At 56.8% G+C, this 136,644-nt stretch overlaps 5 protein-coding genes across 9 annotated transcripts in view; 2 read left to right on the top strand and 3 right to left on the bottom strand.

Moving 5' to 3' along the window:
• The window catches only part of CSF1R (colony stimulating factor 1 receptor), a 22,126-nt gene extending 8,759 nt beyond the window's left edge, over nt 1-13,367 (bottom strand). Inside the window, exons 1-10 of the mRNA XM_026122626.2 lie at nt 13,166-13,367; nt 7,462-7,707; nt 6,378-6,662; nt 5,687-5,823; nt 4,729-4,888; nt 3,645-3,834; nt 2,425-2,540; nt 2,022-2,142; nt 1,090-1,280; nt 362-474 (exon numbers count right to left, since the gene is read on the bottom strand). Of these exons, the coding sequence (XP_025978411.2) occupies nt 362-474; nt 1,090-1,280; nt 2,022-2,142; nt 2,425-2,540; nt 3,645-3,834; nt 4,729-4,888; nt 5,687-5,823; nt 6,378-6,662; nt 7,462-7,707; nt 13,166-13,214 (1,608 nt within the window). The 5' untranslated portion in view covers nt 13,215-13,367. The remainder of the gene's footprint in view (nt 1-361; nt 475-1,089; nt 1,281-2,021; nt 2,143-2,424; nt 2,541-3,644; nt 3,835-4,728; nt 4,889-5,686; nt 5,824-6,377; nt 6,663-7,461; nt 7,708-13,165) is intronic.
• Nucleotides 13,368-17,694: 4,327 nt separating this feature from the next.
• Nucleotides 17,695-51,166, bottom strand: PDGFRB (platelet derived growth factor receptor beta). Its single transcript, XM_026122660.2, has 23 exons — nt 50,423-51,166; nt 37,809-37,886; nt 36,385-36,681; nt 35,686-35,952; nt 35,345-35,472; nt 34,825-34,999; nt 33,979-34,171; nt 33,617-33,732; nt 32,977-33,103; nt 32,317-32,528; nt 31,373-31,467; nt 30,948-31,080; nt 30,195-30,299; nt 29,953-30,063; nt 29,267-29,420; nt 27,683-27,849; nt 27,280-27,398; nt 26,422-26,544; nt 24,839-24,950; nt 24,430-24,529; nt 24,204-24,309; nt 23,451-23,689; nt 17,695-22,942 (listed from the first exon to the last, which is right to left on the bottom strand). Exons 2-23 carry the CDS (start codon nt 37,867-37,869, stop codon nt 22,792-22,794), a joined length of 3,291 nt encoding a protein of 1,096 aa, XP_025978445.2. The 5' UTR covers nt 37,870-37,886; nt 50,423-51,166; the 3' UTR covers nt 17,695-22,791.
• A 7,080-nt stretch (nt 51,167-58,246) lies between these two features.
• CDX1 (caudal type homeobox 1) lies at nt 58,247-70,795 on the top strand. Its single transcript, XM_026122589.2, has 3 exons — nt 58,247-58,787; nt 68,546-68,691; nt 68,973-70,795. The coding sequence occupies exons 1-3, from the start codon at nt 58,361-58,363 to the stop codon at nt 69,177-69,179; spliced, it is 780 nt and encodes a 259-aa protein (XP_025978374.2). The 5' UTR covers nt 58,247-58,360; the 3' UTR covers nt 69,180-70,795.
• A 4,693-nt stretch (nt 70,796-75,488) lies between these two features.
• Nucleotides 75,489-91,984, top strand: SLC6A7 (solute carrier family 6 member 7). Of its 2 annotated transcripts, XM_026122587.2 has the most exons (14): nt 75,489-75,648; nt 81,855-82,035; nt 83,259-83,390; nt 84,027-84,261; nt 85,009-85,147; nt 85,506-85,640; nt 86,865-86,968; nt 87,526-87,650; nt 88,257-88,369; nt 88,451-88,582; nt 88,903-89,002; nt 89,423-89,523; nt 89,747-89,914; nt 91,215-91,984. In XM_026122587.2, the coding sequence occupies exons 1-14, from the start codon at nt 75,616-75,618 to the stop codon at nt 91,425-91,427; spliced, it is 1,911 nt and encodes a 636-aa protein (XP_025978372.1). In that variant the 5' UTR covers nt 75,489-75,615; the 3' UTR covers nt 91,428-91,984. The 2 variants fall into 2 exon arrangements, with proteins under 2 accessions (XP_025978372.1, XP_064377115.1); XM_064521045.1 differs by having other exon boundaries at nt 88,257-88,582.
• A 2,849-nt stretch (nt 91,985-94,833) lies between these two features.
• On the bottom strand, nt 94,834-135,689 carry CAMK2A (calcium/calmodulin dependent protein kinase II alpha). 4 transcript variants are annotated; one of them, XM_026122669.2, is made up of 19 exons: nt 135,486-135,689; nt 130,417-130,511; nt 124,339-124,398; nt 119,194-119,248; nt 118,743-118,808; nt 117,122-117,194; nt 116,226-116,328; nt 115,178-115,261; nt 114,446-114,540; nt 113,896-114,018; nt 113,270-113,353; nt 111,842-111,884; nt 109,593-109,633; nt 105,420-105,452; nt 104,278-104,326; nt 102,433-102,508; nt 101,276-101,370; nt 100,637-100,874; nt 94,834-100,397 (listed from the first exon to the last, which is right to left on the bottom strand). In XM_026122669.2, exons 1-18 carry the CDS (start codon nt 135,545-135,547, stop codon nt 100,642-100,644), a joined length of 1,470 nt encoding a protein of 489 aa, XP_025978454.1. In that variant the 5' UTR covers nt 135,548-135,689; the 3' UTR covers nt 94,834-100,397; nt 100,637-100,641. The 4 variants fall into 4 exon arrangements, with proteins under 4 accessions (XP_025978454.1, XP_025978453.1, XP_025978456.1 ...); XM_026122668.2 differs by having other exon boundaries at nt 100,646-100,874; nt 135,486-135,688; XM_026122671.2 differs by lacking the exon at nt 105,420-105,452 and having other exon boundaries at nt 135,486-135,687.
• Nucleotides 135,690-136,644: the final 955 nt, after the last annotated feature.

The raw sequence follows: 136,644 nt of genomic DNA, 5'->3' as shown, positions 1-136,644 counted from the left end.
CCTAAACTCAGTCTGTGGATTCATGTTGATCAGAGCAAAACTGACTGCATCTGACAGCACAGAGCAAGCACCTTTGTCTGGGGCTGAGCAATGCCTGCGGTGAGCTCTGGCCTGCAAGCCTGAGGGACCTGCAACACTGGAGGGAGGAGAAGTGTTCACACACTGGGTTTGGTGGCTCATGGGCTTTGCCTGGCAGCAGGAAACTCCTGAGGGGCTTGGGAGACAGTTGGGAAGGAGGAAGGTAGCTTCGCCATCTTGCCTGCAAGCTGAATGCTTGCTGCCTGTGGCTGTCAGCCCAGGCAGTGTGGTCTCTGAGGTTGGGCAGGGCTTGCAGCCCTTGCTACACAACAGGGAGTCTGACCTGGTTGTACTTGTAGAGGAGGAAGAGGAGTAGGAGGAGCAGCAGGACCAATGTGCCCATGCAGGTGGAGAGAACGGGGCTGAAGAGCTTGTTTGGGAGGGCCATGATATTTCCTGGAGGAGCAAAGAAACAGGGATGAGAAACTGCTCCTGTTTCACTGCTAATGCACAATCCCTGGCAACATTTTACCCAGCTGTTCATCTGGATTAGGCTTCCCCCATATGCAACAAAACCCATCACTGGCCTCAGAGACACCCATAACAATTTCCCTTGAATCCCAGTAGCTCTTAACATGAAACCCAAAGCCGTGCCAGCCCCTCCCCCCCCTTCACCATACTCCCCACATGAACAGCACCAGGTCAGAATAGGTGCAAGCTGGGCTGACTGGGGACCAAGATCTCTGCAGCAAGAACAGAGCCATCAAAAGATGCAACCTCCAGACTCCAGTGGGCTAAGCAATAGCTGGCTGTGCTGAGCACACAGAGCTAAGTCCTGCAATTACAGGGTGTTCATGGCACAGCTCAACCTTTGGCACGAGTCTCTGCCCAGCCAGCAGTTCCCACTCAACTCCTAGGAGTGGCAAATGCCACAGCCTCCCCACCATGAGCAGAGAGGGGCCGTGGAATCTGTTCTACCTCTCTTGCAAGGCAGTGAGGATGTACATGCAGGAAGATGGGCCCCCAAAAGCCTATATCCTCCCTGCAAAAAGCTACCAGTTTTTATCTTACTGGTGATGGTGACAGAGTGAAGCATGTCAGAGGCACTCCCCTCTCTGTTAATGGCCACACAGCAGAAGGTGAAGTTGGCATCCAGCTCCTGGAATGGGAGGGTGCTCTCCACATCCACCTCTTGGAAGGGCAGTATGTTCACCACCTGGGGACTGGAGTCATTCAGAAGCAACACATAGTCCTCATTGTACCTGCAGAGACATCGTGCAGGAAAGAATGAGTGTCCCTCTGCTGTGCAGCTCCTCATGAGTGAATTGGTGCTTGTATCAGGCTAGACAGGAGACACTGGGAATTCAGGCTGCAGCTCTATGATACATGGTGCATTCTTCCCAAATATAGGCCTTTCCCTGAACATCAAGGCCCTGTATTGACACACAGCTTCGAGGGGCTTTATGTGGCTACGGCTATGTTCTGGCCCCTCCTTGAACGGGGCTTGTACTGAGATACAATAGCTCCCTGTCCAGGGCTGCACTGGCCCCCATCACACTGCAGCTCAGGAAGCTAGTGCTTTGTAGAGCCTTAGACCTGTGGGGTCTTCTAGGAGGTCCCTGAAAGATGACTAGGACCAACCAGAATACAGCTCTACAGCAACCTATGCTAGGGCACTTCTCAAAGGGACTCACCTATTCCTTGGAAAAGCATTAGGAAAACATGAATCACAAGTAGCTGAACTCTTCATGTTCAGGACTTTCATTATAGTATTAGCCCCCTCACCTTGGACAGTCCCTGAGAACATCTCTCTTCAGCAGGGCAAAGTCCCTGGTGCTGTTACTGGACAGGCTCAGCTGCACTGTCTGCAAGCGAGCCTTTGCTGGAACGTGGTGCTCAGCTGGAACATGGTGCTCAGCTAAGCAAATACCAGCACTGCAAAGGCAAGTGCATACCTCCGTGTTGGAGGTGCCGCTTGGCCCAGGCTCCAGGGCGTTTCTTACCTGTCAGAATGAGTGGGGCACTGGTACCACTCAATGCGTGGGGCAGGGTAGCCGGTGGCCATGCAGTGAAGGATGCTGGAGTCATTGGCTGACACCCTGACGTAGCGGACCCTTGGAGGGGCTGTTGGGGAAGGCAGAGAGACAGTGGGTGCTACGACCAGAGGAGGAGTACATTCCCCATGCTCTGATTCACCTTCCATGTGATCAACAAAAAACATAGGAACCCCTGTGCTATGTATGGGTTTGGGTCAGGGCCCAGATGCAGCCTGGCTGTATCTCCTGTGGGCGCTGGCCTGGAAGCTGTCTTGGCCCAGTACCCTGGTACTTCAGTCATGCTCGTTGCCTGTTGGGCAGTAAATCCAGGGCAAGCAGGATGAAGGAAGGGTAAATGCAGAGCACTTACATTTCGCAGAGACGCTGAAGGTAACCGACGTGTTGGTCTCACTGTTTACGGCATAAAACGTATAGAGACCGCTCTCCTTTTCCTTCAGGCGATTCAGGAAGAGTGTGTTGTTGTACCTGCTCCCATACAGAGAAAAAGCACCATGAGGAAAGCTGTGCTGAGGAAACTCAAGCACTCACACAGTCTGCTCTGGGCTCTCCAAAAGGCAGCTGTTGCCTATGCCCTGGAGCAGGCGAACACTTCCCAACACCACCTCCAGACCGTGGGGGAAACTGCTGCCTCCTTCCTCAGCGGAAGCAAGGAGGGTCTGATCCTACTGGCTGCTGAAAAGCTGCCCCTTGGAGGAAAGGCCTTTTGCCACACAGTGCACCACGCTTCTGAAAGGCTACAGGTGGGCGGCTGCTCAGGAAGAGTGTTCAACATGTAAATCACTGCCTGGGAAGGGCCAGAGGATGCTGGTCTTCCCGCTTCTGAGAGAATGACTTAGTCCTCCTATCCCTTAGCCCACAAAGTCAATGGTCCCGAGTGCCCCCTCCCACCTACCGCAGCACAGCTCTCAGACCCCGATGCAAATGAGTGTTGGCTCTAAAGCCATCCTGCTTGCTGAGTGCCACAGTTCCTCTTGTGGATTATTTTGGGTTTCTGAGAAAATGAAAGGGGAATTGCCAAAACTCCCCAATGAATGGGACGATTCTCTTTCTTTCAGTCTCCTTTTGGCCTGGGTTGGCTGTAGACTTTGGAAGAGCATGGCCATGCACTCCCTTTAGGTCAGTACCTATCATAACCTCATAGTGATGTCTCTGGCCTCCCTTGACACAGGGCATGTGAGTGCCTGCTGGTGCATGGGCTCCCCAGACTGCACAGTGCAGCACAGGTCTGAGGGGCAGTGCAGGAATTCAGTTTTTCTTCCTGCACACCCACCCCTGCAATTTCTTCCTGCTGTGTGAGGGCAAACTTGAACAACCAGAACACAAATGTGAGAGTCACTTCCACAAGATTTTCTAAAGAGAAGACTGTCAAGTTAGGGAAAGGTGATGCCCTCCTTGACCTGATCAGGCTTGCTCACTGTGGTTTCCTAATAATGCTGGAAATGGAAGACAGAAAGGCAAAACAGTTCCCCTCTTTAAAACTAGAAGGTTTTCTGTCAGCCAGTAGGATGGGGTCTGGCTGTCTCACATGGAAACATGCCATGGCTAGTGTAGAACAGAAAAAGCACATACCAATTGTTTCCAGAGACCATTTGGTCCTTGAATATAGTGGTTTCAGACTTCTTCAAAGGGTTTGTGTGCTTCCAACCCCAGTGGAGAAGTGTGGGGTAAGCCTCAATCAGGACCTGGAGTTTCAGACTCTCTCCTAAGGCAACTTCCTGGCTGGTGGCTTGCACTGGGGTCAGGAACACATAACCTCTCTCTGTAGGATGGAGGAGAGCAGGACCATCAGCAGGCATGTCCACAAAGAAGAGAAAGACCTGAAACACGCTTATACCAGCTTCACAAACGGACCATTACTGGAAAGAGTAGCCTCAGCTAGGAGACTGGGGGAGGGAATGAGGCATTACACAGATTACATGTCTCATGTTGCCAAATTACTTTAAAGAAGTTTCTTCTCTGTCATGATGGCTTGGATTACACTCTGTCTGAGGAGAGCTAGGGAGCTCTGGAGAACTTACACAGAGCAAGAGGTTTTACACACTGTATTTTAACAGGTGATGAGGCTAAAACTGTATCTCCTGAGCATCTATAGAAGACCTGACCCTTAGCTAAATTCCTGGCTTCTCATCTGGAAACATCCCAGACCAAGTCCTCCTCCTGAGCCATGGTATGCAGCATCTTTGGGTCACCAGCAATCCCAAGCCTAAGAGCTGCAATGATGAATTTTCCTTGTTTTGAGATACAAACAAGTGCATAGTAGACTTGAATCCTCTTATGTGGGTCTGTCATCAGAAGAGACAAAGATCCAGTCTCTGCTCATATGGGTTGCTCTTCTCCCTAGCCTGCCTTTCCAGGGCTTTAGCATGGTCTTGCCCCATTCTTTTTTGTTTCAAAGCTGTTTATGAACACAGAAATAGAGAAAGGCTTTCTGTTTTTTCATCCAGACTCCAAAAAATGTCCTCCTGCTCCTCAAGACATGAAGCGAACAGTTCATTTCCTAGCAACTGCACAGTTCTCAGGTGAGCCTTCACACAGAGGCAAGGATGGTGTCTCTGACAAACAAACTAGGAACAAGGTGGTGGCAGAAGCAGCAAATGCTCAGGGCCAGGTATGATTCAGCTCATACCTCCTTGCCTTTTTGGGAAGTACTCACCTACTACTTGGAGCAATGTTGAGGCATTCTTGGATCCTGCAGAATTGTTGGCTATACAAGTGTATTTCCCGCTATCTTCCATTGTCACCGCCGGAATGGACAGGATGTCGTCGATGAGGTAGTTCTCATTTTCAAAGCTAAGCTTTTTAGTTCTGTTGACCTGTCAGGCATGGGGGGAACATCAAGTACTTGCTTGGAAGGGCAGAAGATGGAACAAAACAATATTTATATCAAATGTACCCAGCACCATCTGTTCTGGGCCACCAAGCTTTGTTATAGAGCCCCTATTACTAAAAGCCATCTGTATGGAGACAAAGAGGCATATTAAAGCCAAGTATTCAGAGCAGATATTCCACTGCAGGCAGGGTTACTGCTATTGCCAGCCTTCTGACTGTAAGCTGTCCTTACGCTGCATGATTCAAACATGAGATATATCTTATGTTGATTTCCACTCATGAACAGAGGAATCAGACATAACAAGGACTCCTAACAAATCTTATCTAACCTTCTCGAGGTTAAAAGTCAACATGATAGATATTTGAAAAGAAAGTTTGATGTGCCTTCCCTTTCTTCTCCCATCTCTCCTCTCTGGGGAGCTATGTGTCCTGAACACATTTGCTGCTTTATAAGCCCCTGAGGGACTGAGTGGTGAAATGGCTTTTGTGTTCTGCTGGTAGGTACCGTAGATCTTGCTCAGTGAACCAAGCTAAAACAACAACCCTCTCTTTCTCTCCTGCAGGAAGACCCTGACAACACACAGGTGTTTCTTAATCCTGTGTCACCCAAAGGAAAGGATGGCCATGTTAAGATTTCTACAGCTTATTCTAATAGCTGCTTCAGCTGGACAGTTTGAAGCTTTGCTGCAGCCAGCTTGGGTCTGCAGTAGTTCTTACTGCCCTCTTCCTCCCTGGTGTCCTGAGAGGTCCTATCCACCCTTGAAGCTGTGCACCCAACTTACGGTCTTTGCTGCTGCCACCCATTTGATGTTGTACTTGTGGGAAGGAGCAATTACTCTGCAAGTGATTTTGAAAGGTTCGCCCACGATTCGCACATGATCTGTAGGGTCCATCATCACCGATACAGGCTTTTCCAGTGCTATACGAAGGAAAGCAGAGACAGTTCCAATATCAGATGGCCCACTGATCCCCTGTGCTTTAGAGACTCCCCAGGGACTGTCTGCCTTCTGTTTTCCCTTCTCTTCAATCTTTACACCCTGGTCTTCTCCTTCCCTAGGGATCATTGCTCCTTTTTGAATGCATATGTCTATGGGGAACCGATAAAGATGGGTGAGACCACACCAGACACGACTGCGAGTTGAAAGGGAAGGGGATCCTTGTGCAATGGTTATGTTCTGAGCATCAGGGCCTGAGGACTTTCAGAGTGTCAGGGAGACAAGTGGATGTGTTTTTCTCTGGGCTATGGTAGTGCCTGTGATGATTGGAATACCGCGAACCTCAGAAACCCACCTAAAGGAGAGAATTTGCCCAAAGCTAGTGTTATTTTGAATCTTGCCTCCATTAAGGGCCTTTAAGATTGCAGGTTCAGAAGGTCTTTCCTACCTCTCAGCAGGAGCTTTTCCTTAGCTATCCACTGCAGCCAGCTGAGCTATTGCTGTCCCCCTGAGGACAGTAGCAACCCCAAACCTTTACCTTCTTCCACAATCAGTCTTATTCTTGATGACTTCTTTATTTTTCCATTTATCACTGCTTGGCAATAGTAATAGCCCTTCTGCTGGTGTTGCACATTGTATAGTGTTATTCCCTTCTCTGCACTGAAAGAATAGCTGGTCCCTGGCGAGAGGCGAGAGGCGTTGTCCATTGTCAGAGTCACGCTGGATCCATACTCAGGGGCCGTGATGAGACAAGGGAGTTCAGCATTACTGCCTTTGGTCACAAGGATCCGGAAAGTTGGAGTGTACCACACGTTATTGGGATCTGTGGAGAAAACAAGACAGGCCAGAGAATCATATCCGGAAAGCATGCATTAAAGCTGAGAGACACATTCCAGCAAACGCAAGTCCTCTCCAGCACTGGTGCCTAGTGAGAGTTGGGGGCAGCCCTGCTTAATGCCTGCTTCAGTCAGCCTCCAAAACTTACGTGACAAGTCCAATTCCAGGTAAGGCGGTTGAAGAGAACAGAGCTAGCAAGTCATGAATGCACACAGACAAAAGAGATTAAGCAGCATGTTTAACACTATTCAGCCTTTAACCATGGTGTTGGTTTTGTTTTGTAAGATCTCCACCTTCCCTATGCAGGACAGTGTCCCTGGTACGAGGGAAGGGGTGAACTCACATGGTGGAGTTACCCGACGTAACTCCTTCTGGGGTAAAAGAACATTTAGGGTTCAGCTCACATGGTGGGGACATGATTAATGTGAATCTCCCCCATATCTGGGGTGCTGAGAACACAGCTCTTCTCTGATTTCCAGATCTCACTGCATGTTACAACAGAAAACAGACCTTCATCGCTGTTTTGTGGGAAGAGAAGCCAAGGTAGATGGAGGAAGAGGTTCATGCCACTCCTACATCTGCAGGGGATGTAGATGCTTTGTGCCTTACCCTAATGCTTCAGTCATGGGCCCCATTGTGTGTGGGTGAGCCACAGCCCTGCTGGGAGCCTGCACTGCTCCCCAGACACACATGACCACAGCCATACAGAGGACCTGCACAATGGCTTTGCTCCCTGAAAGGAGGTCATTCTTCTTGCACGTGTGGGAGGAGAGAACAACAGCTACCTCTCACAAACAGATGCAGAGATGCGATGCCCTTGTCGCTGCTGTTGACATAAGCACACTTATAGGTGCCTGTATCCCTGTAAGTGGCCTTGGGAATACTGAGTGTGCTGCTGGTGTGGTTGGTGGACGTATCCTTTTGGCTGTACCATTCAACTTCGGAGTCTCCTGAGCAGTGCAAGGTGACCGGATCACCCGTATTGACAACCAGAGCAGAGATGTCAGGGCTGATCACTGGGGATGCTGAGCCTGTGAACAAAAAAGAGAGAGAGGGAAGATGCACAAATGATCCTTCAGGATGCTCTGCAGAAGTTCACACTGCTGAACATGGAGTAGCTTAGCACTAGGAAAAGACTGGATTTGGGGTGCAGACCGTCTTTTTGTGTCACATTGCTCAAGCCATTTCCCACCTCAGACTGTTACAGTGACCTGGAGTGAAGTTCAGGGAAGGGAAATGAAGCCATATCTGAATGTTCAGAGCACTGTGGAAGGAAACACCATCATCTGGAGCTGATCAGGCCAGGTGCTAGCTTGGAAATTGTTCCTGTTAGGTTTTGCCTCTTTTTGCATCAGGTTCTCTTTTTGTGGTGGAAGTAGAGGTACTGTAGGAGTCTGGTGAGCTGTTAATGTCATTTAGTGAAGTTCAGGCCAAGCCCAGAGGATGGGGCTCTCTTTTTTGTACTGGTGCTATGATCAGCTAGAAGCAGCCTGGAAAGCTTCTGCAGAGCGGCTCAGTGCACGTAGTTTGGGAAGTCTGCCTTTTTTGTTTGCTGGGCAGTGGATTTTGAAGGGTACAAGGACACCTACTCATGCCTTATCACAGAGTCAAACAGTTTGTTTTTCCTCCCAGATCCCAGCAACATATTAGGAAGTGAGTCAGCAGTATTATTCATATTCAGGGGTGGGAAACTGAGGCATGTAAAAGCTAAATGGCTCATGCAAGCCCACAGCCATAATCCTATACACTGCACATCAGACTGTGCTGTCACTTGCTATTGCAATCCAGCCCGATTTCTACGCCATCTCTGCCTTGAAGATGGCTTCTCCACTGGCTGAATAAAGGGGAACCAGAGTCCCACTCCAGCCCTCAGTGTCAGAGGGAAATATTTTTTCCCTGTTTTGCTGCGTCAGCAAGTTCTTTGAGTCACCACCTATATTTAGGGTGGGGGGAAGTGAGAAATGAATCAGTGCTGTGGGGCTAGGGAAGAAGTGGTACTGCCACCCCCACGCCAGGCCTTTGCAGAGGACAGGAAACACATTGCAAATGGCTATCTGTGCTTGGGGGGCTCTGCACCCCCACTCTGTCCCCTATCCAGGGCTATTCTCCCACTTCTGCTTTTCTTCCCGGTTGCTAAGCCATCCTCATGTCTTAAAGGGACACACGCTAGGGTTCAAATAATAGTAAGAAGAAAGGTATCTGCCCAAGTTATCAGCCAGCCGCTCTTAGCAGAGGAGGTCACTGCAGGCAGCAGAGCTCCTCTGGGGTGGTGGCAGTGGAAACAAGGGCCAAATTTGGCCTTGGGATGCATCAAACTGCTGCAGACACAGCCCTCAACTTACAGGGGCTCTATAGGTTGTAGGTTGAAACATTTGTTGTCCAAACATATAAAAAGGCCCTAACTTGGCAGGAAATGAGAAAGGACAAAGTGTCCCATGATGACACCATTCATCCAGCTGCACTTGCATATCCTCAAGGGGAAGGAGAGCAGTGGCCTGAGGTTACAGCCCTTCACTATCCAAGTCTGCTGCAGGGAAGAGAGCCGGGGAAGGCTGGTTATGGGCATGGGCAGCAGTAGCAAAGACAATTTAAAGCAGTTCCCAGATGCCACCTTGGAGAGAAGACACCGCCCCTCTAACAGAGTTGTCAGAAGAAGCACGCACTCATCCTCAGCCACCCCCATTCACAGCCCTCACTTGGTGAGGAACAGGAACGGCTGAGGGGCAAATGTGTGTCCTGCCCTACCAGCTCTGCTCAGGGCTGCAACACCAGAGCCCAAAGAGCATCTCTGAAGCAGTCTTGGGCTGAGGCGTCCCTCTGTGCAATGGAGGGCAGAGCTACGTGAGACTTAAGCCCCTGGAGAGCTTTGCTGGTGTGCGACAATGATGCAGCTGCACCGGGGAAACCCAAACAAGGCCTGAATCAAACATGCTGGCCCTGGGGGAGGAAGCGGGCAACAGGGAGCCTGGGAGCATGGAATGTTTGACATTTTATCTCCTTGTGGTTTTTTTTGTGATGTTTTTATCTGTCTGTGGAAAGAGGAAAAGCCTCATTTATTTCCAAAGTGGAGAAAAACATATCCCAGAATCCTTTGCAAAGCCACATTTTCCACATATCTGAGGTACAACATTCCTCCCTCTTTGCTAAGCTGTGTTTTCTAGCAGGGCTTGACACATTTCTGTTGCTTTTACTCTCTATCTCTGGACACTTTTGCCTTGCCAGCTCTTCACTTTGGCTGTCCTTCTGTATCCAAGGCTTCAGCAAGGTTTGATGAGGGAGCCAAGCTTTCCTTCACACAGAGCTGCATTCAGACTGGCTTGGGAAAAGGCCATGTTATAACTGGTCCTTGGTGTGGTCACAACAATAGGACAGAAACAAGAGTCTTGTCACCCAGTGTCCTTGTTATCAGCCTCTAACTGCTCCCAAGATACAGCCAGAAAAGCTCCCATTCTACATAATGTCCTGCAGTGAAGAAGCCAGCAGCCTTCAGGCAGTCGCTGAAGACTCCTAGCAATGGCAAAAGCACTGCACAGGTGGAGTGAAGATGGACAGGACAGAGCACAGGGACACTGACTGTAGGGCCCTGCCAGGTACAGGCCACCCAAGTGCCCACTCCTTTGCGTGCGCTGGGGAATGAGTCAGAGGTCCTTCTCCCCTTCTCCAGAATGGGGAAGCAGGACTGCTGGGGGAGGCTTGCTCCCTGCTGACCAGTGTGCAATCTTGCACGAAGCCCAAGGATGTCTCTCTGCTGCTCCTCAGCAGCTTCCTCAGCACTGCCGGTAACTGCTGGCCAAAGGTTTTGCCACACTCGGGTTGTGTAACCATGACCTCTAGTTACAGCTGCGGGCTCCATCCCTGCCTCTCTGATCACAGCCAAAACATAACTCTCCTCTGCTGAGGGTTTGGAAAAGGCAAGTACGGAGAAATGGAGGCTAATAAGACTTGCAGGCTCAGCAACCTTGCACAGAGGTTAGTTATCAGGCCCTTGACTTGATCCTGGGGAATAGCTAGGCTGAGTCTAGCCCTTGGAGGGACCCACATTAGGCCTGGGCTCCCCTTGCTCTCCCCACAATGATGGGGGTGGGGGGAACTGGTCTATGAGGACACCTTCCTGAGAGACTCACCTACGGTACCAGGGGGGAGAGAAGGAGGTTCAGTGCCCCTCTCTGCTTGGGGCTTCTTCCTCAGAGGCTTAGATTCATCCACAACAAAAGTGCCAAAACTCCCTGGAAGACCTCTCCAGCTAGCCAAGAACACAGACATGGGATGCTCAGGTTTCAAGTCCTTCCTCTGCTTTATCTGAAGCCGGGATTTGAGTGCATGACACCTCCCCCACAGAGAAGCCAGGTCCCAAGGCAGTATGGCCCAAGGGTCACACTGCATCAGCCATAGACATGCTCAGAACATGCACCCACAACCCAAGAGGCAGCAGAAGGGACTCAGGCTCCAGCTCTAGCTTCAGGCTGAGGTGACTGCTTTAGACAGCCTCAGCATGCCAGGGCTTTGTGCTGGAGATGGCCAAGAGCCATGACACTGAGAACAGCGTGTTTAACTCCCTGATGTGGCAGACTGTCTTGTGAGGCTGTCATGGCTGGTGACCTGCATCACCCAGGTGCCTTAGGGAACCTTTTAGGAGATCCTGACAGATCTTGCTATGATCTCACACACATACATCAGAGGTGTCTAGTCCTTATTACCTTAAAAACCATAAGAAACAGATAGTGTCTACAAACCAATGCTCTCCCAAATACACTCTTCAGTGCTTTAAAGGGGTGACCAGTGGAGCAACTGCTCCTATGCCAACACTCTCCGCAGTGGGCTAACATCACACAAGGGATTAAACACTGAGTCCTGTGTTCAGACTGGAGCAGGATAGAAAAGTGTTAAAAATCCCTCCTCCAACAGTCAAGCTGGTGAGAGTCTCACAAAAGATGCTTTGGTGTCCTGTCCCACCTGGGAACCAGAGAGCAACATTTGAAACATAAAACTGAGTGCAAAGATACTAAAGACATAGTTGTTCCTCAGGAGTCCGACAACGGCTGCAGGGGCTGGAAAGGAAGGGGATGGAAGCAAGAACAGGCGTGACAAGGAATTCAGGCCAGACTCCCTGAACCAGAACAGTGACAAAACCCTGCAGTCTTCACAGCTCAGCTCCCAGCACAGCAGGCCTGGAAACAGCTGAGCACATAGGAGATGTGGCTTGAAGGGCAACACTGTGCAGTGCAATAGCAAGACATGCAAGGTTCCCAAGCTGAAAATACAAACACAGCAGCAGCTCGAGAGGGAAACAGTCTCCCTGCTATATGCCAAATGTTCCCCCCCACCCCATTACACCCTTTGAGGAGGAATTTCCCAGAGTCTGACGACCCCTTGAAGGGAGTGAGCTCAGCAGGAAAATGGAGGGAAGGGGGACAAAAAGAGCTGAGAGGATGCCAGTGCTTGAGATACAAGATCAGTAACACCGGTCCCAGAACAGGGACTGATTTTTGTGTGTTTGGTTGCAAACCTCAAAACTGGCTTAGTGACTCTTTCTTGAGGTTGATAAGCCATCGCCTCTTGGCCACCTCGTCGGCCTCAAATAACAGCTGTATTCACCTTCCCCTGTTGGCTGCCTGAATTCAGTTTCCATCACAGGGTCTAACACCTGGCTCTACAGCCCTTTTGCATAAGCCAATACCATCAAAGAATAGCAGTCCTCAGACACCACTGTCCTACCAGCAAGGAAGTGCATTGAAAGGGGCTGCTAGAGGTCTTTCCCAACTTTCTCTCACCTGTAGGCCAAGTATCTCCAGCTCGTGCCCTCTTTATGCAAATGTTTTTTTTCCAGAGAGAGCTTCCCTTGGAGCACACTTTCTGCTGCATCTCTTCTTCCTCCTAACCCACCTCCAGACCCAAACCACCTCTCTCCCTGCTGCTGAGAACCTTTCAGCTTGGTCTTCTCCTAGCAGGGAAACAGGCAGCCAAAGTGAGCCCTCAGCACAGCTAAGATCCAGAGTCAACACGGGTTAGCAACACAGCCTCTCTCCACCACTGTTCTCCTCCTGCACTGCAGCCAGCCCTGGATGGTGCTACAGCCCTGGTTATTGTTTCTTCCCTGCAGCTAAGTACCCACTGTGGAGCGGGCATGTTCCCTCACCCACTATCTGCCTCCTCCAAGGCTCCTTGAGCCTGCCCAACTGCCACATCCCATCCCACAGGCCCACACAAGCGCTTTTAGGCTTGGGTAGGCACAATCGGGAGCCCAGCTTTGCCCTTTGCAGCTGGTAGCCAAGAGTCCTTTGGTCAAACCTCGACATTTCCCCCTTCCCCAGTGCAGACTAGGCTTTTTGGGGGCCATCACCCTATGTCACCTGAGGACAGGCTGGGACAAGAGGGTTCTCCCACACCTCCGTGCTCACGCAGGACCCTTGGGAAACCTGAACCACATCCTAAAACCTCCCTGGAGAGATACGTTGACAGAGGGGAGCCCTGGAGGGCTCGTGGACCTACCGTGCCAGACGCTGGCGGCAGTCAGCAGCACCAGGAGGCCAGGGCCCATCTTCCCAGTGATGGTGGCACCTCCCCAGCTTGGAGCCAGGCCGCAGTGAAGACCCTGCGGGAGGCTGAAGAGACCCGCTTGGGCGGCAGGCGCCTCTCCGCGCGGGTGCCGTCCCCAGCGCTCTCTGGATAGGAGCTTCTCCTTTCTGAGTCAACCACAAGTTAAGAAATTACTTTTGTTTTGTTTTTGGAAAGGGGGGGGGGGGGGGAGAAAAAGGCAGTGTTTTGAGACGTCACCAGTGACAAAGCCGGTCCGCAGAGGTGGGGCAGCAAAGGGCCCCAGGGCAAGTGCGTCCTGCTGCCCTGCTGGTGCCCCGCCATTGGGGCCGCCTGCCCGCTGTGGGTCCCACTGTGGGGAGGGGGCTTGGCCCCAGGCCGCCCCACCACTCTGGGATTTGGGCCACCCCGATTCACCCTGGCTAGGGCCACCCAGCCCCACCAGGCACTGCTGTGCTCTCGCCTCCTGCTCAGGGAGGAAGAGCCAGGCTGGGACCTACCTGGGTGGCGGAGGGCTAAGTTTTACCTCAGCAGGACAAATTTTGCCCCAGGCCTCGTGGCTCTTGCTGGCTTTGGGCCCTGAGGGCCTGCCCAGGAGCATGGCAGGCTCAACTGCCCCGCAGCAGGTCCATGAAGAGGCCTCGGGCTTGGCCCAGGGTGGCTCCCATGTGGCAGAGGCCCATGAGGACAACAAATTATTTGGTTTCAGCTGAGGCCACCAACCCCAGGACAGAGAGGGGCCTTGTGGCCATGAACCTCGTGGGGCCATGCCACTGCCCTGCTCCAGCCTGCACCATGTGGAGACGTGGCCATCCCAGAGCACTGCAGCCGTTGGAGGGGATGGCAGTCGGGGAGCCACTGCCAGGCTGCAGGCTCCACCAAGGACCTTCTTCCTGGCCCCAGAGAACACAGCCCACCTGCCCCACTGTCATCATGTCTGCAGGGCTCTTCCACCCCATGGGTCTGGCTTTGGTCGGGAGGCATTTTGAAGCTGGTTTCTGATTGTCAGCCTGGTTGGCACCTGGGAGCAGTAATGAGGCGCTTTGTTAACCCTCTCCTGAATTGCACCTCTTCAAAATTGGGGGTGAGAAGAGGATTGAAGCAAAACAACTTGCTAAGGGACAGTCAGGTCAGCAAAACGTTAGCAGGTCAAGGGAGATGCAGGGTTCCCCTTGCTCTCTGCTGCAGTGCTAGTTAACCTCACGTTGCAGAAGAAGTTCAGCCTTGATCATGGCAGTGCTGGGGTAGGAAGTTATAATCACCACCTGGTAGCACAGGCTGAGAAAGAGGTCCTGGGGTGCTTTGGGATTCCAAATTAGCTGCACTGGGCTGCAGCTGCTCATCTGCTCTCAGCAGGGAGCTGTCAGAGAGATGGGCTGCCTAATAGGGACAGAAAGAGTCAGGATTTACTGAAGTGTCTGCACAGAGGTGGCTGTTGAATCTGCATGTGCAGCTCAAAGTCCCCAACAGAGGAGTCTCCCTCATGCCTCTGCAAAACGGAGGGGAACAGGCTTGGGGGATTCTCCACAGGGGCAATTAGAGAGGTACTGGGAGGACAATATCTTGGGTGCCAAGAGATGAGAGCATGGCTGACTGTGCTGAAGATGACTAAGAGTCATGGGAATGAGGAGAAAGCTCTAGGTTTTGGCCAGAGGGATGGCTGGAGAGCACGAGGGAGCTGGGCAGTGCAGGAGTCCAGAGAGAAGAAACAGCAGCTTTTGGCTGGAGGAGGTTTCCTCTCAGCAGTTTTTCCTGGCAGGACATGGGGAAGAAGAACATGAAGCAGAGACAGTGTGGTGTTCTGGGGGGCTCCTGCCCAGAGCTGGGGGCTTGGAGAGTGGCTGGGCCACAGGAGAGGTCTGGCTGATTATCTTTCCTCCTTTTGAGCCAAAGGGGCTTTTTAAAGGATGTTTGTTTCCCTCCTTCTTCTTTTTATTTTTTTTTTTCCGGGAACAAATGCCAGCTCAGAGAGAACTGACTCACTAGTGCGAACCAGTATTAAACCAGACAGGTTGTTAGCAGAGAAGGGAAACAATCTCTCAGCCTTTGAGGAGCTTCTTGCCTTTGAGGAGCCTCTTGCAGAGCCTCTCTGATGGCAGCAGTTCACAGGTGACAAGTCACAGCTGGTGTACATGGTCCCTAAGCTGAGCTGGGCACACCTGGGGATGCTCAGACTGGTGGGACAGGCTATCTGCTGGGCTTCCTGCCTCATTGGTGGCCAGTCTCTTCCTGCCTGTGGGTGGCACCCCCAAATCCTGCAGTTGCAAGCAGCAGCTCAGCCGCTGGAGTGTTACTGGGGTGGGCACAGCTCCTACTGCTCAGGGCTTCCTTCCCCAGGCTGTCACAAGCAGGTTGACACAGCTGTAATGAGAGCAGTGCCAGGCTTGTGCAGGTCCAGCTTTATGCAGAAGACTTCTGCTTTGCATGGCCAGCTGATGCTGTTTGCCCAGGTGGGCCCATGTGCCCAAGCAGCTTTGAGCAAGAAGCAGCACTGCTCTCAGAGGAGCTGCACCCTTGCTTTGAGTCACCTGGAGCCCAAGGATGCTCGTGGAGGCCCCCATGGCCAAGATGGCACACTAGGAGATGGCACAAGACCTTCCCACTGCCTGTTTGGCCATAAGCTGGCTATGGGGGAGAGAGCGGTTGTGAGCACTGGGAGCCCAGACTGGTTTCCTAGGTGGGAGTGGGGCCAGGCCATAGCAGCCTTGTGGGACCTCTGCACTGTGCACAAACGGCCACAGCGTCAACTGCCCTGCAGTAGCTGGGAGGCATGTGGGAAACAGCCATGTCCTGAGTCAGCTGTCAGTACCCAGACAGCTAAAAGTCCTGCTGTGGGGAGCCTGACTGCTGCAGCAGGCCATGTTTGTCTCCAAGGGCACAGTCCAGATTTCTGTGCTTCCCTGGTCTCCTATGCAAGATGCCTGTCTCATCATATGTCCTTGCTGCCAAAGAGGAGAGAAACTTGTTTCAGGTGGGGAAAATGTCTTGCTGGAGGTCCCAGGGTCCAGCTACTCATTTCCCTCCCAGCAACTCCTTCTCGGTGTCTCCACATGCAAAAGGCCTGCTGGACGGGGAGCAGGCAGTGAGAGTGAGCCAGGTTCTTGGCTAAGAGCTAGCAAGCCCCCTTCCCTGCTTCCCTGTAACCTCTCTAGAGATGAGGTGATTTTTTTCCCCTGCTGATTCAGCTCCTGGAGAAAAATGCTGTGACATGGCTGAGCTGTGCCAGGTGACTCAGAGCAAATCTGGGGAGAATTGGCTTGAGCTGGTCAGGGAGCCTGCAAACCTCCTCTCTGGGAAACTGAGCAGAAATGAGAGCTCAGGACAGGCTGTGCTGGAAAGGGGAGCCTTGCTGGGACTTGAACCTGTCTCCTGCTGCAGCCGGTGCCTTGGGTCTTTTGGATACACAAAGGGTTTCCAGAAGCTGGGGTGTATGAATCCCTGTGCAAACGGGCATGACTGCTGCTGGCCAGGACTTGCACTGGGGCAGCATCACACAGCCTGAAAATTGGGACAAAGTCAATATATTTGAGCCTCAGTTCAAAATCCTCTTTGTGCAGCAACCTCAGCCTTTCCAAGCATGCAGGTCCAAGCTGGCTGCAAACAGCTCTGCTCAGCAGTCTGGGCTAGTTTTTGAGAGGAGCAGATTCAGCAGAGCTGCAGAGAGGAGGCAGCTTTGGGCTGGACCCCAGGAGGTGACTGTTTCCCATGTGGTTGGGGGACTTCAGCACTTTCGGGGTGGCAGCAGGAGGAAGGTGAGGAGAGCAGGAGGAAAGGAGAGAGACACAGGGACCTGGGATGAGAGCGTGATAGTGTGGGGAGCCAGCACTTTGGGGTTTCACCTTTGGAGGGTAGTTGCTGCTCCCAGAAGGAGGGGAGGAGGACTCAGCTCAGAGAGCCAGACATGAGGAGCTCTGTGCACTGTAACTCCCACTGGTGCCCTGCTCCCATTGCTAGCCCCCCTCTCTCCCACTGCCCTGAACCATTACGCTATGGAGAAAAATCAACTGTGCTGTGATGTTCCCACACCTCCCTCCGACCCCACGCTGCTCCAGCCTGGAAGACCCACATCCCTACCCTGACCCAAGCCCAGATCCAGCAGTGTTACCCAGGAGGGGGGTAAGCCCCCAGCACTGGGGTTCAGGATGTACATGTTCCCGGTGCATCTTCCCATAGCTTGGCTGTCCTTCCATTCACTCACCTTCACTCAGTGCAGCACGACCCACAGGCTGGCCCGTTACCAGATTGCTGGGGCAGATCTTGTTTGCAGCCCCTGCTCCTTACCACATCCCTGGGCTCAGCTGCTGCCTCACTGTGCTTCTCTCTGCCTGGTTCTCAGCTTGGCTTTTGCTAAGCATTGGGGTCATGCACAGCGTATTAACATGCTTAGGCTTCACCCACGGCACGGTTAAGCTGTGTTCCCAACCCATCTGAGTGGAAGCAGGTGGAAGCAGCTGAAACCAGGCAAACAAAGGAGGAGATGACACTTTGCAAAAAGAAGAAACACCTTTAATTTTAAACTTTTTCTTTAAAAACATATTTGTAAAAGTTTACAGCATAAAAATAATATCCCATGGCTATAGATGTGACATAGTACAAGTCCTACAAATACATCTGTAAACCTAGGAGAATGTTAACTCTTTGGTACCTCAGTCTGAACTCTGTTATCTTCCTCGCCCCAGGATGGTTTCTGGCAGACAGTGTGGAAGCAGGTGCTGTTTCCCTTCAGGGATGCTGCAGAGTAACAGCATGATCCCAGCTAGTTAGCACAGCGGCTGGGAGAGGGCAGCGAGCACGCTTCGGGCAAGTTTTGCAGGCCTTTGTAACTTCGGTGTGCTCCATAAAGGAGGAAAGGAGAGGAACAAGTGGGACACTGCAGGCCTCCCAGTACACCCTCAGCTCTAGCTGACCTTCATGCCTCCTCGCAGTCCAGCAAGAAGAGCCATCTCTCCAAGTGCCACCTGGGCTAAACTGGAGCAGTTCCCCTGCCTTTGCCAGAGTCCTCTGCATCCACCTGGGCATGTCCCAGAGAGCCCAGGCTGTGCTCCCCGGGGCTGACTTGGCAGCCCACTGCTCTCCGGTCCATGTGGGCACACGTGAGGTTGTGCAATTTGCACTGTATTCGAGCTAGGCACCGAGCCCAGCTGGAGACCTTTCCTAGCACCTGTGCGTTGGAGCAGGGGGTTTGCCTCCGCAGTGCATTAGCTGACATCCCATTTTAGAAAAAGCCCCCAAAAGGAGATGTCTGTGAATCCCCTTCTCCAGATCTACCCAGTTTTACACAGGCGGACCCTGGACTTCCCCACAGCCAAAACCTAACCCACTACCTAGTACCCTGTATCTGCGGTGCTGTGTCTCCCCACTCTGGAGAGCTGGTGAGCCCTGACTGGGAAGAAGGGGAAGAGCCATTTCCCACTTCGGGCTAACTTCCTTCTGGCTGCACATCTGCATTGCACTTCTGTGTCCCATCCCCGCGGGACTCCACCACAGTCCCCTCGACAGGTGAATAGAGACGATTTAGTTATAAGTAAAGTCCACTGTGCTCTAGATTTCATAACACGACACAAACAAACACTAGACATGACACTCTCACTTAAAAAAAATAGAAACACGCGCAAACCAAGGAGAGAAGGATTAAAACCTGCGCACACATCAGTCTGAGACACATCTTAAACATGGAAAGAGACACCAGAGTGTCACATTAGTTTCTGGGATACACTTAGGCACATATGAAATAGTGACTGGCAGTAGGATTATGCATATATTGGTGCTGATAACGATGCAACAGCTGTAGAGTAAAATATGGTCTACAAATAAAAGATATTGCACTAGAGGTGGGCCCAAGCTGTGGCATGTGTCCCTTCTGGGGATCTGGGCCGTGAGTAAAAGTCTCAGTTTGGGTCCACCTCTGAACATAAAAACACACCCCAACAAAAATACTCATCATCAAAACTGAAAACCCGGAGGGACCGCTTCCCTTCAGAATCTCATCAGAGAAATTATGGCTACAAAACTGATAGGCCCAGAACAACCAACCATTTCCCACAGCCCTCACCCGTCAGACCGTGTGGGGACTGGAATGTGGGAAGCAGAGAGAGAGGGAGAGAGGGCTGGGTCCAGCTCCCTGTGCAGAGTGAGCTTGTTTTCGGAGCTGCTGGAAGCCTCTGTCCCTGCAAAGCTCTCTCCTAGAGGAGAGTTCACCCAGCTGGGGCTACTGGGATGTGCAGCTGGAGCCATCGCTGGTGCAGAGCTTACCAGTTCATTACCAGTACCAGGCAGCATCCAGTGCCAGGGTACCTGCACCAGCAGCCAGAGCTGCTGCTCTGTCCTGGGCTGAGATTTGCTCCCTGCAATGCATGTGCATGCCCTCACTAAGGGGTTATAGGAATAGCCAAATTAGCATAGGAAAGTACCGCAAAGTGCAAGACTTGGCCCTTGTGATCCCAGGGCCAAAGGGAAATTTGGTCATACCTCTCTGGAGTTGAGAATGGTACCATAATGCAAAGAGATTGGCGTACCGATGTTAAGAAGGGAGAGGGAAGTGGGATTAGCAGCAATTTGCTGACAAATCTGACCCCATCAGTAGCCAGAACAGGTGCAAAGGATAATTGAAATAGATGCACAAACAGGATAAAAATGCAATAGCCATCCAAGTGTAGTGAATGCCCAACCAATAGGAGAGGATACCTGAGTTCCCCCTTAGGGAGAAGAAATAGATCTTTGCTTTCAGGACTGTGGAAAAGCATTTGATAGTGGGAAATTAGTAATTCATCTGTAGAACATGGAGTTTAGTGCAGGAATTGTGAAGTGAATAAGGAAATGTCCCAAAGGAGGGTGAGAATGGGTTAATGGATGGGGAAATCTTTTGGGCTGGAGGGAGGTAGCAGAAGTGGTTCTCCAGGGTTGCTCTTGAGACCAAAAGCATTAAATATTTTTATTAGTTAGTCCAGCCCAAAAATAATATGTTTGTTAATAAAATGTGCTGATGACCCAATGTCTGGAACAGCAGGAAGTATCTTGGTTAGAAATGCCAGAAGAGTAGAACGACGTGGGTGCCTCGATCAGTCAGGGGATGAGTCCAAACTACCAGTATGTTGTGACTGGGAAAAGGCCAACGTTAGCCAAAGCTACATCAGGCAAGACAATTCCAGCACAGATCAGAACATATTAATGCCCTGTGCGAGGTCCTGATTTGACCTGCCCTAGAGTACTGGCTACTTCTCGTCACCCTTGATAGAGAAGGACAAATTGAAAATGGAGCTAGCACAGACAGTGGCTGTTAGGATGATCTAGTGTAGCATCCTATGGGCTCAAGTTGCAGGGACATGGATCCTACAAAGCACCTTGGAAGTTAGAAAAATAAAGTGGTCTGACCCCAAAGATGTCAGGCATTATTGCTTCCCTGTGGTAAGCATTGTTCTTTGAATCAAGACCACAGAAGGTGGCTCCTTTCTTATAAGCAGGAGGAACAGAGCATGGAAAACAGCTGTCATTCACAGTGTGATCCCTATGGATGAAGGGGAATCTGACTATATGGGTTGAAAATATACTCCACTGGCTACTAATAAAAGTGCTATTTCTTATGTTCACATTTTATCAACAATATCAGCCCACAAAATATCTACTCCTCTTTTCGTTGCATAAATGGCAGTGTTACTAACTAGTAATGATTGACAACTTAAGATAGAAACTATCTTGCTTGGGGTTTTCTGGAAGAAGTCTCAGATTTTCCAAGAAAAAAGAAGAACTCTCAATAGCTCTGAGGTGGCTGAAACCCAGAAAGACACTGACTGAATTTTCAAACTTGTCCGTGCAGTTTTTGTAGGACACACACAGAGATGTGCATAAGCAGGGCAGCAAAGGGGTTAACAGGAGTGAGGGCCATGCAGCAAATAGAGCTCTGTGCAAGGTGAAACTTCTCCTTTTGGGAAAAAGCCTGCTCATTTCTATGCTGATGTCACAGTTGTGGCTTTTGGGGTCCAGCTTTCCTCTCTATAGAGCAGGAGCTCACAGCTGATTTCAAAAGTCTGATGTTTCTCCTGCTTTGAGTCTCCTCATTCAAGTGCCATCCGAGAGCACAAGAGGTCCCAGGCCTGTCTGTGAGAGCTGGGAAGGAGGCAAAAGCAGGAGGAAGATCTCCATCATTTTATTCTTCAAAACCCTTTCCAAGAGAGAGGAATCTTGCATGATTCCTCTTGTTCTGCTTGGTTCCCCATGGCACTTCATCCACAGTCCCCAGCAGGCTGCAAATGACTGTGCCTGGCCAGCAGAAATGCTGTTGTTGAAACCTACCTTCCTTTGTGTATTTTGGCCAACAGAAAAATTTGAAGTGGCGGGGTGTTAGACACAGTTCAGCCCTGGCCAAACAGCCTTCCGACCTCTCTCCTGCTCTCTCTTTCGCAATGTCCCTGGGTTGGTGTTCTGGCATCCTAATTGCTCCCCACAGTCTTGCTACGACTCAGGAGGGACCGGTGAGATCTCCCAGTCTGTGAAAGAGGGTGAACAGTCTACCACAAAGGAGCCTTTGCTTCCCAAAGATAAAGCACAAAGATTTTGCAGCCGACAGGGTTATATGACTTCCCAGCAGATGAGCTGGGCTCAGTGGCAGTAGAAGATTAATGAATAGCCATGTTTATTCCTTATACTGGCCCTGACTGGATTAATATATTTGTTCCCTTTAAATCTTCAATAGAGGCTATTTAGCTCGATGTCCACACAGGCAACAGCAACACTGGATTGCCCTGTTTGCTACCGCAACAAAGTCATCGTCAGAGCGTTTCCTGTTCCTGGCATGCCCTTGGGATCCCTAGGTGCTGTGCTGGGCAGAAAGGGGTTCAGGGTGTGACAGTCCCTCCAGGGGGGAGCAGAGCTGCAGCCCAGAGCCATGGTACCTGTAGTGCTTCTGATACACTATCCACCGTAGAGGAGCTGTCGAGAAAGGTGATCCGATATCTCCAAGACACTCTCCGGTCTCTCCAGGCCTTGGCTGTGCTTGAAGGAGAATCCACTCAATGTGCTCTTGATCTCCAGCAGTGGGAGTTGGGTGTTACGGCTTCTCTACACCCCGGCGATGGGCGCCAAGGAAATCTTCTGTCCTGGTGGCATTTCACAGAACCTGTGCCACAGTATGGCTAGTGCTCAGACCGTCAGAGAAGTGCTGGTGCAGAGGAGCTGAAACTCATTGCCATGTAATGAGTGTGGAGAGCGAAGAGGTTGGAGGATCATATTAGCAAGGCAGAAAGTGGCCCCTCATGTGGAGATCTGGCCTGTGTCTTCCACTTGAAGAGAACATGTTGGTCTGTGAGATGTCTCCTTCCAGCAGTGGTTTGATCACTGGGGAGGATGTGGCAGTGATATGGAGGGTTGATGGCGCTGAGCCACCTCTTTGTAACAGGGGAAGAGGATGGCAGTGGGGAAAAGTCTCTAATTTCCCACCTGATCCCAGGAGATGGGAGGGAGGGAGGAATGCCAGGACAGGTGGGGATGTCCCTATGAACAAGTGCAAAGCTTGGCTCTCTGCGACGTCTGGTTCAGCCCCTCAGCTGGCCTTGCTGTGGGGAGATGCAGAGTCAGCCCAGCTCTGACTACAGGAAACTCTCCTCCACCTCGTGGTGCCCCGTGTTCGGCTCCTGGCAGCCCGGCTGCGGCTCCGACTCCTGCTCCTCGTCCTGCTGAGGGCCCAAGGGGCTGTCACAGGATATTGTAGAAGACGTGTTCACCTCGTTCAGCATAGAGCTGAAGGGGGACAAGGAGGAGAGAGAAATAAGTGTCCTGTCCCAAGTTTCCTGGGAGGAGAGGATTCCCAAAGGGTGAGATATGCCTTGAGCTTACGGCAGCCTGGGTCTATCTGAGTAGCTTTCCACAGGGGGACAGACAAAATCACTTGGGTCTATTTGGCCCTCACACACAACATATAGCCATTTGTGCTCTGTGGGCTGTACTCCCAGGCGCACCCTCCTCCTCATGAGCGGGGTCTCTTGTCCCCAGCTGTGCAGGCTGATGTCCCGGCATGTGACCTGACACCCTGTCTTAGCTCATTTCCCAGCTCCTGTGGTCCATCTCCATCCCTGGGGCTTGTATGAGGTCCCAGCACCTCAGATGGGGGTGATCCTGCCCTCCAACCCTCCCAGTAAACCCACCCAAGCTCATCCCTCTGCAGAGCTTCCCCACTTGCCCTTGAGACCCCCATTTTCAGGTTCGGGAAGCCAGGAGAAGGGGGCGCATTCAGGAGCGACTTTTCTACCTGGCCCGGCTAACGGAGGCCTCCTGAGGGAGGTCGCAGATTCCCTCAGGCTTGGGGTCAGGAAGGGGGATGATATAATCGTTCTCGCCCCCGTTCTGGTGCACAGCTGTGTAGAGGATGCTGCTGGTGGGGGAGCTGGGAGCAGGCCTGGCATTGTTCAGCCCGGGGATCGTGGGTCTTGTGCGGACAACGGCGGGGTGGTCACTCTTCATGAACTCTTCATCCACCTGCTGGTACCTCTGCTCCCACAGGGCAGGTTACCAAAGAAACAGGAAGTTCTTGTGAGCGGTGAAAACGAACTTTTGTTGTGTTGGCTTTCCCTGCTTGCTAGGCTTCTTCTAAAGGGGCAGGCACCTTCTAGCTGGGTTCAGCTACCCTGACTCCACTACTGACAGACCATGAATGTTTCTTAAGTGGGTGATTAAGGGAATGACCCTACAGCTCCAAAATATCAAATAGTCAGAGGCAGGTTTTCAATTCAATGGACCTGCCAATTTTGATGTCCCCAGTTGTTGAGACACCAGCAACAGTCAGGCAATGATGTCAATTTTCTCAGCAATGTTCCCAGGATGCTCTAACCATGTTCATTGGCTGTGCAGACTAATTCAGGCCAGGTCACAACAAAATCCTCTTTCATAGCAGGGACTAATCACTTGTCTCCCAAGCCCTATCTGAGAGCTCTAACCATGGCAGCATCCTCTCCAGAGCACTGACCCTTCTCTGTCTTTCCAGTGCAGGATCCTTTGAACATACCTTTCTGTAGCAATCCACCAAGAGGTTTCCCATAAGCACCACCAGCTGTGAAAAGGACGGTCTTATCTCAAACTTCTCCTCCCAGCACTTCTGCATGATATCGTAGCTAACCAGAGGGAACAGAAGGGCATGCTATTGAGTTAGCCGGTGGGGAAAACAGAGGCAGAAATGCTCCTGTAGTTAGTGCAGGGCAAGCTCAGGGAAAATATATATGGACAGCACTCACATTTCATCAGAGGCATGGGTGGGTTTGGACATCCGATAGCCACGTTTGATGGCATTGTAGAACTGTTCGTTCATAGGCAGTTCGGGGTATGGAGTCCCTCCTGGGTGTAAAGGGAGAGCAGGGAATGAGGTTGGTGGAGACTGCCACCCTTATGCCATCAGGCATATCACACCAATGTTTCCTGTTCTTGTTTACCTTTTCTGTTTCATTTCACTTCCAAATGGCAACGTTAGCATGGGAAAGAAGGAGACATAGCATAAAGTGCTACTCTGATGCTGATAGAGTTGGGAATGGGGTAAGAAATGGATTTGTACCTTCTTGGTTTGGGAGGGGATCCTGGAGATGTACAGGTGCTCTGCTAATGTGCTACCAGACCTAAGGACACCAGCATGATCTCCAGGGCACTTACCCAGAGTGAATATCTCCCAGAGGAGAATCCCAAAGGACCACACATCACTCAGAGTGGTGTACAGGTTGTTGAAGATGCTCTCTGGGGCCATCCACTTAAGAGGCAAGAAGGTCTAAAAGGGAAAGATGGAACAAGAAGAGAGTCAGCTGCAGTTGCGGCACTTCTATATCAACACTCAGCTTACAAGTGGAGGAGACACCTTCAGAGCTTCCCATCAGCCCAGCACAGTCACTGTCAGACACTCCATGGGGGAACCAGTTTCCTCTTTCCTAGCACAGAGTGAATCCAGCAGGCAGGAGGGAAGAGAGGGCATACTACGTCCATTTCCATGACAGCCAACAGCCTGTCAGCCGTGATGAGCTGTCATGGTGTGCATGTGTGTTTCCTAGCCCTTGGGCAGAGTGTGCTGACTTGTGCATGACCGCGGCACTCAGGCAGGGACTCCAGGACTGTCTGCACTTTGCAAACCTGAGACCAGGCTGTAGAGGGCTATGGGGCTAGGAGGAGATGGGCTGAAGAACACATCCAGGACACATCCATGCTCCTTTGTCCTGCTCTTATCCATTCAGAGTGATGCATAAAAGAAGCCTCACTTGGTCAGCTTACGTGCCATGCTGGCTGTGCTTTTCCTGGGCTGGAAAGGGATTTGCTTGCACAATGAATACCAAAATAATCCCCAGGAAGGATTGCAAAGGGGCCCAGTTTCGTTTCCTGTTTTGGAAGGAAAAGAAGTTTGCCAAGGCTGGATTGGAAACCCCAGCCCCTCCGCAGGAGGAGGGACAGGAAAGGGCCTTGTACCCTCCCCAGAGACTGAGTACCTGGCTGCCAACCCACATGAGTGGGAGCAGGTGGAAGGAGGCTGAACAATTCATTGAGTAGCTAAAGACTGGGGTTTGAGGGGCCTGGCTCTCGGCCCTCCCAGCCTCAATTTCCCTGCCTGCTAAATGGGGCCAATTACACGGCTTGCTTTTCTCAAGGCTGTGCATTCCCTAATGCCCCAGGACTGGGGTGGACACAAGACAGGGCTGTTGTTGAAGGCACAGGGGAGGCTCTGGGGGATGCTGATTTACACCCTCATCCTCTTCTGCCTCGAAAGATCGGAGACATCTTTCTGGAAAGTAGCTGCTCGCAGGAAAGCACTTCCTCTTTCCCTGCGGTCTAGTGGTTAGAGCAGAAGTCTGTGAACCTCTTCCCAGAGTGTCCAGTGACTCACGGCACCACTGTCAAGCAGCCTAACCCTGCACTCCTCCTGCCTGCAGCTCAGGACCGGACACAGCACTGTGCAGGGAAGGGATGCAGGCCTGCTCCTGAGGATGGGCTGTGTGGTAGTCCCTAGCTTTGCTACAGCTATCCAGGTTCTTCTGTAAGAGCCCAGAGGTATGGACATGCGATTCTGCGACTCCATGGCATACAGAGCACATCAGGTGCAGGACAGCTGGCCTTTGACACCATCACCTGGGAGTCCTGCCCTGCCACCACCCCCAGGCACAATGATGGACAGGCCGCTCACAGGGTGAAAGCATAGTGGATGCCAGGCCCAGAGCAGGTAGTGGGAAGGGGCTTGCACGGCTCCTGGCACTCACACTGCCTTTGGAGATGTAGTTGGAATCCCTCATGATGTCCCTTGCCAGGCCAAAGTCACAGATCTTCACCAGCTTCCCCTCGCAGATGAGGACATTCCTTGCGGCCAGGTCACGATGCACGCACTGCAAGGGGGAAGCAGGCCATGGTCACTGCAAGGGGCAGAAACATTGAGGGGCACCCACAGGATCCTGGGGAAGCAGCCCAACTCCAGTGCTAACCCCATCCTAGGGCTGCAAGGACAGGATTCACCTCACATCACTGGAGGTACCTACATGGCCTCCAAGGACAACCATGCCTCACAGCCATGAGCAGTGCTACCTTCTTTTCACTGCTGCCTTGGGCTGCTTTCCCCTGTGACAGCAACAGCCATCCAAATCTCCTGAGGGCAATCTGAATAACCCAGTGGAGAGCAGGTTGCCAGGTGCTGACTATGAAAGGTGAGCAGCAGGCTGGCGCAGAGGAGACATCTCTGTTTGGACAGCCTGATCTGCTGCAGAGTGCCTTGTGCTTTAGCACAGACAGTATCACTGTTTGGGGGTGGTCATCCTGATAAAGGAGATGATACAGCACCACAGCTGTGCTGCAGGTGGCTTGGGAGGAGCTGAGAGTCAGGGAATTTGAGGTCTGAAGCTTGATCTAAGCCAGAGCTAGCTGTCATGTGCAAATACAGTCATACTGATCCCCAGGGCTGCGTATCCAAAGAGAAGTGGTCAGCAGCTCTTCAATTGCACAGCCACTTCTCCCTTGAGGAGGTTGGCATGGACTGAGGGACAGTGAGCTGAAGCCAAGCACAGGACATGGCAGAGCGTTTCTTGCCTCTGCCACTGCAGACACCACGGACTGGCCTACATACGTACGTTTTTGGAAGCCAGGAACTCCATCCCGTTGGCCACCTGGAAGCTAAACCCAACCAAGTCCATGTAGCTGAGAAGCGGAGACTCGTTTATCAGTGTCACCCGGTCTGTTCTTTCAGGAGCTGGAGGGAGAGAAGGGCAAGCAGACACTCACGCTGGTGTTAGTTGGCATGCCTCCAGACTCGCACTGGAGCCTGCGCTGGAAGGACCCAGCCTGCTGGGGGTTGCTCAGCCTCCATGGACAAAGCAGCAGAGCCGGGGGCTCCCAGCACAAGGATGTCTGTCACCATTGCTGGAATAGTCCCAAAGGTGACCTTTGCGATAGGCATCACCCAGCTCTGCAAGCAAGAGCATCCAGTGCCCCACGTACAAGCTCTTCTCCCTCTTGCTGTGGCTCAGCCATTACCTGACGGGGAATAGCTGTCCAGCTCATACGGGGTGCCGTAGTTGGAGGACTCAATGTCAGCATACTTGACTTCACCCTTCATATCAGACATGGGCACATAATCCAGGGAGTCGTCCTTGCTCATGTCCATGTAGCCCCCATCACTCTCAACAGATAAGGAGAGGTGGCTATGGGAGGAAGCAAAAGGGGTGTTCAGGCCTGGAGGAGCAGACGGACACAGGCAATGGGAAAATTTGAGGGACTACAATTCCTGAACCCTCAGCCCTGGCACTAAAATGTTCCAGCAGGGGATGAAGCCCTGCATCATGCACACAGAGATATGCAGATAGCACTGGAGACTTTCCAACACCAAACAGCTCTGGTGTTTGGCCTCAGTGCTAGCTTTAAATAGCCATGCCATATTCTCCCGAGGGTCTCCAGGTGTTCTTGGCTGCAGGCTTCAGCTTTTTGTGCCCTCCTGGCCTGGCAGAGCACGGGCTTAGCTCAGCAGTCAAGCTTGGTGCCAGGGCAGTGTGGGGAGGTGAGCCAGGTCCAGGCAGCTCCATGGGCACCCGTGGGGTGAGAGAGTGTGAAAGCCAAGCCAGAGCAGGCATGCAAAGCCCTCCATGCCAGCTGTGCATGGTCCCACGCTGACTGGGGCCAGCTCTAAGAAGGCTGAACGGAGTGAGCATGCCCGCATTGCTCAGTCCACATTTAAACCTCCCTAGTTTAGGTCAGCAGGGTCTGTATGTCCACCCTCACTGAGCACTTCTCCCTTGAGCAAGCAACAACTGCAACTGGGAAGCAGCATCCAGAGGCTTTCTACATGCTGGTGCTGAGCAAGGGAAACCTGCTGTGCAGCTGAGCCATGGGCCAAGTCCCTGCAGACTCAGCCTGGGCCCTGAGAGCAGCTCAGGAGGCTGTGCTCGGTGCTGAAGAGGAACTCAGTGGCCTTCAAGCAGAAAGCACAGGAGGTGGCTGTGCTGATGTCCCGACACTGCTCTGTTTTACTACTGTTTTGGTATGCTGGAAGGAAATGCTGCTTTCTAACTTCCCGTGGGACCGCTTCTCTGCACTGACGTGCCTGCACGCCTTATGGCCAGTGACCAGATGAAGGACAATTTCTCTTTGCTCTTAAAAGCTCTTGTGCAACTACAGTCCTTCTAGCACTTCTCCCTTAGGCATAGTAGCAACAAGACGTGCCCTGAAAATGCAGAACTGAGGTCTCCAAGGCCTAAGACATGCTCGGAAACCTTTCCTCTCTGTACTAGATGTGTAGCTATGGTTATGCTAGTAAAGTTAACGATGCCAGGGAATATTCCCAACTGGCACGGAGCAGCCAGCATGTATGCTAGCAGACTCAGCCTCCCGGACACACAGATTGCCTCTTCTAACTGTCTGCCGGGAGCAGTCTGAAGATGGCTGACTGGCACAGGGAGCATTCTCACAAGGTAATGGAGTGGACAAACGTGTTCCAGTGCAGGGGAAGAGCTTATTTTACTGGTCTGGAGGAAACCTAGGTATCCAGAGTACCAGATTCCCTCAGTGATGGGGGAAAAGATGGGGCTGGCACCAGGGAGAAAGAGAGTGCTGCTTTTTAGGCACCTCTGCACGTGGTCCTCCTTGGTGGTGTTCCCGTACATCTCTGCCTCTCGCCGGGCTTTCTCGCTGTAGGACTGCAGAAAGGTGTGCTTGTTGTGGTGCAGGTAGTCCACCAGGTCCCCGTAGCGGCAGTACTCGGTGATGATATAGATGGGACCTGGTGGTAGAGAGTACCTGCGTCAGCCCTGCCTTTCTCCTGCTTGTCCCCCGGGGCTGTGGTTTTCATCCCACATGGCCTAGGCCACCTCTATGGGGTCTGAGAAAGGGGAGAGAAGCTTGTGGGGGCTGAGATGTGCATATGGGGCCTGGCACCCCCAGGGGAGCCTCGAACCCAGAAACACATTTCCCACCCCAGGGATACTACCAGCTCATAGGACATGTTCCTGGCTAGGGTCACAGGGAAAAGCCACTCTTTCGGCAGCGAACATTTCTCGATTTTGAAATCTGTGGCTGGGTGGGGAGGTGGGGGTTAATGAAAAAATGCATTCTCAGCTTCCAGGAGGCTGGAAGGAACAGTTTTTGGAGCCCCACTTGGCTTTCCTAAGGCAACAGAAAGTCATTTCGAAACAGAAACCAGGAATTACTCTATTTGAGGACAATTCTTCCCTGCAGCATGGCCTGGGGCAGCAAGGAGAGGAGACGGGGCACCCTGAGCCAAGCGGGGCCCTGTGTGAGTGGGGCACAGCTACCTCCTTTTGTGCAGGCCCCCAGCAAGTTGACAATGTTCAGGTGAGGTCCCAGGTGGCTCATGATCTTCAGCTCAGACATGAGGGCCTGCTTCTCGCTGCTTCTGGCGGTAGCTGTTGGGGAGACTTGGTGTGAGTGGAGGCAAGGTTTCCCAGCAGGACGGGGAGGGGAGCACACCGGGACCAGACGGCCTCGTGGCATTTGGATGGAGGGATGGGGGAGAGGGATGGTGGAGGGGACTCACACTTGAGCATTTTGACTGCCACTTTCATGGTGGACTGCGAATGGCTCAAACCATGGGCTGTCGCCTCCACCACGCGTCCAAAGGCACCGGAGCCAAGAGTGCGTCCTGCAGGGAAACAGCAATGAGACAAAGGTGGTGAGGACTCCCTGCATGGACAGGCTGCATCGGAGAGGAGAGGAGCTTGGAAAAGCTACGTCCCTTGTCTCAGGTGACACTAATCTTGCTGCAGCTCTCCTGGTGGGAATGACAGCAGTGGTGAGCTATGATGTTGGGGCTGGGGCTGGTTGCTGGCTGGCTGTGAAGGGAAGGAGCTGCCACTCACAGGGAAGAATAGCCAGGAGAAAGCCAGTGCCTCATGCCAAAGGGAGCAGATGGCTTTCCACAGTGGCCCCCGATGGCCCCTCTGCCCCAGGGCTGTCACAGGGAAGGGGCCCATCCTATTTCCAGTATCTCCCTGGGTTACTCTCCTTTGCACCTCCCAGTGTGTGGGATCTAACACTGAGACATCACAAACTCAAAAAGGCCTAAATATCCCTTTTTTCAGCCTCAGGTCCAGTCTCTCTTCCCATGCTGCAGCATCCCGCCCTGTACCCGTGTTCCCACGCCAGGGCAGCATCTCTCCCAGGGCTCTGTGCTTGTCTCTTGGCTTTGCCATGCCAGCAATGCAGTGCCCCAGACTGGGGGACTGGCCACATCCTCCCCAGACAGCCAGAACCCGGCAAGTCTGTCAGGTTGGACCTGCAGAGCTTTTACCTAACACCAGCTTGTCCCTGGGCACCTCCCAGCTGGAGTCATAAGGGAGCTGCATGGGATCCACGTAGATGTACTCATGCCCATCAGAGCTGACTGACTCGATCACCTTCCAGCGGATTTCGTAACGCGGTTTCTGGAGACAGGAGCAAAGGGGCAAGAGAGGCTTGAGAGGCTGGGGGGTCACGGAGGGCATGGGGTGTGTGGATGGGCTTTGTCAGGCAGCCCATGGTCCCTGCAGCCATTGCCTCCCACCCCATCTGGCCTACGAATGTCTAGGGATGCAGAGGCCCGTGGAGGCACATGGTCCCCAGCTCAGGTGGGACAGCATTGGGGCTGTGGCAGCAGGGAGCTCTCAGCTTCCCTCTCCTCCAGCACTCAACATGGGGGCACCACCACGGCAGCCTGGGAGCGTGCTCCCTCCTTACCTTCTGCCACAGGACGATGAGGATGACCAGGGAGATGACGGTAAGGACCAGCAAGGCCAGGATGACAGAGATGATGACCACTTTAAACGGCAAGGCTACAATGATAACCACAGAGACAGCAGTCAGACTGCTCCGTCCCTGTGTGGCCTGGGCACCCTGGGCAAAGGGGGGACACCAACACAGAGTGCTCTATGCACCATTCCCCTTCCCTGCTCTAGTTATTGTCCCCCTCCTGCTACACGCCTCCCCCAAGCAATCTACTTGGGGGGGGATGACAATGGGCTGATGGTATGTCATGGGGCCTTTAAACGGATCCAGACACCAAACCTCAGCTCTCCTCTGGTTGGGACAGGGTCTTACTGGAGGAAGTCCCTCTCCTCTCCTCCCTGGCAGACCTGTCCAGCACTAGTGGTGCCAGCACGCTGGGGAAGATGGGGTGATGGGTTGCTACAGCCACCGAAGGGCTCTCTGTGACCTTGGGAGCAGTTTGACTGCAGGAGGGTGTAAGGAGCTGGGAGGCTGGTTTGCCCAGAGGAAGATCTGGTAACTCCAGCCCCCAGCTCAGAGCACTCTCTCTCATATTTGGGAGGTTTAGCCCACAGTTGTTCAGGTTTGTGGCACCATCTAGTGACCCGCAGGCTAATAACAGGCCCCTGGGGACCTGCTCTGGCCCTCTCCTCTCGCCTCCCTTAGGGGACGTCCCCGCTCAGCAGTGATAAGAGGATGTTCATGGCCAGTGGACGGGGCTCCAGGCTCCTCCTAGAGCCGGCTTTCCTACCTGACCCCAAGCAGGCTCTGCTCTGGGCATAAATATCCAGACTTCCTGCCTTGGAGGGCTGCAGCCATCAGAGGACAGTCCTATCTCCCAGCATCTCCAGACTGGAGGCATGGAGAGGAAAGTCTAGCTCCCCCCTACCAGCTCAAACACCTCCCGCAGCGCTTACTGTGTGGGACCAGCGTGATGTCCTGGGAGTTCATGCCCAGGAAGTTTTGCACGGTGCATCTCAGCAGCAGGGGCTCGTCCACCCTGTGGAGCTGCAGGGTGCTGTTCACGCGGTACACCTGCAGCTCCGCGTGGTACGTGGCGTTGGTCTGCAGGCCGATCTCGGCGGAGTCATTCCCCAGCAGCCGCGTGGGGTGCCCCTTGGTGCTGCACCTGCCCCGGGGGGAGGAGACAGGAACAAAAGAGGCAGTCAGTCCTCCATGCCACCACAGGATGCCTGGGTGTGTGGAGGAAGTCTCCTTGCTCTAAAACACCATCCGCTAACTTCCCTTCCTCCTGTTTGGCCTTCTTGCACCATTTGCTGGGGAGCTGGAGGGCATTGGTCCAGATCCCTGTGAGCTACTAAGCTGAAGCTCCAGGGTGTCTCCTGGGCCCAGTATATAGCATGTTTCATTTTTAAATTAATTTTCCAGCTCTTTTCCTTGCAGGCAATGGGCCTAAGTCTGCTACTGCAGCAGAGCCCCAAGCCCTGCTCATCAGAGGGCAGGGGTGACGTGGCTGTGATCAATGCACAGCCAGCAGAATATAATAAAATAGCAGTCTGCTATCATAATAGATATGGGAACCTTGCTTCTCCCACAGGCTCCGTCTCTCTGCTCACCATTTGATGTCACTGCAGGTGGACCAGCTGATCTCTGGCTGCGGCATCCCTTCAGCAGAGCACGTTACGGTCTGCTCCCCGCTGCTGGCACTGCTGTTCTCCTTGAGATCCACCACTTTGGCTGGCACTGAAACCAACAGACACTGGTGAGAATCAACCCTCCACTTTGCCTGCAGGATGGAAGGGCTACATGATTCCTCTGCACCCCCAACATGGCCCAGGGCTGAAAGAACAGTGAACTAGGACCCACAACCTCAATCATGTTTCATTTTTGAAACCTAACAACAAAACCAGAAAAGCGAGGGGCGGGGGCAGAGGACACCAGCCCCTGTCTAACTTCCTTAGGGAGCAAAGGGAGGCCGGGGGGACATCAGCAGAGCTGCCCACCCCTCTCTGTGCCTACTGCATTGGCACAGAGTGTGAAACCCTAGCCAGTGGTGTCTGCACTGCCTCCTTGCCCCTTGCTCTTAAAGCGAGATATTTCAAGTGAGCATGTCTCTTGCTTCATTGACCAAAATCACTCTGGGGCTGTAGTCCCAGGAGCAAGGGCTTCAGCCTAAAGTCCTGCGACGAAGGACAGAACCACCCCCTAGGACCTCTCCTACACTCCTTGGTCTGGTCTCTGCATGCACATCCTCACCATTTATCTGCAGATGGAAAGACAGCTCCTGCACATCGTCCTCATTGAAAGCCCGGATGGTGTAAAATCCTCCTTCTTCCTGCTTCACCCGCACCAGGACTAGAGCTGTTTGGTACCTGGAAGAGACACAGGCCTGGTGTGATGAGCACGCTCACGGTGCACATCAGGGTAATGTTCTCCCCCAGATACCTGGGGGCTGACAGCACCCAGAGGGACCAGCTCCCACCCAACTGTGGCACGCACAAAATCCATTTGCGAAAAGGCCAGTGTTCATTGGCCACCCTGTGTCCAACTGGCTATTTCTAGCTTGCCTCATGACCTGTCCACTGTCTGCATGTTGGTGAGGGGAGATGGGCTTTCACCTGGTTTCTGAGAGGTTCCTGCTGGAGATGGTGAACTCGCTGTTGCTCTCCATGGTCAACGTCTTGTTGTTCTTCAGCCACATGATGGTCGGCGGTGGGTAGGCTTCCACCTCCACCTGAATGGTGCGGCTCTTATGGACCTCGGCATACTCCGTGCTGGCCAGGTGAGTGTGGAAGCGCACAAAGCCGTGCTCTGAGAGGGTGCAGGAGGGGTAAGGGCTTCAGAGAGAGACATGGCTCCCTTTCTACCCCTCTGCCTGGCACAGGGCAGGATAAACATGGATCTGGAACAAAACACCCTGAACACCAAGCAGTGGTTGGGCAGCTTGCTCCAGATCCAGCCTTCAAGGTCTCAGGCCTGTGTCCAAGGGGAGCATGGGTGCAGAGTTGTACTTTGGAGCAGGGCAGCTCATGGGGGAGATAACACGTAAGGAAAGGCTATCATCTTGTAGAGATGGGACAGTTTCCCTCAAATTACACAAAGGGAGGAGAGACACAGATGGACAAGGGGACAAGTTTGGGCTGGCAGTGCGTTGGCCCTGTACAGTGCAAAAGAGCTCTCACCCGCACCATGAGGTGTCTTAGAGGGGCCCATAAAGCCATGGTGGGGGATTTGGGATTTTTTGAAGCCTAGAAGTGAGCAGGGATGACATTAGGCCCCTCTGGGGTGAGCGCTGGCTTTTTGCCTCCTTTACTAAGGGCAGAGGTGGGGAGGGAAGAGAGCTGGAGGCTGGGAAGAGAGCTGGAGGCTGAGCAGAGAGAAGAGACTGTGGCATCCTGGAGCCTGCCTGGATGCCCACATGGTTTCTCTGGGTTCTGGCTTTGAGTGTGTGGGCAGCAACGCACCGATCACATGGACTGTGATATCTTTTCGGTCTGTTTTCTCGTGGTAGCCCTCCGAGACGTTGCAGATGTATGTCCCACTGTCTTCCAGTTCTGCGTTCTGGATGATGAGGATGGAGCGGATTTCATGGGTAGATCCAGGCAGGAAGTCAGTCACTGGCTCCACAGCCTTCCCAGCCTGCACAATGGGGACAGGAGATACATGCTGTGAAATCAGGCATGTTCTGCCATCAGAGCTGCAGAGCCAGGCTTATGGGGAGGGAGGAGAAGGGGTAGAAGATCCCAGTCTGGGTGGGATGGGGACAGGGTACATGCAGTGATCAGAGGCCACTGAGACAGATAGCTTTAGTACAAGGATCTCCCCCTGAAGTTTCCCTGCATGGCAGCAGCTTTAGCAGCATCCCACAGCTTCTGTCATGGGATGAAGCTTCTTGAGTACTGCCGTGATACTGATGTGTGGCTGCCACAGGACATTGGGCCAAAAGCTGGAGCTTCCCAGAGACCATGAGGCCAGAGCACTCACCTTCTTGCGAGGATAAGCCCAGTTGAAGTTGACCAGCTCATTGCCGCTCACGGTGCACATCAGGGTAATGTTCTCTCCCTGCCTCACTATGGTCTGCACCGCACTGATAGAGACATTCACGGAGGAAACTGTGGAGGATTTCAAACACAGACATGAATAATGAAGGAAGGGGAGAGCAAGAAAGTAGGAGCACTGGGAGAGCTGCTTATCAGCACAGGCTCTGTGCCCATATCATCTCCTCATTTATCTGGGTTTGTCTTTTATCTCAAGTGTCCCTGCTTAGGGGCAGTGACCAATTCTTGTTCAGGGCTGTACAAAGACAAGGGCCCTGGGCAGCTCACCCTGGATCCTGTAGACATAGAACGTGTCTGAATCCACCTCCTGGTCATCCACAATTGTCCGACAGAAGTAAGTCTTGTCTTCAAAGAAGCCTTTGAAGCCCTGCTGTGGGTCGTAAGCAGCTAGGATGGGGTTCTCCACCTTCTTTTCATAGAGGGTCACCTGCATCTGCGGGTTGGTCACACGGCATGGGATGACGGCCTCTGTGTAGCCCGTGATGAAGATGAAGAGCTCCTCGGCGGCTGTGGGGAGGAAGACTAGGGAGGGATCTGTGGGAGAGAGAGGCATGCTGGTTACATTAAGCTGCTTGAGGCTGAGCTATGGCTGCTCTGTGCCCCCCCCCAGCACTGGTCCAACATCGGGTTGTCTCCAGACTGCTGCTGTAGGTTGCTCCTTGCCTGCTCCTCCTCATCACAGCAACACAGAGCCACTCACGGGAGAGCGAGAGAGACATAGCCAGCTACCAGCTAGCACCATTGCCTCCCCCATCACTTGCCCAACACGTGAAACGTGGGCCTCTCCTGTGACCCAACATACCAGAGACATGCCAAAACCAGAAACACAGCTTGAGAGCTCTCTGCTCTGGGAGGGAGGATTTTGGGAGGCAGGTGCTTGGAAACCAATCAGTAATTCAGGACCCTCTTTCTCCTGGTTGCTAGACCTCCACGGAAATGCAGAGACAAGGATGTGCTGTCCCTTACCCGGAACGTAGATGTAAACAGCCTTCCTCTCTGTTGGCTCTGGAGCCTGGTCAGGGCTGTAGGTGCACACGTACTCCCCCGTTTGACGGCCTGTCACATTCCTGAGGGTGAGATTGCTGACGAAGACACCATCCTTGTGCTCCAGCGAGGCGGCAAGAGCCTGACCCTCCCGTTCCCAGACCACCATGCCATCCCCATAGCACACAAGGGAGAAGGTGCTGTGGAGGTTAAGGACGATCTCAGCATCTCCAGGTTCGATGTGCAGTCTGCTACCCCCAGACGTTACCTCCAGCAGACCTGGGAGAGGGAATTTGGAGGAGTGAGATGAGACTGTGATACTGTTACACTTGCCCGAGCAAAATCTTTGGTGAGGACACGGCTGGAAGCAGAGGTGACCTGGGGATCCCCCACATATTTGCTCATGTCCTCGGCTTTTCTGTGTCCCATGAGCTGGTCTAGGTGGTCCCAGGAGCTGACATTATGGATAGCAGTACTGTTGACTCAAAATGAGCCTCTCTCTGCAAAGGCAGATGTAGGTCTCAGAGGCACCTTCAAAGGCTTGGAAAGGCCATTAGTGCCTTTAGTGAGTGGGGGATGGGGGGAGGAAATGGTGCAATTCCCTGCTCTGCTGGCTGCCTTTCCATAGGGATAGTTTCAGAAGTGACACAGACTAGCCAGAAACAATGTCAATTTAAAAGAAAATGAACAAGGAATGGAAGGAAAACCTTGCAGGAAATCCTATGGAAGCAATAGAGCAGGCAAGGTCTTCCTGAATGATTTCCCGTGTCTCTCCTGGGCGGCTGCCATCCTCCCTGCTGCACCCTTTGCCCAGAGGTCCCAGCGGGGCTGGGAAGGGGCATGAGCTCTGCAGGGCAGCTGGGCACAGCGCCCAGGGCCCCGCACACCTGAGCGGCAGGGAAACCCTGCCTTGCTGCGAGCAGAGCAGGTGCAGCCAGGCACCCCATTGCCTCGGGGTAGGGGCTATGGGGTGAGTGGGCTCTGATCAAAGCCTCCCTGCCATGGGGGCGTCCATAGCATCTGGCTTTGGTAGCTTCTCAGGTATCTGCTAAGGGCTGAGTGCACCTACGAAGGTCACCTCCTTCTGCCCAGCTGTGTGTTGGCATGAAACCAGTTGGGACTTCACGTCCCACCCATGGTAGGATTGGGTCAGCGTGGACAGATGAAGCCAAGTCATTAGAGGGGGTGGATGCATCCCGTATACACAACGTGACAGTCGGGCTAGTGTGTGCCTCGGAGAGCTGATGTCTGTCTGTCTGTCACGTACGAGCCTGCTGCGCGCTGTGTAACGTCTGTGCCTCCCAGCACCGTTTGCTCCCCGCCGCCCTGGCTGGGGTGAGCATCCCGGGGCAGGTTCCTTGTGCAGGGCCCAAACCCACGTGCGCCTCCCCAGCTGCATCACTCACCGGTGAGGAAGAGGAGCCCAAGGGTTGCCTTCAGCGAGGGGCACGGCATGGTGGGGTCCATGGCACAGCAGCCGAGTCCTGCCAAGAGCAAAGCAGGGTGAGCGCAGCGTAGCCAGCAGAGATGCTCCCTCCGCTGCCCCGGGCAGGGCCTCGCTCCACCCCCCCTCCCCGCTCTGCAGCCGTGGGGTTGGGGCAGCTCCCTCCTCCCGGCCAGAAACCTCGTGTTTCTTCCCAGTTTTCCAGCCTGCTTGGTCAGCCCAGACCGTGGTGCCCCGGGACCTTCGCTCAGCCTTTCCCTCTTGGCGGGCTGCCCTGGTTTTCCCTCACGCTGGGGCTGCCAAAGGAGCTGTTTCTAAGGCATCTCCCAGTGGTAAACAGGGATCTTGCTGGATGCTGCAGGAGTTGTGTCAAGAATTGCTCATCTCTGCTGGAAAGGCCACTCCCCCTGCTGCAGAGTCCTGCCTTTCGCCGTCCTCTGCTCTCCTCCTTGCCTTTCTTCCCCTAGCTTTGCTTTCCCTCCGCTCCAGTGAGATAAAACTTGCTAGAAAATGGGTTTTCCCCCACTTATTCCTCCCACGTTTTTTGCTTCTTCCACCAACTCCCCCCCTCAAAAAAAACCCCTGAAGATTTCTTGTATTTTGGTTTAAAACACATATATTTAAAGGGACTATTTAAGAAGGCTTTTTAGTTAAACATCCCCTTTTGCAAAATTTCTCAGGAAATCTTTTGCACAGAGCATTTCCAACCCTCCCTGGTGCAAACAGACAGTCCTGAAGAGACCAGGTCAACGTTTCCCATGAGCGGGGACGTCTGTCCCCTGCGTGATGGGGTGACAGGTATCCCCCCCTCCTCACACCTGCAGGTCGGGGATGAGCATTTCTGTAAAGCCAGACAAAGAAGATAAGGAAAGAAGGAGGGAGGGGAAAAGACTTTCCAGGGGAAAGCTGGGGGAAATGGAGGGCCAATCCCTAAGGATTGGGAACAAATGGGAGGAGAGTTTCCCGTCCTGATTTGGGCTGAAAATAGGACAAGCGCAATTGCCATGGCACTGGGCGAGGGAGCAGGTCCCCTGAGGACGAAGCGCTGGGGAGGCGGGCAGCCGCCGAGGGTTGAGCAACGGGGACGGCAGAGCCAAAGCCGCAGTTCAGCACTCCTGGGCTTTGGGAAGGTTTCCATGTGGATCTGAACGTCATGACCCAGTCATGCTGCTATCCGGGGATGAGCTGCCGCCCTGCAGCTGGGCCACCTCCCATCTCCCAGCTCATGGGGTGTCTTGCACCCGCGTCGTGCTGCCCTCCGCATGCCAGGACCCCTGTGCTAGCAGTGTCTGGGGCTGCGACCTGGCTCCAGGTACCGTCTCTTACTGAACAACATGTTGCCGCTTGGCCCTGGAGTTGTGTCTGGGTCTGCTTGATGTTAGGAGGAAATGGTTTTTAAATGACGTGCGCTTGTCAGATGTTTTTATTATTCTCTTGCTTTGGCTCAGGAAAGTCTGATCTACCAGCAAACTCTTCCAGGTCTCCAGCTTATTCAGCAGCTTCCCTCTCTCCTTCCCTCCCTCCCTTCAGAAAACCCCTCCGTGACTCCTTCTGCCTGTGCCAGAGGGGATGAGAGCACCTCTGGGGAAGAGCTGGGGGTGGGTAGGATGAAAGGACTGAGGTGCAATTCAGGCTGTAAATGGATGCGACCTTGCTGCCCTGCCCTCCAAGCACACCAGCCTGCAGGAGAGGGAGAAGGATGGACAACCTAATCTCGTTGCCCCCCAAGACAATGCCATCAGGACAATTAGCTTTGTTTCCCAATTCTCCTCTGCAGAGGTGTGTGATTCATCCATTATTCAATGTCCAAGGCTGCAAGGACACCGGGGATCACCATCTCCTTTCACCCCTCCCTGCCTGTGTGCACAAGTCAGGCTGGAAGGCCCATCTCAAATCTCTGCTTTCCAGTAGCAAATATCTTCCCAAGCCAGTGCTCAGCTTTTAGTCAGTTGTCCAGCTCTGTGACTGCCACCGTCAGCCTTGCTGCAGGCAAGGCGCTGCATTTTGGCGCTGGGCTAGCACAGACATTGCTCCAGAGAGCAGTGAGAGCCCTGCACCCTCTGCCTGCCGCCTCTGGCTGCCTTTCCTGTGTTCATAGCTGGTTTTAATAAAACTGCTGGTCTTGCAGAAAGGCATTTTTCTTGGAGATGCTTCCCGAGCGGAGTGGGAGGGTGGCACCATCTCATGAAGAGCAGTGACCTCTCCCTTGTCTGTCTGCTCTGGCCCAGGCGAGAGGCATGCTTGAAGCAGGGATCTGCCCATCCTGGAGGACACGCTGGCATCTCTGACAGGCCCACACGCTGCATTGTGATGGATGCGGGGAGGGGAAGGGATTGCTCCCCACTTACACAGCCCCCTTCTAAGCCCCTTGCCCAGAACCTGGCTAAGCAGGACAAACCTTCCTCTACCCATCACAAGGACGGATGTGCTTGCACACGCATGTGTACACGTGTTTCACAGGGACCCAAAGGCACCCATTTCCCTGCCAGCCTTGAAAGCAAGTCTTCTTTCCCTCCTCAATCTCAGCTTTTTTTCCACAGCAAGAGTGATAAGATGCTTCTAGCAATGCCACTGCCGAGGGCTGCCGCCCGCCTTGCAGCAGCCCAAGCAGCGTGCTGCGTCCCCGTCCCCGCGTTGGGGCCCCTCTCCTCCCCTCTGTGGTCCCCAAGCACAGATCCAGCCCCCCCCCCAGCACCGCGATGTGAGGGCAAACTGGCCGCAGCAGGGCAAGGAGGCTTTCTCTCGCTGGAGTGGGACTGTTTATTATTCTAAAAGAGGAATTTGGCTGGGAGAGGGGACGGGAGGTCAGCTGGCTCGGAGGCGCGGGCTGGGCGGGCTTGGCCACGCTGCCGGCCGGCCGCCGTGGCCCCGTGCGCCGACCGTGCCGGGGCTCTGCTGAGCGCCGTGGGGAGGAAGGCTCCCCGCCAGCCGCTGCTCTCCTCGCCTCCGTGCCGCCATGCAGCGAGGCCCAGAGCCGGGTGCTGAAGGGCTGCGAGTGTTTCCAAGTGGGTTCAGGTCAAAACGAGACGCAGATACGGGCGACCTTGCCTGCCGGGGGACAAAGCCCCATTGTCCAGCCTTATCTCTGTGCTTTAATCGCGTCAGCCCGGGCGGCGGGCTGCACGGGGGGCGGCGGGAGTGCATGCGGCGGGTCGCTCCGCCGGATGCCCAGAGCAGCTTGCAGCTCTTGCGGGTGGATTGTGCTTGCAGCGAGACGAGGGAGGAAGGAGCCAGCTCTAGGGCTTCTGGGTTCTCCAGCCCGCTCCAGCGCTCGTGGAAATGAAAGCGTCTGAGAGCTGGAGAGGGCAGGCACCGCAGCAGCAGATCCATGGCTCAGCCAGGACAGGGTTCAAGTCTCATGAATCCTGGTCTCATGACTTTGCAGCTTCTCCAGAGCAGCTTGGTCTCGTTTCTCCTGCCTCCCAAACCCCACGATGGCTGTGCCTTCTCCTCTGCCTTCCCTCCCGTCCCCTCCTCGCTGCTGCAAACGGTGGCTGGAGGGAGCAATGCCACTTCAGCCGATGAACTTGAATTTCTGCAGTGGGACAGGGCAAAGCCCACAGTTTTGGATATGAGGAATGGCCGCATCCAGCCTCTGTTGGGGACAGTCCCACCTTCCTTTAGGGAGGTATGATTTCATCAGCCATCTCTGCCTCTCCTCCCCACCTCGCAGAGCCTTGCTAAGGTGCTTGAGCTGCACCAAACCTTGTTGATTTATAACTGTTCCCCCTGCTCCACACCTGTTTCTTGTTTAAGGAAGCTACTAAGCCAGAGATGCCTTTGCTAATACCCAAAATAAATTTTGTGGGCTCAGTCTTGAATATCCTGGGGTGACAAGGCAGGAGCTCACTTTGACATTGCTCGGCATGTCCAGCCATGCATCTGAGTCCTCTTCCCTCAACTCTTGATCTCAGCACTTGTGCCCCTGGCAGAGTATCTCTGCATGTATGGCAAATGCCCCTGGCATGAGTAGCATATGACGCTGTCCACCCCGAAGCACTGGCCCATGTGGGACGGGTCCGTTTGCAGCTCTGCAGAAACCAGGGGAGATCTGAACGGATGGTGATCAATGCCCAGGACGCCCTCTTGGTTCACTGCCCACCACCTGAGCATCTCTAGATTGCAATTTTTGCCTCTCCCTGAAACCACTCACGCCATTTGGAGAACCAGTAGGGGCCTGCAAGCACCCCAAAGCACAGGAGCTGGGAGCCAGCCTGTGCCGGCAGCGTGTTGGGAGGGAGCAGGCGCTGCACGCTGGGGAGGGAGAGTGTGGCTGCGGCTGCAGCGACAGCAACTTCAGCCCACCAGTCACCGGGGAGGGGATGTACTCTGTGCTGGAAATCAGGGTGCATGTCCCCCTCTCGGCAAACAAGCCCAAATTCCTGCTGCCCTACATGGTTGCGATTCCTGGGGCAACTTGCCATCTGTCAGCCTGTGTTGTCCTGCTCCCTTGCCCGAGCTTCCCCAATCCAGCAGTGCTGGGCAGGGGTGCTGGGCATGGCCTCAGCTCGCTGGGGCCGGCTGGCTTGGGGGCTTGTGTCAGCAGAGCCGTGGCAAAGGCTGGAGCGGAGAAGTGCAGCCAGGCTTCTTGCACAGACGCCGGTCCCTTTCCCTTCCTCTCGCTTTCTATTTCGAGCTCTCCCGGTCTCCCCTTGTCCTCTAGGCACAGCCCCAGCCGGGCTGCGATTCCCGGCTCTCCCACAATGCTCGCCGGCCTCGGGGTCCTGCCAAGCAGGCAAAGGACATCTGGTGCAAATTAGCGGGAAGTAAAATATACTTTATTTCTTCTTTGCCTCAATGCATCTGAGTCATTACGTGAGATCATGGGTGCCCGTGTGCAATAAGAAAGTCCCGGATGGATCCCATGATTGATGCCGCTTGCAGCCAGGGAACGAGGGCTTCTCCCGGCCCGGGGCACCGTCCCCCGCTCCTGAAGGCAAAAAGCTCCCCAAACAGCAGCTAGCGACCCCTGAAACCCAGGCCCTGCTTGTCTGGCAGGGAAACGCTTTGGCTGGTCCTCTTTCCCTCTGCCACCCTCCCCCTTCTTCTGCGACTGCTTCTTTCCCACCCTTTAATCTAAATAAATCTGAGTGTTTTCTTTTTTTTTTCCTTGGCTGGAACTGTCCAGAGTTGCAACATCTCTCCTCTGGGGTCCCTCGGCTCCCATGACATTGCCTTTACTCACAGGCCAGATTATCATCACAGAGCCCTTTTTCTTTTTCCCAGCACATGGCTGGAGTTAGGCAGCGCGCGCACACAGAGAGCCTGTCCCCGGCCCGTAAACAGCTGATGATAAAACACAGAGGTAGGAAATCTGAAACCGGGCGGAGGAGCGGAGGGGCTGGGAGCCTCCGGGCCCGGACGGGGCATCCCTGCCCGAGACGCGCGGCCCCAGACGGGCTTTCCCTGCTTTCTCACCCAGCACGCGGGGCCCCCGGTCTCCTCGCGCTGCTGCCTGCCGGGGCGAAGGGGGTCCTGGTGCTTCACCCCCACACTGGGGGGACCAAGGGGGACTTGGAACCCGCATGCGCTGTGCCTGGGCTTGTGCTTTTTTTTCTTTTAACTTGCTTAGAGGTGAGATTTCACAAACTGCTCCTCCGCCCCGCTCACAGACATCACAGACGCCGGCCCGAGCCCTCCGAGCGGCTTTGCCAGAGCTCCTTGAGCTGCTGGCTGTGAATAAGTGCTGGAAACCACAACCACATGTCCCTGGTGCGGCCCAGGCTCCGCGGGTGATGGCCCAAGCAGGGGCAGCTGCCGTCTCCGCAGCAGCCCGTGCTCAAGCCGGCTGAGCCGGCAGCCCCGGCAGCTCCCTGGCCTGGCCCTGCCGCGGGTTTGGGCAGCCCGAGGACAGCATGGACGGCCCCGACCACAGCCTGCACCTGGACCCCGGTCCCCGGCACACCTGGAGGAGGTGCATCCGAGTCCCGCTCCGGCCCTGGTCCCCGCTGCCCGCGCTGAGCTCCTCCGGGAGATGCTCGGGCACGCAGGTGCCGGCACAGCATCTTCCCGCAGCCAGAGGAACAGCTGCGGCCTCTCCGTCCTCCCCGGCTGCTCCCGGCACCGCAGGGACCTGGGGAGAGGGGCAGCCGCAGCCGGTGCTGTCGCGGGGACGCTGCTCCGCGGGAGCCAGCGAGACACGAGCTAGCAAAGCCAGCATGCTCCTGCCAAGCCGCGCACGCTCCCAAGCTCTGTCACGGGCTTTGACGGCATCTGACAGCCAAAAATGAGGGCTGTGACTCCAAAGCAGAGGGGGAGGCTGCCGGGAAGCATGACGAGCCGTGTTGAGCTCCAGCTGCGTGATTCAGCAACCCTGGGGTCAGCTATTTCAGGCATGGGTCAGCGCCTGGGTGCTGCGGGGTGGTCATCCCCGCGCAGCCCCATTTCAGCTGCAGCTGCCTCTCCGCACGCGCGAGGCCACGCTGCAATCCAGCATACGGCCTGCCGGGCGGATGCGGGGCTCACGGGCAAGGACCGTGCGCGGGGAGCCACGGGACCAAGCTGAGCGGTGCTCTCTCACCCCTAATTCCTCCCACGTTGCCCCTCCATTTAAGCCCATGGGAGACAGAGGAAACGAGTGACCTATTCAATGCAAGTTCAAAATAAAACGAAACATCTGTTTGGAGAGGTGCCAGCATTATAAATAAATCCCCCAGCCCCGAGTGCCGGTGTTCATGGCCCTGCCAGCCGCGCATGCTCCCCCGCTTCCGCTTCCAGGAGAAAGGCCAGGCCCCGGGGCCGGCGCTCGCTCCCGGGAGCCTGGCCCGGGCTGTGGGAAAAACCCCGGCCGAGGGCCGAGGGGGCCCGGGGAAGGAGGCCTGGGGGCGTTGGGATGCACAGCCTCGCCACCCCGCTCTGCACGCGGGGGAGCTGCTCGGGGGTGCCGGGGCTGGCTGTCTCCTGGGGGAGCATCCAGCCTCCCCGGCACGCTCGCCGTGCCCAGCGTGCCGGGCTGCCGCGCGGGAAGGTCAAGCCGCTTCCTTGCCGCAGGCAGGGCCAGCGCCGGTGGCAGTGGGGAGGGAGCGGACGCGAGGGCCGGTGCCATCCCAGCTGCTGTGCCCTGGCAGCTGCAGGGGCTTCCTCGCTCTGGGCTTGTGCCGCGGCTGCCAGAGAGCCACAACTGGTCTTTCCTTATTAATTACAGGGAAATGCTTTAATAAGAGAGATGCCAGAAGGAAAGCAGCCCCCAACACACAGAGTCCCATCTCCTGCTCCCGAGTGCTGCTGCTATGGTGGGGCACAGCCTGCAGAGCGGTCCAAAGGGTCTGGCTGGCTCTAATTAACCCTAATCATCCGCTGCAAGGGATGGCGAAAGAGACGGACAGAGAACCGGAGCCATCTCCTGCTCCCTCCTCCCTGTGCTTCCAGCGTCGGCCCTGGGGAGGATGCAGGAGCTGTGCAAAGCCGCGGGAGTGGGCGGCATTTCAGGGCCTCCCGTGCCAAAGCCCGTGTCCCGGCGCGGGCGGCCGGCGGGCCCCATCTCGGCGAGCGGCAGCAATCTGGTCCTAATTGGAAAACTTCCGTGAGACGCCGGCCCGAGAGGCGCTGCCAGCGAGGAGGGAAATAATCTACTTGGATGCGTTTGGGCTCCTCTCCTCGGCTGCCTGCAAGGGACCCGAGTTTGGGCAAAGCAAATTGCTTTGCTACGGGGTTTTGTGCTCGTGGCCTGGATTAGCTGCTCAGCAGAGCCGCGGGCAGGGAGGAGCGGGTCAGGGAGATCCGTGCCCGGCCGCGGGATCCAGGGCAGGGCCTGGGGACCACGGCACTGGGGGAAAAGGGCAGTAAATCGAGGGGAGGTAAGGAGGGAAGTTGGTTTTAGAGATTTGGTCCCACTTTTCCAAAACAGCCTGGTAAGTGGATAAGGAGCCAGGGACGGAGGCTGGGACTTGGGAGACAGCGCCGGCTCCTCGTGGCTCTGCCTCCGTCCGAGGCGGCCTTGGGCAAGCAGCATGCCGGCGACCCAGGCTCAGGCCAGCCACAAATAAAGGATGCCCCAAAGATTTTTGCCCTTCAGATGTATTTTGGTGGTAAATCTTTGGGGCAAGGTCCCAGGCTTCACACGAGGAATTCACCTCTCTGCATTGGACCGTGCGCTCCCAGCAGGCTCCCAGGCCGCAGGGAGGAACTCAGCAGCCGGGCAAGGTGGGGGAGAGCGGACGGGACGCTCTTGAGGTGCTGGGAGCGCTCAGCCCCGAGGGGAGCGGGGCTTTCTGTTCTGCAGCCATTTGCTAGGCAAATACTGAAACCGAGGTGACTTCCAGTTTGCAAGTGGAGAATGCGCTTTCAGAGAGCGGAGCTTGAAATGGTTTATTTTCTCCTGGCCCCAGTTCAGACAAACCCACAAGCAAACATATTTTTTTGTATAAATAAGACAGTGTGTCTCGCCAGTTAAAGCAATTCAAACATGAATGTAGCAATTTAATTGGTGCCAATTACTGCGTCTCGGTAGCATTAAGATTTCAGTCACAGCCTCTTTTGCGTGGTAGACGGGCCAGAAAGGGGAAGGCAGAGCGCCCGGCGCACAGGGCCGAGCAGGATGGGGCCGTGTGCGGAGGGGCAGGCTTTCGCCTCGCCCGCTGCCGGGGGACACGCTGGAGCTGGGGGAGTCCCTCGTGGACCCATCTCGGCCCCGCCGGGGGCGAAGCCACCTGAAAACTGGGCTCAGGAATGGGAGACCTTTTCTTAGCAGGGAGCCCATGTCTCCCGCTCCATCTGTCTCCCAGCACGCTCCGGCTGGGATCCGGCTTTGCCACCGGGGCTCTGACATGCGGTGCAAAGCCCTGGTTGCACCTGGCGCTCTCCAACCCTGCCCCGTTTCTGCTCACGCACCCAAAAGCCTCCTGCCCCTCTCTGCGCCCTGCAAGCCCCTTCGCTCCCCAGGTTGGGGAGAGCATGGGATGGTGTCGGAGGACCGATGGGCATGGCCCCGGCAGTGTGTCGGCAAACCCGGGAGCCGATGAGCCCACCAATGCTTGCAGAAGGCCATACACCATTTACGCTACAAAAATTCCAGTTTTTTTGGCAACAATCTTTTTACGGGAGCTTTCACAGACTCCCTCCCTGCACAGGCTTTTCATATTGCTACTACTTTTCACCGTAGGGCCTCCAGGTCAGTGGTAGCACAGAGGGGAGCAGAAGGCGTGCAGAAACGTGGGCTGCGTCACGCAGCAGCCTGCACCCCAGGTGTCCATCCCGGGCCATGTCAGCACCCCCTGAGCCCTGTGCCCAGCCTCCCTCTGCAGCAAGATGCCCACAGGGCTTGCGGTGAAAGCCCAGGGGCCTGGGGGCACCGAGGCACAGGGTGAGATGGCCGGCACATCGTGGTGTCCCCTGCCTCCCGCTGCATGTCTGGATCTGCATCCCGCACGGCTTCCCGAAACCACCGCGCTTCCAGAAAGAGGCGTCCCCGCTGGGAGCAGAGGAGGGCAGAGGTGTGCTGGGCTCTGGGAGCCTAATTAGGCAACCGGGGAGAGGAGGAGGGGAAATAACCACCCCTAAAACAAGCCTCGTTATGTCCAATTTGCCTGGCAGAGCGGAAGGAGCCTTCTGGAGCCGCTCCAGCCCCTCAGGAAACAATACGCAGTTTATATGCTCCCCTTGCGGATCCTCGCCGGGGGATTGCTTTCCCTCGGGTTAAGCACAAACAAACTCCCTGAAGCATCCAGCCCTGGATCCTCCCTCGGGGAGACAGGACGCTTCCTGCTAGCCTGGGCCACGCCGTCCCGCACCTCCCTCCGCTCCGGGCCTGGGGCCAGCGCGGCCGCCTCACTCTGCAGCCGGGCTGGCCATGGGCATCGGGGCATCGGACCTCCGGGGCCAGACGAGACCTCAGAAGACCTCCCAGGCCCAGTGCGGGCTGGGACACAGCCTGCACAGACACCTCTGACGCTGCCAGTCCAACCAGTCTGTCTCAAGGGTGACCCTACAGCCGGCCAACGCAGTCACGGCACTGGTCAGGAGGAGCTTCCTAACCTCAGCTTTACTCTGTTACCTGTTAAGACAATTTCTTCTTGCCCTGCAGTGCTGGAGAATGACTATATGCCCTTTTCTGCATAACAGTATTGTTCTGAATGTTTTGAACACCCTGTCATAGACCCAAGAACAGCGAGGCTGGAGGGGAGACCATCACATCACTGCCGAGCTGTGGCACCACATCCCCAGTCAGATGCTGCCTAATTGGTCTGGGAAAGCTGTGGTACTGACAGCACCCGGCCTCGCTGGGCAGCCTATCTTTAAATCTGCAGAAGTTTTCCCTAAAAGCTAACATTTTGCTTTGCAGCAACCTTTCACGTACTCGAGGACCGCATGCTGCCTCTCCCCAGCGTTCAGCAACTCAACAGCCCCAGCGACCCTCCTTTCAGCCCTCTTGCAACCTTTTCTGGCCTTCTCATCACGGCGCTTTCCCCAAACCTTCCCGATTTCTGTGCACCTTTGCTGAAGCGTGCAGCTCCAGCTCGGACCCAGCGGCCGGACCCGCGTTGCTCGGCGGAGGGGACCCGGCCCCTCCGCGCCAGCGTGGGACGGGCCAGTGCAGGCCGCCTCCAGCCGGGCTCCTCTCGGCACAGCCCACAGGAAGGGCTGCTGGCTTCCCTGCACCGCACAGCGCAATCTGGTTTGTGTCCACTGCAGCCCCCGGATCCTTTCCCACACTACACGCTGCCGAGGCAGTTAGCTCCCTAGACCATGCACAGCCATTTAATGCTTCCTTCCGAAACGCAGCATGCTGTCCCAACTCATTTTTGCCTTGCTGATGCCAGGCTCCTCCCTGAGCCCACGGGGACCATTTTGAGCTCTCATCTGCCAAAGTCCTGGCTGCCCACCCGAGCCTGGCATCAGCGCAGTATTTAGTACATATGCTCTGCTATCGTTCAGTCTGTTAATGCAAAGATTGCGCAGAACCGAGCCCAGGCCAGAGCCCTGTGGGACCCCACTGGAAATGCCCAGAGCATTTGACAACAAGCCATTGCTGAGTACACCAACTGCAGTATTACAGTATACATCAACCTCTCCTGATGCATTGACTGACTCAGAGGTGCTTCCTGGCCCCAGGACAGGGACAGCAGCATGGGCCACCAGCCACCCGTGCCAGGGTGGCGGCAAAGTCAGGGAGTGACTCCGAGCCTCCCATCAGGCGCGTGCCCAGAGCAGGCTGCCAACCCAGAGGCAGCTACCTCCACGCTGAATCAGCCCGGCATGTGCCTTCTGCCAGGCCGAGCCGTATCTCTGCTGCCGGCTGAGGCTGCCGAAAGGAAACGTGCCACTTCCCCAGGAGCATGGGATGCACGAACGCTTTCTCCTGGCCACGTGTCAAAGGGGGAAACGGCCCAGGGAGCGCTGAGGATCAAGTTTTCTAGCCCTTGTCATTAAGGGAAGAACATCCAAAAAGATTAGAGCCTGCCAAGACCCTGCAGATGGGGTTTGTATGCCGAACCCTGCCACCGGCCTTCCAGCAGCTGCTGCCTTCGCTGTTTGCCAGCTGCTTTAGCAGAGCCCCAGCTGCTCTGGGACAGCGATGAGGCAGCACCATATCCCTCGGCACCCCGAGCCCTGCTTTGAAACCCTCCCTGCTGCCCGGTGACCGCACACACGCTGCTTCCTGCAGCGGCCCCGAAAAGCCCCAGCGCGAGTGCCGGGGTTGCAGACATCCATCTCCGGGGCCGGCCTGGCCCATGGGGACAGAAATCCATCCAAGGGTCAGTGACAGAAATGTCACGTCCCTGGGAGCGTTTAGGGACAACAGTGTTGGACGGTTAAAGCTCCAGCAATCCTGCAGTGCCTGGGGAGCGCTCAGCGCCCGTGGAAACCACGGCAGGGAAACACAAGCCAAAGCGCTGCCCCGAGCATCTCCTAGCTCAGCAAGAGCCCGCGTTCCCACGCCGGCCTCCCACGAGCCGCCTGGGAGCCACGCGGTGGGTGGCGGGGGCGGGCGAGGGGGTGCCGCTCACCTCCTGCGGTGCCCGTGCCCGGGCGTCACCACGGGCCAGCTCACCTCGCAGTCCCTCTGCCCGGATTGGCATGCTTATGCCTCCGAGAGACGCTCGCTGCGACGGCCACCGGCCCCTTCCCACGCACATCCCAGCTCCCCGATAGCCGCAGGACCGGGGGATGAAACTGGGAACCGCTGCCGATGGCATGTGCCAAGATGGGGCACGGAGGGCTGCAGCCGGCAGGATGGCGAGCCCCTGCACTGCACAGGGGGAGCCAAAATTGCCCCGGGACCCGGCTGCCACTGCGGCGGGGGGTCCCCACGCTCCTGTCCTATGGGCACAGCATCCCCGCGGGTCCCCTGCTCTCTGCGCCCCATCGTCCCAGCCCAGGAGCACCTCTCGGCAACCCGGCGCGAGCTGATGGGACGGCTTTTCCCACAGGACGGCTTTTCCTGCGGGATGCCGTGGAGCTTGGCCACTCTCTGCCAAGCGCAAGACGTTTCAGGGCACCAGCCCCTCGTGGCAGAGCCGGTCCCCTCGGCGGGGAGCCGGGATGGCTCGGGGAGAGGGTGCTGTGGCTCCGGGTGTCCCGGCGTGACAGCCGGGGCCAAGCGGCGGGGTGAGCGGCACGGGGCTGCCGAGGGCTTACCTTGCGCGGGGGCCGCAGCGGGCGAGCCGTGTCCTGGGGTGCTGGCCGCTGCGAATGCCTCGCTCTCCTCTGCCGCTGTCTTTAGCGCCTGCCTTCCCAGCTGGCAAGGCTTTTCCACTTAAAGGAGAAAGAGAGGGAAGGGAAGGAGTAAAAGGAGGAGGAAGGGAAAGGGAAAAAAAAAAAAAGGCAAGGACAGGCTGTGCCAGGGCTGGGCTGCAGCCAAGGCTTTGCTCCTCTAGCGCATCCCCGCAGCGCCCCGGGCAGCCCCCAGCCCGCCCGGGAGGGGTCCGGCCGCCCCAGGCCCCGGCGTGGAGGCAGCGGCCGGCGGAGGCTGTGCACGCGTGTGCGTGCGTGTGCGTGGATAAATAAAAGCGACCTCGGGAGGAGGAGAAGGGGGGAGGCTCCCGCTCCAAGGAGGAGCTGACTCCCGCCGACTTCCTCCTCTGCCTGCCTTCTCCCTCCACCCTCTGCCGGGACCGCTTGCGGAGCAAAACTTTCGATTAGAGCCCAACAGGCTGAGCGGGAAGAGGTGAAAAAAAAAAAAGAAAAAAAAAGAAAAAGGAGGAGAAGCCAAAGTGGCTGCAAAGAGAGGGGGGTTTTGCCGCAGGCGGCGATAGGGGGGAGCAGCAAGGGCCCAGCTAGCGGGAAACAAAAGGAGCCCGAACAGCCCGGCCGTCGCCTCCTTAAAGCAGAGGGAGGGGAGCTGCCCTCTCCCTGTGTCTGCTTTCAATTCTAGCCTTTTCCCCTGTTTTCTTTTTCTCTTTTTTTTCCTCAAGCCCCCCCTCCTTTCTCAGGATATGAGGGGATGTTTAGAAAATCCGCTGCCCACGCCAGCAGCTGACTCATGTTTTTATTAAAGAAGGCCTGTGCTGAGCTGACTCCGCGCGGTCCCTTCGGATGCCTCCCTGGCCGTGCCAGGACTGCGACTCCGGCCGTGGCGGCTGGCGCTCGGGGACCGCCAACGCGCGCACGCCGCGCGCTTGAACTCTGCTGGAGTGCTAGGGGCCGCGGGCAGGAATGAGCCGAGCCGCCCGCAGCACCAGCTTGCAGCGAGACCCGCAGCGCTCCCGTGCCCGCCCTGGCTGCACGAGGCACGTGCGCTCCGGGCAGGCGATGCCTGAGCACCCTTAAGCGCTCAGAAACAGGTTAATGAATGTGCTTTAAGTCTCCCCCCGCCCCGTTTTGGTGAGTTCGGATAAATTTTGTGAGAATATCTGAACAGCTGAAACGCTGCTGTTGGCCCACAACAAGGAGAGCTGCGCAGTTGGCTTTGCCAGTGAAACAAGGTGCAGAAGCTCTTTGGACAGTCAATTCTTGCCTCAGTTTCTTTCCTGAAGTTGTGCCTTAATCTGACTCCAAAAAAGAAAAACAGAGAAAATGCAATGTTTCCTTAAAGAGAAGGCTCCCCTGTGAGGATACGCTTCTCCATTTCTTTCTCCCTTTTCCAAGAAAAACCCCAAACCCTTCCCATGCAGACCACACTGCTGGGGGCCGGTTTGTTTGCCAGGCAGCGTCATCCCCGCCGGCTCTGCCAGGGCGAAGCGTGCGCAGCGGAGACGGCTAATGATTCACTGTGCAAGTCAAAGAGACGGCCACTTATCTCGGTTATCTCAGGGTTTTCTATTCACTGATGAAAAACCAAAGTGGAGCGTCTTACTGCGGGCTCTCGTCTGGCTTCCCCGGCAAAGGGAAGCGCGGGCTTGGGCCGCGGGAACCCCCAGGTGATGCATCCACCTTCACACCACCTCCCCGCGGAGCCCAGCACAGAGCCCCCTCCCCATCCATAGGGACATCTCTCTGGCATCCTCCCTTTTCCCCATCATCCCCCTGAGCGTGGGGCTTGCGCGGTGCAGAACGCGCTGGCCCTGTGCCTGGGTGAGGTGCGCAGCCCGGGCAGGAGATACAGGTTCGGCCGAGCCCGGAGCAGGAGGTGGTGTGAAGGTGGATGCAGCGGTGGTGTCAACACCCTGCTGCTCCCCCGTGCTGGTCTGGCCGGGGTCCCTGGCTGCAGCTGCATGGAGGCCCCGTGAGCAGGACCCCATGGCGGGGGGCCTGGCAGCCCCTCGGACTGTCTGCCGCGCAGAGCTGGAGCCTGCAAGCGTGAGACAGGGCTCATGTGGGGCGCAGGCGGGAGAGGCAACATGCTGTGCACATGGCTGTTCCCGACACTTTTCCCAAGGGACAGAGACACGTCTGACGGGTCCCTGAGCGGGGACGTGTGGGTGGGAATAGCTCTGTAGAGCAGCGCTCTGCAGCGTCCCCGCTGCGGGGTGGTGGGACGTTGCGGATCCCGATCCAGCAAGGGAGAAACCCATCCACGCTGTCCTGCCAGGCCATGCGCTGTCCCCTTCCAGCAGGGAAGGGTCCCCAGGCCTTGGCTGTGCGCGGCGCTGCAGCCCCCAGACGCCAACATGGGCAGCCAACGGTGGTGAGGCGGCTGCGGTGCTCCCGTTTCGGCTGAAAGCTGCTTGCCAGACCCTGGGAACAGCCCTAAGAGGGGATCGATGGGAGCTCGTGGCCACACAGCCTGGCAGGGGGCAGGGAGAGGAAAAGCGGGCTAAGCAAAACCCTGGGTGAGCAAAACCCTTTCCCGAGATAAGTTTTACGGCTCATGGGCTGTTGTTTTGGGATGCTGGGAGACCCTGCAGCATCCCGGGAAGCAGGCGGCTGCTGCGAGCGTGCGGGGCCTGGCGTTTTGTTTGGGAACAGAGTGCGCTGGGGTTAAAGCAGCTCCTGGGAAAGGGCAGCTCGGAGGAAGCGGCAGCGCCGCAGGGACGCTGCGTGCAGGCGCGTGGGCGGAGGGGAGCAGCTCACCTACCTCTGCCGCATCCCCCTTCTTTCCTCACCTCTATTTTTGGCTCTCGCACCCCCGCTGGTGGCTCTTGCAGGACTCAGCGGTTCCCCTGGGGCTGGGACAGCTGCAGTGTGGGCTGCCAGAGCCCCTCTCAGCTGAGGTTTCCAGCCTCGGGCAAGCCCACATAAGTGGCACGAGCGCTAACGGGGCTTGGGACAGTGCGGTGTGGCTATTCTGGTGCGTGAAGCAGCCTCTGAGATAGGGACAGTCTGGGGTATTTGCACTGCCCTGGCAACACCGGGATCAAAACTGCATCCCATCATCGTGCCCCCATCCCAGATGGATCTGAGAAAAGCTTGGGCCTGAGGCAGAGAAGAGCCGTTCTCCACCCAGCACCCCAGGGAGGAGGACCCGGCATGATGGTGAGAAAGGACGCGCTGGAGCCAGTGACGGGGCCCCGTGTGCCAGCAGGTGAGAGGCAGGTGAGAAAGACGAGGCAGAGCTCAGCCTCCCGCTCCTCTGCAGTCAGTAACGGGGGCCAGATTCCCCCAGGGCTGCAATTCCTCCGAGCCTCTCTTGGCGGAAAGTCAGCCCAGGAATTTGCACGTCGCTCTGATGTGGTGGTGAACCTCAGACCACAAGAGAGAGGCGACTGGTGCTGGGGAGCACAGAATAACATCTGGGCAAACCATCGATCATGAGAGCTGCCAGCACTTGCTCCCAGCTGGATTGAGCTCTCGGGAGAACGGCACAGATATTTCCTCCAGCCTTTTCCAAAGCTTTGGAAAACTGCTACACCATGCAGGACCCTGCTGCCCGGGGGCTTTACCGGGATGGCAGTGGGTGACAGCCATGCCCGGTGTGCCAGGAGGAAGGGCCGGGGACAGAAGGTGCTGGGCATCTTCCAGGGAGATTATCCGGCAAAGCTCGAAGTGCTGAGGACCCCCCCCAGCTGATGCCTCCTGCAGTGCGGGATGAAGGGCCGTTCCCGGGCTCTCCGGCAGTGTCCGGGCTGGAGCGTCGTGCCATGGGGATGCAGCGTGGAGCCGTGCGGCCGCATGCCCCAGCGCCGAGTCCGCTGCAAGCGATGGCCCGTCCTGGCGGAGCCGGGTGTTCGGAGGCAGCCGTGTTAGCCAGCAGCAGGGATGACGCTAGCCCAGCGCCTTTTCCCCAGCATGGGGCCTTTCCGCCCCCGTCCCACGCACTCTTCCTAACCCCCGCGACGGGCCTTGGTATTAACTGTGCTCGGCAGAGCCCTGGGAGGCGGCGCAGGCTCCTGGGTGAATACTAATAGCGGTGCCGTCCGGTCGCCCCAGACTTTCCCACACATCTGCAGCCACTTAATGTGGGAAGCGTTAACCCTCTGCTTGCACAGCGCCTGCAAGGCCTGAAACGCCGCAGCGGAGGGAGCCCCGCGGCCGGCCCGGCGTGCTCCCCGCTGGCCTTGGCTCCCGGCAGCCCCTGGGACCCCGCGTCTCCCCGCCAAGGCGTTGCCATTGGGTCGCCGGTGCTCCGCGCCCACGCAGCAGTGTGACAAGCGCCTGGTCCTGTGCTGGTGCAGGGGGAATTGCACCCGCTGCAGAGGCCGGAGTGGGGTCGCAGCACCCACCGTGCGGCAATGGGATGTGCCAGCGTGTATCACTGCCCCCTCTGCCTTCTTGCAGCTGGTCTCCAGATAAGTGGCTCTTGCATTTTGCTGGGAAGGCCGTTTCCGACCTCTCGGAGCTGGCAGATGGACCAGGCCCTGGGAGAGGATGCCAAGGGCATGGTGATTCGGGATTTTCAGCTGGAGAAACCGGGCCACCGCTCTGGGCCACCAGCACGTGCTCGGCTCTCTGCCTATGGGAAGACCTCCCGGATCTTCCCTCGAGGAAGCAAACATTTCTGCTTAGCCCCAGCCCTGCGAGTCCGGGCAGGATGGCGATAGGCGCCAGCCCCAGCTGCGGGACTGCCCTCGGCAGCACGAGGGCTGCGGGAGCAGGGAGGGCACCAGCCCGCGGGGCGGCTGGGGAGATGCCGCAGCAGTGGGCTCGGCAAGAGGGGGGAGCAGAGGAGAGCCGGCTGCCAGCACGAGCAAGGGGCACTGCTTTTTTGGAGAAAGATGGCTTTGAACACATTCTTGGTAACCCAGTGCATGTGCAGGCAGACCTGCTCCTTGATGGCTAACCGGCTGGGACGGGATGCAGCTGCAGCAGGGATGCCTTGGGTGGGCAGGGCTGCTGCTTTCAGGACTGGGACCACATCAGTTTATTACTTTTCCTGGCTTTTAATCAAACTCTGCCTCAAAGTCAAGGGAGGTTTCAGCCCCTGATGGCTCCTCCCGGCTCAGCCCCATGGCGGTCAGACACCCCATCTGTCATCCCAGCTGGGTTTCTTTTGGTCCCACAGGTGCTGGGCTGAGCCAGGCATGGTTTTCCAGTGTGAATGCCTCCTCCGTGTGCCCCCCGCCATCGTGCTGCTGACCCCACGGCCTGCGCAGTGCTCGGAGCTGCTGTCCCCTTGCAGAGCTGCTCCTGGTGGCATGCCAGACCAGCCCTGGGGACCTCCCAGGCCTCCTGTCCCTGGCCCGCCTGCTTCCAGGAGATGGCATCACTTGCTCACGGATAGCAGCACAGAGCCCCGGGGAAAGCTGCATCCGCTTGGCTTCCTCCCGTCCCGGAAATCGCCAGGGCTAAGGGGTTCCCCGGGCTGGTTTTGGGGCTCGGAGGTCTCTGGGGTGGGCGAGGAGGTTCGGCCGCCTCTTGCCCTTCCCTGCCAGAAAACCCAGGGGCTCTTGGCCTTGGCAAAGCAGCCTCTGCCCTGGGCAATTGGGGCTTGGGGTCTCCAGCCCCGTCTGGCTGCGAGGATGCTCTTCGGGAAAGGCTTTAGCCAGGGCCGTGCGGGAGCCGCCGTTTCCAGGCTGGCGGGGGGCTCGGGCACGGGAACGACCCCCAGCCGAGCACCGCTCGGAGCTGGGGCAGCTGCCTGCCAGGGGGACAGTGGTGGCTCGCTGGCTGCCCAGCTGCGAATGCTCCTCACCAGGCTTTTCCCCAGTGCTGAACATGGTCCCTGCCGGTAATAAACAGGCTGAAGAAGAGGAAAAGAGGGAAGTTATCATCGGCGGATCTTTATGGCCCAATCGTCTTCCCTCCATCCCCCCGTGCGCGGGGCTGTTCACGGGCACCTGGCGGCGCGGTGCCTGGTCGAGCCTGTCACCTGCCGTGCGGGGTGGGTGGGGGGCCCGTGGGAGGGGGCCACGGGGTGCTGGCCCATCCCCACTGCCCCCGATGCTGCAGGCTGCCCCCGGCGTTGTGCCCCCCTGGCTGCCGAGCCCATGCTGAAACTCCCGCCAGCCGCGGGAATAAACCCGACCCGAGCAAGTGTGCAACCGCTGCTGCGGCGGGACACGGCAGCCGCTCGGATGTCTCCGCGCATCCCACCGTCCTCTCTGTGTCCAGGGATTTTCTCCCCCCTCTGCTTTTCCTCTCCCCAACTCGGGGCGTCTTTGCAGGCAGGAGGAGGAGGAGGAGGAAGAAGGCCTTGGCTCTTTGGTTTAAACAAAGCTGCTGCTGTACCGAGACCTTGGGAAAGACCTGGGATAAATGGGATTATACGATACCTCAGCCAGGCTATGGTGCTGTGTGAGCTCAGGGCGGTGAGGAATTCCCACTGCCGGGATTTGCCGCATGTGGAGGACCGTGCTGGCGCCTCTGTGGGGCCCCCGGCCCGTGTTAACCGGAGGGGCGAGGAGGGGCGATTCCAGCCGGGCTCCCCACTCCTTGCAGGGACTGTGCATCCCACAACATGCAAAATTCCCGCCTCATTTCAGCCTGGAGCAACGCCACGGGGGACCCTGGGCCACGCTGGAGCCATGTGGACCCACTGTGGGGTGCTGCCCTGCTGCCTCTGCAGCCGGGTGACGCTTGATGGCCAGGGTGGGAATTGCCTGGCCCTGTCCTGGGGGGTGGCTGGGTGGCTGTGGCGCTCTTGCAAAGGCCACCTTGAGCAAGCAGACGGCAGTGCCGCTGCGGGGGCTCCGGGACGCTCCCATCCTGCCCGGACACACTTGGCCATTGATGCCACCAGCAGCAGGGGAAAAAAGGCGAGAAATGGTTGGGTACAAAATACACAGAGCTCCCCAAATCCGAGAGGCTCTGGGAGGGTGAAGGCTGGGCCAGGCCTCGCCTGAATCTAGCAGGGGAAGCGGCCAGTGTGGAGGAACGGGGAGAGGTGGCCTCAGAGAGGTAACCAACATCCTCCCAGCAGCCTCCGCGGGCTCCTGCTTGGGTTCGGGCAGGAAAACCAGGCCTGGGCCGGGAGGCTGCGCTGGGCGAGGCGTGAGAGTGGAGGATGCCCCTGTTCCCGGTGCCCCGCGGGGTCTGGGGGGCCTCCCCTGCCTGGCTCTGTCCGTCCATCTGTCTTGCACTCAGGATTGCTATTGGGCCTGGAGGGGGCTGCTGGATTGGGGTTTGCCCCCGGATTACCTCACCTCGTGGGACCCAGCGCCGTCCCCTTCCCACTTCTGGATCAGGCGGATGCTGCTGCCGGGCGCGGGAAAGTGCCACCCCAGTGCGAGGGCTCGGCGTCCCCCAACACGGGTGATGGGGCCGACACCGGGCACATCCCGGCTTGTGCCCTGTCCCCAGTCCAGCTCCCTGTGACCGGGCTGGCTCAGCATCACCCTGCTCCTGGGGTGCAGCTGGCTCTAGCAACCGCGTGGGCTCCCCTGGGGCGTCCTCGTGGGCAACGCCACAGGCGCGTCCCCAGAGCCGGGCAGCACAGAGGGACCGAGCCGGTGACCTGGGGACAACCCCTTGGCGGTGGTCACGGTGGGGAACACACACTTGGCAGCGTCCCCCCGGAGCTGCCGGGCCCCCCGCCACCCCTAGCGCAGGTCGGTGAGGTTTGAATCGGCCCCGCTGCCGCCCGCCCGCCCTTGCGCCCGCCGGGGATCCTGCACTTTGAAATGCAAACCTGCCTTTCAATGCAAATGCTGCGAGAGGTTGGGCCCAATAAAAGCCTCGGGGCAGGGAGGCGCCTGGCCCGCGGGACACAGCTCCCCAAGGCGCCCAGGTGAGCGCGGGGCGGACGGAGGGCGGCCGCCGAGCCGCTGAGCCGGGCCCCAAGCCAGCGGCGCAGCATGCGCGCGGGGCCGGGCACCCAAGATGTATGTAGGCTATCTTTTGGATAAGGACGCCAACATGTATCCCAGCCCCGTCCGGCACCCCAGCCTCAACCTCAACCCCCAGAATTACGTGCCGGGGCCGCCCCAGTACTCGGACTTTGCTGGCTACCACCATGTGCCAGGGATTAACAGCGACCCGCACCACGGGCAGCCCGCGGGCGCCTGGGGCTCTCCCTACACCCCGGCCAAGGAGGACTGGCACTCGTACGGGACCGCCGCTGCCTCGTCCACCACCGCCCCGGGGCAGTTCGGATTCAGCCCCCCGGATTTTAACCCCATGCAGCCGCCGGGCTCAGGGCTGCTGCCGCCGCCGCTCAGCAGCGCGGTGCCCCAGCTCTCCCCCACGGCGCAGCGGCGAACGCCCTACGAGTGGATGAGGCGCAGCATTCCCAGCACCAGCAGCAGCGGTGAGTCCCCCCACCCCCCACCCCGGCTCCTTCCTCTGCCTGCAGCCGCCCGATGCTGCAGTCCCGCGGGGCCGGATCCTGCTCCGCGTCTGGCCCACCCAGGGGCAGTAGGGAGGGCACGCGCGGCTTGGTGGCCCCTCTCCTTGGGGAAGGTCTCACGCGGTAGGTGCGTGTGCAAGGTGCTGCACGCTTGGGGAAGGTGCCTTGTGCCGTACGCGTGTTCGAGGAAGGCGCCGCGTCCCCCCGGGTTCGGCGTGCCGGGGGGAAGGTGTGCCATGTGCTGCGTGCGTGCAAGGTGTGGCGGCTTTGGGGAAGGTGCCTGGTGCAGGATGGGTGCCGGTGCTCTGCGCTGCACGCTGCGGGTGCATGCGCGCCGGCTTGCTGGGCACAGGGCGTGCGCTGGGTGCAGCGTGGGTGCCGTACGCTGCCTGGGCAGCGTCCCTGCTCCGGTGCTCACTGCTGTGCTGCCTGTGACCTGCTGTCCCCTGGGTGCTGCCCTGCTGTCCCCGGGGTCCTGTCTCTGCTGTCCCCCCAGGTCCTGTCCCCGCCGTCCCGGGGTCCTGCCCCGCTGAACTCCTGACCCGGGCGGGAAGTGGAAGTGTCTGGGCCACCAGAGCCCCCTGCCCACTTCAAAGGCGGTGGGCAGGTTCCCCCCTCGGGGCCAGCCCAAATTGACAAGGGCTTCGCTTTGTCATGGAGATGGGGCCGGCTCCTTTGGCAGCGAGGTGCCGGGCTCCAGATGCCCCTTTCATGTCCCCTGCGATTGCTGCGTCCTGCCCGCTGTGGCCCCCTCTGCCCCGGCCTGGGGTCCCCAGCGAGGACAGCAGAGCACTGCTGGAGGCCAAACTCGGTGCACAAGTGGCTCCGTGCAGGTGGCTGAAGCTGGAGGGGGATTTCTTGGGGCCGCTTTTGCTTTGTGCCCCCTCCCCGGGCGCGAAGGCAAACGCGAGCCCCACAGCGCTTTCTCAGGCGGCGAATGCAGCCGGGGCTTGGGAGCTTCTGCAGGTTTTGTAGGTCTGAACCTCTCGGTTTCTTCAGAGGAGGAAACTAATGAGGGGAGAAAGACATCAGCACACATCTCTGGATCAAGGGAATGGTTTTACAGCCAGCAGCGGGACTGAGATAGAGCAGGGGCTTGAAAGAGCCTCTGATTGAGTTACGTGACAGTCGGATTGATTGAATCGTGAAAAAATACCATTAGTTGCGCAGTTTGTATCGCTTAGATTAAACGCACACAAAGGGACAAATAAATCAGCCATTGTCTCCTCGTGCGCGGCCCCCGGGCAGAGCCGGTGAGCGCGGCCGGTGGGGCGGGTGGCCGGGCTCTGCTGAGCCCCGCTCGCGCGGTCCTGGATCCAGCCGCATGCCCCGTTCCTTCACTCGCCGGCAGACTAAAGCCCTGCCGTTGCATCCGGGCCTCCACGCCGGGTCCCAGCCCGGTGCTGCTCGGGAGCCCTCAGGGCCAAGGGGCCTCCGGGGCGGCGGCAGGATTCGGCCGTGGTGGGACCACGTGCGGGGAGACGGCGGGACACAGCCTGGCTTTGCTAATCGGCAGCAAAATTCCCCTCGGATTTGATTTCCCAGCCTTAGGATCTCCGAGGAATTAAAATCCCACGCATTTTCCAGGGCTGTCCTTAAAAAAAAAAAAATAAAAGCTGCACATGCTTCAGACGCTTTATCCATTAAGCTTGAAAACAAGCAGGGCAGAGGCAGGTTTGACATAGATAAGGGCGAAATTCTTAAATGAATTGTGTTATTGAAATCAATAAGCTGGACATTAATCAGGCTGGATTGATTGACTACCCACCTCGCCGCAGTGGGAATAGGAAATTAATGCACGGGCTTTTTTGCTATAAATATCAACAGTTTCATTATGAATGCTATAAATCATAATACTTCAGAGGGCTGTAAATCGAGGTTCCTTCTCTGTCTTTCCTTGAATAAACAGCTATTCTGTCAGCTGAAAGCTTTGGGGAAAGAGCTGTGCCTCGCTAACAGAAAATTTTTCTCAGGGAAAAACAAGTGCGTTGGGGGTTTCCACAAATCCAGAGCCCAAGGAAAATCAATGGGAAGTCTCCTAGTGAGTCACCGCAGAGCCAGGCTTTGTTGGGGATGGTTTTATATACCTGTCGCTAAATATGTGTGCGTTTCACCCGGCTGAACTATCAATAGCGGGAGAAAAATAACCCAACCAGCAAAACCCTGCAAAAAAAGGGATGGCGATGCCAGAGGGCTGGTGGCTAGAAACGAGGGGTTAGAGAGAACCGAGCCCGGAGATGTCCTCCGGGTTCACTTCGCTCTCAAGCGTCACCTCTTTCTCCACTCATCAAATCTTCACGAGCCAAGTGTCAAAGCCTCGCGCTTCCTCCTCGTTCACAATTATTTGCAAGCTTCCTCGTGAATTGCACCCCGGCTCTATAAAAAGCTCAGCGAGGCTGCAGGAAACGGTGGCTCCCTGAACTTTGAAATTCACCCTGGGCTCGTTAGTTATGTAAAGCGCGAGATACTGCCGGGGGCCTGGCGTCCACGTCGCCGCCGAGCTGGCCCGCGCTGCTCGGCATTGCTGGTGAAAGCGGGGCAGGAGCAGCGCCGTGGGCCGCAGGCTTCGGAGTGCTCTCGGCTTTGTTTTTGCTGCTCTAGTTTGGTCCTTGGAAGCTGCAGGAAACAATAAAATCCCTGTAATGAGCCGGAAAGATGTTTCCCCCCGGAAAGGCAGGTTTCAAGAGCAGCACGCGTGGCTGGGTGCTCCTGGCGAGCGCTGCACCATCGCTCCCTCTGAAAGCCTTTTTTTGGCTAGCTCCCTTGGTGTGCACGCGCCGGCGTGGGTCTTCTCCCCATTGGTCTTCTCACCTTAAATTATTAACCCACAACCTGCTCCTGGCCTCCGGTGGGATTTGTGGAGCAGCTAGGCCTGCTGGCCAAGGTACAGGCTTCTCGGACTTTCCTAGAATTGACTTTCCTTGAGCAAAAAGGGCTTCCCTCGAGTGTTGGAGGTACCTACGTGATGGGCTTGGCCGGCTAATACCTTGGGATTAGTGAAGGGACACTTAAACCACTGGCCAATGGCAGATGTTTCCTGCAGGGGACCTTCAAGGACGCCCGCTCCAGCGCTGTTAGCTTTGCGATTGCAGGGATAAGGGGCTGGATCCTTCCCCACGCGGCCCCTGGGATGCTCCTGCTCCCCCTGGGACTGAGCAGGGAGTTGGACTCAGGTTGCAATGCCAAGGTGGACAGCCGAGAAGAGGGCAAGGAGGCTGGTGGGAGCACAGCAGCCATGGGCTGAGCCCTGGAGGAGCTGTGACGGGGGAAGCGAGGCCCTGCACCAGCAGCCGGGAGTGCTGCCGGGGTGAGCCCATGCTCCCTCGTGCCAGTCTGCGCCCTCCAGATCCGGCTCTGCACCATCGGAGAAGCGTGGCCACATTCCCGTTTCTGCCCTTCCACTGCCACCAGTCCCATCACCCATATGCCACGCATGCTCCTATTTATACCAAAACCACTGGGCTTTTTGGAAACACAGAGCTCAAGCCCCTGCATGTAGGAGGCTATAAAGCCATCGGGATCTGTGGCACAGGTTTGTCAGTGAAGCATTTTCAGGAGATGATATTTCAAGCCGAATCGGGTTTCGTTGCTAGTGTGGTGACCGCGGGATCAGTGCTGTTTCCTTGGACGTCTTTGGTACCAGGCAGAATTGCACAGACTGGTTCAGCGCTGGGCTGACGGCGCCGCAGGCTCTGCAGGGAGCTGCGCTGGAGGTGCAGGGGGTCGCTGGGGTGCTGGAGAAGCCCTCATCCCTCACAAGAGGGGCACCCGGGGCATGGATGGGGCTCGCTGTCAGTGCACCTGGCTCTGAAACAGCCTGTTTCTCTGACAGGGACCAGGTGCTGGGGAGCATTGGTGGGGTCCTTGGGGTGCGCAGTTGTTCAGCAACTCCTCCCTCTGCCATGCAAATAGAGAAGGTCAACATGTACACCGGGTGGGAAAGGATGGTTCCTCCTACCCCGTTTTAGATACCTGGCAGTTCTCTAAATGCAACGCCCTCTTTTGCAGAGAAATGATCTCAGACAGCAATCATGCGGAGATGAATTGCCCTCTGGAGGGGCTCATTTCTCACTGGCAGCCGCATGGCCCCTGTCCCTCGTGCTGCCTCAGTCACCTCATCCATCACCGCTGGGGCAGAGCAAAAACTTTTGAGGACATTGAACCATGCAAGGGAATGGGAAGGCTGGTGGACACCCTGCCCTGTTTGTTCCCATCCCCAAGGTAGGAGAGGCGCATGGGTTCATCTCCCCACCTGGCACAGTCTGGCTGGGGCTGGGATCCCATGGGCATGCGAGAGGCCTCAGTGCATTGGCCAAGCCTGGTGGCACACAACATGGCCCAGAGCAGCGTGTGCAGGAGGGATGGGGTCTCAGGGTGGTTTGGTGGAGTTGCGATGGAGGCAGTGTGCCGTCAGCAGGGCCACCTCAGGCCAGGTGCTGCTGCAGGGGCATCTGCGGTTGCCTTCGCTCAGCAGAGGGAGCATCCGCCCAGCCACCCAGAAGCAGCTGGAGCACATCTGGCTGCCACATGAGGTTGACTCCAGCAAGCCTGGAGGCTTCCAAGTCCTATGAGAAGACTCGTCATCACATGGGACTGGGGTGTCTGTTGTGGGGAAGCTGCCTCCCTCTTTGCTCCCTGCAGCAGCGGGGGGTTTTCCCGCTGTGGACCTGTACAAGGACCATGGGCTAGAGCTGGCCAGGGGGAGTCACACCAGGGATCGCATCCCACAGCTCTGACTCTGGCATCCTCTCTGGTTCAAAGCTGCCTCTGTGCCTCAGTTTCTCCATCAGCAACATTGACTAACCTATGTGGGGTGGAGGGAAGTTTTCACTGAAGCTCTTCCTGGGGAGGGACAGCAAATCCTGATGTAGCAGCTCTTCTTACTCTGGGGTGCAAGGAGTTTATCCTCTTTGGAAGTAGACTCTGCTTGTTCAGAAGCAGTTTTATCATGGACTAAAAGCACTCAGCTGGGGGAGCTCCCCCAACAGCCTTGCTCTGTCTTACTGCAGTGTAACCCCAGCTCAGAGAGGTTCTTCCTTAGATGCTCACTGGCGCTGGTGCTTTTACATATAGTGCTTTTCAGTATTAAAATAGTGCCACTAGTCTGGAAATAGGCACGTGGTGCAGACAGATGGGCAGACGAGGCTGTGCAAACAGCGCCTGGCTGGGGCCAGAGCCTGCGCTGAAGCGGCGGGTCTGCGCAGCGGGGCACGCGCCCGCCGGCTGAGCGCATCTCCCGGTGCGCACCCGCAGCGCACCCGCAGCCCACCCGTGCCGCGCAGAGCACCTCGCGCACCCGGCTCCCTCGCCACTGCCAAGCTGGCTGGCTCAGCGGTTGCATTGCTCCAAGCACGGCTTTTGACCCGTGAAACAGAGACGCCTTTAGAAAGGCGTGCGGGTCTGTGCTCCTCTCCGCTGGCACCGCTGCGTGTGGGGCCCCTTTCCTTGGGAGAAAGGGGCTGTGGGAAGCAGATGGCAGCGGGGCAGCGGGACCCCGGTGCCCGTGGGGTGTGTGCGTGAGTGTGCATACACGCTCAGGAGTGCGTCCTTTGGGGTTTGTACAGCACATTAAAGCTATTCCCTTATCTAATCATGGCTAAGGTGAGTGCTATTAGGGTTATACATTAACAACAGGAATGATACCCTCTCCCCACGCAGCCATTGGCCCTTCCTTGATCTCGAAGCTGAAATCCTCCCCGCTGGCCCCGTGAGTGGCTTGCTTCAGCTGCCTGAGCAGGTCGTCTGCCTGGTCTTTTGGGGACAAGAGGGAGGAGCTGAAACGCGTGGCAGGGCTGGAAGGGGCTAGCGGCCATGCTGTGAGGAAGGCAGGTTTTGCCTGCAATGGGCTGCGGGAAGCAAAGGTGCTGTGGCAGCTCGTTGAGCCGGGGCACGGCCAGGAGGTCCGGTTCATCCTCCCTTCTGCCTTGCAGGAGGTCCTTTTGCATGAGGGGATGATGTCTTGCCTTACAAGAAGTTCTGCAGTAAACCCAAGACTTCATGGGGGAAGTCAGAGCTCTTTGCACCCCAATTACCCACAGTTGCACCAGGGCTGGCAGAGCCGGCTTCACCAGACCCATGGAACCCTCCGTGCTGGTGCTTTGGGGCAGGTTCACCACCTCTGGAGTTTCTTGCTTTCTCTTGGAGAGGAGAAGTCAGTGCCAGGGCTGCCAGGAGCTGCTCCATCCCTTGGCTGGTCCATGAGCCCTGCAGAGCTTTGGAGGGCTTTCCCCAGGAGCTGGGGTGGCTTGTCCCAACTTCCCTCTTTCCTTTCACAGAGCTATAAAAGGCCACCGCCAAGAGAGAGTTAAGTGCAACTCAGCATTCATATTCAAGGTAGCTGAATTATTCATTGTCAATAGTATTTCTTGCAAATCCCTTTCTTTTTCCTTGTGAATCACCCACAATACATTCCTGAATTCAGCAAACATAGTTGAAACCAGCAATTAGTCGAGATGAATAACTTTCCATCTCTGGCTTGCTTGTGAACGCTGTGCTTTGGCTCTTTGCTGCTTGATGTTTAGCAGCAAGGGACTGGCTATCCACCCCACTCACATGGCGATGGCTCACCAGCACGACTGGGAATCTGGAAGACTTGAGACAAAGAAGAGAATTCATTGAGGACAAATGATGAAGAGGGAATAATAAAGAACAAGCAGTGATGGATCTATTTACAGCTGGAGCAGCAAATAATAATTCCTGCTAAGATTCATGGCACATGTGGTATTCACATCTCCTTTCTTTAGTTTTTTTTTTTTTTAACTTTATCTGGAAATTGGTTCTTTCCAACTTTTTTTCTCTGAGCCATGGTATGCAAATAGTACTATTTCAAATAAGACCATTTTTAAAGCATAATCAGTTCAGGAAGTTTTTTGTTTTCAAATGGTTTAGATTTTAGAGTAATTAAAAAGATAAATTTATATGAGAAAAGAGAAAACTTGTAGGAGTCCCTGAGCCTGGAGCAGAGACAGCGAGTGAGCACGGTTTCTCACGGAGCTGCTAAACCCTGTGTAAACCTCAGCTGGTGCATCTCACTCATTTTGTAACTCCTTGGGAATCGATGCATTTGCAAATTCAGCATGGGTCACTCCGGGATGTGCATGCAGACGGCCTTCTTATGCCGACGAGCTCTTCAGGAGGCCCCGTGGGGCTGCGAGAGGCGGAAGCACCGTGGTGCAAAAGGCAGAGCTCCCGCGGGAGTAGCGGTGGTGCTGCCCGCCGGCCAGGCTGCTGGGGTGGCTGTCCCATCTTATCACTTGGTTTTGTTTTGAGCCACCAGCTCCTATTTACAGCAAACAGCAAACGCCCAGAAAGAAAAAAAGCCTTGCAAAAATCCCCCTTTGGCAGGGAAGAGCTGATGGTGGTGTGCGGCTGGGACAGACCCATTTGGTGGCTGCTGGCGGGGACACGAAGCACGGCTCTGCTGCGGGAGATCCCACGCATGCTAAATCACTGTCTCTCAGCCGCTTGCCTGCAGGCGTTTCTATACACATCATACGCAAGCAAATTCCCTTTGTACACCTGCTTTTTACTTGTATAGTCACCCTCTGTGACCATAGGAAGGTTTGCTCTCATCTGTGGTAAGGAGGGACTAAATGCTCTCTTCCAAACAGCTCCAAAATGAGCTGGGATCTCCACTTGCTTTGAGTCTTTTCTACCTTCGGGGGATAAAAGTGCTGACTAAATTCATCGCATCCGTCACATATGATTTAGTGGCTAAAGCCCAGCCCTGGTGCTGGGCGATTTGGTTTCTATTCCTGGCATGTTACAGCCTTGCTGAGCTCCTTCCCTCCTGCTCAGGCCACCGGGAAGCCTCAGTGCTATTTGGGAATTGCTCAGGAACCCTGTGCTCCTCCCACCTGGAAGCAGGGAGTAGGCCGTGCTGACCCCGGCATTATCCCGCTCCCAGCGTGCCGACCCCGTGTGAACGCTGGCCCCGAGCAGCCTGCTGCAGGCCGCGAAGGAGGGCACAAAGAGCGATATAGTCATGGAAATCGCGCTCCGACTCCAATTGCGGAGTGGCTGCTTTCATGCCTGGGAGCGCTGGGGTCACGTCCCAGCAGGGCGAAACGCTTGCCAACCCCTACCCACCCCAGGCACCCACCCGCAACCAGACTTTTGCACATCCTGACATGCGCTCAGTGGCAAGCTGCAGTAGGAAGCCCATTCCCTGCTCTTGGTTGCTAACAGAAAAGCAGCTGCCTTTTTTCCTGGGAAATTCCCTGCATCCCCAAGCAAGGAGAGGGCTGGGGCCTCACAGAGCAGGGATTGCCCTGGGCTTCAATCTTTCAGGGTGGCCTCAGCTTGCCCCTGCCGCTGCCCCGCTTGTGCCAACAGCCCGGGACTGCTCTTGCGCCGGAGCCCCGGGCTCCGGGGGAGCAGTTACCCCGGCAAGCCTGCGTGCGTCTCCGAGTGATCATCTTGCAATGTTACTAACACGTTCTGAGATGCTTAAAAATAAAATCGAGTTGGCTGGTAAACAAGCGGATTTGCATGCTGGGGGTGGAGGTGTCGCTATGTGGGGATTCTCTGATGTCTAACTAGGGTTGAGTCTGCGCTGCTGTCTCTCTCTGTGGAAGTGGAGTTTTGCTCTGTGCCACTCCAACTCCTGCTTCTGCCAGGCTAGCCAGAACTTTAAAAGGTCTCTGAAATTTCTCAATGTCCATCAGATTTGGCCCAAACTAGACAGTGTGCCAAGGAGTTATTAGCAGGAGCAGACAAACAGAATGACAGGTGAGCAGAGCATAGGCCTTATTTTCTTGGGGAAGCAGACTAAGAGCGAGGTTAATCAGGTCTGCTGTTTGGTTGGTGGTTAGCAGGATGGTCTGTGGTTGCAACCGATGCCTCCTCTGACTCTTGACAGGTGCTGGGGCTGGAAGGGCTGCAGCAGATCCCCCAAGGGCCCTGCTGGAGCCTCTTAGGGCAAAAACTGCTGTTTCCGTCTTGAGAACAGGAGAAAATTCCCGGGCCAAAGCACACAGCTGAATCCTGCCTCCCTGTCCACGCTGGTGCATGCCCCGGGGAGATCTGCAGAGCTGTTCAGGGCTTGGCCCTGCCCCTTCCCACGGCAGCATTGCTCTCCATGGCAGCAATTCAGGAAAAGATGGGCAAACATGCCTAATGGCCTGTCTTCCAGGCAGACAACTGGCCAGATTCCCAGTCAGAAGGACAGTGGCTGCTCAGCTGAAAACCTGGTTCTGTCTCTCCCGACACCCTGAAACAGGGTTTGGTGATTTTGAGTGGAGCAGCAAATATTCACAGCTGTGTTTATTTGCTGCCTTCAGGGCTATTCTGTGGAGGAAAGCACTACATTTTTGTTAGCAAACTCTCAGGGATGGCCAGCCTTCCTTGAGAGGGTGATGAAACTCCCTGGAAAACAAAAATCCTCATTCATCTGAGGATGTCGAAGTTAAACCGAGAAGCTGCCAAAGGTCTGCAGTGCCGTCCTTGCTCCCTGGCCGGGTCTGGTTTGCAGAGGGGCTCCGCGGCGCAGTGCCAGCGCTGCAGGTTGGACCCTGCCATGCTGCGTTTCATGCTCCCGGGCCACCCTGCATTTAGAAGGAGCATCTCTTTTCTCTTGCCTGCCGGTCCCCAGGGCGTTGCTGTCTCCTGAGCTCCCCATGGGTTCGTGCAGTTCCTCCATGCCCTCGGGGATGCTCCTACCCCTCCTGCTGCCCCTCCAGGCCCCCTCCTGGCTAATCCCACTCCTCTGTCTCTGCCAGGCAAGACCAGGACGAAAGACAAGTACCGGGTGGTGTACACAGACCACCAGCGCCTGGAGCTGGAGAAGGAGTTTCACTACAGCCGCTACATCACCATCCGCCGAAAAGCTGAGCTGGCCGCTGCCCTGGGGCTCACCGAACGGCAGGTCAGTGCTGCGCTGCCCCGGGGGGGCCCCCTCGCCATGCTGAGCCTGGTGGGAAACCTCCGTCTGGGTGGAGATGGAGGTCTCTAGGCAAGCTGGGCTGGGAAACGGGAGGGCTGCAGCCCAGAGGAGACAATGTTGTCCTCCCTGTGAAGGCGACCTTGCCCTATAGCTCGTCCTTCTCTTTAAACCCCAGGATGTTCCCCCCTCCCCAGGGGTGCTACAAGGGTTGTCATCCTCTGCTGTGTCCCCTTCTCTCTACCGCTGTCCATTTCTCCCTACAGGTGAAAATCTGGTTTCAAAATCGGAGGGCGAAGGAGAGGAAGGTGAACAAAAAGAAGATGCAGCAGCAAAGCCAGCCCACCAGCACCACCACACCGACACCTCCAGCCGTTGGCACGCCGGGGCCCATCGGAGGCCTGTGCAGCAGCACTGCCCCAAACCTCGTCTCCTCCTCTCCACTGACGATCAAGGAGGAATTCATGCCTTAACCCCCAGCAGCTACAGACACTGAGAGATAAGCACTATGCGGCAGAGCCAAGCTGGCCAGCATGCTCTGAAGAGTGACAGTCCCCTCCTAAAGACACAATGTTCCCTGGCTGACCCAATGGGGCAGTCCACGAGGCTGGACAAGGTGGCACCATGATCTTCCCAAGGGGCTTGTGGGCTCTCGCCTACATACAAAACGATAGGTTAGGTAGTATTGCTCTCCTGCAGGAAACACATTGATCTGGCCTCCAGTGTTGATAGCCCAAAGCGGGATCTTGGTGTTATTAGAGAGGAAGGAGGGTTCTTGGCTGGAGGTGTGAGCTGGTGGTGGAGGAAGACTTTCCTGCAGCACATCAGATGGAGCTTGTGGGATGCTTCCTTCGCGGTCCTCCTGGTGATCCAGCTGCCTGGTGCTTTTGGGGCAGTTCAAACAAGACTGAGAAAACAGACTTGGCTGGACTTAAGGCAAAACAAATTTGAGCTGAACTGGTCTCCTGGATCTGCCATGCTAGGAAAGGGGATGCAGAAGGAAGAGCAAGCTGGACGGTGCGAGTAAGGCAGGACCCTTGGCTGACGTGGCTGCAGACAGAAGAGCCTGCTGGTGCCTGAGGGAGAACTGGAGCCCTCCTTTAAACCAGCGCTGACAGCCCTGAGCCAGAGCACACCCTCGGCAAGTTTCCCACGCATGTCTCCACTATGCACTGCAGCCATCCCCGCAGCACCCCTCCTGCACTCCCGGGCGCTGCCTATGCTGCTCCGGGTCTGGAGCCTCACTCTCTACGCAGAAAACAACTGTGTTCTCCTGCAGCGTGGCAACTGAGGTGCGTCCATGGAGCACCACATGGAGACATGCCAAGTCTCCATCCGGCAAACGTATTGCATTGCGCTGCGGGGACTGCAGCAGCCGCAGGCACTGGAAATGGCTGCTCTTCATGGCTGGGGCTGGGGCTGGCAGGGGAGACGAAGAGCTGGCGCGCGGTGATGGAGGTGGTGATTTCCAAAGACAGTGGCGTGGGGTTTTGCTGTTCTCTTCAATACCCAAAGGACTCTGGGTTTTGTCCTCACCATGTATCTTGGGCCAGTAATGAATGCAAATGAATGCACCCATGCTGGGTTTACACAGCATACTGGGGGGCTGCTCTGATGTCCTACCTCATGGGAGGGCCACCAGGCAGGTCTCTGCTGTCCCCTCTTATCCTGCTGGAGAATTGCAGCCAAAAACTCCATTTATCCTGCCCACTCCTGATTGCTGTGTTGGCCCTGTTTCAGACACCCTAAAGGCCAGCAGGGAGCAGCTGGGATCCTGCCCCAGACTGTGCTGGGAGCTCCTGGGCTGCTGCTTCCCTCCTAGAGCTGAGAGAAGAAAGCAAGGCACCCAGGGCCACGGCTCCAGCATGGACCCAGTCGGGCCCTGCATCGGGGTCTCTCCAATGCTTGCCACCTCTGAGTGTCCCTGGTGGCACTTCCCTCGGTCACCACTGCTGGCTGCAGTCGGTGGCGCAGACGAGCGATTGCATCGGCTCAGGACTTCGGCTCAGTTTTTGTGTATATAAAGCAGAATTGGTTTTCCTTTTTATTTTTTAAGCATTGGTAAAAATAAAAGCTAGCAGGAATCCCACATGCCACAGCTCTGTTGCCGCCTCCTCGCAGCTCAGGCTGTTGTGGCTGCCGCGCAACGCCCGGGAAGGGATGCTGGGTGTGGGTCTTGCACAGCAGCAATGCCCCCAGGTGCCCTGGGGCTGCCAGCTGAGGAGGAGTCCGGGCCCCAGCTCCTGCCCGGCTGAGCCATCTCCACCAGGAAGGGTGCAAAGAGATCCTTCACTGTGTGGTGCTCCCCTCCCTTCCACAGAGGCACTGCTGGGGTCACTGAGGGCTGCAACCCGGCATGGTCCCACCACGTGCCAGCTCCTGCTCGTGGTGCCAGTTGGCCGTGCTGGGCGTCCCAGTGGCTGCAAACCCGCAGCCTCAGGGGCAGCCAGGAAGGGGAGAGGCTGAGCATGGGCTGGTGGAGACCAAAGAACAAGGCCAGCTACCCATGGACGTGGCGGCCTCCCATTGGCGCCTCCCAGTCTCTAATCTCATTTTATGGCTGTTGAGGGGCTGAATATCCTCCTTGTCCAAGAAGAGCAAACACGAAACGAGGATGTGAGATAGTGCCTGGAACAGCTGGCATTGGTGCCCGGCTGCATGGAGAGGCAATGATGAGCGAGAGCGGGCCTGGATGGGCTGAGCCTGGCCATGGCTGTGCTTGCATCAAACATGGAGCTGCCCTGACTCCCTACACCAAAACTGCTCCTTCTGCCCCATAATGTGCCAAGCAATGGCTGGGGAAAGGGAAGTGTGGGTGTCTCGGGAAGGACACCAGGTGCAGGATAAAGTCCTTGTGCCTCGTGGGTGGAGGAGACGGAGGTGCAGCAGCAGGATGCTGAGGTGGCAATGCAGAGAGGGGCAGAGCAAAGGGTTGTTCCTGACCTCGCAACAGCGGCTGCACCCATCGCTGCACCCTGGGAACCCGTGCGCTCGCTGCAGCAGGGGCACGGCTGCAGCTGAACTGGCACTGCTCCTTCCTCTGCAACATGCTGCTGGGGATGTGGGGTCATGAGTAGCTAAAACAGGTGGAGGAAGAGGAAATGGAGTGAGATATGGGAAAAGAGACAGCCTGGATGGGCCAGCGGACCACAGAGCTGGGCAAGGCCAGGGGAAACCAGGGTCCGCTCCTGTGCAGAGACTCCAGTGTGGCCCCCATGCTGGGGACTGGCCGGGATTTGCCTGCCTTTGATTTGCAGCATCTTTGCCACATGGGGATGAAGAGCAACTGGAGGGATCCTGCCTCTGCAGGGGACGGGGTGGTGCTCCCCAAACCTGAACATTGCCAGCACCTGCAACGTCTTGCTCGAAGCCCCTCTGTTCTTGGAGAGGAGCTGCCCTCCTGCGACAGTGGCTGGGAACCAGGCTCAGGGCTCCCTTGTGCGGGGCATGTGGAGGAGCGGCAGGATGGCCGGTTTGCGCAGGGAGGGAAGATGCTCTGCCGCCGGCCCTGGCGAGGTTCCCGGCTGCCGTTGACAGGCTGAAATTCCAACTGATCCCCTAATCAGGCGCCTGCCTGTTTGCACAGCAGGGTAAAAGTCCAGGCAGCCCTGGGCTGTGCCCTTGGGTTCCTGCCGCCTCTGTGTGCACAGGGAGCAGGCGCTGGCGGGAAGAGGCAATAAATGTGCCCACACACCCAGCCATCCCTTCCCCCAGCACACGCGCACACACACACACATATGCACACTCCTTGCCTTGGCTGGCGAAATGCATCTGCGACTTCCCAGCTCCTGTGCCATCCCCTGCCTCACTCAAGCCATCACTTTGGTGGGGTTGGGTGAGCCCTTTGGGGCTTGTGCACCTACCGCCATCTTTGGGCTCTTTGGCCCAAGTCTCCTCTGATGGTTGCACCCATGGCAGGTGACCAGCAACCGCTTTTTCATCTGTGGCAGCTGCTCCCGCATTGTGTGGCCCTGGAGGGCATGACAGGCTGGAGGGGACCTGCTGGGTGACCCCAGGCACCAACAAGCCCCCACGGTTTCTTTCTGTTCCCTTCTCCGCGCTCCCCTCCAGCTCACGCTGCCTGGGTGCACCCCTCCTTGGAGAAATCTTGAAATAATCATCAAAATAAGGCCATGCGCAACAGGTGGCCCAAAACGTGGCCAGCCTGCCAGCAGCCTCCGAGATGGCACGCTTCCCAGCAGTGACTAACCCGAGCGCTGCGGCGCTTGTCGCCTTCCTTGTGTCTTGTGGACCCGATCTGGGCACGGGCCCACCTCGCCGTCAGGCAGCACCTCCTTAGCCCTAACGCTGGTGGGCTGCGTCCGCCCCGCGGGCCCCCAACGGGCTGCAGCGTGGGCGAGGGTGATTTCCCCAGCCTGCGCGTTGCTTTCTCTTGCGACAGCGACTGCAAGAAGCGGTGGCGATGCTGGCTCTCAGGCACAGCGTGCTCAGACAGAGCAGGCTGAGGAGGTTGTTTCCCTGTGCCCTGAATGCCCTTGAGCTCCCGCACTCCGTCCCCTGGGGAGGGAAAGGGCTAGTTCACATCCCTGGGATTGCAGCGAGGAGAGCAAAGCTTTCTAGAAAAGCTGCTTGAAGACTGCCGAAGGCTTCCCTTTCATGCATGGCTGCCGGTGTGCGCTGTGCTGTGCCGTGGCTGCCCGCTTGGGGCGGGGGCAAGGTCGATGCTGCCTCCACCTCCAGGGCTGGAAAGGACCCAGGCAGCTGTGGCCCCCTCCGCGGACTGTCTTGGGGCTGGAGCCAGGGATCAGTTCAGGGTGATGCCACACTCAAGACTGTGCTGGAACGAGATGCTGGATCACCCCGGATGCTGGCGTAGGGTGTCTATTCCCTGGCTGCCCCTCGTCATCCCAGGTGATGGTGGGCTGACGGCTCTGCTGTCCAAGCAACACTGGCCACAGTGGAGAAAGGTGCTCTACAAATGGAGCATCCCTTTGGGGGCTGCATCAATAACCACCTTCAGGGGTAACGTTACACCTGGAGCCCTCTGCCAGGAAATATTCCCCAGAGACAAGAGGACAGCAGCTTGCCGCCCGTCCCGGGAAGGCTGGGCTGTTTGTGCAGGGATCGGTCCGAGCCCCGTGATGCAGGGCTGGGGCAGCTGCAATGCGCTGACGCCAGCCTCTGCCCCCCGTGCCGTGGCGTGGCCATGGGACGCTGCTTGTCAGGCGGATCCCAAGGGAAAAAGCCAAAGGGCTGATTCAGATCAAACAGGGACAAAAGGCAAACAAGGCACCCCGGCCCTGAGCGCGAGGGTGAGGCTGGGACAGTGCCCGAGAAGGCCCTGGCTGCCTGTGCCAACCCAGCGGCTCCGGGCCCTGCTTTCCCAGGGAGAGGCAAGAAGAGATGGGTGACTCTGGGGTGAGGAAAACCTGGCCAGAGGGATCCAACCTGGGCAGCTTTATCACTTGTTTCAGGCCAGTGTCAGGGGATAATTAGTGGAGTGAGCAGAGAGGTAGGAAACTGGGAAGCCAAAGGGGCCCACTGGGAGCCTACTGGGGCAGGGCAAGGGCTGAGGAAGTCCCTTCTGTGAGCAAAGTTCCTCGCCTGTTTTTGAGGAAATGGTGAAAAAAGGAGATGTTTGTCAGATTATATAGTTTGCTCCTTCCTCCTTTCCCACCAGCTTCCAACACTCGCGCTGTACAAACTCTGCCGCACTTCATCAGCATTTGATTTTGCAGAAATGTCTCTTCATGCTTGGGATCCTTTTGCTTTTGGGAAAGGTTTCCGGAAGTGCTTAAAAGGCTGTAGGAGCACAACCCCCATTAGCTGTTGATGAGGTTTGCTCTTACACCAGGCAGGTGTCCTCAGTCCTTTTGGTCAAGGTTCCCCAGCACACAAGGCCTCAGTGCTGCTGGCTCAGCCTCAGACCTAAGCCAAGCAGCCTGGGACATGCAGAGACAATAAGTTTGGGTCAGGCTGGAGCAAAGTATATATTCGCGAGGAATACGGACACCCTCCCGATGGAGTGGCTTCGACTGGAGATGGTCCAGGGAAAGCAAAGCGCAGGAGGGACCAAGGGCTGTTGAGCATCCTCCATCCCTGGGCTGGGGACCAGCCTTGGACAGCCTGTGGCAGCATCAGGACAAGTCATTTCTGACTTGCTGGGGCTGGCCAGGGCTGTGGTACAGGGAAACTCAGTGCCAACCCAGCCACAATGATGCTGGGAGCTTCTGGCAGAGGCACTTGCCCTGCTGAAGGCACTGATGGGGCCTCAAACAAATCAGGGAGAGGAAGAAGGCAAACGTGTGCAGGTGGGAGCCCCAGGGTGCCCCGTGGCAGGGTGGCTGCGAGGCCGGGCTGGCTGCACCCAGCATGGTCGCAGCGCCCGTGGGCATCCGCTCCAGAGAGCTCATCTCCCACCCCGTGTCCCGTGGCCATGGGGAATGCGTGGACTCGCAGCCCTGTGTGGGGGCTGTGCAGGGATAACTGTGTTCCCCCAAGCCAAGATGTGGGCTGAGACCTAACATACTCATGGCATGTGTAGCACAGTTGCAGTTGCCTCCTCCTTGCCCCGTTTCCCTGGTGAGGGGGCCGAGATCCTGGGCCCCCAGCAGGGGTGCGTTTGACAGACAGCCCTTCTCCAGGCTGCCAAGAGCCGTCCCCTTCCTCCCTTCCCGCTCGGCACACCGTGGTGCCCAGCTCCGGGCGAACCTCTCACCAGCTGCGCTCCCGGTGGGCTCTCCCCTCCCTCCCTCCTGCGAGGCAGCGCTAACGCTTCACCCGCCTGTGCCGTCTGAGAAGGAGGGAGCTGGGGGGGGAAGCGGCATCGCTCCTCACCTTTTATTGCTTTGGATGCTCCCTGCGCTCCCTCCCTACCGCTGCCGAGACCATCTCCGGAGCACGAGAAAAAGTGCCAGCCGAGGGAGTGCATAGCAACAGGGTTCTGGGATGAAGAAGATTCGGCAGCAGCATCTCCACAAGGTGAGAGCCGGTGACTGGTGATGCCACGGTGGGGACGGGAGACGCGGTGGCCGGGGGGGATGCGTGGCCGAGCTGCATGCCCATCACGCTGCCGGGCTGGAGGGGTCTGACCCGCAGCCCCGTCCCCCTGCCCGCACCCACCATCTGCTCCCTCTGCGGGAGCCTCTGTGCAGAGCTGGGAGACTTCCCTTTGCACAGATTGCGGGTGGGCAAAGCATGGGGCCGATCTGCCGGCCAAAGTGGGGATCGGGCCCCGCTTACAGAGATGTGTGAGGGCCATTTTGTCACGACCTCTCGGCGATTAGCAAGTTTGGTAAACACGGAGGCCCCGCGCTGTGCCAAGAGCTGACAGGTCCCCGCTTGCGCTGGGAGGATGCTTTTGCCTTTCCCCCGCTGCGCGCAGGTGTTCCCGGCGGGATGATTCATGTTGTGTCTGGCCGGGCGGCCGGGGGTGGCAGGTGGGTGCAGAGCTGTCTCCCTGCCACGTGGGTCCCCAGGATGCTGGGGGGCAAAGGGGGATGCTGCTCCTGCCAGCCCCGGGTGCTGCCCAGCTCCCTGGGAGAGGACAGGGGATGTCATCGTGGTTCTCCCATTCTGCGGCCTGGGTTTCCAACCCCTGCTTGCTTCTGACCTCCCCTTGCCTGACCTTTCCCTGTGCACCTCGCTCCGCACCCCTGGGACCCTTCCTTGCCCCAGCGACCCTTGCAAAAGGCAGCGTGGGGCAGCTGCATTGTGGCTTGCAGGGATGGTGCAGGAGGACATTGGTGCCACCGGAGCAAGCACAAGGAGGTGTCAGTGACTTTCCTACCTACATCTGGGATTTCCTCCTGGCTGTGGGATTTAAACGGGTGCAGGTGGTGCTGGCTCCTGCACTCACCTCGTGCCCCTCGGAGGCTGGAAGAGGAGCTGAGGAACCCTATTCGCACCCTCTGCTTTCAGGCTTTTCCATCCCCAGCTTGGTTTCTCTGCCGCCGCTGGGCAGCCTCTGGGCGCCTTTGCTTTCCCGCACTCTCTGGGTTCCTGTCACCCATGTCGGGGACCGACCGACCCCCTTGCGCCTGGCCCGCGTGGGACCCGCCGGTGGTGGCGGGGTGGAGGGTGCTGCTCCTGGCATTTAGCACCTACCGGGGCATCGCCCGAAAGCCACGAGTGCCTGGGTGACGCTCCCGGCTGCGATGCCGCTCCCTGCGTCATGCCGGGCTAATGCCGAACACGGGACATGGTGCCTCCAGCATCCATAGATGCCGAATACTGCACGTGCTGCTGGGCAAATGAAAACCCAGCATGGTCCGATCCCTGCCAGGAAATTCCCAGGATATGGGGCACGATGTGCAAAGCTTGCACTGGCCTGGTGAGACCCTGTAGATACCTGATGGCTCCAGCAGCCTCAGGGCTCCCTACGTTCCTCCCAGGGCTCTTTGGAGGCATCATCTGGCTCTTCCCTCTCCTCCTCCCTACAAATTGCTTTTTCGGATGACTTTGTGACTGCAAGATCCATTAAAAGTTGTCTCTGTGCCTTCCAAAGGCTTGGGGAGATACTTGAAATAATTTCCCTGCTGTTAGTGATCCTGTTCAACATTTCTTCAGGAATTCGTTTAATCCCCGAGTGATCAGCTCGAATGAAAAGCAGATGTCTCCAGGGTTATTTTTCCCCTTTCCAAGAGCTGCCCAGGGCCCAGTTGTCCTTTGTTACCCCAAAACACTCTCATTGAGGTCAAGCTGGAGAGCAGGCAAAGGCCCGTCCATCCCGGTGCTCACCGTCCCTGGCGCTTCAGGGTGGCCATCTCTGACCTGCCCCCGGGAGCTGCTGCACAGGTTCACGTGGCACCAACTGCCCGGTCCGGCCCTCACCCCCACGGCCTCTTCCCCCTCGGGTTTTCATCCGCTTTCCATCTGCGAGCTGGGAGTTCATGCTTCGTCACCAGGCATGTTTTTGACATATGGAAATTCCTCCTTAATAGAGAAGAAGGTATTTCTCAGGCTCAAAGGATTTCGTGTTCACTCTTCCCTAACAGCATTTCTGGAAGAGAGAAGAGGATGTTTTTAGTTGTTTGCTTGCCTGGTGTGGGTTTTTGAGTAGGAACGGGCCAAGCCACGCAGTCCATCGCCTGGATGCAGGGAGGCCGGTGGGTGGGAGGTGGGTTTGAGCTGGTGCTGCCCCGATGTCGGCGGGCCCCGGGGAGGGCAGGTGTCGGGATTTCACTGAGCTCTCCCGTGCAGGGTTGCTGGCAGCGTGGAGATGCAGCGCGTTGCCTTGTCTGGGCCAGTCTTGGTGCTTGTTTCAGCAGAGGAGGCCAAGCCTGTCCGTGCATGGACGAGAGAGCCCCCACGAGCCACCGAGCGTCCCCCAGCCATGACGTCTGCGCATGCTGCTCCAAGCCTTCCCCTCTCCTTCCCTGGCCCCGGCTCCCCCACAGTGTTTTTGGATGAAAAGCTGCTATCATTTGCAGTTGTGTGAGGGAATCACTTGTGCATGTTCCCTGGTGCTTGGGACATCACTGTAATGAGTTTGTTCCAGCCTCAGCACTCTGCCACCACTGCTCTGGCTCTGGCAGCGCTTGCTCCCTTTCCCAGCACATGCTGCCATCCCGGGCTGGGGAGAGCAGGCTTGGCACAGCCCTCCCGGGGGCCGTTTGACGCCATGGAGGTGCTCTGATTTGCTCCACTTTCTAAGCATTTGAATTTATTTTTTAGTTTTTCTTAAAGAGATTAACAAGCAATTCAGACTAATCTGAAGTGACTCACTCGTTACAGACGCGCCGTGCTCGCACATAGCACGGATCCGCAGGGGGGAAATCTGGCCTAGCGTGGCATTTCTCCCAATCAAATGCTGTGGTTCACGACACAAAATGCTGAATTAATCGAGAACCAAATGACTTCCCTATGCCATTCTGCAATTTGTAAAGATATAATGAAAGAATAACTTTAATCTGGCTGGCTTTTCACTGGTTCTGCTCTGTGCCAGCTGAGTTTTGCACAGGTTTAAGTAAATCAGTTCACCGATAATAATTAGCATAGAGCAATTTCCTTGTGGAAGCAAGCTCTTATCTTGCCAGAGACTAGAGTGCTTTTTCTTCTCTGTGACCTTTGCTTCGCTGTCTTCTTGCGGAGGATCTCCTGGTGAATAACGGAAAGCGATGCCGCTTCAAAGAGCATGTTGTTGCCAAGGGAGCTGTTAGTCCCCGTCTGTTTATAACAGTGAGATGGGAGCCCATTTTGAAAGATGGCAGTTCATTGTGGAAATCACTAGAGGGATATTGTACTTCAGCCTTTGCCAAAGAAGAAAATGCGTGTTATGACAAACACTGCAAGGAGCATTAAGCCTTAAAAAGGGACTGAAATTGAGCCAAGGTGTGAGATTTCCAAGAGCCTGAATCAAAGAAGGATGAGACTTTCTGTTATTTGGGACAAAAATGGGTCTGAAATTCTTAAGTATCCCATTTTGCAATTCATTTTAACTTGGGCAGATGGGCTAGTTTGCAGCACCTCTGACATGGTGCATCAGGACCGTGATTTCGGGCAGCTGTGGATGCTGCAGCCGCCAGGCCTCTGCCCCATGTGAGCTTTCCTGTGTGCCCATGGGGTTGGTCCCGCGCCTGCCCGCCAGCCCGCAGAGATGCTGCTGCTGCCGCCCGGGGCTGCCGCACGTCTGGGCAGCCTGCGCTTTTGCCCCGAGGTCCCAAATCTACCCTGCGGTTCTCTAGCTGCCAGTGTGAATGAGGAGAGAGCCGTCACCAGGATGGGGGCGAGCAGCTACGTCGCTGCGCCTTTGAGGAGGACAGCCGAGACCATGCCATGGTTTCATGGTTTGGAGACGATCCTGCTGGTTCCTTCCTTTTCTTTTTGCTGCTTCTGTGAGCTTTTCATGCTGCAGCTGATGGGTGGGTACCTGAATTTAATCAGGTCATGCTGTTCGAGCACTGCCCTCTTGCAGCCATTGAGGATTCAGCTGGAGGTGCAGGGATGAGCCAGGAAGATTTTAATGATCTGCTGGCTGCTTCGTCCGCGACTTGTTATTTGTATGTGAGGCAAACCTGGAAAATGAGAGCTCTGCGGGCATGGTGAAGGGCTGAGAAGCTGTTTCTCTGGGAGGACAGGGCTGGGCATCAAAGCAGCCTCGAGGCCAAACGGTGGCAGCCCCAACAGTCCTGTCCCTGCATGCAGGGACCTTGTGAACACAGGTATTAGCAGATGAAGCTTTCAGGAAGGATGTTGCTGAGCGGTCTGTCCATCACCCGTGAGCACGGCTTGGTGAGGGCGATGCCCAGCGTGCATGCTGGGGCAATTCGTTGGCATGGTTGCATCCGGGAGAAATAGCTGGGAGAGCTGTGCTAAACAGCTGCAGGAGGGCTGTGAGGTAGCAAAGGGATTTTATAGGAACGATATTTTATCTGGGCCACATTTCTATTTTTCAGTCTGTGTTTCTGAACCTTTTCTTTCAGTCCATGCCTTGTGATGGTGGCATCCAGCAGAGATGGGCTTTTAGCAGTGGCTGCTGCCACGGCGGTTGTGTTTTAGTGAAATGTCTTTTTTCAGGCTGAGGTTTCAGGCTGGCCTTGGGAAGTGCTCTCCCCTGACCCATGAGGGGTTTCCAGCCTTTGCACGCCGGCCAGACGGGGACAGGTTTGGTTTGCTGTCATGCTCGGGGTGGCAGGCAGGCACCTGGGGAAGCGAGGGAGCCTGCAGCCACCGGCCAGGCCACCTCACCGAACGGCTCCGTGTCTCCATGGGAACTGGGAGCAGGAGCATCCCGGCAGGCTCGGCCGGGCGCGGAGGCGGTGGCGAGGGCGGCGTGCTAGCTGGGCACGGCGGGGCAGCAGGCTGCGTAGGGCTGGCTGTCTGCCGCTCTGCTGGCCACCGGCTCTGCTTTCCTGGGGGACGCACGTCTGCTGCGGGTGATGGGCACCTGTGAACCAGTGCAGGGGGGACCGCAGCTCGCTCTGGCCTCTCCCTCCACAAATCCAGGCTCCTTTCCCTCAGCCACATCCCATGGGCTCTTTTCCTAAAATTGTGCAATCTAAGAGGCAAGAAGAGGGTTGTTTTTCCTTCTGAGAGTCTGGGAAGAAGGCGGGGTTCCCCAGCTGGGGATTTTTCCTGGTATCATGCTGGCAGGGCTCCCTGTGCCCCTCTGTCTGATGCCTCCGCAGCAGCCGGACCCGATACACTCGCAGGCGGGGAGATGGGCAGGATGCTTGTCCACCCCTTTTTGCTGCCGGTCTTGCTCAGTGGGGTATCTCCGATGGGATCCCATCTGGCAGCTGCTGGCTAAGGCTTTTAGAGCTGGAGACTGCAGGTGGGACAGGAGCCAGCAGGAATCACTTCCCCGCGCAGCCAGGGGCAGGCGGCCGGGGAAGGTGGAAGGATCAAAAATTCCATTGCAGATGTGCACACAGATGTGAATGCTGAGGAGCCCTCCTGGTGCATTGCCCCAGCCCAAATGTATGGCAGGGCTCACACCTCCCTCTTGCAGAGCCGCAGCAGATCTGGGAAGGAAGGGAATGGGTTAATCCCCTGCCTGCTGAAGAGCTCCCTGAGCCTCGCTGATCAGGGGCAGATCAGCAAAGCATGGATGGGAGCTCGCTCTGCAGGGACCGCTGGGAGCGCATCACTAAATCCCCTCACGGCCGGCTTTTGGCAGTTGGAAAAGTGTGAAAAACACACACAACATTTAATGGTAGTCGAGTGCCCTGCACGGCAGGGTGCATGGGGGCTGTGGATAGCACGTTCCCCTGCACTCCTGAGGTGGCTCTTCCTCATGCCCATGTTTTACAGGAGATCAGCAAAGATTATCATGGCCCTGTGAAACTATTTCTTGGGAAACTGGGGTTGCAAAATCAGTCCTGGCCTCTCAAGGGGAACCTGGGTCATTCTGCCTTTCCCAGAGGAGCTCTGGCCATGCGTCATCGTGTTTATCCTCCTTCCTCACTCTATTGCAGAGCAGAACATGGGCTTGCTTTGAATTATAATTAAAAGCCTCTTGGGAACTTGGGTTTGGTGGTGCACAGAGACAGGGGCTCCCTCGGGGACAAATGTCAATGCTGTGACTCGGGGGCACAAATTCAACCCCCAAATCTCAGCACTCCTTCCCCGATGCCTGCTGTCTGGGTATCCCTGCCCCTTCCCTCTCTCCTGCTCTTCTTTCCTCACTTTTATTCCTTCCCTCGTTCCTCATCTGCCCTTTCCCGTTGCTCTACTCTCTTGCTCAGCCTGTAACGCCAGACCTCTTGGTGAGCCCGAGCAGTCAGGACGGGGACCTGGGCTCAGCTTACCCGGAAGACAGAGGGAACTGGACAGGGCGGCTGGATTTCCTCCTCTCCTGCATCGGGTACTGCGTGGGCCTTGGAAACGTCTGGAGGTTCCCGTACAGGGCTTACACCAATGGAGGAGGTACACGGTTGCCCTTTCGCATGGCACGTCTGCCCCTCAGTGAGCTGGGCTGGGGGGACTTGTGTCCTCCTAGATACCCCGTCTCCTGCTTGGGGCTGGGAAATAACATCTGTCGTTGTGGGGTAAAGTGCAGGGGGCACCAGGAATGCCTCCCATTGGCCCTCCTCTGGCCCCCTGTGCTTGCTGTAGGGTGTTAACCAGCCTGTGAGCTTGGTACCCATGTGGGGAAGGGACTCCCCAGCCCATCTCTGCACTCATGGCCTTGGCAAGATCCCCAGTGCCCAGCCCCATGCTGGACTGAATGCCACCCTGCAGCTTGTGTCCTGCACTTGGGAGCTTCATACCTGAGCATCCCCCTTGGCCTCCAACAGCACCTTGGCTTGGTGGCCTCTAGGACTCAGCAGGAGCCCATGAGTGCTTCCCAAATATCAAGGGAGGAGTGTGAGCCTTTAGCAATACACGATGTGTACACATACACAGTGACAGTGCAGAGTGACCAGTTTGTTGGTCTGTTCCCAGAGCAATTGTTTGTCACACGCAATAGTAACTGGAGAATTTCAGGGTGTTTGCAAAAAGATTCAAGGAGAAAGAGCGTCTGTGTGGGGGAAAGCATGGTAACATGTGAATCACAGCCCCTTCCTCCTGCATTAACCACACATTCTCCTTCAGGAGCTCAACAGTTTCCTGGCCCTGGGTGCTCTCAGCACACACTTGGGATACGGAGGCCAGAGCTGGTGAAGGTGCAAGAGGTTGCGTGCTCCCTCTGGAGCCTTGGGCTGTGCTAACGTGATGGAGGGGCTACTTCTGCACATGGGCTGCAAAATTAAGATTCTGGCCACTTACTAGGAGGGAGCGGGAGGTTGTTGCGAGCACAAAGTACACCCTTGGGGTACTGAGCATGTGCTAGCAGGAGAGACTACAAGCTCCCAGCTGAAATATGGGCTGTCAAACTGGACCTGTTAAACTGAACTGAGGACCTGGTGGGACTCCATCTCATGACAGATAGGAAAGCCCACAGGGCCAAGCCTAGGACATAACAGGACAGCATAAGTCCTCACCAGCAGTATGACGAGCTGCTGGCCCTTGCTACCTTCCAGGTTTTGATGCAAGATATTCTAGATCCCTCAGGCCATCAGATGCGATATGAACTTCATTCTCTCTCGTAGATGGGCTTCAGGTGTTTGATCTGTGTTAATTTGTGTGTGGGGGGTTGCTTCTTGCAGGAGCTTTCCTGGTTCCTTATTTCATCATGCTGGCCATCTGTGGGATCCCCATCTTCTTCATGGAGTTGTCACTTGGGCAATTCTCCAGCCTGGGGCCACTTGCTGTCTGGAAGATAAGCCCACTCTTTAAAGGTGCGTGACTGAAAACCGAATCCTCTGCAGAGCTGCTCGATGAGGACATAGATCCACAGCATCACCCTGTGATCTTCAAAGCTCTTGTTAGAGCCAAAAGTTAAATCTTGGGGGAAGGTGGAGCAGGCTGGACTTCTGGGTTGACCATTTTAGTAGCTGCAAGATATGATGTAAGATCTACCAGTCTTCAAAGGCTCTGGATGTCATGATCAATTCTAGAAACTGCATGAAAACCATTAAACCAGACACAGTGTTCAAAATATAGTGTATATAAGCAAAATAGTATAACAAATAATGGATAATAATATAATATAAGCAACGACTGTTATAAAAAAAGGTAAGAATTAAAGGAAGGTCAGATCAAATATGTTTACTCTTAGCACTGAGTTGGAGTAAAATCATCTGGCTGATGCAATAGATCATCCATTCTTATGCATTCAGAGATGGCATGTGCGGGGCTGGCTGTCCAGATGGTATAACTGCAATAAAAGGCTTCCATCCAGGCAGATGAATCTCTAACTTGAAGCTGGTTAACTGTCTGGGTACCGAAATCCAATGTTTGACCCTGCCTTTGGATGCGCCCTCCCTCTGGAGGGATGGATGGCTCACTCCTTCTTTACCCTCTCCTTCCTCCAGGTGTTGGCATGGGCACGATCCTCATCGTCTCCCTGGTGGCCATTTACTACAATATGATCATTGCTTACGTTCTCTTCTACCTCTTTGCATCCCTAACAAGTGACTTGCCCTGGCAGCATTGCGGCAACTGGTGGAACACCAACCTGTGCTTGGACCACCACGTCATCAAGGCAGGAAACGCCACCTTCCCTGTCAACATCTCCAACACTGTCAGCCCCAGCGAGGAGTACTGGAGGTAAAGAGGTCAGCCCGACCGTGGGCCTGGGGCGGGTGCTCCCCTGGGGACTGCGCTGGGATGGGGATGGGGGTGACGGGGCTATGCTGCGTGTCTCATGGCATGATGGGCATGTGTGGGTGCAGCATGGGGATCTTGCTGTGTGGATGTATGCAGTATCTCAGCTTTGCCCTTGGAATCACATCTGTGGGATGGCTGGCTCCACGTTCTGCTGTGGTCTGATCTTCATTGGGTAGCTCAGATGCCGAGGGGTGCAGCAGAGGGTGCCTGTTGCCTTTGCACGGCTGCACTGCAGGAGGCTTGTGCTGCAGTGGTGCCTCTTTGGCAGAGAGTGAGTGGGATTGGGAGGCCCCTAAATGCCAGGTGAACATGGGAGGTGTTCAGTTACGCTGGAGTCTTGGAGGAGGTGGAAATTTTTGATCTAGCACTTCTTTGCTGGCCTGGAGATATGCTAGAATGAAATGCATCCTGCATCTGGACCAACTGGGAGTTTACTCTCAACCAGCCAGGCTTCCCCCTGCAGGGCCATTAATGCATGGCGAAGAAATCACACTAACTTCTCCTCTTCCCCTGGCAAAGAGCTGCCAGCTCCCTGTTGCTGTCTCATTGCTGGGGTTTCTGACATGGTTATTTTCTGCAGCAGAGGCATTGCTAAGTTCAGAGAGGGTCGCTGGAAGATGTGGGGTGTCCGGTGTGCAGAGGGTGGGTGACTGTGGCTGCTCACTAGCGGTTCTCCTTTTGCCCCAGTCGGTATGTTCTGCACATCCAAGGGAGCTCTGGGATCGGGGATCCCGGGAGGATCCGCTGGAACCTGTGTCTATGCCTGCTTCTCTCCTGGACTATCGTGTATCTGTGCATACTAAAGGGAGTCAAATCCTCTGGCAAGGTGAGGGCTGGAGTCATCAGCCACTGTCTTTCTGCTTTAAGGGGATCCACTTGGAAGACTGAGGTCATCTCTTTGGCGACCTACAGTGATGCCCACCAGTGCCTGCAATCTCTGTGCCTCCAGGAAATACCAGTGAGGCCAATAAGTAACATTTACTGGACACAGGCCACTTTGAGAATGGCTTGCACATGCAGACAGTGGCGGTGTTGATGCTGCTAGCCTTGCTGCATCCCCAGGACCCTACCGCTGCAGGGCGATGCCTGGCGAAGCAGCTTTCTGTCACGGGGATGGGGTACTGAGGGAGCGAGCATGCCGCGGTCTTGCTGCCGGGTCTCCAGTGGCCTCCGCTCTCCCGCAGGTTGTGTACTTCACTGCCACCTTCCCTTACCTCATCTTGGTGATGCTGCTTATCCGTGGCGTAACACTGGAGGGGGCCTGGAAGGGCATCAGGTTTTACCTCACGCCTCAGTTTGATCACTTGCTGTCTTCCAAGGTGAGTGGGAGCTGGTCTTCCTTTGGGCCCTGGCTTCTGTCCAGCATGGGGAGATCTGTCCATTGGCTTACAGCACAGCGGGGATTTTGTGCAATTTGTTTAAAGCGCCAGAATGAATCTTGTCCTGCCCTCTCCAGCACGGGGGAGAGCATGCTACGTTCCCGAAGTTGCATGCCTTTTCTGGCCACCCACTTGACCCAAAGCCCTCTTTTTTGGTTGCTCCCATGCCAAATATGTTTGCTGTTCACGTCATGTTACAGCATGACCTCCACACCCTGTGTATACCCCTTTCCCACATGGCACAGCCCTGTGCCTGCGTTTCCTGCTTTCTGTTTGGGGGACCATGTACTTGCTGCTGGGCACCCGAAACACAAGCAGATTAGCCCAGCCCTGGTGACGGGCTGAGAGGTGCCTGGGTGTGATTGGGTTGGACGTGGCTGCTCTGTTTTACCCAAGCGATCATGGCATGCAGAGCAGGGAGTTTCCTTGCGTCAGCCGTGTTGGTGGCAGCCACCTCCTTGTTTTATAAGGGTTCTTAAAGCCATGCTGGGCTGGCTGTAAAACGCTCTCATTAGCCCTTCCACTAGCCGTCTGAGCCATTCAGAGAGGCGAGCGTGGTAGCAAGGAAAGGCAAAGACATTGCTCACAGACCATTGCTCATAGGCAGGAGCTGCCCATTGGGGTGGAGAAGGACAAATAGCTCCACAAAGGCAAAGCAGCTTGTGGAAAATGCCAGCCGGCTTGTACAGCAAGTGAGGCTGGCACCTAACCTCACTTACTCTCCATCTCCAGCCAGCATGGTTGCAGAGTCCCTTAAACATCCACCTTTCTCTCAAACCCTCTTACTGAAGGTGATGGTGGGTCTGTGGAGTGCATATGGCAATGAGCCATCAGGTCCATGCACTCTCTTCTCCTTTGGAGCCAAGAGGAAAGTCACAGGAGTCTGGGGTAAAGTCAGGCCTGGAGTGCAAATATGGGGCCTGAATAATTTGTTCTAGGGTGGTTCCTGCAGACTGGAGTAGGAAAATGCTGGAGAGCTTTGTGTGGGAAAGCCGAGACCCAAGGACCATGGGCTTTGCATGCCCGGAGGGCTGGAGTGGCTCCACACTGGAGGGACACACAAGCAGGCATGCTGGGGGATCTTGAGAAGCTTTTCCCATCCCCTCTTCCTTGGGGAAAGATTTCCAGGCCACTGCTCTCCTCAGACCTGTTTCCTTCTCCCAGGTGTGGATCGAGGCAGCCCTGCAGATTTTCTACTCCCTTGGGGTAGGCTTTGGGGGCCTCCTCACTTTCGCCTCGTACAACACTTTTCATCAGAATATCTACAGGTGGGAGCCAGCTATTGTCTCGCAAAAGTCACAGTTGTGGGGGGAAGAGCCATGAAAATCTCAGCTGGCAGGTTCAAAACCCAGCAGCTGCACTCAATGCAGCACATGGTCACACTGTGGTGCTCCTTGCCCTAGCACCATGAAGATACCAGACAGCTTGCACAAGTTCGAGAGGAATTAGAGGGATCTGTGGAAGAAAAATCTCCTAAACATCAAGACAGCACCTGGTTCAGAAGTACTGGGCTGCAGATGCTAAAGGCTGGGGGTGTTCAAGGCTATAGTCATGCATGTTTGTCCTGTCCCTACCATCCATTGCGGACCCCTTGCAGAAGGAGGATTCTTCTCATATGCTTATCCCAATGGGAAAGCAAGCTTAGGAGGAACCCCCTGAAATGACCCATGTCATTAGATATAGGCTCCTTTTTCCCCATGGAAACTATATATCAAGAGAGGCCCAGTAAAAGAATTGTGGCACCCCGGGCTGGCAAAGCCAGCCTGCACTGCTGTGGGATGGGAAAGAGAGGGTATGTTCAGAGCATCTGCTTTCTCCTCTGTAGGGACACCTTCATAGTGACCCTGGGCAATGCCATCACCAGCATCCTGGCAGGGTTTGCCATCTTCTCTGTTTTGGGATACATGTCCCAGGAGCTCGGGGTCCCTGTGAACCAAGTGGCAAAAGCAGGTGAGGCCAAATGAAGACCTTTCTCCATCGCTCTCTGCCTGGATGCACTGTGGAGCAGCCAGAGCTGAGAAGGGGAGGTGTGGGGAGCTCTTTGATCCTCTATAGCACCTTCAGCTGCCAGAGCAAGGACTGGGATGGGGATGGTGGGCAATCCTAGCCTGCTCACACCTTGTTTCTCGGCTGCCTTCCCAGAGAAGCCACAGGCCTTCCTGTGCTCTGCTGTGCCTGGGGCTTTTGCAGCTGTGTCCAACAGGCCTGTACCAAATGTAAGGGTCAGCTGAAAAGCGAATTCAGGGCCAGGGAAGAAGGGCAGCCGAAGGTGTCAGCATGAAGGATGGAGCTGTATGCTCAGTGGGCCAGGAGGAGAGAAGGAGAGAAACCTTTTCCTGCTGTGCAAACCTTGAGCAACACAAAGCAATGTTTAATAAAGGCTCAGGTGAGAAGCAGGCTGGTTCTCCTGCATCACTCCACCCTGTTGCAAGACCCCCAAGAGCCCAGGCCACTTGCCGCCATGGTGCCCCCTCTGCTGGGTTCTCCTCTCTTCCATCCTTTCCATGCCTGGCATTGTCACCCCCTTTTCAACCTGCTGTCCTTTGCCTCCCCTAGGTCCTGGCCTGGCTTTTGTGGTGTACCCCCAGGCCATGACAATGCTTCCCCTTTCTCCATTCTGGTCCTTCCTGTTCTTCTTCATGCTGTTAACCTTGGGCCTGGACAGCCAGGTAAGGACAGAGTCCACCAAGCCAGCCACAGTGCCCAGGCAGCCCAGGGGGCTCAGGAACCCTCTTTTCCCTTGTGTGCAGTTTGCCTTTATGGAGACCATCGTTACAGCAGTGACAGATGAATTTCCCTACTACCTGCGGCCAAAGAAAGCTTTTTTCTCGGCTGCCATCTGCATCGCCCTCTTCCTGATGGGGCTCATCCTTACGACGGAGGTAAGGATGTGGGGCTGGATGCTTCATGGGGACCCACAAAGGCCTCCCTTTTTGCAGTGCTTAGGGCAGGGGCCAAGTTCACAGACATTTTGGGCTTACTGGGGGACGTGAGGTCCCAAGGGGAGTGACACAGCGTTATCATGTCCCTGCAGCAACCCCACATGGGGAGTGGGGACTCCTGATGGTGTCTGATCTTCCCCAGTGCCCAGGAAGGGCTGATGGGACACATTCCCCAAAGATGAGAGGATGTGGCTGGCAGTTTATGGGGTGCTGTTCCGAGTCCTCCTGGAGACGCTGGCTGCTGTGTTTTGCCTCTGCAGGGTGGGATGTACTGGCTGGTCCTACTGGATGATTACAGTGCTGGCTTTGGTCTCATGGTGGTGGTGATCACTACCTGCCTCGTGGTGACACGTGTCTATGGTAAGGGGGGGTGGGTCTGTCCCCCAAAGGCGATGGGGAGGAGCAGGCTGTCTGCCCAAGAGTGGTAGGGTGACGAAGAGAGAGGTTTAGGGGAACAGATGGGCAAGTCAGCAATCTTGCCATGGAGCACTGAACACCTCCTCTCCAAGCTCTTGTTTTTCCTTGGCCTTTGCTGGATTCACCTCCCCAAAGCTGTTTGGGGCACGGAGCCTGGTCCCTCAAACAGCACTGGCTGGAATCCCCCATCCTGTCTCTCCCATCCTGGAGGGGAGATGCTTCTTTGCTGTAGAGGAGGATTCAAAGCACAGCTCTTGTTGAGCATGTCCTCGGCCAGGGCTGGTGCAGGGCAGCCTTGTATAGGCACTTGGCTGTGCTGGAGTTATCACAGTTTCTCAGTCTGTGTCCTTCTTCCTCCACCAGGCATGAAGAGGTTCTGCCGAGATATTCACATGATGCTGGGCTTCAAACCAGGGCCCTACTTCAGAGCCTGCTGGTTGATCCTGTCCCCAGCAACAATGATGGTAACTGCTTGGTCTGGAGGACTGGATGGTGGTGTAGAGATGCCAGTATCTCTGGGGTGACCTTCCAGTGTGACAAGTTGCTCTCCTGGCATCTCTTGCTGGTTTCTGCCAGGCCCAGGGGATCTTTCTGGTTCTCCTGGGAGGGCTCTATGGGCTCCGGGCTCTGTTTGGGTGAAACTTTTGAAAGGGTCTGGGGTGATTTTGCTCCCCTCCCATCCCGCAGGCCCTGCTGGTCTACAACATCGTGAAGTACCAGCCCTCCGAGTATGGCAGCTACCGCTTCCCTGCCTGGGCTGAGGTCTTGGGCATCCTCATGGGACTCTTCTCCTGCCTGATGATTCCCGCTGGCATGGTGGTGGCTGTGCTCCGAGAAGAAGGGACACTGTGGGAGGTAGGAGGACCTGTGGCGCACTGCTGCTGGGGAGCACCCCAGAAGTGTTGGCCGGGGGGGAGGATCACAAGCCCCTGCCAGTCCTGCATCCTCCAGCAATTCCTGCATCCTCGCTCCTGGAGATGTGCATCCCAGTCCCTCCTTCCTGCCCATGGGCTGTGAGAGGCAGCATGTCCCAGGACATTTCCAGCAGTGTCCCAGGGAATTTCCAGCTGTGTGGGGCCTCTCTCTATGCCAGGCAGGCACTAAGTCACAGTGCTTCCCATGGGGAGCCCCATGGATGGCACCCCCCCAAAACAAGCCAACTATACCTTGCCCTTTGGGGAAGTGCGTCATACCCTGCAGCCTTGGGGGAATGTGCACAGCCATGTGGGGTATTGCACCCATTCTGCATGGGCAAAGACAGAGCAAGGAGGGCACTGCAGGGGCTCTGCCTGGCAGCCTCACCCACAGCCAATGAAAGGGGAAGAGGCTTCGGGCTGCCTGAGGCAAAGCAGACAGTGGCCAGGGCAGGCAGCTGCTCCAAGCTCCCTGGGCACGGCGAGGTCCCGTTCCTGGGCAAGGCCCTGTCTCAGTCTGGCATCGGCTCTGAGTTTGCCCAGGAGCAGGCTCAGAGAGCTGGGTGCCCTCCTGGCCGGTTACAGCCTTCCCAGCCCTAGCTGTCCTTTGCTGCTCTCCCCAGGCCGTTCAAAGTAGACACACGGGAGCTGGTGCCCTCCCCAGGCAGCAGCCCTCCCCCAGGCAGGCACCTGAGTTGTCATCTAGCCTGGGACAGCCACCATCTGCAGTGGCACTGACAGCCACCACCTTGGCTTATGCTAGCCCCCTTGCTCCAGCCCCATGCCACTGGTGCAGTCTGCACAGAGCTGGGCACACCCAGCACCCCTCCGACTTGCATCAGGGCTGTGCCTAGAGACGAGGGGCTCCACAGCACTAGCAGAGGGCAGACCACGTTTTGGCCAAGACCATGCAACGACCTAAGGAAATACCTGGGAAAGGTATTTCCTGCACAAAAAGCCACAGCCCTGCAATAGCTCCCAGCCCCTGCAAGCCCTCTCTACCAGCACCTCCACACCATAACACCTCCCAGGCATTTACATGGAGCTGCCTTCCCAGCCAGCCTTGGGTCAGGCTTTTGGCCTCATCCCATCTTCTCCAGGGGCTCTTCCACTGGCTAGCAGAGCAGACCCGCTTCCCAGAGGGGTTGGGAGCTGCTGGGTCAGGGTGATGGTCAGGGAGCTGAGCAGGGGCTGGTGTGACAGCAGGAGCCCTAGCTCCCTCTGGCTCTGCCCTCTCACAGCGGATCCAGCAAGCCAGTCGGCCTGCCATGGACTGGGGCCCGTCACTGGAGGAGAACAGGACTGGCATGTACGTGGCAACCCTCGCCGGCAGCCAGTCACCCAAGCCGCTGATGGTCCACATGAGGAAATATGGAGGCATCACCAGCTACGAGAACACGGCCATCGAGGTGGACCGGGAGATGGAGGAGGAGGAGGAGGAGTCCATGATGTAAGGGGCCCTGGTGCCCCATGGGTTGCGGGGGGGGGGGGGGGAGGTCACCCCAAAACTTGCACAGGTCACACTTGGGCACTTCAGGCTGGCCTGGGGGCCATGCAGGGGGCAGTCATGAGCTGCAGACCCTACTGGCCTCCTTGCCACCACCCTGGCCTCACCAGGAGAGGGCTGCTGCTGGGTCTGCTATCCTCGAGGTGTTTCTGTTCAGTGTGGCAAGCTGCGTGATGAATCTGTGCATTTGTGTGATGGTGTCTGGTACAAGTGTCTGATTACACCCATTCCACCCTCGGCCTCAGCCCATGTGCTGCAAGCAGGTGGGAGAGGACCACGTGCTGCCCTCCCTTTGCATGGATGCTTGGGGTTGCACGAGGCAGGGAGGATGAGGCTGTCTGTTCTCTGCTAATGCATATTTAACTCCAATAATCCACAAACACATGTGAGAAAGGACTGTGTTAACATCCTCTGTGCTCCAAGGAGAGTGTGCGTCAGAGCACTCCGCTTACACGGAGGTTCTTCAGCAAAACAAGGTCAGGTCAGTGTCCCAGGAATGAAATCTGACCTAATAAATAAGCAATCATTAAAAAAAAAATTAGAAGAAAAATAGTGCTTTATGAACAGAACAGTTTGGGCCCTTGCAAGCTTGTAGGTCTCCCTGAGCTTGGCAGGTCAGGGCAACTCACCCTCATGGTGATTTGCAGGACACTGGAAGGACAGGAAGAGGCTGGGTGACCCGTTCCCTGTGCACACAGGAGGTCAGGTCTCAGCTCTGACCCAGAGCCAAAGGAGGACCTGTGTCCATCCCCCCCCCGGCAGGAAAAAGGGCTGCTGTAGCTCTGGACCCTGCTCAGGGGCACGTGGGAGCTGTTGGAGTCCCCTTTGCTGGCAGAGCTGGTCCCTGCTCTCCTTTCATAGGGAAAGGCGAAGCGCTGGGTTCGATGCCTGCGGAGGATTTTGGGGCACCTCAGCCCAGACCCTGTGTCACAGGGAGGCCGTGACTCTGCTGCGCAGTGCTGCCTGCACTGCCTCGTATCTGTACATCTGAGCCCATCTCCTGCAGATGCTGCTGGCCTAGAGGGTGCCAGGAATGTCCTGGCTGGGGCTGTTTGGACCTGAAGCCGCCCATCCCCATCGCCCCTGGTGTTGTGTGCACCCTTCCCTCTGTGCGTTGTCAATTATCCATTAAAAAGTAGTGTGTGACTGTGTGTGGGTTATTTGTGGGGTCCTCACCATGCAAACTTTGCCTCCCCCACCCAGGGGCCTGGGGCCTCTTGCCTGGGAGAGGAGCTTGGACATGGTGTGAGAAAGGCACATTGAGGGGGTTTCCAGGGATGGGGGGGGGGGGGGGGGGGATGCAGACCCCCCATGGCTTCGTCCTGCAATGCTCTGTCCTGGTCAGGAAAGAGACAAAACCCAGGTAAAAGAGGGAAACTAGCTCTTATGCCTGGATTATGCATCCCGGCATCCAGGGGAGCAGGGAAGGCAGACACTTCCCTGGGGCATCAATGTCATGGGCCAGGCAGCCCTGGCATACGAAGCTTTTCCAGCATCATCCTGTCGCAGATGGAAGCCTCGGGGTTGCCTGCAGCCCCCCAGGGCCTGGACCATCCATCCTGCTGCCCAGAGTCCAGCACACCTGGCTAGGAGCAACACAGAGCTCGCTGCCCTGTTCATGCATGCCTGGCTGCAGGTGCTGGAGGGAAACCCAGCTCTCCCCACCGCTGACCTGTGTTCTTCCTCATAAGGTTTGAATTATTCCCTTAGCTCCACCAAGAGCATGGGGACCAGCCCCCACACTGCCCCGTCCCTCCCGCACACCCTCCCCGTGCCCTGGCGATGCCGAGCGCGGCTGCAGCTCTGCTCCCGGCCATCTCTGCCTCCGTCCTCCTCCCCGCGCAACCACCGCCTGCTTTCCGCATCCTCCTCTCCGTCAGCCCTGCACCCTGCCACAGCCAGAGCTGGCAGGGCTGGTGGCTCTCCCGGACATCCCCCGCCCCAGCCCCATCTTCCTCCAGCCCGCGGGGCTCCAGCAGAGCCCCTGCATTGGAAAGCACCTCCAGCCGCTAGCCCCCGAGTTAATCATTAGAGGCTGGCCATAAAAGCGTCGCTGATGGAAAGTTCAGGCTGCGGCGGCTGGGGAGCGGGGAGGGCCGGCCATAAACATTTATGGCCCCAATGAATCCCTCGCTCTAACCTTGACACTATTTGCCGAGCAGGAGGCCCCGGGAGGTCACGGTGTTGCCCAGCCGCCGCCGTGGGGAGTCTGCCCCGGGGAGGCACGCGGCGGTCCGCCCTGCGTGACGTAGTGGGTGGCCAGGTCGGGCGCCACGGGGTGAAGAAGTGGAGATGCCTTGGTCTGAGCAAGGGTTTTGGCCCAGGAAAGGCTGGGAAACATTTACCGAACACCAGATTCGGAGCTTAAGGTCCAAGTTGCTTTTGCAAGCAGAGCACGGAGCCGGCCCACGTGCCGCCCTCGGCTTTGCAGCCCGGCTGCTCTGGCCTCCACACGAATCTGAGCTTGTTTCCTACCCACATGGGGTCCTGGCCACATTCCCTAAATTCCCCTCATAATCCCAGGATCCTCTCTGCTGGGCTCTCCCTCGGCAGCTGTGATAAATCGGAGAGGTGCTCCAGAGCAATGGGAAGGGCAGGACAGAGACTGCGGCTGGGGGCAAGGATATGGCAGGGAGCAAGGCTGAAAGGGGGAAAACTGAGGGAAAAAGGTGATGGGGGTGTTTGCAAATGGTACGTCCCCCAGTCGGTGTGTGGCTGCGCATGGAGCAATGTGGGGCAGGCTGAAGGGCAGTGGGGCTGGGCAGGATGCCCTGCTCCCAGGGACCGGCTTGTGCATTTGTACCCCGCGCCTAGAGCAGGCCCCAGGGTTCGACACTGGCCTCCCCGCAGCCCCATCACACGCCGGTTTGGCTCCCTCTCCCTGAATGCTCAGGGGTTTCTCCCAGGTTTTAGCAAGGCTTTTCTGTGTGGCCAGGGCAGGTGGGATGGCAACGGGTCTCGGTGAGGCGGGGGGGCCCTGGGGCAGGTCTCTGATGTGCCTGGGGCATGCAGAGGGCCAGCTCTGCCCGGTGCCTCTGCCCAACGCTCCTGCTGTGAACCAGGCCCGGGAAAAGGGGAGCGAGTGCCCGCGGGAACGGTCTTCTGCTGACATCTCGTGGGCCCGCTGCACCACTGCAAGGCAGGCGAGGAAGAGCCCGGGGTGCCCCTGCCCGGGGCCTGCACCCCAGCACCCCTGTCCCGGGGAGGAACGAGGGTCTGCTCCCTCCTGCTGCTGCCCGCGGCGTGACCCGAGCCTGGGCGCCCTCGAGGACAGGAGCGTCGCGGAGGGAGAGGCAAGGCAGCGGCAGACGGCCTGAGTCACTGCAGTGACGGAGAATCACCCGTTTCCATGCTCAGAAGTTTGTAGCTATTTATTGCACTTGAACACCAAGAATAAAACCGACACTCGCCCTTCCCTCCCGCGCCCACCCCGCGCCCGGCCCCCCCACCGCCCTCCCCAAATGTAGCGCTGGATCAGAGCAGTGATCATTCTGTTCACAGCCACAGGTTCCAAAAACAAAGAAAAAGGAAACAAAATCCCCCCCCCCCCCCAAGCCCCCGATGAATCCAACACGGTCACACTGCTCGACAGTTCGAGTGCACTTACAAAAGAGAGAAAAAGGCTTCAGCTGCAGCCATATGGAGGCACAGACACGAGGAGACGGGCAGCTTCCCCCTCCCCGGGGTCTGATTTTTGTTATGTGACAAAGCTTGATATATTCTTAATTATAATATATTTTTTGCAATCATCTTAAATAAATATTTCCATAGAGATTTCCTGTATGTATATATATTTTATATATATATTATATATAGAGAGATCTCCTTTTTTTTCTTAAACCACTGTTAACATATTTTCCCTGCTTGTCCAAAAAAAGTTACAAAAGCCCTAAAATTGTGCAACAGTTAGAAAAAAGGATCAACAACCCAAAGACGGAAGGAGCCACTCAGTATACTCCCCCCTCCATCATCCCCTCTCCCACTCCCTGGCATCACAGTCAGCAACTGGGTGGAGGCCTTGCAACGAGGAGGGACCCATGGGCGAGGAGGGACTCCAACCAAGGGGAGAGGAGCCATGGGGGCTGGACCACCCCAGGGCCACCAGCCTCTCCTCTGATGTGCCCACAACCTAGTCAAGTCTGGGTCTGCCTTACCTGGTACTGATGAGCTGGGACCTGCTCAGGGATAATTTGGAAATAGGTGATGGTGAGAGGTCTACCCCGCTAGTGGAAGGCCTTTCCCCCCCCAACCAATACTTACCTCCAAAGAATCCGTAAGGGTGGAGAACAGGGTCTGGCTACCAAACCAAGCCCACCTTTTAATGGTGGTTATATCAAGAGTGTCGTGCATGCCACGCGATGCGTCCCATGGCAGGGAAGGAGGTTCAGCCAGGTCCTGGGATGATCAGAGGAGACGATTATGGGATCTTTTGCTAGGAAACACATCTTGGTCCACAGCGCTCTGTCAGGCACATGCCAGGATGCCCTTTCAAACACAGCAAGAGGGTTTGCTGGTCCTCCCCTACGATCCTGCCATGGCCTGCAGAGTGGGCCGTGAGCTCAATGCCGTGGATGGTGTGGGTGGTCTGGGAGAGCTGGGCTGCCCACGGGCACCTCTACTGCTGCTGCTGCTGCTGGCTCCCACCGTTGCGTCTCCACAGGGGTGGAAATTCACTGAGGATGAAGGAAGGGGAAGCAAGTTTGGGGTCAGGTGGGAGTTTGGTGCCTGGCAGATGGGGCATTTCCCCTCAGGGGAGAAGGGCTGCCCTGGCTGGGGTTAGGAGCGGAGCCTTCGTTCCCTCCCGCAAAAGGTATAGAAGCGCCCAGAGTGGCCTGTTCTTCTTCCAGAGAGGAGGCTCCAGCAAGACCTGAGAAACAATGATGTTGCAGGCTGGACCTGGGCCCTGCCAGCCAGGAAGGGAAAATGGGCAACTCCCAATCCAAATCTACAGCTGGGAACCTGAGACCACTGCAGCAAGTGCTGGGACTCAGCTCTTTCTTGTGGTCTGCAAGAAACAGAAGCGAAGATTAATTTGGAGGACTTCTGAGTTTTGTTTGACCTGGTTGACCAGGCAACCAAGTGAGAGTCAGGCTATGTCTCTACTAGGAAATTAAAAGTGCCGCAGCACGGTCTCTGGCCTTGAGGCTGATGGGAACAGGAGGTCTATGGCAGAAACTCCCTCCCAACAAGGTGGCCTCATCCATATTGCTTATTGGGAATGTCTGCTGGACCTTGTCATCCCCAGAGCCTTACTGAGGTTGTTGGGGCGATGCCAGTAGACACTGCCGAGCTTACAAGTAGGGATGCAACCACAGCATCCCTTGCTCTGCCAGCCAAAAAAGGGCTGTGACAGTTGGTCTTTTTTAGTTTTCCTGCAAGTTTAGAAGAAATCAGGGAGTATAGAGGAAGACAGAGACAGAAGCTGTTCATCATGGCTACTAAAAGAAAGGATGGTGGCTTATTCAGTGCTTGCTCAGAGATGCTCTGGGGATACAGAAATGTGCTCTGGAGAACCAGGGCAAGGTAGGGAGAGAAAGCAGGCAGAACAGACCCCTAAAGTGCAGGTGCTTAATGCTGCCAGTGTGGGCAGATGGTGGAAAGTCAAGTCTTCCTGGGTCAGACTTCGCCTTGACTGGAAGACTAAAAAGAGTTGAAACTTCAGGCTCTGCTTCCTTTTGAATTGATCTGGAACATCTTGGGTGTTGCAAGGACATCCAGCTGCCTCCAGGGGAACCTGTCCCTGGAGAGATGACCATAGGGAAGCCTCAAGAAGGAGAAATCACCTCTAAGATGACAGCTCAAAGCCACTCCGGAAACTGAGATGTTCCCCTGGCAGTGACCGCCCAAAGAGGACTCTCAGTGAAAGGAGACTGGATCTACCCCAGCATTTCATCTGTCATCCCTGTCACCCCACCGTACCTCCTTTCCCAGGCCAGCCTCTTTCCAGCTGTGGTTGTTGAAGCAGTTTCACCCTCATGGCCCATCTGAGCACAGAGCTATCAGCAGCTCTAAAAACAGGCTGAAGTCAGATCTGCCCTGCAGCACAACTCAGAGCCACGCTGTGAGCACAAAGGGAGAGTACCGGCCACAGCGGCATGGCCACCTCCTTCCTCATCCATCTCCCATCGATCATCCAAAATACTTCCAACACCCAGAGAACCTGGGCATCAAGATGGGGACAAGACACTCGCCATGGCTGGCTTCACAGACAACTTGGGAGAGAAGGAGAGTGAACTATATAAGAGCTGAATCCTTCCTCTAAAAATGAAAAAACTTCAGCACTATGTGACTACAGGAAGAAAAAGAGATTCATAAAAACACCCAGACTCTATCTTAAAAGCTAATCCTCTCCCTGCATGGTTTTTCCTGCTTAAGCCAGTGCAGCTCCACTGTCAAAGAGCACAGGTCTGCCAAGGTCCCAGGGAGACATATTTGTGCCTATGGAGAACCTGTATGATTTCCCCCCAGAAGGCATCTGCTACACACATCCCCAGCAATGATAGCCCCCACCCCACCCTGCACAGTGGGACATGCTGAACAACTCTGAGACTGTTAATGCCCTGACAGTTTGGATTTCTTCCCCTCAATCCAGTGGGAAAATATTTTTGCAGTCCGCAAGAATGTGGCTCTGTTTCGTGAGGCAGCCGCCCCTGCCTAGACAGAGAGCAAAGCATTCAAAACCACAGAAAAGGCAAAATACACAGTCAGAATTTACATGGAGAAAACATTTCCTTTTTTTTTTTCTTTTTTTTCCTCTTTATGTCCGAAACAAGCGTTTTTTGTTCATTTCTTTGTTTTTCAATACACGCACCGTTTAGAAAGTTAAACGCCATGCAGATGAAGAGAGTGCAGTTAGAAAGTCCCCTAGTGGCAGCAGTGCACTGCAGTAATCTCACATCAACGAGCAAAAAAGTTCCAGTTGGAAAAAAGAGAACAAGAAACGGAAGGATTACCAGAAAAATAACCACCCTCACGCCTCTCGCACCTCTACCTGAAGGCAAAGAGGTGATACCAAAATTCTCCATTCCGGCCCTGTCTTCTATCCCGAAAACCACATGCTGATGGCTCCCAAAGAACTGCTGCCTGGCTTTGCCATTCAGGAAAATCCGCGTGGGCCTGGAAAGGGCTCCTGGGGACATGGCCGTGCCCAGGAGGCTGCTGCCTTCGCCTGGCCAAGGCAACTGGAACGAGCCACGGTGGCCTCGCCACCGCCACGGCCACCTGTGGGGCACAGGGTGGGAGACCCAGCTTGGGGCAGCTCCACTGCTCGGCCCCTGGGATGCGGCCGTGGGGTCCCATTAGGAACGGCACTTCATTACAACCCCACTCCAAAGGCAAACGAAACAAAAAACAGCAACTCCCCAAAACCCCCCGCCCCCCTGCCCCAAACAGTTTCTAGTTATTACATAAAGAATGTTTCTAGTTATTACATAAAGATCCATGTCAGCAAATACTCAAAATCAAGTTACGAAATACACAGTAGGTTGTTTTCTTTTTCCTATAAAAAGGCATGCGCTCAAAGTAGAAGAGATAGCTAAAGGCTTGTTTGTTTCTTCAAAGCATGATCAGATTCTGCAGAGTTTTATTACTAAAGCTTGCATTCCTCGTCTTTGCTGGAAGGTGTCGCGTGGGCGATGACGTTTTATGTCTCGAATGGGTGGCCAGCTTGGCTGCCTTAGCACCAGCATTTCCAGCACTACGGCGAGGGCCACGGTGCTCGGGTTCGGGGTGCTGGGAGAAGGTCCAAGTGCTGCATGCGAGGGGCAGAGGTTGGTGCTCGGTGGGGACAAAAGCTGGGTGCCAAGTCAGCTGGGGGTAAAGGATGCCGGGTGGACAGGAGGGTACAGGGAGCGATGTACGTGGAGGAGAGCCTGCTACCGTGCCAAGCCCATCCTCATGGTGATGCCTGGCTGCCGCTCGGAGAGCTGAGCTCTCCGCTCCCGTGGCCACCGGTTCCTTCGCTGGGCTGATGCAGCGCCGGGAAGCGGTTGCATACTCTTCCTCTCTTCTCCCAGCTTCTCCAGTCCCTGCTCCCAAGGGAGAAGGGAGGAAGGAGGGAGAGTGCCCCCGCTCGGACAGCACACTGTCTATCGGCACATCAGCTGCCCAAGTCAAGGGCACAAACATGCTCACCCTCCTGGGGAGGAGCCAGCCTACACTCCTGGGAAGATAAAATAAAAGACAGCCTTTACTCACCCATCCAAATAAATGCCTCCTCATCCAGAGATGCCTGGAAGCTGAACTTTGCAAATGATTTAAAATGAGATTCCTCAGTTGAGGCTGCCAAGAAGCGAGAGCTCGAGTTGAGGAGAGTCCAAGGCGGGAGCAGGTGGGAGTGATGGCATTGGGTATGTGAGCATGGTGATAGTGAGACAAAATCCACTGGTGCTGAGAGAGGGTCACCCAAGTCCCAACCAGCATGAAGTGGCTCCAAACTGCCTCCGTGCACTCCTCTTTCTTGGGGGCCTCTGAGGCTTTCAGCAGAGGTGGGGATGGAGATAGATGGCAAGTCCTGTCCCATTTCATGAGACATGCTGGGTTGTGAGGATGTGCAGGAGCCCAGGAATGCCATGCAGTGGTGGGTGAAGGCCTTTACCCCAGGCATGATTCTTCTCGCTGGCCAAATGATAGGGTTTTTTGTTTACAGCTTCTCTTCTTTTCTTTCATGCAGAGAAAGAGGGCCCAGTGCAAAGGCCCTGATGGGGCTGGCTGCAAAGGGTGGGATGGAGGGGGTTGATTCAATGCATGTGTCATGTCGGTGGGGCCATTGCATGTTCGTGGTGATAAGCGAGAGGAATTCCAGCAGGAACCAAGCAGCAGAGCCAACAGCCAAAGTCCCATAGGTGAAGAGTTGGAGTGGATCTCCCCTTGGTAGCGAGTCAGTGACAAACCTGACATAGGCTGGCCCACACTTCAACTGGAAAACAGAAATTGGGCAGAGAGGTTTTTCACTCTTGATGTCCCTTTGATGGACCATCCTCTTCCCACTCCCCCTAGCCACCACCCTCCCATGGCAATTGCCATCTCCCCACCACCACAGAGATTGGGGGATGATCTCATCCCTTCTGCACACTTGCCACTGCAAGCACCCTGCACCATTCTCTCCCTCACCCCATGGCTCCCAGCCCCACCAAGCCCCCAGCGCTGGTTTCTCACAGGGCTTACTGCGGTAGGACGGAGGGAGCGCCAGATCTGTGGAAGTGGACAATTTGCCATTTGCCATCCCGGCGGTGCCAGATGCGGGTCTCCTCCGACTGGGCGGTGCGGGGGATCCCTCCTGCATCAACGTACTGTGTGATGCGGATGTAGGCGATGCAGGCAGACTCATCTCCCATCAGGTGGATGTGGGGGTTCAGGATTGTTGTGTGCACAGGCTTGCTGTTCCGGGACCACACTGAAAAGGGGACAAGTGTAGGTGGCCTTAGGCAGGGGAAGGAGTTTTGTTTTCCCTCTGTCAGTTGCCAAAGATGACAGCAATGCAGGAAGAGGAGTTCCTTCATGTTAGGCTCTCTGCTTGGAGGGGTCAGGTGAATGCTGCATTGACAGGGCATAGGCTGGGTAACAGTCCACCTAGAAAACAGCTAACCAACAGTTCCTCTGCAATCCAGCCCATCCCCAGCTGACCTAACAACTTTGATTCACCTTCTCCTGGGATCTTTCAGATCAGCCAGAGATTCAGAGATGCTCCCAAAATCACCCTTATCCTCTTCTGTCCAGCAAGCTGATGGATGTCAAAAGACAGAACAGGCTATGGGAGGTGACAATGGTCCCTTGGGAGGGGAAGAGGCTGCTTACGGTTTTCAAAGTAGAATCGATGGAAATCCAAGCCTTCCACGAGGTTTCCCAGAGCCTCAGGCTCAAAAGCAGTCATTCCAGGGTCACACATCTTCCTGGGGAGGCCAGAAGGGGAGGGAAGGGGAGAGAAAAAGGAGAGGTTATCTCACTGGTTCTAACATGAGAGCATGCGAGAATAAGGTTCTGCAAACCCCAAACTGTTTGTGCTCAAGAGGACTTCCCCTCAGTCTGAAACCAAGGCACCTCAACGCAGAAATATTTCCCTGAACAGCTGTGCTCACTAAACCAAGCTGCAGGATTTGGGGCAGGGGACTTTGAGCACTGAGATGTTATGGGGGAAGGTTCATGCTGCTTTGCTAGGCCCTCTCTGCAGTTCGTGGAGACCGGCCTCTCCAGAAAGCAATTCAGAGCAGAAGCCTGATGCTATAAACGCTCTCAGAGGATCTCTGTCCTTGTGCTCTACAGGAAGCCTACAGAGCCTCACCTCTAGCCCAAGGACTTCAGCTGGGTTTCTCAAATGAGACAGGGTGAATTCTCCATCAGTTGCCATGTCCAATTAAACCTTCCCAAGATACTGACTTTTTCTTTGCTAGAGATAAAAGAAAAACAGCAGGAACAACCTCACTCTCTCTGCTCTGTATTGAAATATCCCTGCTGTTGTTCACCAAGGCAGGAATTAAGACCTGCACTCACTCAGAAATAGCTAATTAAATAGGCCTTGGGTACAGGACCGTATTCCAGGGAGCATCAGCTCAGCATGTGGAAAGCAGTTATCTTTCCAAGCACTCTAAGGCAACCTGGATATAATGAATACCGTGGATGTAATGTTCCTTCCTCCATCATAAATCACATCTACAGCTATTCATCTTTTTGCAAACCAGAAAATGGACTCATCCATGGTTATGAGACCAGAGAGACATGGTCAGTTAGCATGAGAGAAGCATCAGGTTTGGAAGCAGATGTCCCTTGATTCTCTTGGATCTTCTCTGTGCCCCACCTCCATGTCAATCTGGTCATTCTGCATTTTACAGTGGTAAAACCTAACAGACTGTGCTTTTACAGGGAGAGCATGATTCCCTGTAGCACCCGCTCCAGTAGGCTGAGCTATCAACCAGCTGGCCCCTACCCCGGCTCAAAATTGCGTTAGTCACACTCACGTGTAGGACTCAAAGTCACCATTGCTTATTGCTTCAATCAGCTGCTCCGTTACTTTAATGATTTCTTGCTTCCGTACTGTTGGTTTAAAAAAAAAAAAGGGGGGGGGGGGAAGAAAACAGAGAAAACAAACCCAAAGCATTAACATTGCAGTATCTCCAAGATATCTTTTTCTCACTAGAAACAAACCATCAGGGACCATCAGGATATCAAAGGGAATTGGAAACCACGTGGGGGAAGAGCAGGAGAGGGACTTAGATGTGGGAAAGAGCTCCAGGTAAAAAAAGAAAAAAAAGACCCCAAGACCTCCAAAGTCAGTGAAAAAGTAAAAAAATCCTGTATTTTTCTCACTTCCTAAAAAGCAAGAGGGTTAATCACCAAGTGATGAGCTGCCCTTGACCAAAGAGGTGGCATGTCTTGGTCTCAGCTTCACATTTGCACCAAGCCAAGACTTTCTATCTCAGCTCAATACTGGGCTACAAACTCACAGCAGGGCTAGACTAGGGCAGGGTTGGGTCGAAGGATGCTTTCATTTTCATCTAAGACAGGAGAATATGGTCTCAGCTGGAGAGAAAAGGTGGGTGAACCGGCCAGCGACCCAGGAAACCCAGCTCCCACAAACCTTCTCCTCAAGAAAATAATAGGGGAGAGCCAGCAAAGGGCACACCACCATGCAGCTTGTTCCCTGGGCCTCCCACTGCATTCCCAGCCAGAGCTGGGCAAGGGCCATGCTGCGCAAGTGGGTTTGGCTCCCTAGGATGTCAGGAGGAGCTGAGAGACACAACGCTGGGCTTATTAATGAGGCTCTGTTTCAAATGCAAATCAGTGGTATGCCTGAGTTAATTTTTTACCATGGCTAACAAAATGGGAGGGGGAAAGAGTGCACATGCATGAGAGAGTCATTCATAAAAGAGAATTTGGAGCCCTAGCCCTTTTCTGAATGCGGGACTGAGCACCTCCTGCCTCCATGCCCTCTCTCATAGGAGCCATGCCCTGGGAGAACAAATGTTCAATTAACTCTAATGTCAGGCCAAAGTCCATCTTGCTTTGTGCTGAGTTCACTTCATTGAGAGACTTTACAAATTAGCACCAATAAATTATTCCCTGGGCTATTCTTAGAAAGCTGGCCCTGACATGCAGGAAGGAGAGAGGGAAGGAGGAAGGGATTTCCCCTGGAGGCTCTTCCCAAAGGGCCATTTATTTTGTCTCCAGTGAGTGACACTGCTTCAGAAGGACATGCAGGAAAATGGAGCAAGTGGGCAAAGGGGGCAGGAGGATGGGGCAACGTGGGCAGGCAGACTGCAGTCCGTGCAAAGACTCAGCTGATCCCAGGAGGGTTCAAAGCAGTAGCCAGCAATATGCCTCCCCCACAGTAAACCTGTGGGCATCTCGGTCAAACGAGCTGAAGCTGCCCCAGAGTCCAACTCTACCGTCAGCCTACGTGGTGCAATGAGGGCCACCACAAACTTTCCAAGAGGGCGAGACACTATGTTAGTGCCACTAGCGTGACAGTGGAGCGTGAACAGCCACCTCTCTGAGCCAGCCATTTTCATGCCTGCTTTCAGGGAACTCTTCCATTTTTCTGAGTGCTCCCCTCCTCCTCTCCAGCAGTGCTACAGCACAACTGCTCATGGCAACATAGCAGCAGGGGAACCACCTGCATTGGCCTTGGTCCATGCTGGCATTTCATTCATAATGAATGAAAGCAACTTCTGAATGGTCCAGAGGGATCTTGTCTGCCATAGGTTTTGGCATAGGCAGTATCTGCTTGGGGGTGGCTGGACTAATGATCCAAGCAAGCCCCTCTGAAATAGCCTGCCTCCCTCCCTGGGTGCCACCACCGGTACCTTTGGTGTCTTCATCTTCAATGGTGGTGTTAGTGCTCTCCGACGATTCCTGAGCAAAGAACAGAAAGGAGATGGGAAGGTGAGACTAGTCTTCACTCCACGCAAGAAGGAGCTTGTGTGTTCGACAGCCCCCCGAGTCTGACCCCACAGCGCTCGACTGTGCAAACAGACAGAAACCAAGGAAAATGCCAGCAGGTCAAACCCGTCCTCAACCACAGCTCTCGCGTAGCAATGGCAGAGCCCTCCCTGACTTCCACACCTTGTAGCCAAGGGCACAAGAGCTGGGCTGTGGAGGGTCTCGTAGGAACAGTGGTGCCTTTCCTACCAACGCCCGCGGGGACAGACATGGGGCAGGTCCAGAGGGCAGTTTGGCAGGTTCCTATGAGCGTAGCCGGAAGGGCAGGGAGAGGGGCTGTGCAGGGGTGGAAGACACCACGTTGACCGTACAATAGAGAGAGAAATGTACAAATTAACAGCGAGGAGGAACTGGGATGAGAAAGAGGAAGTGAGGGGACTGTGCAGGAGTGAGAGAGACCACACTGACCGTAGAGTAGGGAGAGAAATGTACAATAAAACAGAGTGCTTCCAAGACCCACATGGACCACCGAAGGCTGAGACACAGCTCTTTCAAAAAACAGCTGAGCACTACACAGATTTTGGGGAGGGGGTACTGACCCCCTGTCTCTCTCCAGGAGCCCCATCAAGGCGACTCTGCTAGCGGAGCTAGAGCAATGGCTCTGCTAGCTCTTCCCAGCAGAGCCTTGCTTATGTATTACCCATAATACCCCGATGTAGGTTGGCAAGGTGTCCCATGACCATACAGTCCCCGCAGAGGCATGGAAGGTGTTTCTCCAAGGCTCCTTGGACCGATGCAGCCTGCAGACCTGAGTCAGGAGAACTGGGAGAAACGGCATGAGAACCCATCAGCAAGAACCAGGGCTGGCTTCCCACCAGCTGGCGGCCAGCAAGTGCCTGCACCAACCCTGTTAATGGGGTTTGTGGGTGATACGGCTTTGAGGATGTCCCTCCAACCCCAGTGTCCCTTCTTCCCTACCCCGAGGTAACTTCCAAAAATGGGGGAAGGCTGGAACATGTTGAGAAGCCCAGCAATATCAGCATTGAGGAAGACGACGGACACTCACCATTAACTGAACGCTGGAACTGGACTTTCTTTTCTGGAAAAACAAGGAGAAGAGATGGAACAGGAAGAGACACAGAGTGAGAAAGGCAAAGAGCAGCACGTGAGAGGGAGCGGCTCCTGAGCCACCCTTCATGGTCCTTGTGTAGGGGCAAACAAAAGGTGCAGCGGGCCAATTTGAGGCTCCTGTAGAGATGTGCCACTGGCTGCAGCGCTGCTGGCGCTATGCAAGGCCCCTCCCCATGTTTCTCCTAGCACCTTTCTCTCCTGACCTACCACAATCTCTGTTATTGCTCATCCCAAGGCCCTGGCTAGTCCAAAATGGAGTCTCCTAGAGGTAGGTGACTGCTTTGGTGGCTTTGCGACTATGCCACCAAGGTCGCAGGAACAGAACCTAGGTCTCAGGATTGGGATGCTAAAATGCTAAGCCAACTCTACCATCTCAGGCACCCAATTAGCTCCATAGTTTTGGACCTAGATTTGTCTCCAGTACTAAGCCAGCTAGTTTAAAGCTAGCATGGCTGTTGCTGCTGTACCCTGAAATGCAGACATACCATGCAGGAAACTGTCTTGAGTGCAATCCCAGTCCTTTATATCAGGACAGGACTCCCCAAAAGAGAAGACCTTACACATGCACTTGTTTATCTCCATCCTTGACTACTACCACTAGGTTTTAAAGCCTTTTAGTTAGGTGAGCCCATAGCCAAGTTTCTGCTTGCAACCCCAAACTACTTTGGACCGACCTTCCTTTGTGTTCTGCTCCCTATCTCCACCTCCTATCTGGCTGAGAGCTGAAGGGACGTGCACATAGGCCCCATGCCCTTTCTCCACTTCCAGCTCCCAGGGCATGAGTCACAGGAGGTGACAGGAAACACCAGTGTGCAGGAATTAAAAGCTGCAGTGCCAAATAATAAGTGTTTTACTAGCACATTTAATAAGGCAGCAGCTCTGCCCACCCAGAAGAGGGGGAAGGCGCACACAGTGTGCGAATCTCTTGGAAACGCCCATGCAGCAACCCACCGGCGTATTTGGATGGGCTGCAGTATAAAAACTGTTAGTGTTCATTCCCACTCATTCCTCCTTTCACAGCCTAAATGGGTCCCACCAGCACCCTCACTGAGTTTCATCCTCCATTGGTGGAGGTCTCCCTCCCCTTGCTGGATCCTACATTAAACCTCGCCCCTCCTTCTCTGAAACATAACAGATATCCTAAAGGGCACAACAAGCTGTGGTATTTCGGAAGGAACCTCATGGGAAACAGAGAAGCCAGAGTTGCACTGTCTGAGGAAACAAGCTGCAGGAAGGGCTCACAGTTTCTGCTAACCAAGGACACAACACGGGGCAGTAAACTGCAGAAATTTCGGACGCAACAGAATGCAACACAAAGCAGTGACCGCGTTAAGTTTGGACATACAGTAACAGGATGCAACATGGGGCAGTGAGCTCATTAATTTAAGACGGGACAGGATGTGACATGGGGCAGTGATTTCATTAGTTTACAATGTGACAAGATGTGACACTACACAGGGCAGTGAAGGTATCACAGCTGCCGGGATTCAAAGACCTCCTCAAGGAGGTCCCTCCCAGCACAGGGTTTATGGGGAATTTTTGGTCTTCTGAATGCTTTTCGTAGGGGAGGAAACTCCTTGGGAGGGTGAATTTTGAGCCCTCTCAGCCTGGACTAGCAGAGTCCTGGTGCTGGAGGGCTGTGCTGGCAGGCTAGAGAGGCAGCACCTGCTACCTGCTGTCCATCTACATGGCTTTGGGCAGGAGCTCCAGGCACGGCTGCCTGTGACCTGCCTGCTCTCATGGGAAAGTCAGTCCAGCGGGTTTCTCCAAATGGGGACAACTCTTCCGACAGCCACACCTCGTGTCCTGACTGGCAGCACTGCTCACTGAAAAAGCAGGACCTTCCCCTCCCCACCTTCCCACCCTCTGCAGTGATGTGCAAGAGACACATGCACTCAGCCAACCACCCTTGGGTGGCAGGGGGTTTCCAGGCTCCTGCCTTGCTTTTCCAGAAGGATGAAAAGGAATGAATACAACTTGACTTCTGCCAGCTGCCCATGTTGGGTCACGAAAGCTTCCTCCGGATAAGTCAGCCTCCCTGTGACACTTTCTATGCCCCCATGAGGTAGTTACATTGCAAGTCCCTCCGTGCTGGGCAGGAGGAGGATGTGTGGGAATGCTAATGCTGAAGGTGGCCAAAGTAAGCTACCTGCTGGGAATGAGCCTTCCTCTACCTTTGTTGTCTCCCACCTCCTGTGCATTCCTGGACATTGCATGGCATTACCCAAATCAGCTATTTTGCCATGCACAGCACATGCCCAAGATAACGCTTACCCTCAAAGCTAACTGCCAAGGCCAAGAGAGAGCATCATTAGCAAGGTGGGCTGGTCAATGGTCTAACACCACACGCATCCCTGCCATGCTAGAAATGAAATTCAAGGCTGCTGCTTTCTGCTGGAAAACTACATTCAGGACCATGCCTGACGAAGCCTTCCCATCCACCCGTCTGTCTTTTCACAGCTTAATAAAGCACCTCTTGATTGCCCTCACCTACACTCCAGCAACTTGCACTCAGTCAGCTCTATCTGGTCACTCCTCAGGTGACTCCCAGAAGCAGCTGGGACCTCACAGCAGCAGAAGACAGGCCAGCAGTGACTGGCAGGTGGGCTGCTGTGACTCCCATAGGGCCAGTCCCCTCTGTGCCAGCACTGTTGTTCAAAACTAACAATCTCATCCTGGAAACCACATTATATCCTGTCATTGTGTCCCAGAGCAATGTCCTCTCATAGCAATGCAGTCCACCAACTTCAGGCCACAGAATAAGGTTGGGTGGCCAGAATGTTTTCCTGTGGAGCTGAGCCCAGGTTTGGAGGTTTATATATGGTCTTAAACCTTGCAGGCTTAGCCTCTCCCAGCCACTGGGTCTGGAAGGAGTGGGAGAGAAAGAGTTCATCACCAGATTTCTGGCTCCTCTAAACACGGGACCAAAGAGGAGAAAAGCCAGCTGAGGGCACTGCTCTTCCAGAACCTGGTGCCCCTCACAACTCAACAGCTGGGTCCCTATAAAAGGCCACAAAAAGAAGAGAGGCCTTGCTGCAAGCAGGCTCCCAAAGCTCAAGCTTTGCATCCCTGCCCTAGGGTGGAAGGATGTAGTCACACAACTTCTCAGCAGCTGAGTGAGCACTGGTATTCATGAGACCTAGGGAACAGGCAAGGAGAGAGAAAGACCTTTACACGGGCAATTCCCTTCTGGAGGAGAGAGACGACAGAGCTCACTGATCACCAGATCTCTATCATCAGAACAAGCTGTTGGGCAGGCAGATTTTTGCTGTTGCCTGCCTCCAGGAGCCTGCCTTGTCCTGGAGAAGAGCTGTGGCCCACGAGCAGAGGGGTAGGCAAATCTGCAGCACTTTCTGCAGCCCAGGATCAAGGCCCTCCAAGTGCCGGGCTGTTTTCTGTGCTTTGCCAAGCAGGCATATCCTTTCTGGCTCTAAACTGTGCTCGGGGCTGGAAGCAGTGCTGCGAGAGTTAAATGCACCCGAGTGCCACCAGAGATGGGGGAGCTGGAGGGCAGCGGGCAGGCGTGGAGCTCTGAGGGGAGAGCCCAGCTCCAGCTCGGGACAGAGCCGTGATGCACGAGCGGGCAGATCCCGGCTCTTCCAGCCGGGCTTCCCTTGGGGTGCAGGACTCCTGTGAGGGGGACATGCAGCAACGCTGCTCCCCGCATGGCTGCTGCCAGCCTGAACCCACAGCTCCTGAGCTCAAGTACAAACCTGCTTCCCTCCCTCTCCCTTCCCTCTCCCCCTCCCTACTCCATCAGAGACAGCAGGGGACAAATATATTTTTGGGGCAATTAAGCAAATTCTCCCAGCACGTCCCCTCTCCCCCTGGCAGAAGCAGCAGCCTGGTCCCTCCACTCACCACGCTGCAAAGCCACCTCTACATTGCCTCTCCACCGCTCCCGTGGGGGCCGGAGAGGCAGGCGTGCTGAGCCGGGCAGCGGGCCGGCAGCCCCGGGACGCGCTCCGAGAGCCGGGCCAACAACTTCCCTTTACAGCGCGGGCTGTTGCTGCGGAGTGGGGCCCCCGTCCGCCGCCCCTGCTGCGGCAAGCCGGCGGCCGTGGGAGCGGAGCAGGAGGCAGGAGAGGGCGGCAGGGAGGGGGCTTACCTTCACGCCGTCATTCTTCTTGTTGCCACCGCTTTTGCCTCCTGGAGAGAGAAGGAAGGAGGTGAGGAGAGCCAGGCAGGGCACCAGCACCAGCAGGACGAGGATTAGCAGCATGATGCCGGGTAGTGGAGCGGCAGGACACCCCGGGATCAGGCAACGGGCTCTTTCTCTTGCCAGCCCTCGCTGTTGCAACCTCTCTCTGCAGCTGCCAGCGCTCACGGGCCACCTCGCCGGCCCCGGCCCGTCTTGCCCTGGCGCCTCTCCGCCACGGGCATGTCCCGTCTCTTGACGTCACGCCAAGCCTGTGGGGCGGCTCGAAGGGGGGCCAGCCCCTGGGGCCGGGCAGAGGGCTCCAGCCCGAGCCTGGAGGGCGCGCAGGGCTCCCTGGCGGGACCCCGGCTCCAGCCCGCCGCGGCCGGGTGCCGTTGGCTAATGAGCGCGGCGCTGAGGAATGGCCTGCCTGCCTGCCTGCCCGCCGCCCTCTAATTTTAGCCCCATGCTGCCGGGATCATGTGCTGCCGGCCTGCCGGCCCGACAGCTGCAGCCCACATTTTGACAATGATGAAAAGCAGACGCCGTCCCCGGTGCCCACCTACCGCTGCTGGCTTTGCCCCAGCCCCCCGGGCCGCTGCCGGCCACCCTCTCCCCGGTGGTTCTCGCGCCCCGAGCACCCGCAGGGAGCCACGTGGGACCAGTGGGGCTCGACCAACCCAGCCATGCGCCCGGCTGGGGCTGGGCAGGGGGACCCACACACCCCCCGGCTTTGCGTGGGACAGGCAGCGGTGAGGAAAGCAGCCTATGAATTTCCTGCCCTTTGATGCTTGGTGCCTGATGCATCTCCCCGACCGGGGCCTGATATCAGATCCCCCCAGCTGTTAAACTCCTCCAGCCCCGCCGCAGGCTGCCCACAAGTGCTAAATGTGTCAGTGCAATCCCCCCGCGACAAATGCGGATACCAAACCCCGGCCTCAGCTTTGGCGCTTCCCCCACGGCACCTCACTGGGCCCGGGAGCCCCTGTCCCCTCCCTACCCACCTCAACTCCCGCGATGCTTCAGCAAAACAACCCAGAACACCCCTTCTGCTCCTCCCTGACCCTACCCCTGGGCCCCTGCCCTAAGGTGCCCAGCCCAAGGCCCATCCTGAAGCTGTGGGTCCTGGTGCCTCCCTGCCCTGATCTCTCTCTCTCCTCTGGAGAGACCCACATGCTCCCCCTGTACCAAGACCTGGCCAAGCATCTCCAGCTCAGGTCCTCCACCCTCTCCTGCAAGGAGCGAGCATGAAACCCATCTAACACCAAACAGCCACATTCAGGTCCTGAGCAGAGGCTTTTGCTGTTTCCAGTCAGGGGTTTCTGCGTGGGCTGCCCCAGCCTGCCCTGCTGCTGTGGCATCACTGGCTTTGCTTCCTGGCAAGTGTGGAAATCCCTTGCAGCTAGTCCAAATCACGGCTCCCTGACAAACCTCCCTGGGGTCATGCATGACAAGGGAGTCAGAGCCCGCCTGGGGCCACAGGCTCTCTGGAACAGGAGTGGGGCCATGGATTGCAAAGGCTGGTACTGGGGAGGGTTCGAGGAGGCAATTAGCATCGTGCTTGGCTGGCTCCTTTTGGGTGCTGTGCCTGGAAATCAGCTGGGAGCTGGTGATCCCAGCTGCAAGGCTCATTCCAAATGCCGAACACTCCCAGAAGAGGAAGCTCCCAGCTGGAGCAGCGGGACACTGGGGCTGCCTGGGGACCTCTCCTGTGGCACAGGCTGGGCTGCTGCACTCGGTCCCTGCCAGGCTGCTCCCATGTCTCCATGAAACCCTCGGGACTAAAACTCTCCATCAGGGAGTGCTCTTAGCACAGCAGGACCCAGCCCCTGTCCCACACCCCGCGCCACATCCAAACCCTGACATGAGCGGGATGAGCAGGCACATACAAGCCCTGAAGTCCCAAACCTCTGGGGACAGCTACACCTCGGACAGACACCTTTGCTCGGGGACCCCAAGCCAGCCGCCATCCTGAAGGCGCTCTCCCGCCTGGCCCAGGTCTCCCCCAAACGTCACGCATCCCTGGAGCGCCAGGCTGCATCCTCAGCTCCACCGCGAGACCCAGGGCAGCCACCCTTGGGACCAGAAGAAGGGGCGGAGGGAGGAGGCATCCGGCGCCAGCCGAGCTCCTGCGCAAAGCGGGCTTCCCGGGGCCCTATGGCTGTTCTCGGGAAGAGGAAGAGCAAAGCCAGGATTAAAGCCCCGGAGATGGCACCTACCGGAGAAGTTGCGTGTCGCCAGCATGGTGGTGAGGATTGCTCCCTGAAACACACAAAAGGCAGGAAGGAAAGGGTGCGCTGGGCCCCAGTGCGCCGCGCTTTCCCACACCACCCCCCCAGCGCCCCGGGAGGAAGGCCCCACTCATCACCTGTCTTCCTGAGGCTTTGCTGGGAGGAACTGGCCCACGGGCCAATATTCCCCTCCTGCCATCAATATCAGCCTTGGTACCTGACTCCTTAACCCTGATGCCAGGGCGTTGGGTTGCATCCTCTGAACCTGCCTTCCCTCTGAGATTAAAGGGATATTAAATATCCCAGGGCAGATTTCGGTTTCGTTCTGCTGTAGATGCAGAGGGACACCACCGAGCCGGGAGGGCAGCTGGTTGAAAGGGGAGTGACCGGGAGCGGAACTGTATTTAATTGTAGTTAAAGTTGCGCCTGCTTAACAACAGTGGGGTGGGAATTTTTCATGGTAGCAAAGAACAGCCTTGCAAGATTAATGTTTATAAAAATGTTTCCCCTCTTCCAACTGACTCTACTAACTAGTTTCTTAGTGTATAACAAGATTACTTTGGACTGATTGGTTACAGTAATGGATTACTATTTTGAAGTACATGCCTGAACTAATTTGATTACTTGTCTAGCTGAAAGGTAATAATAGTTTATAGCCAGTTTCTTTTCTTGATAATCTTGTTAGCAGCCCACAGCTATGCTGCTTTGTGCTACAACGCATTCAGGCCTGAAATGCTAACGGGTCTGATTACTGTACAGGTCAGAGCCCTCCCCGCAGCCGGGAGAAGCAGTTGATGCTACTGGCTCGAGGGGAAGCATTTCGTTTTCCAAGTCATTCCAGAGCCAGTTCCCAGCAGGATGCCACCAGCTAGGGCTGAGCAGCCGCAGAGCTGAGCTCTTCAGGGGGATCCTGTGATTTCAGAGCAGGCGAAGACTGCTTGAACGCGACAGCGCCCAGGAAGGGGAAGTCTGTGGGGCTGCTGGTGTGGGTCAGCCTTGCCTCAGCTTTTTGCCTACCTACACACCACTTCGGTTGCTCCCTGGATGCAACGTGGCTTGTTTGGCCCCTGCATCAGGCAAAGGCGTCTTGCTGTGTCCTGCTGCTGGAAGGAGCTCTCTGACACCGTCCCCAGGGGAATTTCCTCACCCCGGTTTCCAGCACAGCCAGTCTTGCTATGTGATTCAGTGCTTGGCTTCAGAGTAGCCTTTCCCCAGGCAATGGGGCCCCTGATGCAGCCACCGGCACACATTGGCCTCTTTTCCCTCCTTTGGAGCAGATTCCCAGTGTGCATCTCCCCTAAAGCTGACCCAGAGACTCCAGAGAGACACCCTGGCCTTCTCCACTCAGGGAACAAACCCCAAACTATCTTGCCATGCATTTTCTAGGCAGCTTGGAAAGGAGAGTATGAGAGTTACCTTCAGCTTCCTCCGGGCATTGAACTTCTTCAGACAGTCCACAGTCTCCTGCCTGTGCATGCATGATGCCACGGTAGCACGGTGCTGAGAGGAGAGAGAGACTCGGCTTAGAGAGGGAGGAAGAGGAGAGCAGGCGTCGAGGGGGGCTGAGCGCAGCGCGGGGGGAGCGTGCCCCCGCTCTCACACACGAACACGTGTGCTGTCTCCCGTGGCTCAGGCGCAGGCTGTAGCTGCATGCAGCAACAGCAGCAGATAAAACTTTAATAGGCAGCAGGAGTTACTGGCTCTCTTGAGTCAGCAGGTTCTCATCTGGCAGCGTAGGAGTTTGCAGGGAGATCTCGCTACCCCCTGAGTTAACGCCTCAGCTGCCTGGCCATGCAGCAGGGAGGTTCAGGGTCTGCCCACAGTACAAGGTCCCAGCATATTCCTGCCTTTAGGAGCTGATCCAGAGTCTGAAGGGTGAGCAGCACGGCTGCAACCCTCATGGGTCGTTGCAGCCTCCGCTGCCCGCCCCAGCTCCTGGCCACGGATGTGAAGTACTCATGCCAGAACTGGTGGGGATGCCCTCACATCCCTCCCTCTGTCCATCGCGTCTAGCCTTTCCCATGAACGCCTGCCCAGCTCACCGATATCCAGGGGTGCTTCAGAGCCTCTGCTGCTGTGATGCGCTTGGATGGGTTTATGGTTAACATCTTGTTGATGAGATCTTTTGCTTCAGGAGTGACCGTGTCCCACTCAGGGGAGGGGAACTGCCAAAGCAAAGGGAGCAGGGTGAGAGACGGTGACAAGCAGTAGAAGCAGAAGCCCTTCTCAGACCTGCCAGATGCAGTGGGGCTGGTTCTCTTGCAACTCTTTGCTTCTGCCCATGAGACAGGATTGGACAGGCAGAGGGATTTGCTGTACCAGCTGGAAAGAGCTGCCAGCTGGAAAAGCGGAGAGCAGAGCAGGGGCAGAGGGGGAAATGCAGAAGGCCCAGGATAACACCTATTTGTCTTGCACTGCACGCCTGGACAGCACACGTGGGTAAGGCAGCTCAGCTGACCTTTGGCAAGCAGAGCAGAGCTCACATCCACCTGAACTCATTGCAACTGCTCCCCCGGAGCAGCAGACTGCAACATGGGGACAGCAGGAGAAAGGGGAGACAGTGAAAGAGGAGAGGAAGACAAACCCACTCACATCATAGGCCCCGGCCTTGATCTGCTGATAGAGGCGATGCTGATCTTCATCCCAAAAGGGAGGGTAGCCAACCAGCAGGATGTAGAGGATGACTCCTGTCCAAGAGAGGGAGAGCGAATGTGGGTTAGGTGGTGATAAGCAGCGGAGAGTTTATATCACTGCAAGTATGAACAGACCCAAACTGGGGGCAGTTCCAGCTCCAGGAGAGAAATTGAGAAAGTTTTAGGGAAACAGGACAATTTGCTCCCTAATTAAAATGACAAAGCCATGCTGGCAGGCCTGGCTCCATGCTGATATGCTTGGAGGCTGGGGAGAGAGGTGGCCGATCCAGGCACATGGGCCGGGCAGCCACACACATGAGCACAAGCCTGGTGTGCTAGGAGGGCTGGCGATGCCTCCTCCGTGTTGCGGGTGGTGCAAAGCTCCCTGTTGCTGCAGTGCCCTGGCTCCCCGGGCATGGCGTGGGAACAGGCAGGCAGCTCCCATGCCAGGGGCTTCGGGTCCAGAGTAAGGAGGCTGATCTTTCAAAGAAGAGTGCCTCCGGGCTGGGAAAGGGGATGCTGCTCTGGGGACAGCACAGTGCAAGTGCCAGTTCCCTTGCAGGGGAATACTCTGCCCTGGCATCCCTCAGAGGTGCCCCGTGGCTGTGGCTCAGGACATGCTGGTTCAACAGCCTGCCTGACCCTGCGCAGCCGATCCCACTCCCAGCCTTTGAACCCCAGTATAACTTACCACAAGCCCACAGGTCCACGGCTTTGCCATAGGGATCCTTCCGAAGCACTTCTGGGGACAGGTATCCTGGAGTGCCAGCAAAACCTAGAGACGCCAGAGACACAGCCCATCACCGCCTTGGTCACACGGTCCATCACAGCACCATGTGCCAGCAATGCCTGGCTTCTGGCCAGGTGCTGTGGGACAGCCATTTGCCCCAGCCCTGGCACGTGATGAACCGATGGGACAGCCAGTGTTAGGAGCCCGGCATGCAGGGGACCGCAGGGGCGCTGAGCCCATCCCCACGCCGGGGTGTGAGATGTGCCTGCTTCTGGAGTGTGCACCTCATGGCTACATGCGTGTCAAGCGCAAGCCTCTGACTTCCCTGCTGGATTTACACCTGATTGCCTGTGTGGTCTCCTGCATCCTCGGGGTAATGATATCAATGAGGGGCTGATCAGGTGGGTTAGGGAAAGGTGAGCTAATGACGTGCGAGACCTGACCCTGAAAGCAGTGCTGGGAGAGCTTGCAACAGGCTTGTGAGAGCTTCTTCTCCCTGGCTGATCTCAGATCAGCCTCCAGAACTGCAAAAAGCCCTTTCTTGGGGACTGTCACTCTCCCTCACGAAACTCCTCTGACCCCCAAGTGTGGAGCAAACTATGGCTTTCAGCAAATGGCCAGCGACAGAAGCAAAACACCAGGAGCCTGGGGTGCTCCAACATGTGTCTTCAGCACCTGAAGGAGGGTTTCCTCACCTGGGTCTGCCCCCACCGCCAGTTTGTCCGGCTCCCCAGAGCACCTTGGTGACTCACGGAGTCCCTGCTGAGCTGTTTGCTTGTGCCCTGGATCAATACATGGGCTGGTTCGAGGGCACAGCTGGAACCATTGACCTACTACTCCCGCGCTGTGCCTCTTAGGCTGGCTCTGCCAGGGTGCTCTCATAACCTGGTATTTAGGTCCTGGGGACACGTGCCTGTCCTGGAACACTGCTGGGCCTTGCTGGTCCTACTTAATCACACGTGCTGAAGAGGGCTGGAGAATAACCCACCTTCAGGCCATTCCTACTCACCAAACCATGCTTGCTGGTCCCCCTCCACCTCAATGGCAAGGCCGAAGTCAGCTAGCTTGACGGCTGCTCCCTTCAGCTTAGATGCCAGCAGCAGGTTCTCTGGCTGAAGAAGGAAGAGAAGGTTGGCAGACCCATGACAGCAACCTCCCCGTTGTGTATTCAAATCACTGGTCATAAACTGCTCTGCCACCGTGTGGGAGCTTCCCAATGCAGGTCTAGGGGGTCTGTATGTGCTTCCTGATTAGTTTGACCTGCTGTGTGTCCTGGTACCGCAGCAGAAGGAGATCCAGCACACAGGATGCCTGTGGTTTGCATGGGGAGAAACTGGGACACAAAGACTGGAGACAAACTCAGCCCATCGCAGCCGGGCTTGCCATGTGACAACGGAGGGACCCTGCAGCACTGAGCAGCATGGCAATGCCAGCAGCTCAGAGCACTGCTGCCTACACACGCCATCCCTCTCCCCTTCTTCTATGCTCTGGTGTTCCCAGGAAACACGATGCTTTGCAATATGCCACCACTCTCCAGTCATTCCCTGTCCCATCTGGGAGCGCTTCCCTGCCCCTGTCCCCAGGCTGTCCTGCTTGTCTCTCTCTCCACAGCAAGGTATCTCAGTGAGCCAAGCTGTATCCTCCTGGGAGGAAAACTGGCTCCTTAGAGGACCTTGGACCACAGAGACCTCTTTATCCTCTCTCTCCCTTGTATCTTTAAGCTCCACAGCTTGTCTCTGTTCTGTGGCTTTCCCAAAGCTCCTACACAGCACTCTTCTCTGCAGTGTTTCAGCTACCTCAGAGGACATGATAGGGCAAGGCTTCTCCGGACATTACTCCATGGAGTTTTGTATCACAGATGGGGTCCCTGCACCCTCCCACAGGACCTTCCCCTGCAGCTCTTACCTTCAGATCCCGATGTACCACTCCCATCTGGTGGCAATGCAGGACAGCTTCCAGGATCTGCTGGATGCAGTGGCTGCAGGAGAGAGAGAGAAGGAGAAAGCTCAGAAAAGCATTCAGCAAAGCAGAGTTTCCATAGACACATCTATCTGCCTACATTTCATCTTCCATCACCCTGTCCCACCAGCAGCCCTGCAGCACCATCCCCCTCTGCCGAATGCTGCATACCCGCAGCCTGGGAAGCGCGGAGCGGTTGTAATCCAGTCGCCAGTAAAACCCAGCTCCCAGGGCTCACTCAGCACCCAGCCCCCAATGAGCAGCAGAGCAGGAGTGCTGGGGCTATGCAGGAACTCACATGCTGCCCAGAGATAAGGAGCTGAGAAAGCCAAGTGGTTTCCCACAGATGCAACCCTGTGGGAGTTGGGTACCAGCAGCAGAGCCACAACGCCAGCCCAGATTTGGGCTCTAACACCAGGCAGAGCAGATGAGCTCTTCAGACATAAAGCTAACATTCACTTCAGCCCCATTTCCCTCATCTTATCTAATGCAGGTGGCTCTCGCTGTGTCTGCTCACTTTATATATAGCTCATTAAACCCTAGCTCTGCTGCGTGCATGAGAAAGGAAGGGAAAAAGAATGAGGCAATGATCACTTTCCTTCCAAAATGGCTGTCTGCAAGGCAGAAGGTCTTTATTTACATATATTTTATTTTATTTATATGACACTAATAAGTGGATGGGTTGTAAGTGGACTCAGAGCAGGCAGAACATTAAATAAAAAGATTACTTTATGCCTATAACCAGGGGATATTTTCCATGCGGATAGAGGTAGCATAGAGTTTACCACCGCTCGGACATAAGTGCTGGCCGTGCTCATCTTCCCCGACATGGGCTACTCCACACGCAGGGGGCAAAGCCAGGGGCACAGCGGGATCTGGGGACCGCTCCAAGAGCTATCCCAGGCAATGCGGGTGACCTCAGCCAAATCACGTCCCTTCGGTGAAATGAGGCTAATGATATCCCCCTCCCTGAGCTGTGAGAAGCAAAGGGGTGGCCAAAACGGTACCCAGCAGGGCACCTGGGACGCGCCAGTGGCAGCGTGGGAGGGAGAGTAGCTACAGCCTGTCCTCTCATGCAGCCTGTCTCGGCTGCTCCTCATTAGTGCTTTCAAGTGGTAAATGCCAGAGAAACGCTTGCAAACGACTCTAATGTAGCTGCAAAGGGAAACGGCAGGAATTGTAGCGCGTTTATGCTATCATGCTCCTGACTGGGGCACCAGGCAGGTCCCGGTTGCTCCCTCCTGCCCTGGCAAGCCCTGCTTGCCGGCTCCTCCGCGGAGGTCAGACACGGGCTGTGCGGCAGCCGCCTGGGCTCAACAAGCGGGACCAGCCCTGCAGTAGCACACGCAGCTCTTGGCACAGGAGCTGTGTGAATTAAAATGACTTTTTCTGCAGCATTACACATCTGGTTCATGAGTACGCTCCAAGAAGCAGCTGTAAAACACTACCCAGTGTGGAGGAAGCTTATATTGTGAGAAGCCAAACATGTAGGACCGCAGAGGAGCAGCCCAGGGGAGGAGGAGACGCGTGCTGCCACCTCCGCTGCCCAGCGCCTTTCCTTGCTCACCTGGCGTCTGCTTCGCTGTAGTACTCTCTGGCCACGATGTCCTCAAACAGCTCCCCGCCTGTGACCCTGAGAGCAAAACAGACATGGAGTTAGGCTCGGGATGGAGCTGGGCTGATTTGCACCATGCTTATCCCTCAGGAGCAACCTCCCCCGTGGTGCTGGGTGAGCTGGGCAGCATGCTGGGATGCAGGGAAGGGAACGGTGGTGTGCCGGCTGTGCAGGCGGAGGACCTGGACCAGAGCCAGCAGGCTCAAACCCCCTGTGCTGGAAAGGCTTGTGTGCGGTGGAGGACGGGGAAGATGGAAGGAGCCTCATGGTTTGGATGGACTGTGCAGGGCACGTAGTCCAGCAGAGCCCCAAGGCATCATGCTCTGGGGCCCGGGCAAGCCCACGGGAGGATAGAGGCATGCAGCTCATTGTGAATTAAGGGCCAACTTCAACCGTTACTCACAGGTCAAATATCAGGTAGTGGTGACCCTCTTCGGAGATGCTGTCATGGAGCCTCACTGCGGTGGAGACAAAAGTGTTATGGTTACGGGCATTATGGCCTGGCTCCAACCCAGCTCTGTGGCTCCAGAGCCTCTCCTGGCCACCAGGAAGGCCTTTGCTCCCCTTTGGGCGCAGCAGGAGCTCGGGAAGGGCAGAGCGCGACAGCCGGTGAAACCGCACGGCCATGGCTGTTTCCCCCCGACCTCCAGGTGCAATAGCAGCTACCTGGGGGATGTCCCCGCTCGACCGCCAGCACCCGCCGCGGGCCCAGCCTTGGGCAGGGGCGCAAGGCTCCGTGGCCGTGCCCGAATCGAGGGACTGCATGGGGCTGTGCACAGGGCCAGTGCAGCTGCTCAGCTATCTGGGGTTGCGACAGCGCCCTGGACACGCATGCCCTGGGCAGTGCTCTCCTCCAGCGCCCGGGATTAGGGGCTGGCTCAGGAGCAGTGCCGGAGTGCAGGCAGCTCAGCCAAGATGCTCTGCTGCCAGGCCCTTGGCGGCAACACAGGTTTTGCCTTTCGTGACCTTCCTTTTCTCCTTGGGACGTCTCATGTCAGGGATACCGAGGAATCACCAAGGGATGAGTTTCCTTAGGAGGAAGGAAGGCTCTCCCCGCCTCCTCCCTTGCTGCAGCAGGGCTGGCATCCTGCCCTGTCTGCTAGCCTCTCCGAGGGACACCCTCTCTCGCCGGGCACGGGGCAAGTCACACGGCAGCGCAGCACCCAAAGGTGCTGTTCCCCAGCCTGTAGAAACCTGCCAGCCTTTTGCCCAATTCTTAAAACCTAGACGTAGCTCCCTGCTCAGAGCTTAGCAGTCAGATACGCAGTCAGGGGAAAGGCACAGAAATAAGGTGGAACAGATAAAAAGAGCCTGGCATGTCAATCAGAGCAGAATGCAGCATCCCCTGTCCCAGAATCTCACATTTTGCTCTGATTTCCTTGCAGCTGTAAATATTTAACCCTTTCTTGCTTGTCACCTGTTTTCGGTATGATACAACTTTCAACGCCTTTCAGAGCTATATATGCAAACCAGAGAAGAAAAAAAACCCTTTCAGGTAAATATTTGTGTGTGAGTTTTAGCTCCTAGCTGATTTTACTGCAGCTAAATCAGTGGGAAACATCCTTCATACTTAAGTCTGAGACAGCCAGGAGAAATAACAAGCCCCAATACTGGTGCAGGGTGTCTCCTGGTGCCAGCAAAACGATGGTTTGCCGGTGTTACCCTGCCTCCAGGCTCAGCGGGCAGATCCAGCTGCTGCCAAGAGCACGAACACGCTGGGAATGGGGAACACGCAGCAGAGCGCACAGGAGCTGGGGAAAGAGGGAATCGTGAGAATACCGAAACGCTCGTGAAAGGGTGGGAAAGCCCACAGCCCCCCACGCAGAGATCTCAGCATCTCTAGTGACTTAAGGGGTAAGTCATTAAGTCGCAGGCGTTCCCGGCAGCTGAAGCCCCAGGGCCAGGCCCCGCGCAGCCCGAAACCCATCCTGCCGGCAACGCTCGCGTCACCCCTTGGCCCAATTCCTTCCAGAATAACGGGCAGAAGAAGCTTGCTGTGCCTGACTGCATCTGTCCCTTGGGTCTCTTCTGTGGCCTTGAATATTGACACAAGGCTGTTCATCTTACTCAACGGTTATTCCCCCCCTTCCCTATTGCAGGCCTCCACAGACATTTCCCCTGCACTCAGACACCTGTGTTTGTTCAATATTTTTTTCTTTTACACTTAATCCCAGCTTTTCTGCCTTCCTCTGTCAAAAGAAACCCATTTCCTCCCTGTTTCGCCTCATCTGACAGGGTTTTGGGGGTATTGTTCCAGGGATCCTGCAGGATCCAAAACGTTCAAAGGAAGATTAGACAAATTCGGCAAGGATTGGGCCATCATAACTATAAACAAATGGTCCGGATACACCCTCTGCTTGGGGAAGTCCCAGTGTCTCCGACTGCCAGAACCCAACAGGGTACAACACGGAGCGGTTGCTCTAAATATAGCCTGGTCCGAGAGGTATCTGCTGCTGACCCCAGGCAGAAAGAGCACCCGGGGAAGAGCTGCGCCCAGCCGGACTTTCTCAAGTGCAGTGCCAAGAGCTAAGGAGAGAGCGGGATAGAGTTTCACTCTTCAGAGTCAGAAGAAGAAGGGAGCCAAAGTGCCACTGCAGAACTGCATATGGCCAAAACCTGCAGCTTTCCCTAATATGCTATCCAGGACTCGTGGACCAGCTGTGGGGTTTCAAGGACTTGAACTTGCTTTTCACCACCTGCACCTTTCTAATGCAAACCTCTCCTGCAGACACAGGACAGAAAAGCCAGATCCTTGAGACTCACACCCAGGGGTCCCTAGCTGCAGGATACACTGTTCTCGCAGAAGATGGAGCAGATGAGAACGTGCCACAGGAGGCCCAATGCTGGGAAAGCCCTGGGATGCACCTCCTCAGGAGGACAGTGAGGACCCCCGGCCTCGCCATGCCCTGCTTCCCTGTGCTCCCAGCAGCAGCGGGGCTGCTTCCTCCTCGTTAGTGCTGGTCTGCAGCAGCACAGCTTGTTCCAGCTCCTCTGTGGGTAATTAGCCTGTTTGCATTGCATGCAAGCGAAGCTGCTCATCCAAGTTTCCAGGCAGCAGGAGCAGTGGGGGTGTGAGGGGAGAGAGGGTGAGGGGAGGAAAGAAGAGCCTCCTGGGTATAAATAGCAGCTCGGCTGGGCCTGTTAGCAGCTCCTGCTATTAACCCCTTCCAGCTGGGGCCTGTTTGGCTGCAGCGGCTCCAAGGCAGCTATCTGTGCAGGTCACTGCCAAACAGCAGTGCTTGGTGCAAGGCAGGGAGGACAGCGATGGGAGCCTGACCCTCAGGCCCAGAACAGAGCAGGAGGGAGGAGAGATCAGGATAAAGAGATAGAGGAAAAAGGCCAAAGAGAGAGGGGTGCTAAAATATCCTGCCAAGGGGCTGAGCTGCCCCTTGGCCAAGCACAGCATGGGGCCTTGTGGCTGGGGGTCCCGGGGCATCCGGGACACACTGGTGTCCTACCCTGGCTCTGTGGCGAGGTGCTCCTGTTGCTGGGGACCCTGCCAAGGGCTAGAAGGGGTGATAAGGATGGGGAACGGAGCCAGAGGGATGCAGGTATGTAATGATAACCTCAGCCCTGAGCATGGACACGGCCACAGCTCCTGCACCATCCACGGGGCACTGGGACGCAGCACGTCCCCTGCCGCATTGCCTACTCCCTCTCTCCGCTCGCAGGGTGGATTCCTGCCTTTTTATCACTTCTTGCTGTTCCTGTGCTTTACAGTGCGTTTCCTGCAAGTCACAGCAATGCCCGTGTAAATTTTGGTGCAGAAGGAAAGGCCCCAGCGGCTGTTCTGATCTGGGGAGGCTGAACTCACCGCTCCTTTGCTGCACCCGTGCTTCACCCTGAAGGTGCTTGAGGAGGGGAAAAACTAGACCCAAACTATGTGATAACAGCACCAAAAGCTGAACGTACCCAGAAGGGCCAAGCCGTCTGGCTGGGCCTGAGCATGGCTGAGGGACTCGAGGCAGCTCTGCCTTGCTGCGGGGGCCTGGGCATCCCTCCGCCTGGGGGATGTCTCCGGGGGCTTCATGTTCCTGGGGAGCGGGACTGCTCCCTCCTTCCCACCCGGCCGGCAGCTGTGTTGCTCAAGAGGTTTGTGGGTTGCCATTAAGTAATAGGCAGCCATTAAGTAAAATTGGCCCTTTTGCCAATCTCTGTGCTGCCCGCTGCGCTTTCTCCCTCTGTGCACCCGCCTCCATCAGCCGGTGCTCCTGCGTGGAGCATCCATCCCCCTGGAGCAGAGGCAGGGGAAGGAAAACACCCCCTTGTCCTGGGCAGCAGCGGGATCCAGCGGGGCCTGGCACCCGGCCGGTGCAGAGGAGGCCTGGTGCGGCTGTGCGGGCATTTGCCTGAGATGGATTGAAGCTGACAGGCTTTTTACCATCTGAAAGATTTATCAGGCGGGAGCCATGTGCCGCATGCGAGCGAGCGCATGCCGGAAGGGGGGCGAGGTGGGATCCGCCACGGCAAGCGGGGAGGCTGCCGGCGTGGGTTCGCCTCTCGCCCCAGCTGCCGCGCGCCGTGGAGCAGAGGGGAGGCTGCAGGGACAGGGGGATTGCAGAGTTTGGCCTCTCGTGGGTAAAGTGTGTGGTTGGTCCCGGTGGCCCTGGATTGGGATTGTTGGATCTGCAAGGGAAGAGCTCAGCCAAGGGGAAACCTCCCTGCTGCTGGCTGGGGTGGCTGAGCTGCCGTCCTGCCCTGCAACACTCTCCCGAAAGGTGCAGGAGCCCATGGGGGTGAGCACATCCCCAGCTCCGCGTTCCCGGCAGCTCCGGTCCCGTGGGGCCCCCACCAGGAACAGCCGGAGCAACTGACGGCACCTATCAGCATCCCTGTCAGGGCTGGGGTTTGGGATTTTTGCTGCAATATTTTCCCCTCCCGTCTCTCTTTCCTTCTGGCCTATTTTTGTCTTTTGCAGGGGCTCAGGAGTTTTCCTGAAACAGCTTTTCCGAAGGAGGCTACTCTCAGATGGACGGTCGGTGGGAATGTCTTCGCTTCCCCCCGCCATCGCTCCTCCCACACGCCCAGCTCTGCTGCTGCTCCGAGCTGGAGTCTCTTTTTGGAGCGTGCAGAGGAAGAAAGTATCCACGGTGCATGAGAAGAGTAAAAATAGTCCCTTCCAGCCTGCCGGAGCCCTGCTTCTCCGGCAGGGAGGTATGGCCAAGTGGGTTAGTTAGGACCTACTTAAACCCCCCGGCGCGCGGTGGAGGCCTTTCTTCTTGTGACCCCGTTCGAAGATGCTGCCTCTGTGCGAGGAAGAGGAGGCTGGAGAGCCAGGCACCGCTCAGGATTAACACGGCGGGCTGCTGCGAAGGCCCTTGGGCCAAGTCCCGTCTCCCTCCCCGCAGACCCGTGCGCCAGCAGCATCAGCTCCAGGCAGGCGAGGGGAGGAGGAGCAGCCCTTGCTGCCGCAGGCAGCCTTGAATTATTGATGGGGGCCCCAGGGCTCAGCCCGGCGGAGGGGGGAAGGAGCCTGGCAGGGCATGAAGGGTTTGCTCTGCTCCTCGCCCTGCCTGCCCGGCGCTGGCGGAGAGCAGCGTGTGCTTACCGATGTTGGGGTGCTTCAGGAGACGGCAGATCCGAGCTTCTCGCTCCAGCTTCTGGTGATCTGAAAGAAGCAACGTCCCCAAATTAGTGTGTGTGATGAAGGAACAAACTGCCTTCAATTCTCCCTGGCATTAGAGCGGGCTCTCGCAAGAGCTGCCAGCATAGGAAACCTTAGTGGGGACGTGCACTTGGCAAGGAGCAAACCTGACTTGTGGCTGAAGGACAGGTCTGGGGAAGTGCTCTGCATCTGGACCACCTGATATCCCTTCTGGGAGGCCCAAAATGGACACGGCCTGGCCAAGTTCCTCAGCACAGCTCTGGGCTGTGCTGGCCTTCAAACAGCCCCTCGCCCTCCTGTTCCCGCCTCCCCTCTCTCTGCTGAACAAGTCCTGGTCACCTCCGTAACTACCTCCGAGGTGCCTGGACTATCACTGCCAGTCGAGCGTGCTTGGCTTTCCATTATGCAGCCAAGCACAGATGATCAGCAAGGACATTTCTGGCCCCAAATGGGTACAGTTGAACAGCAGAAGACAGAGCCAAGCAGTGGGAAACATCAGGCAGAAACGGAGCTACCAGCTCTGCTCCGCATCTCCCAGCCTTTTCACATCCCCTCTTTGTTCTCCCTGCACGGGATGTCTTTTCTCTCCTCGCCGAGCTGCCCGCTCTCTCCCACCCCACCTCCTGCCTCCCCCGGCATCTCCTAGCAGCAGCACCAGCCCCACGAGGCTCCAAGGTACGTGGGCTGGGGCCAGGAGCATTTTCCCCTCCCCAGCTGCAAGATCAGTTTCCGTATGACTTGAAGATCGATGGTGGCATCCTCGCGCAGCCCCGGCAGGGCTGCACCATCAGGCGCTTAACAAGCTCTGGCAGACCATTTACTGCTGTGCTGGTGAGCACAGTGCCGGGCTCTGCCTTGCTCCCTCACGGCGTCTTCCTCTTTGCACCTCCGACACATGCCGCAGGCTGGGTCTCCCCTCGCTGCGCCCCCCGGTCCCTCCGTGATGAGCTGGGGCGGTGGCAGAGCAGGTCCCGTCCCCAGGGCGTGTGGCTCTCCCCCCACGTGCCCGGCAAGGGGACTTCGCTGGGGAATTCCCTGCGTTAGAGACAGGCCAGGACACACAAGCATGATGCCTGTCTCCAGCCTGGGCAGAGCTGGTCCCTCTCCCTGGTTTGCAGCAGGCTCGAGGGCAATGGGAAAGCCTCCCTGCTGGGGGAGTCCAGAATGAATTTTCAAATCGTTTTGTTTCTTTTTGCCTCCCTCCGTATTTTGCTTAGACATTAAACAGCCTTCCTACATGGAGGTGCCTTCTCACCGCGGTTTTGTCTGAACGCGCTTCATGATAGCAGGAACCCGGCAGCCGGGAGAAGCAAGGATATAATTAGGGCTGCTCGTCTCTCGGCATTATCATCGCTGCCTTGCCTAGTTCACACCCCGGAGTCTCGCTCCGTGTCTAACCGAATCTGCGTATCTCCGACTGCTGAGACGTGAAGGTTACACAGATGCTTTGCTGCCGGGGCCGGACCCTTCCCCAGGGCGCAATTCCCTCGCGTTCATCCAGCCTGCTTTCAAAGCATCCGGATGTTTGGGATCTTTGCCCTTTCCACAGCCCTCAAACTTCTCCCTGGCTGGAGATTTTTTTAGCTGGCTGCCGAAACGTTCCCTCCCGCGATCCCCTCCTTTCCCTATGTTAGCTAATTCCTCTCTGTCCTTCTTGGCTTGGGAGACTTTGCAGCTCCAGCAAACAGACGTGGGCTGGTGCAAATGGAGCTAACGCAGGGCTCAGCGCAGGCTTATCGCCCCCAGGCTCATTTCTCGGCAGCACTGTGCAGCCTGCGCAGGGAATAGCGAGCCCGAGGCTGGGTCATGGGCAGCCGTCCCGGGGAGGGGACAGCAGGAGCCTCCCTGTGACACTGTCCTCGTGGCCTTGCTTTGCAAAGTGACAGGCGGCTATGGGGGTAAGACCGTCAAAGCAGGCACTCAGGATCCCTTTTGCTCCAGCTGGCAGGTGCAATGAGTGTCAGTGCTCAGCCTCCATGGCCTCCAACACCCTGGGGTGCCTCCCCAGCACCCCTGCTTGCCCCAGTCCAGCGTGGGTGCATGAGGAACCATGTGCTGCGTCCGTGCCCACAGCCCCATGGCAAAGCCCCCACCGGTGCTCCTGGGGTCCGGCTTTGCCTTCGTGCAGAGCGGTAGCTAGCCAGATGCCATCCCAACACGCTCCTGGGGAGCATGGGGTGAGTGACTGCTCCCTGCTCTCTGCCTCAGTTTCCCCATCTGCAGAACAGAGGTCGAGGCTAAAGGGCCCACGGAGAAGCCAGGTTATTTGGAAATGCTCCTTTGCTCCCCTCGAGGAGTTTGGCCTGGCAGCTGGAGATCCCTGGAGAGGGAGGTGAACTCAGTCTGCTGGCCGCTTTCTGCTCTTGGGCAAGGGCCAGGTCCTGGCATCGCCCGAGCGTCCCTTCCTGAGTGAGATGTCCCCCAGCTCCCCTTCAAAGCAAACAAGTCCACAAGTCCTGCATGGGGCTGTTCCCCGGGGCAAACGGCGCTGCTGAAAATGCTCCCTGGTTTGACCTGCTCGACTGCCGAGACCCTCTGCGAAGAGGAAGGAGGCAGCGGCTGTCTGGGCAGCGGGGCCAGCGCCGTGCTGGTGCGAGAGAAACCTCCCATGCCGGTGTGTGTCTCCGTGCACGTGAGCCCGGAGCACTGGGCGCCTCGGCCCCGAGTGACTCCAGCTCTCGGCACACCAGGCGCGGCAGCACCTGGCGGGGAAGCACCGCAGTGGGAGCGCAGCGATGCTTTCCACCCGGTGCCGCAGGCTCAGCTGCGAAACGCACGGGCTGCGACACGGTGGTGTTGCCTGCAATCAGCCACCCGCTACCCAGGGAGCGAAGGCAGCGCTTGTCTCCAGCGACTCTGCTCTTTTCCAGGCTGCCGGCGTGGGTCCCGCTCCGGCAGACGTTCCCGCGTGCGGCTGCGAGCCGGCGGCAGAGCCCAGGGCTTGGCCCCCAGCGTCTGCGCTTTCCCCAGAGCATCGCACGCTGCCAGCAGCGGGCTGCTGGCTCTGCCTCACCACAACCCCTGCAAGCACATGCACGACCGTGCAAGTCTCCAGGACGTGCCTTGCTGAGGGCTTTGCCTGCCCGAAAGCTGCCCAGCAATTTCAGACCCTCTCCGGGTGCCGCAGCCATCCCATTTCTCTCCTGCCTGCTCCAACGCCGCTGCTCGCCCTGCGCCTGCTGAGCCTGCCGGTGCCTCGGGGCTGGCGCGTGCATTGCAGCATCCCCTGCCCTGGCACAGCTTCCCCTCTGCTGTGTGCGGGGTCACGGGGGGGCTTGCCATCTCCCAACGTCCGTGCCAAGCCAGGTGCCTGTACGGCCTTGGTGAGGTCTCCTGGGTCCTGAGAAGCCCCAGGAGCTGCAGGAGCTCTGGAGCATCCTCTGGCCCCTGCAGCACATCTGCCCCGCGGTGAAGCACAGCTGTGGGGAGCGAGCTACAGCCTCATCCCCTCTCCTCCCCCCTCGAAACCCACCAGGTCAGCCACAGCCTGGACCCAAAACCTGCTTCTCTTCCAAAAGCTCTGGTTTCTCTCCTGCTGGTTTCCTATGTTGGCAGCCAGGAGGAGCTTTGTAGAGCCTCTGCCTGGGGGAGTTTGCAGCTCCCCTCCCACGCTCACATCCCTGCACACCGTCCTGCCCTGTCCTTTGCGTGTGACATGGCAGGGGACACGTGCACCTGCCCAGGGCCCGTCATGCCCCTTTGGGCATTGCTCCTGGCCTGAGGAAGGGCCGTTCTCGCCCCCTTGCACTGGCAAAATGGGGGGATTTGGACCACTACCAAAGGAGGCCAGCGACTGCAGCCAGCAGAGCAGGTAAAATAACCCCGGAGAGGTGTCTCCAGGTGACGGCAGAGCAAGGAGCCAGGCATCTGCAGCCGCTGCTGCAGGGCCGGCGCAAACCCGAGAGGAGGAAGAGGATGGAGAGAGGCAAAATGCAGAAACGGGTGAGGAAAAGGAGGAGGAAGGAAGAGGAACGCGGCTCAATCTGCTCTGTCAGGAAGCCCTGCAAACAGGGAGGCGTTTTCTGCCCGCTCCGCTGCCAGCTCTGCTTTGCAGGGAGAAGCCAAGCGTTCAGCCTCTGCCGGAGAGCCTGGCCATCTGCTCGTGGCCAGGCCCGGTGCTGGGGGCTGCTTTCCGGGGGATGCTGAGGGAGAGGTGGGGGGGAGGCAGGTGGAGGGGTCTGAAGGCAGGGATTCACCCTCCGAAGGATGGCTGCAAAGCTGGGCTCTGCGGGGAGGGCGGCTGGCCGTACTCAGTTGACGCCCGTCGTGCAACGCCCCTGCCCAGGGCGGCAGCTCCAGCCCCGGGAGCCGGTGGGCTGGGAAGAGGGGGATGATCCATATAGACTGAGAGGAGCAGGGGCCCGGTGCCGGCGGGGGCTCAGCTGTGGGGCTCGGGGTCAGGCCTGCGCTGCTTTGCCAGCACTGCGGCGGGTAGGCTGCACAACGCCGGTTTAATTTGAGGTCAGAGAGGAGTTTGTCGCAGTTTTCTGGGTTTTATTTTTACCTCCAGAGAGATGAGCAGTGGCGTCAGGGAGAGGAACAGAGGGAGGGAGTTAATTAAACCCTCCTGGCAGGGCACCCGCTCCCGGCACCCGCCCCAGTCTCCCTGTTGTGCCCGAGGCTGGGACGCGGCAGATGCTCTCTGGTACCCTCTGTCCGCGCCAGCACAGACAGGCAGGAGAAACTCTTGTGGGTGATGTTCGGGGTGGAGGGGTCCCTGCCTCGGGGCAAGGCTTGCACGAACCTTTCCTTGGCAGCCATTCGCTCAGCCTTGCCCCAGGGAGCAGCTTCCCCGGGATGGGGGGAGCGGCAGGCCCTGCCATCGCCCCAGGCACTTTCTCCCCCTCTCAGGAGAGCATCCCTGCCACGCTTGCCTCTGTCCCCCTGCACCGACCCTGCTTGGCAGAGGGTTTTGCAGGCTGAGTATGAACAGTGCCGCAGAGCCCGATCCTGCTCTGCCCACAGTGGGCACGGGATAAAATGCAGCACGGCTCCCGCCCAGACACAGCCCCGGTGCTCGAGCTGCTTCGGCTCCAAGGCCTGGACAGTCTGAAAAAGTGGTGCTGCAGCTTCCCCTCCCCGCGCGGCTCCCCAGGCCGCGTCCCAGCAGAGACACGCGGGAGGAAAGTGTGAGGGGCCCCAGCACGGAGCAGGATCATGGAGCCCCGGCAGGAGAAATAAAGCCTGGGAGAAGTGAGGGTCTGTCCATGCCCAGCAGCCTCAGTGAGTCTGCTGAAGCTGGACACTAATATTTAACAGTTGAATATTCAGTAATGCACCCGGGAGCACACCTGAGCCGTGCAGGGCGTCAGCACAGCTTGCTTCAGGGCACCAGCGGTTGTCACCTGCTGTCACCCTCTGCCTGACCGAATCCGCTGGCGGGTGCTCTGGAGGGCACAGCTGGGGCCGGCAGCCGCAGCCGGGAGGGAAGAGCGGGTGGAAAAGCAACAGGTCGTATTGCAGCCAGGGACCATGGTGGGGGGCAGCCTTGGCCGTGACACGGCATGCCGCGCAGTGGGGGGCTCTCAGGGACACCCTCATCCTTACGGCTGAGGAGAAACAGGTCCTACACGTGTCCGGGCACGCCTGGGTCTGGGAGACCCTGGCAGCTCCCGGCATAGCCGGTTGCAGGTGCCTCTGAGGAGGAGGAGATGGTGAGGAAGAACAGGCTCCTCTCCCATTGCTGGAGCCCTGCGTCCCCAGGAGACCTGGGGGTCTTTGTAGGGGCTCCAGAAAAGGGTTAAGGCTCAAGACCTTCGAGATACTCAGGCATTTGGCTCCCATGCGTTAAGGAGCTCAATGCCGAGATTTGCCAGGAGCCAGCAACCGCAGTGGAAACGGGGTGGGCTAAGGGGGTTTCCTGCAGCTCATCAAACACCCCCCGCCTGGCTGCACATCAAAGGCGTCATCTCAGCGCCCTGCCGAGGACACGCGCTCCCGCTCTGGAAGCCCTGCTCGCTGCTCCCCTCCCCTCCCAGGAGCCCCGGCCCCGTGGCGTCCCCCAGCAATGCCCCCACCTACCTCGGGCAGACAGCTTCTTGGTGTTGATGATTTTGGCTGCATACTCTTGTCCTGCCAACACCTTCACGCATCTCCGGACGATGGAGAAAGCGCCCCTGGGGAGACAAGAAAGCACAGGGAGGAGTGAAGGGCTCGGCGCAGGCAAGGAACCAGCGAGAGCCCCACGGCACTGCCAGGGCGACGGAGGCACCGTGAGCAAGAGGAGGTGGATGGGCTCAGACGGGGGTTTGGGGGCTCTGAGGGTGGAGAAAAGGCAGTGGGAGCTCAGGTGGCTTCCTAGGAGCGCTCTGCTCAGGGGGATGTGGGGTGACGCGGGCACGGGTCGGACCTGGGGATAAACGTAGCGTTTCCCTCTCTTCTCCGTGCTTGCGTGGCATGTTCATACCTTGTCTCCTCTCGCTACATCCTCTGCCTCATCGATCATCTAAGAGAAACAGCAGTGATTTAGCAGGACTATTGGCTCCTGGGGAGCAGCAGGAATGGACACCGCTGTCACACAGCGCCCAGGTGCTTCACTTCTGTGTCAGTGTGTCTTTACCTGCTTTAGACCTTGCAGCCACAGCAGGAATTTGCAGAAGCATGTGCAAGCAGCAGCTGCGAGGGCTGGTGACGGGCGCATGGATCCCCCACCCCAGCTGCAACCCCCTCACTCCGGTGGGGACAATGGCCCCTGAGGGCACCCCGCGAGATGCTGGGCGCACAGGCGGGCGCGTGGCTCTGCTGAGCCCTGCCAGCTCGTGACACTGAAAACGCCGCCGGGCGCTGAGCGCAGGAGCCCGTGCCGGGGGCTGAGGCTGCACCCGCGCACGCACACGCTCGCTCCAGCCCCGCTGAGCACAACCTTTGTACCTGGCTCCCTTCCCTGCCAAACCCATCAAATCGCTGGAATAATCGCTATCAAAAGCAATTCCACCTCCTGCCCCACCTCCCCCAGCTCCCCCGCCGCCGCGCTCCCGATAAATGGCAAGGAATAAATGGCCACGGTTGGCGAGCGCTCCGGCAAGCAACGGGGAATAATTGATTGTACCGGTGGGGGTGGGTGGAGACGGGCAATTTGGGCTTGAACGCGATGGTTGGCAGAAGAGGCGAGCGGCGGGGTGCGGAGGCACGGGGCCGCGCGCGCTGGCGCCTGGCAGAGAGGGCTGCCCACGCATCCCGCACTGCCGCCGCCAGCACGGCGTGCGGCACGTGCCGAGCAGCAGCGCGGCGGCGAGCCGGGCAGGGGGACGCGGTGGGCAGCTGCATCCTGCGGGAGCCTGCAGCAAATCTTGGCCGCTGGAAGAGCCAAACTATTAATATCTCTGTAGCCTGGGGGGAGGGGGGTTAAGTGGAAAGGGGGGAGAAGAAATGCTTCATTTCAGCTCTGTTGCAGCATGGGGAGACTTGAGTCGTTGCTGGCCCCCGAGCTCCGCAGGTGCCTGGCTCTGCACTGCCCTCCGGGCTCTGCATCCCGCTGATGCTCGCCCTGGCTTGTGCTCCCAAACAGCGCCCGTGCAGGCTGCCAGCTCTGGGAAAGAGCCCCCGGGCAAGCGATGGCCGCGGCAGGGCCCGCTGCGGGGATTGCACCCTGAGCAGGATATTTGAGCCAGACTTGGGACCGGTCTTTCCTTTTTTTTCTTACAATCTTCGTGCTCTTGCAGCCGCGGGGAAAAGCCTACAGCTTGGAGCGCTGTGAGGCAGGAGGGCCCGGGGAGCGCGCTGTGCCCCGGCTCGGGTGCCTCCGGCTCCGCATTTCTGGCCCCACGGCAGGATGTGTGACCTGGCCCCGTGCTCCCAGCAGCGGGACTGATGCTGCATCCCGGCGCTCTCCTTAGCCCCGTCCTGAGCCTCCGGCCGGGTCCTTCAGGGCGCCCCGTCCCACGGCCTTGGCCCGGGACCCCGTGGCCCCCCCGAGCGGGCACGCTGACACGGGGATGCTCTGCTTTTCCCTTGTTCGCACCTTCCTTGCCAGCATCAGGCTGTGCTGCTGCCTCCCTCCCTCTCTTCAACACCTCCTCCTCCTCCTCCGAGGCATTTTATCTCCTTTCTAGAGAGGAGAGTGTGGGTTGGGGATTTTTTTTTGTTCTTTTTTCTTTTCTTCTTCTTTTTAATGAAAGCCCTCTCCTGCAGCTCTGGGAGCGCAGGGGCTGATCCTGCCGCTAGGCACGGTAATTGTCTGCAGCCTCTCAACCTGCCGCGGGGGCGGATTCAGCGGTGCCGCGGGAGCCGCACTATCTGTTGGTCCTACCCCGGCCGCCGTGGGCAGGATGCTCTGCCGCCACGTACATCTCCTGTGCTGCCGCAGCTGGATGCGGTCCCCGTGCCGGGGGGGGGGGGGCCGGGGAGCGCTGAGTGTCCCCCGTCCCTGCAAACCTCTGTCCCCGCCTCTGCCCCTCCGTCCCGCCACGATGGTGAGGATGGTGAGAACCAAGCCAAGAAGACGGCGGAAGGAGCATGGGTTTGGCCTGCTGCCCTGGCTGCTGGGGTGGGAGATCCCCCGGGAAAGAGGGAGACCTCTGGAAGGGTGGAGGGGACCTTCCTGCTCCCCTTGGGGTGTGAATGGGGCACCACGAACCAACCTCAACCCCAGGGTCATGCCTCCAGGAGGTCCCAGCCTGGCCTTGCACCGCCGGCCACGCTTCCTCGCCCAGCGACACCTGCCGCGATTTTCCCCCCGATTTGGCCCAATCTTCCCCACTGCCCTGTGCTCCAGGAGCCCTGCAGGGACCAGCTCATCGGAGGGGCGAGCGAAGCGTCTGGGAGCAATGTTGTTTCCCGCTGCTGAACTCAGGGCAATGGGCCGGCATGGCAGGAGGAGCACGCTCTCCTGCAAGAGGTACAACGCTTCATCCGGATTTCCCGGTCTGAGCCCACAAAGCAGGAATTTCCCCCCTGGGAAACCGCTGATTTTGCGGAAGCTACATGATGCTTTGGAAACCATCCTGGTGGAAAATTCCCCACCAGCTCCAACGTGCATTGACTTGTGAGCCCAGAACAGCCCCCTGGGGCCTCTAACTTCCTTGGGAGCATGTCTCAGTGCTACAGTGGCATCTGCATCTTCCCAGCTAAGGCAGGAGTCGGTAGGATGCTCTGAGCTTGAGCAGCTCCCCTCAGCACCGGGAATGAGCAGCTCTGCCGCTGCACCGCCGCGCTCTAATTGAATCAGGCCCCAGCAGGAGGGAGAGGGTAGATCTGCCTGTCGGCAGGGACAGATGCTCCTGGGAGGCTGGCGAGGGCTTGCGTCTCTCCCTAGCTCACAGTGCCTGGCGGAAGGGTTGGGATGAGCCGTGCAAATCCCAGCTTTCCCCGGTGCCTGCCTGCTTTGCGCGTTTATTCGTATACTTGGAGAAATGCATCTCTCGACATGGTCCATCACGGTGGTGCCAGCTGGTGCCGTGGGAGCTCCTCGGGCTCCACGCTGGGCGCCTGCCTAGCAAAGCGGTTGTACCCTCAACATCTCCAGCAGCTCTCTCGGCCCTTCCCCATTGCACCTTCGCTGACAGCTCCTCGTCTGAGGCCCCTCACACTACTTCTGCCCAGCCAGGTCCCAGCAACTTCCCCCCGTGCCGCCAAGTGGTACCCGAGTGCCTGCAGCCGCCGTCTCCGCTGCCCACCCCGTGACATGCCCACAGCACCTCGGAGCTCGCCGGAGCGGCAAAACCTCTGGAAAAAGCAGGTCGCAAAGCCCGGCTTGCCGCCAGCTCCCCAGAGGGTGCTCGTCTGCCCGCCCACAGCGTCAGCACGGCCCCACCATCCTGTGGAGACCTGGCCACTGACTCACTGCTCTGCTCCGGCACCTCGCCCCAGCAGTGATGCAGCCGCCGAGCTGGGCAAAAAGCCCCCTGCACTGGGGCACTGCCCGGCCGACCTGGCTCCGAGGGCACAGAGAGGCGCATTTGCCCGTCCTGGGACCAGGGGTCCATGGGCTTCCAGGGAGCTGCACTTGTTTGTAGCAGCAACCTGGTCCCCCCATCCAGATGGGAGGTGATAACCGCGTTTAGCCTGGTGCAAAGTCCTCTCTGATTTTCTCCTCTTGATTTCTCCATCTTTGTCCTCTCCCTTCTCTCGGTTTGCACGCCCACACACGCGCGCGGGCACCGATTTAGGCACAGGCTCACCCGGCGCTGTGCAATGCGGGGATGCAAGGCTGGAGCAAGTTTCCATGCCTACAGATGGACATAGCTGCACACTCGAAGCGGATGCGCCCTGGCAGCCAGTAGATACACCCACCGGGTCAGAGACAAAGCCGCAGCATGCGAGGCTCTCGCGGAGCCCATCCGAGGGGATCGCAGCCGCGCACCCCGGATTTACATGCCCGTTTGAAGAAGAGGTGCAGAAACCAAAACACAGACACATGCCTGCTCACTTGTGCGCCCGGTCACACAGACGCACCGATGAGCACCGGCACACAGAGCATCCCCCCACCTGCACGGTGACCTGAACCGCTGCTCCACCCCGGGGCGCTCAGCACCCTGCAGGATCAGCCCGCCGGGCGGCTGTGCGCTGGCACATTTCTCTGTGCACACCCGCACCGTGCACAGCCAGATCGGCAGAGACCCGCGCGTGCAGGCACCGCGCACGCCCCGCCAAGCGGCCGCGGCCAGCCGACCCGTGCCGGCAGGAACGCTGCCGTGGGGCTGGCTGCTCGACCGCCCACCCCTGCGGAGCTGCTCTTGGAGGGGACAGGGATGGGAAGGGACGGGGGGCAGACGGCTTCACCCCAGAGCCGCCTGGTTTCTCCGGGAGCTGCCGAGCAGGTTGGGGCTCCCGTGGGACCCAGGGAACCTGGCGCAGAGGATTTCCCGAAAGAAGCGCAGGGGCACCAGCGGCTTCAGCTCGTCTCCCCGCTGTCCCGTCCCTCCGGGCGGCTGCAGGAGTTGCCGAAGGCCCCGGAGGAGTGCCTTTCCCATGAGAGGGGTTCCGTCCCCGCAGCCCCCAGCCCGGACCGCTCGCAATGCCACGGCACGGCCCATCGCCGAGCTCCCCTGGCGAAGGGATGGAGCCCGGCGTCCTTCCTCCCCGCTGCTGCTCCCGAGGCTCTTCCCACCCGGGCCAAGCCAGGGCACGTCCGAGCCCTGTCTCCAACTTACTTGCCCAGTTCTTCGAAGAGCTGGTATTCCTCGGTGAAGCGATTGCAGGTGATGGTGGCCATGCCGCGGGGCTGGGAGCGCTCCCTCCCCGGCGCCGAGTTCGCTGCAAGTGCCTCTCCTCTCGCTCCCTCCCGCTCCGTGTGCTCCCGGGGCTCTCTCCTCGCCGAGGTAAATAAGGGAATATGTTTGATTGACAAGCCCGGAGATAATGATGAGGGCAATTTGTCTTCTCAGCCTCGCAAGCCTTCGTCAGCATCGCCGTCCCCATGGCGACCACCTCTGCCAGAAACGCCCTGTTTCTGTTGCCGGGGCAACTGCTTCCCAAAACGCCGGGCTCCGCCGCGCCACGGGGACCAGGCCCCGCCGGGCCGGGGGTCGCCGGCTGGCTGCCGGGGGGCAAAGCCGAAAACATAAACATTAAAAGCAAACTGAAGAACGCGGCGGCAGAAGAAGAATTGGGGCAAAAGAAGAAGAAGAAGAAAAAAAAACAGGTTTCCATGGAAACCGTGGTTTCCATGTTGCAGGAGGGGATGGACAGGCTGCCGTCGCCCTGGCAACCGCTTTGCGCCCCCGGTGCTGTGTGGTCCCCGGCTCCGGCGGGGTCTCCTGGGTGTCGGCTCCCAAAGCGCCCCACACCCTGCCCCATCGCCGCGCCGGCCTCCAGGGACCCTGGTGGGGGGAGAAAAAAACCAAAGCGTTTGGGGCTTTTATTTCCCTGTGGTGTCCAGCCAGGAGTGGAGAGCTGGGGGGTTTCGGGGGAGGAAGGTCTGCCCTTTAATTTTAAAGCCTCGCAGTGGGTGCTTTCTCGGCTGCGGCGCTGGAGGAGGCTTTGGCAGGGTGGGGACCGGGGCACGGCAGCCCGAGCGCCTTTCTTGAGTGTCTGAATTAAGAATAAAGCCTTTAAAAGCTGTGCGGTGCAGCCCTCCCCGCCACCCCTCCCTCAGCCGCTCAGATTTCAGCCCCCGGTTGCCTCCTACGGTAGGGTCACAAATGGAGCCAAAAAGGCGCCAACTCGCCGAGAAAGGCAAGTCAAGCCCCTGGGGGTCTAGTGCAAAAAAACCAAACGAGAACGTTAAAAAAGAGGAGTAAGGCGTGAGATCTGAGGCCTTGGGGGAGAGGTTGCCGCTGGGGCCAGCCTGGGGCTCTGCGCCACCGCGGC

This window comes from Dromaius novaehollandiae, chromosome 15 (genome assembly GCF_036370855.1).
Source record: "Dromaius novaehollandiae isolate bDroNov1 chromosome 15, bDroNov1.hap1, whole genome shotgun sequence".
NCBI lineage: Eukaryota > Metazoa > Chordata > Aves > Casuariiformes > Dromaiidae > Dromaius > Dromaius novaehollandiae.
The sequence above is the reverse complement of the archived record's forward strand: the minus strand, read 5'-3'. Positions and strand labels throughout refer to the sequence as shown.

Excerpts from the sequence above, each read along its gene's own strand:
- CDX1 (XM_026122589.2), top strand. The coding sequence starts at position 58,361 with ATGTATGTAGGCTATCTTTTGGATAAGGACGCCAACATGTATCCCAGC. Across the intron at positions 58,788-68,545 it reads TCCCAGCACCAGCAGCAGCG|GCAAGACCAGGACGAAAGAC; the intron begins GTGAGTCCCCCC and ends TGTCTCTGCCAG. Across the intron at positions 68,692-68,972 it reads TGGGGCTCACCGAACGGCAG|GTGAAAATCTGGTTTCAAAA; the intron begins GTCAGTGCTGCG and ends TTCTCCCTACAG.
- CAMK2A (XM_026122669.2), bottom strand. The coding sequence starts at position 135,547 with ATGGCCACCATCACCTGCAATCGCTTCACCGAGGAATACCAGCTCTTC. Across the intron at positions 111,885-113,269 it reads ATGCCCGGAGGAAGCTGAAG|GGAGCAATCCTCACCACCAT; the intron begins GTAACTCTCATA and ends TGTGTGTTTCAG. Across the intron at positions 104,327-105,419 it reads GTTCCAGCGTTCAGTTAATG|GAATCGTCGGAGAGCACTAA; the intron begins GTGAGTGTCCGT and ends TTCTTTGCTCAG.
- PDGFRB (XM_026122660.2), bottom strand. The coding sequence starts at position 37,869 with ATGGACCCCACCATGCCGTGCCCCTCGCTGAAGGCAACCCTTGGGCTC. Across the intron at positions 34,172-34,824 it reads TATCACAGTCCATGTGATCG|AGCACGGCTTTGTGCGCTTC; the intron begins GTGCGTTGCTGC and ends GCACCCTCTCAG. Across the intron at positions 24,310-24,429 it reads ACCCATGCCTCTGATGAAAT|CTACGATATCATGCAGAAGT; the intron begins GTGAGTGCTGTC and ends CCCTCTGGTTAG.
- SLC6A7 (XM_064521045.1), top strand. The coding sequence starts at position 75,616 with ATGAAGAAGATTCGGCAGCAGCATCTCCACAAG. Across the intron at positions 75,649-81,854 it reads GGCAGCAGCATCTCCACAAG|CCTGTAACGCCAGACCTCTT; the intron begins GTGAGAGCCGGT and ends TCTCTTGCTCAG. Across the intron at positions 87,651-88,256 it reads GAACCAAGTGGCAAAAGCAG|GTCCTGGCCTGGCTTTTGTG; the intron begins GTGAGGCCAAAT and ends TGCCTCCCCTAG.